Genomic DNA, 144,179 nt, shown 5'->3' on the forward strand with positions numbered 1-144,179 from the left:
CTGCTGGGACCCGGAAGTGCACTCAGGTCACAAGCCCCGCCCACACACCGAGGAGCTGTCCGAGGTCCTGCCAAAGGAGGGCGAGACCTGAGCCTGAGCTCCAGCCTGCTCACTTCCTGCAGGTGCTCAACAGAGATGGTGAGCTGCAAGAGGTGGGTTAGCACTTCTCTGTCAGCAATGAGCATGAGGCCTGGCATGCCGCACATGTGAACCAAACATTCGCTGGGAGGAACTGAGCCTCCCACCTCCAAGTTGGAGAAGGAAGGGGGTAGCAGTGACACTTGGGATGCAGACTGGACACTTTCATAGCCCCCCTGATCCAGTGACCTATCTCCATGGAGCAGGGGCCTTGAAGGAGCCTGCAGTCTTCCTCTGATCAGGAAAAGCAATGATGCAGCACAGCCTGCCAGGGCCACTGGCCAGTCTGACAGAAGGGTGACAGGCATCACGGTGACAATCATGCTGGAAATGACACATGGCTCTCCTCCAGACGTGATGTGGAAAAATTCAGACTTGGAAGGGCCCTTTTTAAGCTTCAGCAAAGAGACTGGGAAGGAGTAAAGACAGTCTATAAAAATGTTTAGGGAACCTGGACTTCACACCTGAGTATTGCTTTTGTGAATTTAGCAAATGAAATAACAGCTCTAAGATTGCCTTATAAAGTTAAGAATAGTTTGAGACTGCACTGAATGGTTCGAGGGGCCCAGAAAGCAGGGAAGAGACGACAGGGCTTCTCTCAGGCTTCACTTTCTCACCTTCTGTATCGGGCACATAGGAGAGAAAGTGCTGAGTACAACTCACAAGTTTGGCCACGCTGTGACCATGGCAGGCCATCAGCTTCCTCACTAGAAAATAGTAATGAGTACAGTGCCCACCCGCAGGCATGCAGTGACCCCCCAGCCATGCCATAACCCACTCCCCCCAACCAGCCATGCCGTGATGCCGACACACTGTTGACTGTTCGGGGCAACTGTGGATGAAAAGGCCTGTTACACATGCAAGCTCAAGACAGGCTTCTCTTAGTATTACCCAGGTTCTGGAGGGCCTCGGAGTCAAAAAAGAGAGCTATTATTCTAGTGAGCTATCTAGGACATCACAACACAAGCAGTTGCCACATGTTTTATGAGGAAGGCAACCTTCACAATGGTGACCAAGGCTCCCAACCATCGCTCTTGAAGGTAGAGAGAGGTGAGAACAGAGGAAGACTCCACAAGTGTCACAACAAAACTGTTTTTACTAAGTACTGAACTAGAGTACCCCACACACTTTTTGTGGACATCAACTTTTTCTCTTTCAAATTTTAAAATGGAATTGTGCACACACATTATTTTAAAAGCTTAGACGCATTTTGGAGAAAATGAACAAATCTAAGAAATCACTGAAATGCTCTGAAAACCAAATTCACACACTATCAGAACCACTACATCAGTTGTGGGTGTTCTCTTTCTTCGGGGAACTGGGAACTGGAGCCTGTGTCACCACCAGGAGTCACAGCCTGCGCTGTGTTAACACATGTAGCAGGTAAGCAGGCTTCCAAACAAGCCCTGTAAATAACATATCCTCCATTCACCTCACAAGTGCTCTATCTTCCCTTAGTATGTTGGGCAGAAGCAAGTTGAACACACAGGCAAGATGCCCAGGTAATAAGGGTCACTCTCGCTGCTTCTGGTCAGGAGACGTGGCCAGAACCCGGGTTTCCATGAGCAGCTCCCTCTTGCTGAGTGGGGTGATTCCTGTGCTGCTGCTCTGGCCTCCCCTGGGAAATGAGCCAGCCTGGATGTAACTCTGTGCCCAGGCCTGGCGGGCTGCCACTGAGGTCTGGCTGAGATGGGAATGGTGCGTGTGGGCTGAGGTCAAGTGAGCTTTTCTTACAACAGCCCAACCCACTCCAGTCCTACCTGTGGGTCCTGGGAAACTGGGCTGCCTGAGAAGCACATGAGGAGACCCATGGAGCTGGTTGAATATACAATCATGAGGATTTATACCTATGGAAGTCATCAAATTAACTTAAAAAAACAGTCATGACACAGAAATGAGTGTCAGAAAATGAAGAGATGCATGAGGCATCATTTAGAAACCAAAGGGCACATGTTAGGGTGTTAGCCCCACAAACAAGGCTTGGCATCCCAAGAACTGCGCACGTGCAAAGGAATCTCTGTTCTGTGTGGGCATTCTTCTTCCTCCTTTATGAAAGGAGTGGAAACCAGGGCTGACAAACACTTGACAACCCCTTGTAGACAAGGAGCAGATCATCAGAGATCTACCTTGTTTTGATCAGGCCTTGGCCCATAAGTGAGAAGTCTGTAGAAAGTCTCAGACCATTCATACCATGACAACAAAATTCTTCTAAAGACAGATCTACATGGTAAAAATACCCTGAGGGTATGCTAATCCAAGTCAATACCCAGTTTTAAAACAAAAAATGTCAGACAGACAGTGTAATTTTCCTGGTTAGAACTGTTTCCCATATGCATAGACACAGACTAGTACTTTATGCTTAATACATTTCATCAAATGTGAGATTTCTATCACCTGAATAATAGACAAAAATAAGGACTATATTCATCCCAAATTTGTACTTTGATAACTTACTAAATTTTGAAAAAAGTTTAAGTGGAGGGACATGGGAATAACCTATCTGGAATTGTATCCACTGAACTTACAGCACTAAGTTACAATGCTGATAGAACTGAGGTTCAGTCTGTTTTAATAACATACACTGAACCGAGACTTGCCGGCCCTCAGCCGCTGCTACTTGATTTCATGTGGCCATGACAAAGCTCCCCCGAATGTCCCTGGTATCACGGGTCCACTCCTCAGGGCACAGGCTGCCTTGGATTGAGGAGAGTCTAGAACTTCACACAACAAGCCTAAGAATGGGAGTCCCAGCAGGGGACAATGCTGGAATGTGCCCCCTTTGGCTTCTTAGAAACACTAGGAGCACAACACACAGAGTGTGCACGCTTGACCATCTAGTGGAAAGGCTCTCCACCCCCTACTTCAGCAATCCTGTTTTATTTTTTCATTTTTGGAGTGGTCTTTCTCTCACTCTCATCTGAAAGGCACACGCAGAAAATACTGGAAAGCTTTACCACTGGGACATCACTGTGGAGAATTCTGTTACATAAGAGACACCACCTGCCTATTTCCTTGTTTGTCAAAACAGAAAACACCTCACTTTAATAGTATGTACAGAGAAGTGGCTGCCGTGTGCCCTCATGCACAGCCAGCTCGGGCTCATGGACAGAGAAGGGCTTCTGTTTAGAACAACCTACACCTACGGACAGCAAACACCAAGAGACATGCACACACGACAGAGGACTGGACACGAATAATTCATATTTTACACCAGCGAGGGGGCACTGTTACAGAATGCTGATGGGACGGTCTGTCACCACACTCTGACACAGGGGGTCTAGGAAGACGTCTGCTTCTCCTTCTCCCGCCTTCAGAATTCCCAGTTGGTTCTGTGTCAGGCACTCAGCAACCTGGTGGCTTCTGGTCCAGTCAAATCTCTTACTAGTCTTTTTGAACCTTTGTATCCCTCTGTGAAGAGCTGAGTTCAAATGCTGGAAACCGTGATGCCTCTGGGGCCAGGATGTCAGAGAGGAAGTGAATAGTGCCAGCCATGCCTGCAACGAAAAATGTCATCCATCGTGAAAAAAACGGTGTGTGGTGGGGTCCCAAGCCAACTGACTTTTAATCACTGCCTTTACTGGGGCTGTAAAATGTGGGGAAAGGTAGTGAGGACTTTAAAAATAACTTCACACACATAAATGGAAAAATTAGCACACAGCAGGTTTTCTTCACTATCTTATTTTTAAATCTTGCATCCTGACACTTTATGGTGATTTCATAGAACTGCTAACAAAAAAGTTAAGGGCGTTGCTATTGTGATATTCCAACATGTAAACTTCCTCTCAGAGTTGTTATGTTTTTATTTCAAATGTAAAGCTGCATTTTATATTTTCCTTAGGTTTTAAAAATACTACGTAGAACAAACTTGCTTGGTTAAAATCCCCACCGCCAATCACTGCAGTAACTCAGCAGCCTACCCGAACGAACCCTTGGTTGGAGGGAACTCCTGCAGAAAGGGTTCCAAGAGCTAGGGGCCCTGCCAGCCTCGTGGCCTCCACACAGCCACTCACCATCTGACTAGAACCAACTTATTGGTGTCTTTTGCCAGGCATTTGTCAGGCACAGGATCCAAAAGAATCTGAGAGCTTCCCAGCCTCTAGGCAGGAACATTCAAAGATTTTCACCCACTGGGGCTTTGAATTTGCCATTTATAAACTTGAATTTATGAACCTGAATGAACTTCATTTACAGTTAAGGTTATATCTATTATTCTGTTATTTCTATACACACACACACACACACAGGTTATTCTGTTATATCTGATACAACTCATTTTTATGACACGATGAAAATTTTTATCCTGAGAAACATTTTTTCATTATAAAATCTGTGAATACTAAAAAAGATCTTTTTTTTTGCAAAAGATAATGACAAATGCTCTAATTTTTGTTCACTTGTCTATTATATGATTAAAATATTATCAATAGCAGAAATAAAACATGGCATATCACTACGGACAATTCAAAACATCAAAAAGATAAAGAAGGGATACTACCAAAATTTTATACACATAAATTTGACCCCACAGGTGAAATGGAGCAATATCTTAAAAATGCAAACTAATAAAACTCACTGAATATGAAATAGATAACTTACAGCCTGGTAAACTATTAAATTAAGTTCATAAATTTAAGACTCATGAAAAAGAAATCTTTAGGCTAGGAAGGTTTTGTGGAAGAATGTTACCAAACATTTAAACCAGAATTCTTCTACCAATTAGTATACAATCTATTACAGAAAACAGAGAAAATATCAATTAGTAGGCCAGTATTGCCCAGATAGCAAAACCAGACAGTGACAGTATAAAAATGGACAGCTACAGGCAAATATTCCTTATGACTACAGATGCAAAAACCATAACAAAATATTAGCAAATACAATTCTGCAATACATAAAAAGCACTGTACACCATGGTCAAGTAAGGTTTATTCCAGAGATGCAAGATTGGCTTAATATTTGAAAGTGAACCAATGTGATTCACAGTGCTAGGAGGTTGAAGAGAAAAATCACATGATCTTATCAGCTTTGTACTTGACAAAACTTAACACCCATCTATTATTTGATTTTTTTATAAGTATTCATTTATTCCTTCTGGAATTTACTTTGGAATTACTATAAAATGTAGCCCTAAAGTAATTAAAAAGTTGCTGTCAATTCATCCCAACCCCATTTAACCTTTGCCCTTAGTTTCTGCAACTTATGTTAGAATATCTCAGTCTCTGCAGGTCTTCTGTTTGGTTTTCCTGAATTATATTCTATGCATTCTGCCTGCAGCAGACTCTCAATGTGTTTGCTGGTTTCTTTCACTGCTCTTGTTTTTCAGAATTTTCTTATTATTTTTCCAAGTACTAATAGTTTTATTACTAATACTTTTAAATTACTAGTATTATTTTTTTTAGTTTATTTTTTATTTTATTTTATTTTTTTTTAATTTTATTTTTAAACTTTACAAATTGTATTAGTTTTGCCAAATATCAAAATGAATCCGCCACAGGTATACATGTGTTCCCCATCCTGCTTCTTTATATGACTTAAATAATTAAATGTATCTAAATAACTAACCAAGTTTGCTGTGAATAGATCAATACTATATGCATAGTATTACAGGTGAAATGCAGAGGAAAAACTTATTATTTCTTCCACCACTAAGCAGCATATAGTCTATGCATATATACTTCACAAAAGATCTAAAAATACATGGCAAAAGTTCACAGGAGCACAAACAGGCAAGGTAAAGAGACTCAGTATAGTTTTCAGCAAGGAATAACTTTGCTCCTGGTATTTGCCAGCTCTGCACCGATCACTAAGTAAGATCAACTGTGATGGTACACAGAGCCAGGAGGACCAAACGCACGCACCCAGAGACTTGAACCTGGAGTTTCCATCACTCTTACCTTCAAAGAGAGAATAGGGTCTGTCAGGAATTCGGCAGCCATGTGCTCCATATTCTAGACACCACTCTGCAAACTAGGAAGAAAGACATTTATTTTTAAGGGTGGGGTTTCACTTGGTGGAAATGGAACTAATAAGACACTGTAGTGAATTCACAAAGAATCAAAGGCCCAGATGCCCAGGCAACAGAGCGGCCAGCAGTGTGGGCCTGGAGGGACTTAGCGCCACCTCTTCTAAGGATGTGAGACCTGGCAAGTCCTGTCACCTGTCTACGCCTGTTTCTCATCCGTCAGGGAGGATTTACCCAGGAAGGTTGTTGGGAAGACTGAAGTAAAAAGCACACAATTCACAACCTTCTATCTCTTCCAGGCATTGCCTTCCGCCCTGGCAGGCACTCTGTGTTGACGAAAACCCCTGCATGCTGAGCACTGTTGCTGAATATGCAGCTTGCCCCCCTCTCCCCTCCTTTCCTCATTGAGCCCCTGGGCTTCCCACTGCCCACCCTATTCCTCTAGAAAACGCATCCCTTAGCTTTCTCAGCAACTCTTCTGAGCTCTCTGACGCTTCCTTCTGAAACTTCTTCAACGGATTTTTGTGACATTATAATAAAACCCATGCTGCTTTCTACCCTCCAGGCCCTCACACACTTCTAGCTCTTTTGATGCACTATCTATCTGGTTTTCTTAGTCAGACATCAGGAAGATATTCATACATTTCTGTCTTCTCCACATTAAAAAAAATCCACCAAATTCTGTGGGCTCAACATCCTAAGTGTTTCTAAATCTCTCTTTAGTATCATAGCCAGTATCCTTGGTTTGTAACTCTACATTTCCGCTTTTTAAAAAATATCGAGTGAGTGAGTTGTTTGGCTGCATTGGGTCTTAGCTACAGCCCTGAGGTACACAAACTCTACAGCTGAGGTGCTCAGGCTCCAGAGCACACTGGTCAGTAGCTGCAGCACGCCAGCTTAGTTGCTCTGAATGTGGGATATGGGATCTTAGTTTCCTGACCAGGGATCAAACCCACATCCTCTGAATTGGAAGGCAGATTCTTAGCCACTGGACCACCAGGGAAGCCCCAACATTTCCTGCATTAATTATTAAACAACAATTTGGAGAAACCATGGTGATCCTTCTGAGAGAGAAGCCTGAACATGAATTACAAACCCTCATGAAGCCCCTCCTGACAGATGAGGACTCATGTGGCTGGTGGGGAGACCCAGAGCTGCTGGGACCACAGGGCTTGGGCTCCTGCACCACTGGATCTAGGCTGGGGTCCAGGCCCTCTTAAGTGTGAGAGCTTTTAAGCACTCACAAGCTCCCAGTGAGTCTACAGTGTAACCAAGGTTGAGATCTACTGACTAGGGGAAGGACTAGCTTTCTTTGGCCTCTGCCCTTCTGACTTCATCCCTCACCCTGCACCCCCTAACACTGAGCACTTGGGGTGTCGGGCTCCCCTGTGCTGCACCTGCCTCCATGGTTCTGCAGGAGCTCTTCTCCTAAGGGAGAGACACCCCCTCTCCACGCCATGCTTTCCTGGCCCACCTGAAAAGCTCTACATCTTTAGAAAACTAGCCGTGCCTCCCTCCTTGTGAAGTCTTCCCCAATCCCCACAACTTCTTGCTCATCTGCCACTGTGACTGCTGTCACCCGAAGCTGCCCCTCATGTCTCTGCTCCGGCCAATGGAACGTCATGGCCCCAGGGTGCTCACCCCTCCAGCTCCCTCTGCGGGCAGCTCTGCTCCCATCCCCCAGCCCTGCAAAGCCTCCAGCTCTCCTCTGGGTCTCAGTTTACATGACACTCCTGGGCCAGCACCTGCCCTCAGTGCCCTCGCAAGACCCTGTGTGCACGGCCTTTGTGAGCATGGGCACCACGGCTCTATTCCACCTGGTTTAAGAAAAGCCTTCAGAATAGTAATAAATATAAAAAATAAGCCACTCTGAATGCCCCCATCCACCCATGGTCTTGTACATTTTGATGTATTTTCCTCCAATCTTTTTTTCCAGTGTCTTCATAACTATTTTGTGAAGTGTGTATAGCAAACGTTTACTGAGTCTTGCTTTGTGCATTCATTTTCAAACACCTGAAAGCGTCTTTGTTAGTCTCCACTTGGGGCCAGGCACTGTCCCGGCTCATGGTCGAGGGCATGGCACAGCAAGAGCAAGCGGAGCACCCCGCAGTGAGCAGCAGCTCCATCACCAGGGTCGAGACCTCAGAGGTCCCCTCCACCAGGAGGATTTCAGGGGAGCCCCAGGCCTGCTGTGCCCCACGAGAGCACGGGGGGCTGGGGGGGGCGGGGGAAGCAGCAGTGTGGAGCACACGGCGAGGCAAGAGGAGGCATGCGAGGGCTGAGGCACACGGGCCCTCCAGCGTGGGGGCGTGGGTTCTGTGCATGGAGCAGTGTGAACCACTGGAGGACTTTAAGCAGGGGCACTGACTGATGATCTGCCCATTATCACAATTGATTTTTCTTGGAACAAATTTAGGAGGTGGATAGTATTTTTCCAGTTGAGGCTTAAAGAAGGGACGTCCTAAAGTCACGAGGCTAATAAATGCACAGGAAGGCACACTTAACAGGTTGTGGGACTGAGGAGGGCATTTCCACTCCCCAGTCCCACTGCACAGAGAGGACCCCTGAGGCAGAGGGCCAGCAGGGACACGGCTGTGTAGAAGAAACTGCAGAGCTGGGCGAAGCATGTCTGAAACCAGAGAGCTGTTTTGGGCTTTGTGTGCTCTGGAGGGCTCAAAAGCTGTCTGGATAGACATGCTCTTACCTTGCAAGCTCGGTAGAGGTACTTTTTATCCTGTGTGATGTGGTAAAGGGAAAGGAAGGAGTAGCCATTCCCAGCAGTCCCGTGGCAGATCCCATAGCCCTTCCGCAGCAGACCTCGCTGCCAAATCACGTCGCTGCACTCCACTGCGTCCTTCAGGTACTTCTCCTCCTTAAAAACCTGAGAGATGGAAAACAAAGCAGTGCTAAACTAGTGTCTTAAGTAACAAACAGCACATCTCCCCTTTCTGCTGAGAAAACATCTTGCCCTTAGGAAACCTGAAGTGACCCGAGGTGAACTGAGCCCAGTAGCAGCAGCATCGCACCAGGCAGCCTGTAGTTCCCCCCGTCTCCCCCTGCCCCAAGTGGCTTAGGAAAGTCCCAAGACACTCCTCTCCCCGCCCTCCTTCCAGTGCGCAATGTTTCAAAAGCAGTTCAAAGGTTAAAAAATTATGAGGAAACTGACAAGATCTCTTTGGTACGATGGTCTGGCATACACAAACTGTTTTGCACTTCCTGGGACTTACAGGCTGCAGCTCTGAAACTCCTACTCGTGTAGAAGGCAGTGGAAGATTCCACACGGCCCTGCCATCCACATCAAGAACATTCCATACCTTAGGTCAGCCATATACCCAATGCACCCGACAAGCTGTCATATAAATTGTCACAAAGAAACCTGCACAGAGCATCTTCAGCCCCTCAGCGGAGGAAGCACCATCTCCACGTGGTGGTTTCCAGGGACAGAGACAAACACACTCGGGAGAGATGACCCCGGCAGGGCAGGAGGAGGCTTTCACCACTCCGACTCCCCTTCACTCTGCTCTTTCTCCTCACACTGCATTTGTTTTCCTTCCCAGTCCTCTCCTCAGAATCTGTTATTTTATTAATAGCAATCTCTGCTGCTGCGCTCATTCCATTCTAGTGTAAACAAGTTTTAGACCATGGGTTTGAGGCAAAAGGTCACTGGAGAAGAGTTTCCTTGGGCAGCCAAAAGGATCCTCCCTGTGACCTCTTGGGTATCCAACTGAGGAGGCTCTGAGGAGCAGGAGAAACAGCACCTGAAAGGGGATCAGCATCTGGGGGTCTGGCTGCTCGCCATTCAAAAGCCAATAAGCAGGCCAGGTTGGTGGGAAGAAAATTTGCTTTATTTCAGATGCTGGCAACGGGGGTGGGGGGAGGTGGCGGACATACGTCCAAAGACTGACTCCCCCCCCAACACCACCACCAAGCAGGAGGTGACAGCTTTTACAGAGTGGGGTGGGGGGAGGTTACATGCAGAAACAGCACAGTCATCTCTAACAGTCATCTTCACTGGTCATCAGTGGTCTGACCGGCATCATCTTGTTTGTTACAGGTACAGTTATCTTCAGTCCTGCGGTACACTTGTTCCCATTTCTTTGAAGTCAATTCTCAGAATTGTGGCAGCTCAAGTCCTGGATACAGTCTGGTCATCATGTAGTTAACTTCTGAAAGGTTGCTAAACCATGAAAGACGCAGGGATTCTTGGCCTCCGGAGGAGAAGAATTCGATCCAGGGCAGAAACGAGGTCTGACTGCTCAGAGCTTTTGTGTAATAAAGTGAAAGTGAAGTCGGTCAGTTGGGTCTGACTCTTTGTGAACCCAAGGACTGTAGCCTACCAGGCTCCTCCGTCCATGGGATTTTCCAGGCAAGAATACTGGAGTGGGTTGCCATTTCCTTCTCCAGGAGATCTTCCCAACCCAGGGATAGAACCTGGGTCTCCTGCTTTACCACCTGAGCCACCAGGGAAGAACTGGTGTAATAAAGTTTTATTGAAGTATAAAAAAGGTAGAGAAAGCTTCTGACAGACATCAGAAGGGGGCAGAAAGAGTGCCCCCTCACTAGTGTTAGCAAGGGAGTAATATACTTTTTAATTAGTTATTACAATGAATCAAAAGAATATCTGGAGATTGTAAAGATCTTACTAGACCCACTCCCATAATTTACACTTTTAAGATAAAAGGATTAGCCAAAAGGTTTTCAGGAAGGAGAAACTGTCCCCAAGCAGGATATACTGTTGTCAATACAGAGTTCAGTTCAGTTCAGTTCAGTCGTTCAGTCATGTCCGACTCTTTGCAACCCCATGAATCACAGCACGCCAGGCCTCCCTGTCCATCACCAACTCCCGGAGTTCACTCAAACTCAGGTCCATCGAGTTGGTGATGCCATCCAGCAATCTCATCTTCTGTCGTCCCCCTCTCCTCCTGCCCCCAATCCCTCCTAGCATCAGGGTCTTTTCCAATGAGTCAACTCTTCGCATGAGGTGGCCAAAGTATTGCAGTTTCAGCTTTAGCATCAGTCCTTCCAATGAACACCCAGGATGATCTCCTTTAGGATGGACTGGTTGGATCTCCTTGCAGTCCAAGGGACTCTCAAGAGTCTTCTCCAACACCACAGTTCAAAAGCATCAATTCTTCGGCACTCAGCCTTCTTCACAGTCCAACTCTCACATCCATACATGACCACAGGAAAAACCATAGTCTTGACTAGATAGACCTTTGTTGGCAAAGTAATGTCTCTGCTTTTGAATATGCTATCTAGGTTGGTCATAGCTTTCCTTCCAAGGAGTAAGCGTCTTTTAATTTCATGTCTGCAATCATCATCTGCAGTGATTTTGGAGCCCCCAAAAATAAAGTCTGACACTGTTTCACCATCTATTTCCCATGAAGTGATGGGACCAGATGCCATGATCTTAGTTTTCTGAATGTTGAGCTTTAAGCCAACTTTTTCACTCTCCTCTTTACCTTTCATCAAGAGGCTTTTTAGTTTTTGCCATAAGGTGGTGTCATCTGCATATCTGAGGTTATTGATATTTCTCCTGGCAATCTTGATTCCAGCTTGTGCTTCTTCCAGCCCAGCGTTTCTCATGATGTACTCTGCATATAAGTTAAATAAGCAGGGTGACAATATACAGCCTTGACGTACTCCTTTTCCTATTTGGAACCAGTCTGTTGTTCCATGTCCAGTTCTAAATGTTGCTTCCTGACCTGCATACACGTTTCTAAAGAGGCACGTCAGGTCGTCTGGTATTTCTATCTCTTTCAGAATTTTCCACAGTTTATTGTGATCCAACAGTCAAAGGCTTTGGCATAGTCAATAACGCAGAAATAGAATTTTTTCTGGAATTCTCTTGCTTTTTCGATGATCCAGAGGATGTTGGCAATTTGATCTCTGGTTCCTGTATTTATATATAGATATATATCTATATATGTAATATATAGATATTTTATATATATATAAAATATTGCTTTGCTATAACTATTGCCATATACTGTTGCTATATATTGCTATATACTGTTGCTTTGTGAAGCTAACAGTGACACTGTAAATCAACTATGTTGATGTTCAGTAGCCAAGTCATGTCTGACTCTCTGCAACCCCATGAACTGCAGCATGCCAGGCTTTCCTGTCCTTTGCTATCTCCCAGAGTTTGCTCAAACTCACATCCATTAAGTCAGTGATGCCATCCAACCATCTTATACTCTGTCGCCCCCTTCTCTGCTTGCCCTCATTCTTTCCCAGCATCAGGGACTTTTCCAGCAGAACTGGCTCTTCACATCAGGTGGCCAAAGTACTGGAGCTTCAGCTTCAGCATCAGTCCTTCCAATGAATATTCCGAGTTGATTTCCTTTAGGATTGACTGGTTGGATCTCTTTGAAGTCTAAGGGAGTCTCCCAAGAGTCTTCTCCAACACCACAGTTCAAAATCATCAATTGTTCAGCACTCAGCCTGCTTTATGGTCCAACTCTCATATCCACACACGACTACTGGAAAAAACATAGCTTTTGACTACACATTATGTCAGTAAGGTGGCTCAAACAGTAAAGCATCTGCCTACAATGTGGGAGACCCGGGTTCAATCCCTGGGTTGGGAAGATCTTCTGGAGAAGGAAATGGTAACCTACTCCAGTACTCTTGCCTGGAAAATCCCATGGACAGAGGAGCATGGTAGGCTCCTACAGTCCATGGGGTCACAAAGAGGACACGACTGAGTGACTTTACTCACTCACTCACTCACTCACTCAATTTGTCAATAAAGTGATGTTTCTGCTTTTAAATATGTTGTGTAGGTTTGTCATAGCTTTTCTTCCATGGAGCAAGTGTCTTGCATGGCTGCAGTCACTGCAGTGATTCTGGAGCCCAAGAAAATAAAGTCTGTCATTATTTCCATTGTTTCCCCATTTATTTGCCAAGAAGTGATGAGACTGGATGCCATGGTCTTGGTTTTTTTTGTTTTTTTTTTGAATGCTGAGTTTTAAGACAGCTTTTTCACTCTCCTCTTTCACTTTCATCAAGAAGTTCTTTAGTTCCTCTTCGCTTTCTGCCATTATAATGGTATCATCTGCATATCTGAGTTTATTGATATTTCTCCTGGCAATCTTGATTCCAGCCTGAGCTTCATCCAGCCTGGCATTACACATGACGTACTCTGCATATAAATTACATAAGCAGGGTGACAAAGGAGCCTTGATGTACTCCTTTCCCAATTTGGAACCAGTCTGTTGTTCCATGTTCGGTTCTAATTGTTGCTTCTTTACCTGCATACAGGTTTCCCAGGAGGCAGATAAGGTAGTCTGGTATTCCCATCTCTATACTAATGCATATATATGGAATTTAGAAAGATGGTAATGACAACCCTGTATGCGAGACAGCAAAAGAGACACAGATGTATAGAATAGTCTTTTGGACTCTGTGGGAAAGGAAGGTGGGGGATGATTTGGGAGAATGGCATTAAAACATGTATAATATTATATAAGAAATGAATAGCCAGTCCAGGTTTGATGCAGGACACAGGAAGCTTGGGGCTGGTGCACTGGGATGATCCAGAGGGATGGTATGGGGAAGGAGGTGGGAGGGGGGGTTCAGGATGGGGAACACGTGTACACCTGTGGCGGATGCATGTTGATGTATGGCAAAACCAATACAATAAAGTAAAAAAGAAAGAAAGAAAGAATTGTCCACAGTTTGTTGTGATCCACACGGTCAAAGGCTTTAGCGTAGTCAACAAAGCAGATCTTTTTTGGAATATCCTTGGTTTTTCTATGATCCAGCAGATGTTGGCAATTAGTTCTGGTTCCTCTGCCTTTTCTAAGTTCAGCTTGTACATCTTAAAAGTCCTCAATTCATGTACTCCTGAAGCCTAGCTTGGAAGAGTTTGAGGATTACCTTATAGCATATGAAATGAGTGCAACTGTACAGTAATTTTAACATTCTTTGGCCTTGCCTTTCATTGGGATTGGAATAAAAACTGACCTTTTCTAGTCCTGTGGCCACTGCTGAGTTTTCCAAATTTGCTGACATATTGAGTGCAGTACTTTCACAGCATCATATTTTAGGATCTGAAATAGCTCAGGTGGAATTCCATCACCTCCACCAGCTTTGTTCGAAGTAATGCTCCTAAGACCCACTTGCCTTCGCACTCCAGGATGTCTGGCTATAGGTGAGTGATCACAGGATCATGGTTATCTGCATCATTAAGATCTTTTTTGTGTAGTTCTTCTGCGTATTCTTGCCACCTCTTCTTAATCTCTTCTGCTTCTGTTAGGTCCGTATTGTTTCCTTATTCCTTTATTGTGCCCACCTTTGCATGAAATGTTCCCTTGGAATCTCTGATTTCTTGAAGAGATCTCTAGACTTTCCCATTCTATTGTTTTCCTCTATTTCATTGCAATGATCACTGAGGAAGGCTTTCTTATCTCTCCTTGCTATTCTTTAGAACTCTGCATTCAGTTGGGTGTATCTTTTCCTTTCTCCTTTGCCTTTTGCTTTTCTTCTTTTCTCAGCTATTTGCAAGGCCTCCTCATACAACCACTTTGTCTTGCTGTTATATTTCTTTTCTTGGGGATAGTTTTGGTCACTACCTCCTGTACAACACTATGAACCTCCATCCATAGTTCTTCAGGCATTCTGTCTACCAGAACTAATCCCTTGAATCTATTCATCACCTACACTGCACACTCATAAGGGATTTGATTTAGGTCATACCTGAATGGCCTCATGGTTTCCCATACTTTCTTGTATTTTGCAATAAGGAGCAGATGGTCTGATGCATAGTTAGCTCCAGGTCTTGTTTTTGCAGACTGTGTAGAGCTTCTCCATCTTTGGGTGCAAAGAATATAATCAATCTGATTTTAGTACTGATGATGTCCACATGTAAAGTCATCCCTTCTACTGTTGGAAGAGCGAGTTTGCTATGACCAGTGTGTTCTCTTGGCATAACTGTGAGCTTTTGCCTTGCTTCATTTTATACTCCAAGGCCACATCTGCCTGTTACTCCAGGCTATCTTTTGACTTCCAACTTTTGCATTCCAGTCCCCTATGATGAAAAGGACATCATTTTTTTTTTTTGGTGTTAGTTCTAGAAGGCCTTGTAGGTCTTCAGAGAATCATTCCAAGTTCAGCTTCTTCAGCATTAGTGGTTGGGGCACAGACTTGGATTACTGTGATGTTGAATGGTTTGCCTTGGAAATGAACCGAGTTCATTCTGTTGTTTTTGAGATTACACCCAAGGACTGCATTTCAGACTCTTCTGTTGAATATGATGGCTACTCCATTTCTTCTAAGGGATTCTCACCCACAGTAGTAGATACAATGGTCATTTGAATCAAATTTGGTCACTCCCGTCCATTTTAGTTCACTGATTCCTAAAATGTCAAGTTCACTCTTGCCATCTCTGGTTTGACCACATCCAACTTATCTTGATTCACGACCTAACATTCCAGGTTCCTATGCAATATTGTTGCTTACACATCTTACTTTACTTTCACCACCAGACACATCCACAACCAGGTGTCATTTCTGCTTTGGCTCACCCTCTTCAATCTTTGTGGAGCTATTTCTCTGCTCTTGCCCTGTAGTATACTGGACACCTACTGACCTAGGAGGATCATCTTTCAGTGTCATATCTTTTTGCCTTTTCATGCTATTCAACTATACTCCAATTAAAAAAAAAAAAAAGAGAGAGAGTGAACAGAAGGTGCCAGTGGTTCCAGAGCCCACTGAGATCACACTCTTTCATGTCTAATCCTCTGAAGAGTGACTCTAACTCTTTGGAGCCACTGGGCTGGAACATACTCTCTCCCTCCCTCAGACCTGGTCACTGAGACCTTGCTCCTCTCTCTCCTCTGTAGAACCCTGCTGTGGACTTCAAGGTATGAAATAAATTTCAGAGTTTTTTAATCTTGTGAACTTTTCCATTGAGCTATAACATTCTGATATTACTCCCTTTTCCAAGGGAAAATGGGTTGCCTTTTTTCTTCTATGGTTTAATACATGACTATAGGGAACAGTTTGTGGGGTGCAAATCATTATGTCTTATTGCCATCAGATCAGATCAGATCAGTCGCTCAGTCATGTCCTATTCTTTGCGATCCCATGAATCACAGCACACCAGGCCTCCCTGTCCATCACCAACTCCCGGAGTTCACCCAGACTCACGTCCATCGAGTCAGTGATGCCACCCTGCCATCTCATCCTCTGTCGTCCCCTTCTCCTTTTGCCCCCAATCCCTCCCAGCATCACAGACTTCCAATGAGTCAACTCTTCACATGAGGTGGCCAAAGTACTGGTGTTTCAGCTTTAGCAGCATTCCTTCCAAAGAAATCCCAGGGCTGATCTCCTTTAGAATGGACTGGTTGGATCTGCTTGCAGTCCAAGGGACTTTCAAGAGTCTCCTCCAACACCACAGTTCAAAAGCATCAATTCTTCAGTGCTCAGCCTTCTTCACAGTCTAACTCTCACATCCATACATGACCACAGGAAAAACCATAGTCTTCACTAGACGAAACTTTGTTGGCAAAGTAATGTCTCTGCTTTTGAATATGCTATCTAGGTTGGTCATAACTTTCCTTCCAAGGAGTAAGCGTCTTTTAATTTCATGGCTGCAGTCACCATCTGTAGTGATTTTGCAGCCCAGAAAAATAAAGTCTGACACTGTTTCCCCATCTATTTCCCACGAAGTGATGGGACCGGATGCCATGATCTTTGTTTTCTGAATGATGAGCTTTAAGCCAACTTTTTCACTCTTTACTTTCACTTTCATCAAGAGGCTTTTTAGATCCTCTTCAATTTCTGCCATAAGGGTGGTGTCATCTGCATATCTGAGGCTATTGATATTTCTCCCAGCAATCTTGATTCCAGCTTGTGTTTCTTCCAGTCCAGTATTTCTCATGATGTACTCGGCATATAAGTTAAATAAACAGGGTGACAATATACAGCCTTGACGTACTCCTTTTCCTATTTGGAACCAGTCTGTTGTTCCATGTCCAGTTCTAACTGTTGCTTCCTGACTTGCATACAAATTTCTCAAGAGGCAGGTCAGGTGGTCTGGTATTCCCATCTCTTTCAGAATTTTCCACAGTTTATTGTGATCCACACAGTCAAAGGCTTTGGCATAGTCAATAAAGCAGAAATAGATGCTTTTCTGGAACTCTCTTGCTTTTTCCATGATCCAGTGGATGTTGGCAGTTTGATCTCTGGTTCCTCTGCCTTTTCTAAAACCAGCTTGAACATCAGGAAGTTCACGGTTCACATATTGCTGAAGCCTGGCTTGGAGAATTTTGAGCATTACTTTACTAGCATGTGAGATGAGTGCAAGTGTTTATCATTCCCTCATAAACACTGAATAACAATATCCGCTCCAAGGAAATGAAGGCTTTTTCCCTTTCTTCTTAAAGCTTTCATCTTTTTATCATATATTTCCTTTATCTTCTTCAAAATTGTTTCAACTATTAAAATTAAAGCCTTTAAGGAAAATATGAGAAAAGGAAAAAATATGAGCTCATATTCAGTGAAGCTGGATTGGTGACAGGGTTTCGACTTGCCAAGAAACACACACGACACAAAGTTAATAAAACTACTTAAGTTTTTTTTTTTAATTCTCACAAGCAGAAGTGAAGTTTCAGGTGATTCCTTTACTAAGACCTCTTCCAGAAATAATACTTACTTTATTAACTTACAGTATTTCACTAGTTAATTTAAAAAATAATTCCTAAGAGGCATTCTCCTTGTAAGTCTTGGAGAGATGGAATCCCATAACAACAACAACAAAAGCAACTTCAGGTTTTTTCTTTTTTTTTTTTTAACATCTTCCACTTAGCAGCCAATTTGATGGGGTGGAAGAATTGAGTTTTCCTAAGTATAGAGCAGTATTCATCTCCATCACTGCTTTTGCTTATTGTTGTGCATGCTCAGTTGTTAATTCATATCTGACTCTTTGCAACCCCATGGACAGTAGCCCACTAGGTTCCTCTGTCCATGGGATTCTTCAGGCAAGAATACTGGAGTGGGTTGCTATTTCCTCCTCCAGGGATCTTCCTGACCCAGGGATAGAACCCACATCTCCTGAATTTGCAGACAGATTCTTTACCACTGAGTCTTATTGTTAGGCATTCTTAAAGTGGTAGGAAATTTCTGGATCAGTTATTACAAAATCCCTGTTCTCTGAAGTTTTTGGAATAATAAAGAAATGTCCGCAGAATTGATTTAAATGTTCATGATAAGGACAGCATTCCTCCCAAATCACGACAAGATGCAGAAGGAAGACTGAAGCACCACCCAGAGCGATGGCTTCAGATTTTGCCCATGAAAATTACCATTGTTGGAACAACCAGAAAATAACCAAAATATTCACCTACATTAGGAAAAGGTCCCTGGTATGTAACGTAGATGAACCAGTACTCCCAAAATGTCAAGCTCACCTTGAAATCTATAAAGCACTTTGGTACAAAATACCCACACACTAGTGCCACAGGAATATGAAACAGTAGGAATTCTACTGTTAAATTTTATTGGTTCATTTGGATGTCAATTTTATTGGTTCATTTGGATGTCATCATCATCACAGAGAACTGCAAGAAATTTCCTTAAATCAGGAAAAAGATACAAAATCTCTGTTACCATAAATACCACAACAATCAACAAACTGAAGGCTGTTTGCCAGACATGCATTCCTTGCACGAATCACCTCTTTGACAATGGACCACCCTCTCCTAAGTAATCTGCTGAATAAGCCAAAGCCAGATCAAAGGAGTTCCAGCTGGTGCATTCAAGTGTGTGGTTCCAGGCAGAACAACCTGGTGCCTGTATGGTGCTAAGTACCTGAGGCAGGGCCTGAGGTATGAGACATTTAGCAACATGTTGGGATCCAAAAGTATACGCTACAACTAAAATATACTGTCCTTTATTTTCCATTAAAAAAAAAATGAAGGTGAAATAAAGACAAATGATAAGTAACAACTGATAATCAATGTGTTGTTACCAAACTGACTATAAGAAATGCTAAAGGAAGCTCTTCAGCCTGAAGGAAAGATCTGGATCTTCAAGAAGGAATGAAGAGCACTCTAAAGAGCAAATACACAAATAAATATGAAAGACCATCTTCTTTGTCTTAATTTCTTTAAAATATTACTTAAAAAGCAAAAATTATAAAACTAAATTATATCACTGGTTTTTAACATTTGTTGATTTATACATCTGACAGATGTAATAAAGATATACAGAACTGCAGTCAAGAGAACTTGGCCCTTACTTCTTTCTTCTTTTTTATGTGAAATGTACAATGTTAATTCTAAGGAGACTGTGAAAAGTTAAGGATGTACATTGCAATTTCTATATTGAAATATTAAAGATGTATATTTAGCAACCACTAAAAAATGAGTGGCGAGTGGCCAAGAAGAGCTACCCCACGTCCAAGGTCAGGACCAGTGGCCGTGAGGAGATACCCCACGTCCAAGGTCAGGACCAGTGGCCGTGAGGAGATACCCCACGTCCAAGGTTAGGACCAGTGGCCGTGAGGAGATATCCCACGTCCAAGGTCAGGACCAGTGGCCGTGAGGAGACACCCCAAGTCCAAGATCAGGAGCAGCGGCTGCACTTTGCTGGACCGGCCGAGAGGAGATATCCCACGTTTGGGGTCAGAGAAACCCCAGTAGGATGGTAGGCACTGGAGCAGCTGTGAGGAGATACCCTACGTCCACGGGCAAAGGAGAAGCACCAGCAAGGTGGTAGGAGAGGCGAATTCGCACTTAGAATCAAACCCCGTTCCCGCCAGAGACGCTCAGAGGGCTCAAACAAACCTTGTGTGCACCAGGACCCAGGGGCCCCACAGAGACTGAGACAGAACAGTGTTTGAGCCTGTCCTGTGGAGGTACAAGTCCGTGGTGGACTGTCACAGGGACAGGGGCTCGGGTGCAGTAGACCTGGGTATGGCTAAGCCCTCTTGGAGGAGGTCGCCATTAACCCCACCACAGAGCTGCCAGAACTTACACAGAACTGGAAAAGAGACTCTTGGAGGGCACAAACAGAACTTTGTGCACCAGGACCCAGGAGAAAGGAGCAGTGACCCCATAAGAGACTGACCCAGACTTGCCTGTGAGTATCCAGGAATTTCCAGTGGAGGCGTGGGTTGGTGCTGGCCTGCTGCAGGGTTGGGATCACTGAGTGTAGCAGTACATGCATAGGATCTTTTGAAGGAGGTCACCATTACCTTCATTACCTCCACCATAGTTTGAAAGTGAAGTCTCTCAGTCATGTCCGACTCTTTGAGACGCCATGGACTGTAGCCTACCAGGCTCCTCCGTCCATGGGATTTTCCAGGCAAGAATACTACAGTGGGTTGCCATTTCCTTCTCCAGGAGATCTTCCCGACCCAGGGATTAAACCTGGGTCTCCTACATCTCCTACACCACAGAAGTCATTCCACCATAGTTTGGCCCTAGATAAATAGCAGGGAGGGAACACAGCTCCAGCCATCAATGAAAAACTGGATTAAAGATTTACCGAGAATGGCCCCACTACTCAAAATAAGACCCAGTTTCCCCCTCAGTCAGTCTCTCCCATCAAGAACCTTCCGTAAGCCTCTTATCCTTCTCCATCAGATGGCAGACAGACTGAAAACCACAATCACAGAAAACCAACCAATCTAATCACATGGACCACAGCCTTGTCTAACTCAATGAAACTATTACCATGCTATGTAGGGTCACCTAAGACAGACAGGTCATGGTGGAGAGTTCTGACAAAATGTGGTTCACTGGAGAAGGGAATGGAAAACCACTTCAGTATTCTTGCCTTGAGAACCCCACAAACAGTATGAAAAGGCCAAAAGATAGTACACTGAAAGATGAACTCCCCAGGTCGGTAGATGCCCAATATGCTACTGGAGATCAGTGGAGAAATAACTCCAGAAAGAATGAAGAGACGGAGCCAAAGCAAAAACAACACCCAGTTGTGAATGTGACTGATGATGGAAGCAAGGTCCGATGCTGTAGAGTAATATTGCATAGGAACCTGGAATGTTAGGTCCATGAATCAAGGCAAATTCAGTTCAGTTCAGTCGCTCAGTTGTGTCCAACTCCTTGCGACCCCACGAATCACAGCATGCCAGGCCTCCCCATCCATCACCATCTCCCAGAGTTCACTCAAACTCACGTCCATCAAGTTGGTGATGCCATCCAGCCATCTCATCCTCTGTTGTCCCCTTTTCCTCCTGCCCCCAATCTCTCCCAGCATCAGAGTCTTTTCCAATGAGTCAACTCTTCGTATGAGGTGGCCAAAGTACTGGAGTTTCAGCTTTAGCCTTATTCCTTCCAAAGAACACCCAGGGCTTATCTCCTTTAGAATGGAGACTGGGAGTGGTCAAACAGGAGATGGCAAGAGTGTGAACATTGACATTTTAGGAATCAATGAATTAAGATGGACTGGAATGGGTGAATTCAACTCAGATGATCATTATATCTACTACTGTAGGCAAGAATCCCTTAGAAGGGATTCTTCATCATAGTCAACAAGAGTTCAAAATGCAGTACTTGGATGCAATCTCAAAAACAACAGAATGATCTCTGTTCATTTCCAAGGCAAACCATTCAATATCATGGTAATCCAAGTTTATGGCCTGACCAGTAATGCTGAAGAAGCTGAAGTTGAATGGTTCTATGAAGACCTACAAGACCTTCTAGAGCTAACATCAAAAAAGATGTCTTTTTCATTATAGGGGACTGGAATGGAAAAGTAGGAAGTCAAGAAACACCTAGAGTAAAAGGCAATTTTTGCCTTGGAGAACAGAATGAAGCAGGGCAAAGGCTAACACAGTTTTGCCAAGAGAACACACTGGTCATAGCAAACAGCCTCTTCCAACAACACAAGACAAGATCTACACATGGACATCACTAGATGGTCAACACCGAAATCAGATTGATTATATTCTTTGCAGCCAAAAATGGAGGAGCTCTATACAGTCACCAAAAATAAGACCAGAAGCTGACCGGCTCAGATCATGAATTCCTTATTGCCAAATTCAGACTGAAATTGAAGAAAGGAGGGAAAACCACTAGACCATTCAGGTATGACCTAAATCAAATCACTAACGATACACAGTGGAAGTAAGAAATTGATTTAAGGGACTAGATCTGATAGAGTGACTGATGAACTATGGATGGAGGTTCATGACATTGTACAGGAGACAGGGATCAAGATCATCCCCAAGAAAAAGAAATGCAAAAAAGCAAAAAGGCTGTCTGAGGAGGACTTAGAAATAGCTGTAAAAAGAAGAGAAGCAAAAAGCAAAGGAGAAAAGGAAAGATACACCCATTTGAAAGCAGAGTTCCAAAGAATAACAAGGAGAGATAAGAAAGCTTTCCTCAGTGATCTGTGCAAAGAAATAGAGGAAAGCAATAGAATGGGAAATACCAGCGAAAATTATACAGAGTGAAGTAAGCCAGAAAGAAAAACACCAATACAGTATACTAACGCATATATATGGAATTTAGAAAGATGGTAACAATAACCCTGTATACGAGACAGCAAAAGAGACACTGATGTACAGAACAGTCTTTTGGACTCTGTGGGAGAGGGAGAGGGTGGGATGATTTGGGAGAATGGCATTGAAACATATATAATATCATACATGAAACGAGTCGCCAGTCCAGGTTCGATGCATGATACTGGATGCTTGGGGCTGGTGCACTGGGACGACCCGGAGGGATGGTACGGGGAGGGAGGAGGGAGGAGGGTTCAGGATGGGGAACACATGTATACCTGTGGCGGATTCACGTTGATATATGGCAAAACCAATGCAATATTGTAAAGTTAAAAAATAAAAAATAAAAATAAAAGGTAGAATCTTAAAAAAAAAAAAAGAAAATTAGAGATACCAGGGAATATTTCATGAAAAGATGGGCTCGATAAAGGACAGAAACAGTATGGATCTAACAAAAGCAGAAGATATTACAAAGAGGTGGCAAGAATACACAGAAGAACTATACAAAAAAGAGCTTCACAACCCAGATAATCACGATGGTGTGATCACTCACCTAGAGCCAGACATCCTGGAATGTGAAGTCAAGTGGGCCTTAGGAAGCATCATTACGAACAAAGCTAGTGGAGGTGACAGGATTCCAGATGAGCTATTTCAAATCCTAAAAGATGATGCTGTGAAAGTGTTGCACTCAACATGCCAGCAAATTTGGAAAACTCAGCAGTGGCCATAGGACTGGAAAAGGTCAGTTTTCATTCCAATCCCAAAGAAAGGCAATGCCAAAGAATGCTCAAACTACCACACAATTGCATTCATCTCACACGCTAGTAAAGTAATGCTCAAAATTCTCCAAGCCAGGCTTCAGCAATTCATGAACCATGAACTTCCAGTTGTTCAAGCTGGTTTTAGAAAAGGCAGAGGAACAGAGATCAAACTGCCAACATCTGCTGGATAATCAAAAAAGCAAGAGAGTTTCAGAAAAACATCTATTTCTGCTTCATTGACTATGAGAAAGCCTTTGACTGTGTGGATCACCACAAGCTGTGGAAAATTCTGAAAGAGATGGGAATACCAGATGACCTGACCTATCCCTTGAGAAACCTGTATGCAAGTCAGGAAGCAAGAGTTAGAACTGGACATGGAACAACAGACTGGTTCCAAATAGGAAAAGGAGTACATCAAGGCTGTATATTGTCACCCTGCTTATTTAACTTATACGCAGAGTACATCATAAGAAACACTGGGCTGGATGAAGCACAAGCTGGAATCAAGATTGCTGGGAAAAATATCAATAGCCTCAGATATGCAGATGACACCACTCTTATGCCAGAAAGTGAAGAAGAACTGAAGAGCCTGTTGATGAAAGGTAAAGAGGAGAATGAAAAAGTTGGCTTAAAGCTCAACATTCAGAAAACGAAGATCATGGCATCTGGTCCCTTCTTCATGGCAAATAGATGAAGAAACAGTCGCAGATTTTATTTTTTGGGCTCCAAAATCACTGTAGATGTTGACTGCAACCATGAAATTAAAAGACGCTTACTCCTTGGAAGGAAAGTTATGACCAACCTAGTCAGCATATTAAAAAGCAGAGACATTACTTTGCCAACAAAGGTCTGTCTAGTCAAGGCTATGGTTTTTCCAGTAGTCATGTATGGATGTGAGAGTTGGACTATAAAGAAAGCTGAGCACCAAAGAATTGATGCTTTTGAACTGTGGTGTTGGAGAAGACTCTTGAGAGTCCCTTGGACTGCAAGGAGATCCAACCAGTACATCCTAAAGGAAATTAGTTCTGAATATTCACTGGAAGGACTGATGCTGAAGCTGAAACTCCAATTCTTTGGCCACCTGATGAAAAGAACTGGCTCATTTGAAAAGACCTGATTGATTGATGCTGGGAAAGACTGAAGAGGGAGGAGAAGGGGACGACAGAAGATGAGATGGTTGGATGGCATCACCGACTCAATGAACATGAGTTTGAGTAAACTTGGGAGTTGGTGATGGACAGGGAGGCCTGGTGTGCTGCATGCAGTCCATGAGTTGCAAAGAGCCAGACATGACTGAGCGACTGAACTGAACTGAAAAAAATGTGCAAACAGATACAATTTAAGAGTCAACAGAGACATTAAAATGGAATTCCTGAAAAAATCCAATTAATCTCTCCTACCTCCCTAAAAGGGATGAAAAAAAAAAAGTAGGGGGAAAAAAGTCGCAATATGTAGCCAATAGAAACCATAAGGAAAAATGGTAGAGCTAAATCCCAGCCATGTAAATATTATTAAACTAAACTTCCAAATTAAAGGCTGAGATTGTTAAAACTGCATTGCTAGACGAGGCCCAACTATGAAGCGACGCACTTTAAATATAAAAACATCAAAAACTATAAAACATTGCTGACCTAATAGAAAGAAAATAAAAACAGCGGAAACCATATTTGTGGATAGGAACACTCAATATTGATATCAAATCACCAAAACTAATCTATAAATTGACTGCAATCTCAGTCATAATCCCAATAGGCCTCTTTTGCAGAAGTTGACAAACTGATTTCTAAATTTTATACTGGAATGCAAAGGATCTAGGATATTTAAAACAGTTTTGCAAAAGAAAAACAAAGCTGAAGTCTTAAATTACCTGAGTTTAAAGCGTAAAGCTAGAGTAACCCAAACAAGATGGTATTATGATGACAGATAAAGAGGCCAAAATAACAGAATAGCAAGCTCAGATATAAACCTGTGCTTACTGGGTAATCGATCTTTGAATTAGTGCCTCTATAGGTTCCAAATCAATTGGGGAAATAAGTCTTTGCAACAAACAATGTGGGAACAATCAAATATTCCTACAGTGAGAAAATGAGCCTCAGTCCTTCACACAGTATATAAAACTTAATTTGAGACAATTCTAAATATAAAATCTAAATCCATGAAGCATGTAGGAGAATACTGTCTGTATAACCTGGGAATGAGTAAAATTTCTTAGACAAAATTCAGAAAGTAACTGCCATTAAAAAAAATAAAACAAAATACTGATACGGTAGACCTCACCAGAATTTAAAACTTGATTCTTTAAAAGATACCACACAGAATATTAAATTAGGCTGACTACAGACTGAGAGAAATTATTTCTAAAACATATCTGCAAAAGGGCTTATAACTAGAACATAGGAAGAATTTTTATAACTTAATAATAAAAAGATAAAAAAATAAAACAATGTGGGAAAAAGATATGAACAGACACTTAACAAAAATATACAGTTAACCCTTGAACAATATGGGGGCTGGGGTACCAGCCCCCACCTAGTTGAAAATCCCTGTGTAACTTTACAGCGGGCCCTACCTGTATGCCATTCTGTATCCTCATTCAACCCATCGTGGACTGTGTTGTACCACAGTACTGTGTTTATTGAAAAAGATTCAAATATAAGTGGCCCCACAAAGCTCAAACCTGTGTTGCTAAAGGTTCAACTGTACGAACAACCCATAAGCACAAGCAAAATTGCTCGATTTAATTAATCATCAGGAAAACATAAATCAAGACCAGAATGAAATACCCACCAGAAATGAAGATAACTTCCAACACCAAGAGTTGGCAGCGATGTGCAGCAGCTAGAATTCTCTTACACTGCTGACTGAACGTAAAAGTGGTACATCCCTTTAAGAAGAGGCCTAGCAGTGTCTTAGAAACTAAACAAGTCACCTTCCGATCGAGCAATTCCACTCCTAGTTATCACCCCCAAAGAAATGCAAACATGTGTCTACAAAAAGGCCTGTACACGTGTTCACTATAGCTTATTCACAGTAGTAAAATAACCAGAAAAAACTGAAAGACAAAGGGATAAATTAATATGTCAATATGATGCTTCGTATCAGGAAGGTACCAGAATCTTGAGGAAGAAGGAAAGAAAGTATAGTTTGAAAATAATCTCTCAAGGTGACTCTGACAAACACCACCTAGAAGAAAGATATTCCATGTTAGAAATAATCAACTAACAAATGAGTTTTAGAGAATAATTTATATGAAAACATTTTCTCATGAAACGTGAAGGTCAAGAGTTGACCATCAAGATGCATTTCTAACAGTTCTACTGTGGAAATTACAGAGCAGGATTGTGGGTACAGGAAGGAAGGGTATGGTTTTTTCACATATTTAGCCCAGAATCAAAGGATAACTTTGATATCACTTTGCTGTGACTTACATGGTTTTCTTGGGAAACATATTTACTTTTTCAAATATAACTTTATTTGACCAATGTTAGTATTTGTTTATTAGTGGCTGAGTCCACACAAACTGCTAGTGCCCTAAGACCTGAATGTGTGGTTAGAAGGTGGAAGACTTGTTACTATAACCTATAACTTACCATAAAGAACTGATGGTAGAAAAGTGAAAGTGTTAGTTGCTCAGTCATGTCTGACTCTTTGCAACTCCATGGACTTATAGTCCACTAGGCTCCTCTGTCCATAAGATTCTTTAGGCAAGAATACTGGAGTGGGTAGCCACTCCTTTCTACAGAGGATCTTCTCAACCCAGTAATCAAAACCAGGTCTCCTGCACTGCAGGCAGATTCTTCACCATCTAAGCTACCACAGAAACTCACTGACTGTAACTATTCATCAAAACAGCTTCCACCCATGAGGTCCACAAATGTCCACAAAGGTAACTGTTAGGAAATCACTTTCAATTAACAAAATACCTAATACATCACAGAAATAGTATTAAAGATCTTGACATTTTTTCCAAGACCATTTAAAATACTACATAATTTCAAATAATACATGTTCATACCAACAAGCATATGCCCTATGTGAAATGTGAGTAGCATCTACAGGAGGGAAAAATCAAACATCAACCATTACAAAGATGCATTAAAAGAAAAAATTTCAATAGCAATCTTAAATGATAATTTCAATTTACATGGTAATTTTAAGTCCAGGAGAGAAATAACAGTATTCTTAACACTGTGCACAGACAGATTGAGAGTCTACTACAGTTCATCAGTAAAGGCATTGCCAAATTTCCAATAATACCCTGTATGTGTGAAAATTTGAACGCCATGTCCATCTTTCATAAATAATTTTATAATAATTTTAAATTCAGATTTAAAATTCCCCAAATCATCATCATCATCCTGCAACAAAGGTTAATTCAAGGAAGGAGATGAAATGATGTGAAGTCAAACAAAAAGCACTGTGGCTATAATGCTACCTCCTACCTTACTGGTTATACTTCTGTCAGCTAGGTTTTCTTTTACACATAAATATAATCCCTGTTAAGACACACATACACACTTACAGCTCTAACTATAGTGGTGATGAACAGTGAAATAAGATTTTCTGCTTACTAGTAGAAATATTAGCCCTAAAAGGTTTTTAGTTTGCAAGCAACTGTGATTATCAAGACCAAACGGAAAACTCGGTGGTGAGCAGTGTGTGTGTGTGCACACCGGATGCTAAGGACACAGCCTGAGCACTGACCTTGTGCGCCTGCATGAGCACGTGGATGACGCCAGGCGCGCCGTGGCACCAGTGCACCAGGCGGTCTGTCTCATTGCTTAGTGACGACGGGTAATTCCCAGATCGGAATCTTTTGTGGCGCATATAGTCAATACTAGGTTTCACCATTTCTGTCAAGGTTTCTTGGTCCACTTTTGCTGCTGGCTTTTAAACAAATAAAAAATTTAATTAATTTTTCCAAAAGTTTTTTTCTTTTTTAACCTATATTGTGGCTAATATAGTTAAGCATCAATTACCTAGAATACTGAGGAACATATAAAACTAGAATTAATTTACCTCTCTGGTTACTTAAGGCCTGGGCAGACTTTTGCATCAATGCTTGCTGAGGCTGCAGATGAAGCTGAAGGCTGTCTGCTGGGGATTCCCTCTTGCTCAGGGGAGGCCTTCAACTGACTGGATGAAGCCCATCCACAGTGCAGAGAACAGACTTCTTTACCAGAAGTCAACCTGTTTAAATGTAAACATCACCTATACACCCTCATGGAAATAATGTCTGACTAAATGTCTGGGCACCACAGCCCAGTCAGGTTAACACATAAATTTAACCATCACAGACAGCTGGGGACTTTCATATACCTATATCTGCAAATCTTTTATCTGAGCTGTTTCTGCAAGAGACTTGAATTCCCTATGTGAGGTGGTGAGGCACTGACAGCTGGGCTGGGGGAAGGTGCTGGGGAGAGGCTGGCTGTGGCCACAGCAAGGTCTCCTTGCTGACCGTGGGAACAGTCATGAAGCCCCGCCTCCAGTTCTGTGCTTCACTTCAGACTCATCTATACCTGGCTTTCTGGAGTTAAAAGAACTGGGTTTACTCTTTCAGTCTACTTCCTGTTATCTCTAGTCACCTCGCTGTGCAGGGTGATGATCCCTGCAGAGGCCCAGGTGGGCTCCACAGAGATTTTCAAAGATGCCCTCCTGTGGCCCAGACTCACTCTCCACCTGCATACATGTCTGGCACTGCATTTGAGAGCACCTTAAATTCCTGAGTGCGGGGCTTAAATTCCTGGCTTGCTTCTTGCTGGCATCCTCTTCCGCAGGCAGCTTGTGCAACCATCCTGTCCTCTCCGGTCGCCTATTCTTTCTTTGTTCCTTCATCTATTCTCAGTCTACATACTTGTCTAGTGGGGCTACAGAAGTCTCCAAGTCTCATCAAAGAAGCTGGGTGTCAGTTTCTTGCTTTCCTTGATGTTTTGACATGATTTTCAAGAAGAACTGTTCTTTATTCTTCATTGTAAAAGTGGAGTTCAGTTCAAGTGATATTTTGAAAGTTTTTGTGTATGCTGTTCTGTGGTTTCAAATGAAATCACACGGGAGCCCCTGCAAGGTCAGGCTGGCACCGCTGGGGAGAGGCATGCACGGCCAGCTTCACGAGACCAGCTCTGGCCCATCACTGCTTAGTGATCAGGAAGAGAACGCTGACATCAATTTCTAAATAGCATCCTTTACAAAAGAGTGTCTCTATGTTTGTCACTTTAAAAGTAGGTGAGTTGAAAATTTTATGATTTGTGATTCTCTCAAGGAACCCCCTCATCTCTAGCAAAATTAAACACCCAAAACTAAATTATTGGTGATTTTCTTATGATTATGTTCCCCCTAAAGGTTTTACCACTTTTAAAAAAGGTTCAAAGGCCACTGTTATAAATGTTTTTCTGAGAAAATAGAGAAAAACAGACAATCTACCAACTGTCTAGAACAAAATTGCCATTTTAAAATGAGACATGGAATTCTGGCTGCTTGGGAACATGTCTGAACTAAGACAAAATTCACAAATTAGAATACATAGGTGTTTTACTTTCTACAATGATAACCAAATATACTTAATCACCAGAGAAAGGAGTTCTAGTCCTGGGCAGATAGGAATTTTCTATTTTCCTTTAGTGAGTACCAGCATGATGCAAAAGATAAAAATAAAAAAGGAATTTGTAAGTAAAAATTTTAAAAAGGAATATACGGTCTTTTAATTAAAAAGATCTAAATTCTAATCCATGTTCCTTGACATACTAGCTTTGTAATTTTGAATAAGTTAATAAAGTACTCTGTTATGGGTATGGTAGAATAAAAAAAGGCTTAATTGGAAAAAAAAAAAAAAAAAAAGTACAGCCAGACCTTGTTTTATTGTGCTGCACTTGTGTTTTTAAAAAACTGAAGGTTATGGCAACTCTGAATCAAACAAGACTACTGGCACCACTTTTTCCAACAGGATTTGTTCATTTTGTTTCTCTGTGAAACATTTTGGTAATTCTCACAATATTTCAAACTTTTTCATTGTTATTACATTTGATATAGTGATATACGATCAGTGACCTGTGATGTAACTACTGCAAAAAGATTACCACTCACTGAAGTTTCAGATGATAGTTTAGCATTTTTTAGCAATAAAGTATTGTAAAATTCAGGTATGTACATGTTTTTTTAAGGATCTAATAATAGTATTGCACATTTTAAATAGACTACACTATAATGTAAACATAACTTTTACACGCACTGGAAAGCCAAAAAATGTATGACTTCCTTCATTGTGACATTTGCTTTCCTGCAGCAGTGTAGAACTGAACCTTCGATGTTGCTGAGGTCTGCCCACAGACGAGGGGCTTGCAGGCCATAAGGCTGGAAGCAGGCTGAAGCAATATTTGGTGCAAAGTCTTTGACTATCTGATGGAAGTGTCAGTATGTGATTCAGCAGACAAGGGTGATTCAGAGACAAGATCATAACCACAATAATAAACTAGTTAAAAATTTTCAACACAACTGATACCAAGTTGGGGTTATTTGAATATGAAAAAGCTTCTGCCCTAGTCTGCATTCTAGAAGCCTTTTCTGCTTCTTGAAGGTTTTCCCCAATTAAAAGAGCAGGGAAAAATGGACAGAAATAAAGTGTGGGCCACAGACACCGTATCCAGCACAAAACTGCACACAGAAGTACTCTCTCTCAGGAGGTCCCTGCTTGAGGATCCATGATTCTTATTTCATTTCAGCCTGCTTGGTTTGTGGTAAAATTTCAGTTCCTATTCTCGATTCAATCTGGTATTTTATAATGTGGTTACTACACTGGTATTACAGACTGTCACTCACCTGCATTAACATGTAGTAGATCCCGGCCATGCCATGGGCTGCTCCAACATACTGCTTCCTGTGCCACTGATACAGCAGGGGACAGCGCTCTACCTTCTTCTCTTCCTTGGACAAAGCTTTGCCCGATTCAATGATAGCATTGACTACCTACACAGATGATGATACAGGTAAGTCTAGAAAACTTACATCTAATCTGTTTTACTTTAATTAACAATAACAGCATGTCTTTATATACATAGATTACTTAATCTGAAAATCTTTATATACATAGATCACTTAATCTGAAAATGTTTAATCTTTAATACATAGATTACTTAATCTGAAAAGATAAGCACCATTATCTTTATTAATCAATAAATACAGTCAGGGAGAAATCAGAAGACAATCTCAGAGTAGAAAAAGATATTAAGAATCAGAACCAAGAGATCAAAAGGTCTTTGTATGGACAGTTTACTAGAACCTAGAAAAACTTCCTATAAAAACTGTCCTGGACTACTTAGACTCAATATTTTCCCCCAAAAGGCAAGTACAGTTGGTCCTCCATATCTGCTGTGGGTTTCACACCCATGGAATCAACCAACCTCTGAAAAAAATATTGGGGAAAATATATTCCAGAAAGCTCCAAGAAGCAAAACTTGAATTGGTGGCATGGAGACAACTGTTTACACAGCATTTTACATACATACATACCATACGGTGTTAGGTATGAAAAATAATCTAGAGATGATTTAAAGTACACAGGAGGATATGCATAGCTTACATGCAAATACTATATCACTTTATTAAGAGACTTCAGCATCCTGGCATTTGGTATCCAGAGGGGGTCCTGGAATCAATCCCCAGCAGGTACTAAGGGATAACTGTACACCCACCAATGCTGGAGGAACTGGCTTTATTTATGAAAGATTACAGCAACGAGTTTGCTGCAGGATTTTAGAATGACTATGTGGCAAAGTAGTATTTAACTGTTTCCTCATATCCTCTCTCCCCTCATACTTTTGGTAACAGGGCTCCAAATTTTAGTGAGATATATCGCCTCAGAGATACAGACAGGGGGACACAGTCATCTGACGGAGTTCTAGAAGTAGGATGTGCGCACAGGTGAGGTGGGCAACTTCTGGTTCCTCCACGTCCTCACCACCCCCTGGGCTGGGGGCTCTCAGTGCCGTGCAGATAAGGGCATGGCCCAAGGATAAGGCAGAACAAGAGAGAAGCTGGTCCCTAGCCATATTCACCTTGATTGCCTATCAGTTCAGATACCTCATGAAAGAGAAATAAACATTCTCTCTTCTTTAAGCTAGTGTTTGGTTCTAGTAAAAACAGCTGAATTAATACAAACTTAAATTAAAAAAAAAAAAAAAATCCCCAGAAGAAAAAATAAAAGAGCTATCTATTAATTTTATGAGAGGCCTTAGGAAATTACTCTTACCTAGAGGCAGAGTCCAGCTACTACTATAGCTCTATGCTAGCAGACAGGCTGCCTGATGGAAAGGAGAGGACTCCCCAGCCCGCGGCCCCACAGTACCTCTTTGATAGCTGACTCACACACAGCGCCTGGACCTATCTCCGTGTTCACGTAGAGTAAGGCGTACAGATAACCTGCCCGTCCATAAAGCAGCTCATCAGGAAGGTCTGAATCTCGACAGACGATGGTTCTCTGGAGTTGCAAAAGTCTACCCAACAAGAAAAAGTCTGTTTTCCCAGAGAATGTCTAAAATACCTCTTCCTGCAACTGCAAGTAACCCTATAACTTTAGGAATTATCCGTTATTATTTTTCATTTAAAAATGATTTTTTAAAATATCAAAAAAGACGGAAAACAACAAAAACTTCCACTACAAAACCAAACAAAAGCTTCTCTCTCAGATACCAAAATTAATAATAACACATCTTGCTGTTCAAAAGTTCTACATTTACTAATATATCTAAACTTTATAGGAATATATACATATAAGAGAAGATACTCAGTTTTGAAACCCAGAATTAAAAGAAAGTGATTAGAAATTTTAATAAAAATCTTACTAAAATGTAGCCAATGGTTGAGAATTAGCTTGAGTCACCCCATGGTTAACTAACATTAACTGACCAGCACATGCCAGACACTTCACTAGACCATGGCAGTGAGCTCTGATTCAAAAGAGAATATAAACCAATACATGCAATAAAAACTTACATTCTCTGTATTTCATAACAACTGAACCAAAGAATAACTCAGTTATTATAGTGAATCTAAGTCTTATAAGTTAATTTTCATGCACTGAGGGCAACCAAAAATTACTTAGGAAAAAACATGTTTACTCTCTTCCCTCAAATTAAGACAAACACATGCTTGGATAGAAAAGGAGCAAACAATCCCAATATTGAAGGCTCAAGATTAATTTTCAAACTTTTTTCTACTTGGAGAGAACTATTTGCAAGAGCAGGCGAATTAAAAGAGACACTGATGTATAGAATAGTCTTTAGGACTCTGTGGGAGAGAGAGAGGGTGGGATGATTTAGGAGAACAGCACTGAAACATGTATAATATCATATATGAAACGAGTCGCCAGTCCAGGTTCGATGCACGATACTGGATGCTTGGGGCTGGTGCACTGGGACAACCCAGAGGGATGGTATGGGGAGGGAGGAGAGAGGAGGGTTCAGGATGGGGAACACGTGTATACCTGTGGCAGATTCATGTTGATATATGGCAAAACCAATACAATATTGTAAAGTTAAAAAATAAAATTAAAAAAAAAAGAGTGTAAATAAACTGCATTGGATAAATTGCAAAAAAAAAAAAAGAGAGAAAGTCATTTTCATTTTTTGAGTTTCTTTCAACATCAATACTGAGAATTTGGAGAAAGCACTTCCAGTAGTAAAAACTCACTTTGTGATGCATTCCTGGGACTCACAATCACTTTTGAGTTTATGATAAACAACAGCTCCAACGGCCAGGGGCCCAGCATCTCCACAGAGGAAAGTGACCCTTCGGCCATTCAGATTCCGAAGTGTTCTCTTTACGTAATCCAGGGATCGGAGCAAATAGGACTGGTCACATGTGACCCGGTACAACTGCAGGTACAAAAGGGCTATGCCTGGAATAGTCCCCCACCCCCACAAAAAAAGACAAGCATTATAGCCTTTCCTTTTTATCATCAGGACATTAATTCACAATTACATGAAACTCCTACACAAAGTCTACACTTCTGAAGGGGTAACATTAAAAAAATCACATATGATATGTTTCTTAAAAATGAGGGGGAAAAAAACCCAGGGTAGAAATAAATTCAGACAAGTTTAAATGGTGCCAATTGCTCTAACACAATGATTCAGTAACTCCTAGATAAGGGGAAATGTAAGACTTCCCATTCATTCCCCTTCAATTTTCATTTGTCTCAAGGTTGTACTTATTTTCCTTTGCGAACTTGGGTCCTCTTCTTCTTAATTCTCATATAATAATGTCCTCCTCCTATATCTTATGCCAAATTACACGATTGCTTTTCTGAATTTTATACCCTCTTCTTTCCAATACCTATTTCTCACAATTTTTCAATTTTCTTTAGTGACCAACCAACCAGTTATCCAGCTCATCATTTATGGAAGAGCCACATGATGAAGTTTAAGGTAGTGAATTCACAAGACATAGCTGTCACCTACCCAACTTTCCTGTGTTAGATTAAAGAACAGATCTGGTTACTCAAGGGAACCAGAGAGGTGTCTTTTTCTGAAAATCGAAGGAGGATGAACTATATGGCTTCTAAGGCGGCACGCATTCCTGGGCTCAAGAAGTCAATGTGATGGCTAAATAATATATCAATCTGTATAAACATATACCTAATAAAATATACTCAGGAAAAAGTATTTAAAAAAACTGATATGCTGGTCAAAAGGCCAAAAATAAATCTATTAATGTTTGAATTGAGGTTCACTAATATTCTGTTCTTTATCTGATATCCTATTTTTATTTTTTACTTTTCTTTTAAATGTCTCAAAATAGGTAGCTTCTCTCTTCTTTAATTTTGCTATTCAAGATATCCTACTTCCCTTTGAGATTAACTCTTAACACCCACATATATTTTTTGAAAAGTCCTTTTATCATTATCCATTGTTTTTATAAGTCATTGTGTCAAACAGATAGAAAAGGAGCACATTAATAAGCCCTAAAAAGATCCTTCCATATGATTCAATTATGATTTCGAGTGTGTGTTTTCTGTATTCAAAAACTGAAATTATAAATATATAGAAAACAAGTTCAATACCAACAAATTTCAAATATAATAATCACTATAAAAGGTTCACCAGTACTTCCTTACTGACTCAGAAACCCCTAAAAATAGGATGACGATCTGGCCAACCTATGAACCCAAAGATCTATGGTTATATATATTCAAATCTTAAGTATTTTAAAGTAAATGACGACAGGCAAAGTATAAAAAAAGAAGTCATCATGACATTCTTCCCCTGAATACTTCAGTATGAAAATCTAAAACATACAAACCTTTTCTTAGAAGCCAAATTAACACTGTAGCTATCAAAAGTAAGACTGAGCTATGTTTATTTTTTTTCTTTTTAGTAAATCTTTACATCAGGTTCGGCACTAGTGTTAACCTTGCTTCATAAAACAATGAAAAGTATTCCTTATTTTCCTGTTCTCTGAAACAGTGTAAGAGTAGCACTGAGATTCCCTGTTCTTTAAAAAACAAAAACACTGACTCTTTTACTGTTTATTGTTCATTTCCTCCAGTTTTATGGAGGTACAATTGACAAAAGATGTCCTTTTCACTATAGGGGACTGGAATGCAAAGGTAGGGAGTCAAGAGATATCTGGAGTAACAAACAAATTTGGCCTTGGAATACAGAATGAAGCAGGGAAAAGGCTAATAGAGTTCTGCCAAGAGAACACACTGACATAGCAAACAGCCTCTGCCAACAACACAAGAGAAGACTCTACACATGGACATCACCAGATGGTCAACACCAAAATCAGACTGATTATATTCTTTGCAGCCAAAGATGGAGAAGCTCTATACACTCAGCAAAAACAAGACCGGGAGCTGACTGTGGCTCAGATCATGAACTCCTTATTGCCAACTTCAGACTGAAATTGAAGAAAGTAGGGAAAACCACTAGACCATTCAGGTATGACCTAAATCAAAACCCTTATGATTATACACTGGAAGTGAGAAATAGATTTAAGGGACTAGATTTGATAGATAGAGTGCCTGATGAACTATGGATGGAGGTTCGTGACATTGTGCAGGAGAGAGGGATCAAGATCATCCCCAAGAAAAAGAAATGCAAAAAAGCAAAATGGCTGTCTGAAGAGGACTTAAAATAGCTGAAAAAGAACAGAACCAAAAAGCAAAGGAGAAAAGGAAAGATATAAGCATCTGAATGCAGAGTTCCAAAGAATAGCAAGGAGAGAAAGAAAGCCTTTCTCAGTGATGAGTGCAAAGAAATAAAGGAAAACAACAGAATAGGAAAGACTGGAGATCTTGTCAAGAAAATTATACCAAGGGAACATTTCATGCAAAGATGGGCTCAATAAAGGACAGAAATGGTGTGGACCTAACAGAAGCAGAAGATATTAAGAAGAGGTGGCAAGAATATATAGCAGACCTGTACAAAAAAGATTTTCACGACCCAGATAATACGACAGTGTGATCTCTCACCTAGAGCCAGAATCCTGGAATGTGAAGTGATGGAATTCCACTTGAGCTACTTCAAACCCTAAAAGATGATGCTGTGTAAGTGCTGCACTCAATATGCCACCAAATTTGGAAAACTCAGCAGTGGCCACAGGACTGGAAAAGGTCAGTTTTCATTCCAATCCCAAAGAAGGGCAATGCCAAAGAATGCTCAAACTACCACACAATTGCACTCATCTCACATGCTAGTAAAGTAATGCTCAAAATTCTCCAAGCCAGGCTTCAGCAATACGTGAACCGTGAACTTTCAGATGTTCAAGCTGGTTTCAGAAAAGGCAGAGGAACCAGAGATCAAATTGCCGACATCCGCTGGATCATCGAAAAAGCAAGAGAGTGCCAGAAAAACATCTATTTCTGCCTTATTGACTATGCCAAAGCCTTTGACTGTGTGGATCACAATAAACTGTGGACAATTCTGAAAGAGATGGGAATACCAGACCACCTGACCTGCCTCTTGAGACACCTGTATGCCGGTCAGGAAACAACAGTTAGAACTGGACATGGACCAACAGACTGCTTCCAAATAGGAAAAGGAGTACACCAAGGCTGTATATTGTCACCCTGCTTATTTAACTTATATGCAGAGTACATCATGAGAAAAACTGGACTGGAAGAAACACAAGCTGGAATCAAGATTGCTGGGAGAAATATCAATAACCTCAGATATGCAGATGACACCACCCTTATGGCAGAAAGTGAAGAGGAACTAAAAATCCTCTTGATGAAAGTGAAGAGGACAGTGGAAAAGTTGGCTTAAAGCTCAACATGCAGAAAACTAAGATTATGACATCTGGTCCCATCACTTCATGGCAAATAGATGGAGAAACAGTGGAAACAGTGGCTGACTTTATTTTTGGGGGCTCCAAAATCACTGTGGATGGTGATTGCAGCCATGAAATTAAGACACTTACTCCTTAGAAGGAAAGTTATGACCAAACTAGACAGCATATTAAAAAGTAGAGACATTACTTTGCCAACAAAGGTCCATCTAGTCAAGGCTATGATTTTTCCAGTGGTCATGTATGGATGTGAGAGTTGGACTGTGAAGAAAGCTGAGCACCGAAGAGTTGATGCTTTTGAACTGTGGTGTTGGAGGAGACTCTTGAGAGTCCCTTGGTCTGCAAGGAGATCCAACCAGTCCATCCTAAAGGAGATCAGTCCTGGGTGTTCAATGGAGGGACTGATGTGAAGCTGAAACTCCAATACTTTGGCCACCTGATGCGGAGAGCTGACTCACTGGAAAAGACCCTGATGCTGGGAAAGATTGGGGGCAGGAGGAGAAGGGGACGAGAGAGGATGAGATGGTTGGATGGCATCACCGACTCAATGGACACAAGTTTTGGTGAACTCCAGGAGTTGGTGATGGACAGGGAGGTCTGGCGTGCTGCGGTTCATGGGGTCACAAAGAGATGGACACGACTGAGTGACTGAACTGAACTTGTATGTAAGTAGTTTTTTGTTTCCTGCTTCAGAAATTCTGTCTTTCATTTTAGACAGTTTTATTATAATGTGTCTCAGTAAAGTCTTCTTTGACTTGAATCTCTTTGGGAAAGTACAGACATCTTGAACTCTTAATTTCCATCTCTCTTCCCAGATTTTGAAAATTATCAGCAATTATTTCTTTAAATAAGCTTTTGCTTTCCCCTGCGCCCTTTTTCCTTCTGTGACTCCTCTAATATATTAGTTGTTTTCTTGATGACATCCCTTAATTCATGTAGGCTTTCTTTACTTTTATTCATTCTTTTTACTTTTTTCTCCTCTGACTGGTTAATTACAAATGACCTGCTTCAAAGTTCATAGGTTATTTATTTCTTGTTGATTCATTCCACTGCTGCTGCTTTCTGCTGCAGTTGTCATGTCCTTTGTTTGTATTCTTCAGCTCTAGGCTTCCTTTTTGGTTCTATTATGTATGACCAACCTAGACAGCATATTCAAAAGCAGAGACATGACTTTGCCAACAAAGGTCCGTCTAGTCAAGGCTATGGTTTTTCCTGTGGTCATGTATGGATGTGAGAGTTGGACTGTGAAGAAGGCTGAGCACCGAAGAATTGATGCTTTTGAACTGTGGTGTTAGAGAAGACTCTTGAGAGTCCCTTGGACTGCAAGGAGATCCAACCAGTCCATTCTGAAGGAGATCAGCCCTGGGATTTCTTTGGAAGGAATGATGCTAAAGCTGAAACTCCAGTACTTTGGCCACCTCATGCGAAGAGTTGACTCATTGGAAAAGACTCTGATGCTGGGAGAAGCAGAAGGGGACGACAGAGGATGAGATGGCTGGATGGCATCACTGACTCGATGGACGTGAGTCTGAGTGAACTCCAGGAGTTGGTGCTGGACAGGGAGGCCTGGCGTGCTGCGATTCATGGGGTCACAAAGAGTCGGACACGACTGAGCGACTGAACTGAACTGAACTGATGTATTGTTTTCCTGTTGTTTATGCATTGTTTTGTATTGTTATATGTATTGTTTCCCTGATTTCATTAAAATGTCTTTCTCCGTTTTCTTGTAGTTCATGAGCTTCTTCAAAAACACTAATTTGAATTCTTTATCAGAGAAACCATAAATCTCCATTTCTTTAGGAGTGGTTACTGGACAGTTATTTTATTATAAAATTCTGAAGTATAAGTGGTATTATGTTTACTTGATCTTTCATATTTCTTGAAGTCGTGAGTTGCTGTCTCAGCATCTGAAGATGCAGTCACCTCCTTCAGTCTTTATTGACAGCCTTCAGGAATGAAATGCCTTCGGTCAGCTTTACAAGGGATTCTCAGGCTTTCTCAGAACGTCTCTATGGATATGCCTGTTCCATACTTTTTGTTCCCTGTTAGGGGAGAATTCTTAAGACTGTATGCCTCTCCTAATTCCATAAAGTCCGGCTGAGTGCTGAGTCTCATGTTTGCTTTTCCTAGGGTAGTTGAGGGCTCCTCAAGTGTGTATGCTTTCTCCCAATCCTGCTGGGTTGAGCCAGCTTTCTGCCCATGCTGAATGTCCACAAAGGTTGCACACACTGCCCTCAGGGGCACACATAAGGTGGGTCAGTGTTTGAGTGTGGAATGCAGCATGTTGGAGGCCCAAGGTTATGGTTATGGGCCAATTTGGGGGATCCACAGCGGGTGTCCCCAGTGACTCACGCACAGGCTTCCTGATGGAGTCTGCAAAGTGGTTAGTGGAACTGTGCCCCTGTTGAATTCTGAGCCCTGGCTGCTGTGCTCTCAGCCTCTCCTTGCCCTTCAGGTATGCAGATCACCTCTGTATTCTGAAAGGGGTGAGAAAGAAGTGGGTGTCCTCAATAGCTTCACACAGAGTTGCGGAAGCTGGGCACTCACTCACATGTTCTCACTTTCCTCTGCAGGAGAAATCACAGGCCAAGCGTGTCTCTCTTGGCACTGAGCTGTTGAGGACGAGGTGACAGGTGATGTGGGAATTTTCCTCTTACCCTTTTCAATGTGTCCAATCTCAGTTCTATATTTTTTTCTTTGCTTCAATGATATCGTGTAACTCCTCCATTGGACTCTTGGGTCCCAGAAAGGTGCTCTCATTTGTGTGCAATTATCAAAATCAGTATTCTTTGGGTGGAAGAGGGAAACAGTACAGAACTCATGTTACAGCATTTTTATGTCATTCTCCTTGGGATTTCCTGTTCTTTAACTAAAGTTTGGCAAAATTTCCCAGTGAAGTTTTTGGCCAGGTAGTTGATGACATTCTCAAATTTTTATTTGGAATTTTATCTATTTACATGTTGTATCTCTTCCAGTGTCAGGTTTGGTAGATTATGTATTCAGAGAATTATCCATTTCAGTTATATTGTGAAATAAATTTATGTACTGAAAAGTAGTCATGTTATTCCTAAAATTTCCTGTTTTAAATTTTCCCAGTTTTATTGATGTTTCTATGCCTATTCTCCTATCTGCAAAATTCTGTTCCTAATCAATGTTACTCTATGCTTATGTCCATGTTTCCTTGAATCGTATCTTAGCTAGTCTTCTAATATAGGAGTCAGCAAATTTTTTTTTTCCCATAAAAACCTAGATAATAAACTCTAGGTTAGGCCTTGAGGACCACATTCAGTCTCTGTTGGGTATTCTTTTATTTCAAAATTCTAGGAATGTAAATAAAAGCCCTTCTTGGTAACAGGCCCGTGAAAAGGCTGTATCCCAGATTTGGCCCATGAGCCATTGTGTGTAAGCTACTACACTAGCAGAGTCCTCTGCAATGCTCTAAATAAAAATATTTTCTAGGTTCTTCTTATATCTTTTGTTATACTTTATATGTTTGGAGGGTGGTAACCTAGCTGGATTTAAAATCTTATCTTCATTTTTAAATCCTTGAAAATCTTGTAGGGTGCTGGTGAACCTCTTAATGTGGCCACTTAGAGGTTTAATACCAAGGTGATTTCCTCCCCGTTGATACTTCTCTCACATACCTCCTCCTCAACTACTGACATCCCACACCACATAGTACATGTGTCACAACTGATGAACTGACACCGATGCATCATTTTCACCAAAAGCCCACTGTTTATACTGCCATACGCTCTTGGTGTTATACATTCTATGGGTTGGGACAAGTGTATAACAAAATGTATCCACCACTGTAGATGATCCAGAGCAGTTTCCCTGTCCTGAATATCCTCTGTGCTCTGCCTGTTCACCTGTGCTCCACCTCTAAATGCATTGAAACCAGTAACCACTTCTACTGTCTTCATAGTTACATATTTTCCAGAATACCATATAATTGAAATCATATAGTAGGTAGCCTTTTCAAAGTGTCTTCTAGAAAAAGTAGAAAGTTTAAGTTTCTTCCATGTCTCTTTCTGGCACACTCCTTTTAATGCTGATGGCACTTCATCGTTTAGATGCACCATTTAGTTATCGCCTTACTCACTGAAAGACATCTTGGCTACTTCAAACTTGGGGCAACTATGAATATGGTTTGCTATAAACACTCATGTGCAGCTTTTTGGTGGGTAATAAAGAGCACAATTACTGGAACGTATAGTAAGAGCCATGTTTAGCTTTGTAAAAAATTGCCAAACCATCTTCTAGTATGGCTGACTATTTTGCATCTCCACTAGCATTAAATCAGAGTTCTGGTTGTTCCACACTGTCACCAGCATTTGGTACTGTCAGTGTTTTGAAATTTGGCAATTCCCCAATGACATGAGATGTTGAACATCTTTTCATATGTTTTCATATGGTTTACTTGCCATCTGTGTATCTTTTTGGGTGAGGTGTCTGCTCATGCATTCTGTCTATTCTATAAGAGGGTTGTTCATTTCCTTATTATTGGGTTTTAAGAGTTTTTTTTGTTTATGCTTGGTAAAAATCCTTAATCAGGTATGTCCTTTGCAATTTTTTAAAAATTTATTTATTTTTTTAATTGAAGGATAATTGCTTTACAGAATTTTGTTGTTTTCTGTCAAACCTCATCATGAATCAGCCATAGGACTTTTTCCTGGTCAGTGGCTTATCTTCTCATTGTTTTTCACACAGTAGCTTTTTAAAAAGCCTTATCATTTACAGGGATCTCTCTCACTGTCTCTCTCTCTCTTTTTTCAAATTAAAGCTTTGTGGCACTCTGAATTGAGTAAGTCTGTTAGAGTTATTTTCCCAATAGGATTTGCTCATGTTGTTTCCCAGTATCACATTTTGGCAATTCTCACAATATTTCAAACTCTCTACCAACAAAAGGATAAAGACTCACTGAATGCTTATGTTAGCATTTTTTTTACCAATATTTTAAAATTAAGGTATGTACATTGCTGGGGGTTTTTTTGGACATGATACTGTTACAAACTTAACAGACTAAACATAACTTTTATATGCACTGAGAAACCAAAAATTTATATGACTCATTTTATTGTGAAACTTGCTTTACTGTGGTAGTCTAGAACTGAACCTACAATATTCCCAGGGTTTTGGCTGTGTTTCTTTCACAGACTACATCTTCAGTGTTGTATGTAAAAAGTCAGTTCCACACCAAAGGCCATCTAGGTTTTCTTCTGTGTTATCTTGAGGAGTCTTGTATTTTATGTTCAAGTCCATAATCTATTTTGCTAATTTTTTTTCTTTTGCTAATTCTTTTTAAAGTATCTAGATTCATTCTGTGGCATGTGGATGCCCAGGTGCTCTAGAACCATTTGTTGAAATGACCATCTTTGCTACACTGCATTGCCTTTGATCCTGTGTTAAATATTGCTAACTATATTTCTGTGGCTGTATGTCTGGGCTCTCGTCTGTTCTTTCACCAGGACTACACTGGTTGATTATTGCAGCTTATGAGTCTTATAGTCTTAAAAGTCTTATAAATCTTAAAGTTAGATAGTGTTAGTTCTCCATCTGTTCTTTTCCTTCAATATTGAGTGGAATATTCTGAGTTTCTTTCCTCTCTATATAAACTTTAGAATCAGTTTGTTGATATTCACAAAATAACTTGTTGGAATTTTGATTGGGACTGCACTGTATCTATAGATCAAACTGGGAAGAAATGACATCTTGACAATATTGAGTCTTCCTATCCAAGAACATGAAATATCTCACTTTAGTTCTCCTTTTGCTATCTTTAATGAAGAGCTTTGTAGTTTACCTCTCACAGATTTTTGTATATATTTTGATAGATTTGTACCTCAGTATTTTGGGGGGATGCTAATGTAAACGGTATTGTGTTCTTTAAATTTCACGTATTCATTGCTGGTATATAAAAAAACAATTCGTAAACTTACTTCATATCCCTCAACTTTTCTCTAATTACTTATTAGTTACAAAAATTTTTTTGTTGTTGATTCTGATTTTCTACTTAGAATGGCTATGACATCTGCAAAGGCAGTTTTATTTCTTCCTTCCAAATTTGCATACCTTTTATTTCCTTTTTTTGTCTTATTATATCAGCTACAATTTCAAGTATGATGCGGAAAGCAGTAGTGAGCAACATTTTTACCATGTTGCTGATCTTAGCAGGTAAGTTTAAATATTTACCATTAAATATGACATAGTTTTTTTGTGATGTTCTTAACCAAGTTGAGGATGTTCCCCTCTATTCCTAGTTCACTGAGATGTTTAAATCACAAATAGGCACTGGATTTTGCCAAATGCTTTCTCTGTATTTTACGATGTTATTTTGTTTTCAATTTAATTCCACTCCACTTTCAAATATCACTATAACACTTCTTGGGTAGAGCAAGTATCTTATAATAACAAATTGTTCCTAAATTCATCTTTCTTTCTGTTGTATCTTACTATTGTTCATTTTACTTATACATAACATATACATGGTAGTACGGTCATGCTCAAAATTCTTAAAGTTAGGCTTCAGAAATACATGAATTGAGAACTTCCAGATGTTCAAGATGGGTTTAGAAAAGGCAGAGGAACCACAGAGCAAATTGCCAGCATTCACTGGCTCATGGAGAAAGCAAGGGAATTCCAGAAAAACATCTACTTCTGCTTCATTAACTAAACTAAAGACTTTGTATGGATCACAAAAAACTGGAAAATTCTTAGAGATGGGACCTCCTTACCTGTCTCCTGTCTCACTTCTTGTAGATTAATAAGCAACAGTTAGAACTGAACATGGAAAACTGGTTCAAAATTGGGAAAGGAGGACAACAAGGCTGTACATTGTCACCTTGCTTACTTAACTTATATGCAGAGTACATCACGTGAAATGCCAGACTGGAAGAATGATAAGCTAGAACCAAGACTGCTGGGAGAAATATCAACAACCTCAGATGTGCAGATGATCCCACTCCACTGGCATAAAGTATAGAGGAACTGAAGAGCTTCTTGATAAGGGTGAGAGAGTGAAAACACTGGCTTGGAACTCAATATTAAAAAAACTAAACTCATGGCATCTGGTCCCAACACTTCATGGCAAATAGAAGGGGGGAAAGTGAAAGCAGTGACAGATTTTATTTTCTTGGGCTCCAAAATCACCAGTGTGAACAGTGACTGCAGGAGGTACTTGCTCCTTTGAAGGAAAGCTATGACAAACCTAGGCAACATATTAAAAAGCAGAGGCATCACTTTGCTGACAAAGGTCCGTATAGTTAAAGCTATGGTTTTTCCAGCAGTCATGTACAGACATGAGAGTTGGACCATAAAGAACGTTGAGCACTGAAGAATCAATAATCAATGCTTTCAAACTGTGGTGCTAGAGAAGACTCACGGGAGTCCCCTGGACTGCAAGGAAATCAAACCTGTCAATCCTAAAGCAAATCAATTCTCAATATTCATAGCAAGGACTGATGCTGAAGCTCCAATACTTTGGCCACCTGACACAAATGACTCATTGGAAATGACTGATTCTGGGAAAGGTTGAAGGCAAAAGGAGGGGGGGCAGCAGAGAACGAGATGGTTAGATAGTACCACTGACTCAATGGACATGAATCTGAGCAAACTCCAGGAGATACTGGAGGACAAAGGAGGCTGGCGTGCTGCAGTCCACTGGGTCACAAAGAGCTGGACACAACAACATATATATAATCATATATATATATAAAATATATATATGTGCATATAAACATATATATGTGCGTATATATAAACATACATATATGCTTATGTAACAAATATATTCATTGCTGTTATTTGAATATATATTAAGTTGGTGCAAAAGTAACTGCAGTTTGTGCAAAAAAGCAGGGTTCAAAAGTGCTTGGTTCAAAAATAATTGCAGTTAATTGATGCAAAAGTCAACCACAATTACTTTTGAACCTCAATTACTTTTGCTCCAACTGCAATTACTTTTGCACCAATCTAATAATTTGATCTGCTAGATCATTTGAGAATAAGAAAAATAAAAATTTTTATTTCACCTTCACTTATTCATACACTAAAGCTCTTCCTTATTTTAGTAACTGCTGGTGACTCAGATGGTAAAGAATCCGCCTGCAAGGAGGGAGACCTGGGTTTGGTCCCTGACTTGGGAAGATCTCCCAAAGGAGGGCACGGCAACCCACTCCAGTATTCGTGCCTGGAGAATCCCTATGGACAAAGAAGTCCACAGGGTCTCAAAGAGTCAGACAAATCTGAGTGACTAAGCACAGCAACAAGTAGCTAACTAATACCATCTTCCTTCTCACAAAGACTTGGTTTATCATTTCTTGAAAATGAAGTCAAATGGCAACAAATTTCCTTGATTTTTGTTTGAGAAAGTTTTTACACCTCCTTCACTTTTAAGGATAATTTGAAAGGGTACAAAATTCTAGGATTTTTTTTTTTTTAACTCTCAACACTTGAAATATTTCACTCCACTCTTACCTTGCTTACATTGTTGCCGAAAAGAAGTCTGGTGTAATTCTGATCCTTGCTTCTCTATAATAGGGCAGTTTTTTCCTTTATGTTCTTCCAAGAGTTTAAAAAATATATATTATTGGAGTATAGTTGATTCACAGTGTTGTGTTTGTTTCAGGTGTAAAGCAAAGTGAATCAGTTATACAAATGCATATATCCAGTCATTTTTCAATTCTTTTCCCATTTAGGTCTTTACAGAGTATTGAATAGGGTTTCCTGGAGAAAGAAACGGCAACCCACTTTAGCATTCATGCCTGGAAAATCCCATGGACTGAGGAGCCTGATGGGCTACAATCCATGGGGTCGCAAAGAGTCGGACACGACTGAGCAACTTGTGTGTGTGTACTATATGTGTGCTCCGTTGCTCAGTTGTGTCCAACTCTTTGTGACCCCATGGACTGTGGCCTGCTAGGCTCCTCTGTCCATGGGATTTCCCAGGCAAGAATGGTGCAGTGGATTGCCATTTTCTTTTTCAGGGGATCTTCCTGACCCAGGGATTGAACCCGCATCTTCTTCGTTGGCAGAGGGATGCTTTACCACTGAGCCAGCAGGGAAGCCCTGTGCTATACAGGAGGTTGTTATTAGTTATCTGTTTTACATATACTAGTGTGTATGTATCAATCCCAAATTATCTTTTGCTCCCTGCTTTCCCCACTAGTAAGTTTGTTTTCTACATCTGTGACTCTATTTCTATTTCATAAATAAGTGCACTTGTACCCTTTTCTAAGATTCCACATGTAAGAGATATACAGTATTTGTCTTTTTCTGTCTGACTTACTTCACTCAGTATGACAATCTCTAGGTCCATATGTTGCTGCAAATGGCATTATTTCGTTCTTTTTCTGAGTAAATTACATTGTATACTGCCTCCAGGCTCGTCTGTCCATAGAATTCTCCAGGCAAGAATACTGGAATGGGCAGTCACTCCCTTCTCCAGGTGATTTTCCTGACCCAGGGATCAAACCTGGGTCTCCCACATCACAGGCAGATTCTTTTACTGTCTGAGCTACCAAGGAAGCCCAGATATGCCCCAAGTCTTCTTTATCCACCCCTCTGTTGTGGACATTTAGGTTGATTCCATGTCCTGGCTATTATAAGTAGCGCTGTGATGAACACTGGGATGCATGTATCTCTTTCAAGATTTTTTTACCTTTGGTTTTGTGAAGTTTGGATATTAAATGCCTAGATGCAGGTTTTTGTTCTTTGTTTTTGGTATTTATCCTGTTTGGTATTCTCTGAGCTTCCTAGACCTGTGGTTTAGTGCATATTAATTTGGAAAAATTCTTAGTCATTATTGCTTCAAATATTGCTTCTGATCCTTTCTCCGTTTCTTTTCTTTCTGGTATTCCCATTTCACAAATGTTAAACCTTTTGTCGTTGTTTCCCATTTCTTGAATATTCTGTTTTCTTTTTTTTCAGTTTTGTAAATTTCTTCTGCTGTATCTTTAAGCTAAGGATTCTCTCCTTAGCTGTGTCTAGTAGAGAATTCTTTATCTGTTACCGTGTATTTGATTTCTAGCATTTATGTTCAATTCTTAGAATTTACACCTCTCTGCTTACATTATCCATGGGTTCCTTCAAGTTGTCTACCTTTCATTAAAATCCTTAGCATATCATCATAGTATTTAAAAATTCCTGGTCCAGTAATTCCAACATTCCTTCCATATCTCGTTCTGGTCCTGACGTTTGTTTAGTCACCTCAAACTGGCTTGTTTTTGCCTTTCAGTATGTCTAGCAATTTTTCTGTTGAAAGGTAGACAAAGTACTAGGTAAAAGAAACTGCAGCAAATAGTCCTGCAGTAATGGAGTGGTCAGGAGTGCAGGAGTGGAGGCATTCTATGGTCCTATGAGCAGGTCTCAGTGTTCCAGTGAACATGCGCCCCTGGACCATGAACTCCATTAGTACGCCTCAGTGTCTTTCTCCCCTTAGGTTGAACAGGATGCCAGAGGGAGCTGGAGTCGGCTATTACACTTTCCCCAGGTAGCTTAGCTTCTGATCCAGTAGGTTAGGCTCTGGTAAAATAATTTCTCCTGAAGGCTGGCCTTGTTAAGAACAGAATGCTCTGAATATTTTAAAATGGTTCCTTTGCCCCTCAACCCCACGAGAAGCATGCAGGGATTTTTTCCAATATTCACAGCGAGGACCTGGGATAACTGCTGAAGTTAACATCACAAAAGTGTGGAAGCCTCCCTATGACTGGGTCCTCCTGGAGTTTTTTTCTTTCCCATATTTGCCTACAGTGAGTTTCCAGCATTAATCAATTACAGTTTAGGTTCCTGTGGTGATTTCCCTTTGTAGGTCTCTGCTCTAGTAAATTGTGATTTTCTGAATCTCCCTGAATATTGCTCCTATTTTAGGTGTAGCTATTTGTCATGTAACCCCAACTTTCTGATGGATCCAGAAAACTGGGATTACATGACAAATAGAAAAGTTGTTGACTTTTCAGTCTGTTCAGTTTTTAACTTTTTAGGACAAAGTGGTGACTTTTATTAGTAACTCCTTACATGTCAGGCAGAAACTGCAAGTTTTCCTTTGATGTAATTTTTTTCTTGTTTTATTTTTCCTTTTATGTATTCCTATATTTTCATTTCTTTCTTCAACTCCTTGCAGTTTGGTCCTCGTTTCTGACATGATTTTGTCGTTTCCTTGAATTTCTTTTTTGAGTTCTGTCAATTCTCATTTTACATCATCTTACTGCCTTACCATCTCTCCTCAGAGTTCCACTATTTCTGCACTGTGAATATATTGCATAATTAAGTTACAAAATTAATGCTGAAAAGTGCTGCACTTTTTCTCCATCTTGTAGTAGAAATGTCTTGCTATGTTTTCTTCTGCTGACAAACTCTGATTTTCTTTTTTATTTTTTCTAATATCATGTAAATAATTGATCTTTTTCTTAAATTTGAAACAGGTGTATTTTTCTGGATCAAATATTAATAGGAAGATTCTCTAGAAGAGGAAGATGGTAAGAGTGGCTTTCATTTGAAAGGCATCTTCTTCTTTTTAGGTGAGGAACAGTTTACATAATAAATGATGACTTTTGGTGGCCAGCTTTCCTTTGACTCTCATCTTTTTTGTTTCAGAAGGCACCTACCATTGATGTTTCCCTCCTTCCTACACATTAGCAGTGTCACCAGGAATGCGGCTTCTGCTTTCTAAGTTAATCCTCTTTTTCAGAATAGTGCTTTGTTAGAAAGTCTATAAAGCCTATGTTCCCCATATAACCAGATACCTTTCTTCTCTGCTTTGTCCAGCATTACCTGCCCACTTTTCACATAGATGTGCCCTCTAAGCTTCCCCTCAGGGTCTGTCTCACTCCTGCTGGGAATAATCACTTGTGGGGAGTCATAGGACAGATTTTGCCACTCCTGGATCCTTTGTCTTTCTTCCCCTGCTCTACCAATGCTCTTTCCATAGTCATTCTGGACGCTATTTGTTTTTAATCCTGTATTATTTGTGTATATTCTCTATCTCATATTTTGCTAAAGAGATAAATTTTGAATGGTTCAAGTATTCTTCTTATATTGTACAGTTTTAGGAGACAAGACAGGGAGGTATGGGTCTAAGTGGATTCCATACTGCTACATGAACCCCAAAGCCCTAAATATTATTTGAAATCATTCAAGCCAAATACTTCCATGATAACTCTCAGTGATCCCCCAAAATGACAACAATTGGGGATTTTTAAAAAACAATGATTCTTAGAATCATACTCTCTGAATTCCTGATACAACTGTCCTGGAATGGAGTCTCTGTTTATTATAAAGCTCTTCAGATAATTCTGATGCGTAGCCAATTTGGGGTCTAACAATAACGGAGTTAAAACAGAAGAAATTCTTTAAGTAAAAGCTTCATGGGGGAAGCCTGTGCTACTAACAACTGATTTTTCCTTTCAAAATAAGTGTATTCTTTGTATTTTACTTCAAGTTAGCCAAAATTATTTAACTTTATATTTAGGATCAATTTCTTTGGCTCTGTAAGAGAACTAGCTCCATGTCTGGGTATAAAAGTTTGAAAAATTCAATTCTATTGTCACTATGTAATATTGTAGTCACAATAGGCAAATAATAAATAAAGCATAACATAAATGAGTACATATATAAACACAAATAAAGAGATCATGGCCATCATATTTGGGTGTCACTTGAAAAACAAGTACCAGTTCCTGGCACCTCCAACATTCCACTTGTGTCCATACTGTTTACTGATTAAACTATAAAAATTTAGCAAGAAAAGACTATAAATTTACATGTGAATTGCTATTAACAATAATCATACTGTGTTTCTAATCCCTCAAAACAAGGTCTGTCCAGCAAAACAGACACAGATGTAAAGAACAGACTTTTGAACTCTGTGGGAAAAGCCAAGGGTGGGATGATTTGAGAAAATAGCATTGAAACATGTATATTATCATATGTGAAACAGATTGCCAGTCCAGGTTCGATGTATGAGACAGGGTGCTCAGGGCCGGTGCACTGGGATGTCCCAGAGGGATGGGATGGGGAGGGAGGTGGGAGAGGGGTTCAGGATGGGGGACACATGTACACCCATGGCTGATTCATGTGAATGTATGGCAAAAACTACTGCAATATTGTAATTAGCCTCCAATTAAATTAAACAACAACAAAAACAAGGTCTGTCTCATTTCTTTTATATTCCCTAGATAGCTATTATAATGTATGACACCATGGTAAAATAATAAAAAGAATATAAAGATTAGTTAAGGCAAACTGATTTTGAAATTAAAATTTTTGATGTGAAGTGTTACTACTGGTTGCTTAATTATAATTATCAAAATCAAAATCTTTATGTGTACAAATGATTTAAATGAGTACAAACAGAAGGTTAAATCATTGATAACTATTAAGGCCAGAAAAGTCACACAAATTTAGCTTGTCGCAAAGAACAAAGACATAGAAGCAAACAAAGAAAAACAGACCTTAGAGCAAGTCTGTTCTCATTACACATTTAAAAAAATCAGACATATATTAGGTCAGGTAATCAATGTTACAAAAATGACATACTAACTTCATATGACATTTAAACTTCAAGCAGAAAGAATTTCTTTAGAAATAAAACTACAGGCCTGGAAGGAACATGTGGCCCAGAATGGAAGCAGTTGGGGCTCAGGACAGGTAGGCAAGTGTTTAAGAATATTAATGTCCAGGAGACCTTCAAATGGCAGACGAGTAAGATGGGGGATCACCTTTCCCCCAACAAACTCATCAAAAATTCATCTGCATGTGGAACAACTTCTACAGAACAACTTCTGAACACTAGCAGAAGACAGACTTCCAAAAAGATAAGTCAATCTTATCTTTGAGTTAAGAGAAGAATGAGATACAGCAAAGGATAAAGATAAAGAAAGAGACAAAGGATTTTGAGATGGGGACCAGCACCCTGTGGAGGGAGTCATAAAGGAGGAAAAGTTCCCACACTCGGAAACCCCTCATGGGATGGGTCAGGGGGACCTTTGGACTCTCAGAGGGGAATCCAGCAACAGGTGCTCAGGAGGCAAAACCGAGATAATTCACCACAGAGATCTTGCCAAACTGCCCTTCCCAGTCAAGAAGTGGCCTGAATGCCTCCACAGTGAGTGGAGGCTGGGTATCAAGGTTCAGGCTTTGGCGGTCGGACTCCAGGGAGAGGACTGAGGTTGACTACCATGAAGATGAGGAGGTTAGTATGATACAGCTAAGGGAATTCAGGGAAAAGACTGGGCCTGCCAGAGAGACAAGAGATCACTGCTGCAGGAAAGCTCTAACTCCCCATGCTCATGGAATGCAGGACCCCATCTTCACAAGTGCCAGAGGGAAAAGGAGACAGCAGTGGTCAGTGACTCCAGAAACAGAAAGTCTGGCAGGAGAGCCAGATGCAGAAATAGACGCAACTGCAGTTTGTGATACCAGAGGGGGAAACACGGGATACTTGACTGCTGCCAGGCCAGTGTGGGGGCCAGAGGCGGTGGACAGGAGGCCACTATGGTCTCAACCCCAGGGGTTCCAACTGCCACCAACCTGTGAGTGGGCACAGGTCACTGCCCACACCTTCCTGGAGGCCTGAGCAACTGGGCTCTGCCTAGAGACCCACAACCTGAGGCCAATTCCCCTGGGGAAGTGCATGACCTTCCTTAGAGTGTGGTGACTTCCTGCAGATCTCAGCCTCAGTGGGCACTCCCCACACACCCCAAATGTGTCTGCCGTACCCCTCCCTTTCCCCAGTCCAACTGAACAGGTGAGCCCTAATAAGCTGCTATTTTTGTCCCCTCATATCTAGGTGGAAAACAGACATTAGAGGGAGGCCTACAAGCAGAGGCAGGGCCTAAACCAGAACAGAGAACCAGGGGCCGTGTGAGCAACAGAGAGAAGGGAAAACAGCTCTTACAGCTGCAGGTGCAGCAGATTAAATCCCCACAATCAGCCCAAAGTTGTGGACTTTAGGGGCAACTGTGGACTCTGGGAACAAGTAAAGCAACTACTGAGTAAGGCAAAATCTGAGCCTGAGCTGACATTACACTGCCCACAACAGGTCCAAAGACCTTTCCAGAAATGCTGGAAGACTTTCTGAGTAGGTAGATGGACTATAGCACACTGTGTGAAGAGGAAAATAAGGAATTAGTACAACATTCTTCCAGCTATCACTCTATATATTTTTTCTTTTTCATATTGTTCTAATGATGTTCTTTCTTTATTAAACCTTTAATTGTTATTTTTTATGAACTACTTTTGCCTTTGTTAAAACATCTTATTTTTAAATGAATTCATTAAAACATCTTATTTTTAAATGAATTCATTCTATTTTTTCCTGTTTTTACAGTACTCTCTAGTTATATTACATTTTTTCCATGTTTTTTACTTTGTATTTGTGCTAGTCTGCTGCTGCTAAGTCACTTCAGTCGTGTCTGACCCTGTACAGCCCCATAGACGGCAGCCCACCAGGCTCCTCTGTCACTGGGATCCTCCAGACAAGAATACTGGAGGGGGTTGCCATTTCCTTCCCCACTGTGCTAGTCTAGTTTTTAGCACTGATTTTCACACTTGGATTTGTTTAATGACTTGATTACTTTCTTCATTTTCGACTCCTGTTTTTCTCTTTTTCTTTTCATTTCTTTTTTCTTGCTCTGTTCTCAATCTAAGTGTGTGAGTTTCTTTGGGTGTTCTTGGCTGTGGTTTAACCATTAGTCTTGGGGTTTTGTGTTCTGTGCTGTGTGGCCTGTGACATTTTGGAGCTGCATTAAGGGGTTGGGCCTTAAGCCCTGAGATGGGAGACCCGAGTTCAGGACTCAGGACCAAGAGACCTTCCAACCATGGAACATTAATCAGCAAGAGCTCTTCCAAAGGTCTCTCAACACTAAGACCAAACCTTACCCAAAAGCAAGCAATCTTCAATACCAGACACCTCAAGCAAAACCTTCAGCAAAATAGGAACACACACTTGCCCATGATCAGACAGGCTGCCTAAAGCCACAACAAGCCCAGAGAAACCCCAAAACACACTACTGGATATGGCACTACCCTTCGGGGAGACAAAACACAGTTCCACCAACAACAAGAACACGGGCACAGGCCCCCAACACTAGGAAACTTCACAAGTCACTGGTCCAACCCTAGCCATGGCAGGGAACCCTGACAAATGAGAGGAACTACTACCTTCAAGCCTACAAAAAGGCGACCTCAAAAGCAATAAATTAGACAAAATGAAAAGAAAGAGAAACATGAAGCAGATAAAGGAAAATGGTAAAAACCCACAAGACCAAACAAATGAAAAATAGGTAGTCTTCCTGAAAAAGAATTCAGTGCAATGATAGTAAAGATATCCAAAATCTTGGTAACAAAATGGATGCACAGATAAATAGAATGGAACACAGATCTAGAATATATGAAAAATGTTTACCAACGACCTAGAAGAAATAAAGAATAGAAAGCCAACAGTGAACAATACAATAACTGAGATTCAAAATACTCTGGAGGGAACCAACAGCAGAATAACTGAGGCAGAAGAACAGACAAGTGAGCTTGAATATAGCATGGTGGAAATAACTGAAGCAGAATAGGACAAAGGAAAAAAATTAAAGAAATAGCAACACTCCAGAGAACTCTGGGACAATATTTAGTGCACCAATATTCAAATTATAGGCACCCCAGAAGAAGAAGAGAAAAAGAAAGGGTATGAGAAAATATTTCAGAATATTATAGTCAAAAACTTCCCAACATGGGAAAGCAAATAGCTACCCAAGTCCAAGGAGACCAGGGAATCTCATAAAGGATAAACCCAAGGAGAAACACACCAGGACACATATTAGTCAAACTAATGAAAATTAAACACAATGAAAAAATAATAAAAGCAGCAAGGAAAAAGCAATAAATAACATACAAGGGGATCCCTGTAAGGCTAACAGCTGATCTTTCAACAGAAACTCTACAAGTCAGAGGGAGTAGCAGGATATACTTAAAAGTGATGAAAGGGGAAAAACCCACAACCAACATTACTCTATCCAGCAAGATTCTCATCAGATCCAAAGGAGATATCAAAAGCTTTACAGAAGCAAAAGTGAAGAGAATTCAGCACCACCAAACCAGCTTTAACAAATGGTAAGAGAACTTCTCTAGATAGGAAGCACAAGACAAAGAAAAGCCCTACAGAAACAAAACCAAAAGAAAAAAGTGAACGGTAACAGGATCATATATATCAATAATTACCATAAATGTAAATGGATTAAATGCTTCAAACAAAACACACAGATTAGCTGAATGGACACAAAAACAAGACCCTTATATATGCTGTTCACAAGAGAATAACCTCAGACCTAGAGACACATACAGACTGAAAGTGAGGGGCTGGAAAAAGATATTCCATGCAAATTGAAAACAAAATAAAGTGGGAATAACAACATTCATATCAGATAAAATGGGCTTTAAAACACACACCATTACATGAGACAAGGAAGGACACCATATCATGATCAAAGGTTCAATCCAAGAACAAGATATAACGATTATAAATATATATCCACCCAACATTGAAGCACTGCAATACATAGGCAAAAGCTAACTATCAAAGGGGAAATTGACAGTAACTCAATAATAGTGGGAGGCTTTAACCACTCACACCAATGGACAGACCATCTAGATAGAAACTTAATAAGGAAACACGAGCTTTAAATGATATATTGGACTAGTTGGACCTAATTGATATCCACAGGGCACTTCATCGAAAAACAGTAGATTTCACTTTTTTCTCACTTTTTTCCTGAACATTCTCCAGGATAGATCACATCTTGGGTCACAAATCAAGCTTTGGTAAATTTTAAAAACTGAAATCATCTCAAGATCTTTTTGACCACAATGCTGTAAAATTAGATGTGAACTACAAAGGGAAAAAAAACTATAAAAATCACAAACAAATGTAGGCTAAACAAAATGCTTCTGAGTAATGAAGAGGTCATTGAAGAAATCCAAAGAGAAGATCAAAAAATACTTATGAGCAAATGACAATGAAAACGTGACAACTCAAAACCTATGGGAGGCAGTAAAAGCTGTGCTAAGAGGGAAGTTTATAGCAATACAATCCTATCTCAAGAAACAAGAGAAAATTCAAATAAACTACTCAACCCTACACCTAAAGCAACTAGAAAAAGAACAAAAAAAACCCCCAAAGTTAGTAGGAGGAAAGAAATCATGAAGATCGGACCAGAAATAAATGAAAAAGAAATGAAGGTGACAAAAACAACGAGCAATAAAACTAAAAGCTGGTTCTTTAAATGATTAAAAAAATTGACAAACCATTAGCCAAACTCATTAAGAAGAAAAGGGAGAAGACTCAAATCAATAGAATTAGAAATGAAAAAGGAGAAGTTACAACAGGCAGTGCAGAAATTAATCATGGAGATTACTACGAGCAAATATATGGTAATAAAATAAACAACCAGGAAGATATGGACATATTCTTAGAAAAGTATAACCTTCCAAGACTGAAACAGAAGAAATAGAAAATACGAACAGACCAATTACAGACATAGAAACTGAAACTGTAACCAAAAATCTTCCAACAAACAAAAGCTCATGGCCAGATGGCTTCACAGGTGAATTCTACCAAAAATTCAGAGAAGAGCTAACACTTAATCTTGCTCAAACTCTTCTAGAACTCGTTCTACAAGGCCACCATCAACCTCATACCAAAACTAGACAAAGCTGCCACAAGAAAAGAAAATTAAAGGCCAATATCATGGACAAATTCGATGTACAAATCCTCAGCAAAATTCTAGAAAACAGAATCCAACAACACATTAAAAGGTTCATATATCATGATCAAGGGGCGTTTATTCCAGGGAGGCAAGGATTCTTCAGTATCACAAATCAATCAATGTGATATACCCTATTAACATATTGTTAGGGAAAAAAAACTGCATGATCATCTCAACAGATTCACAGCAAGCTTTCAACAAAATTCAACACCCATTTATAAAAAAAAAAAAAAAAAAAAATACTCTCCAGAAAATAGGCATAGATGGAACATACCTCAAAATAATAAAGTCCATATGTGACAAACCTACAGCAAACATTATTCTTAATGGTGAAAAACTGAAAGTTTTAGACGTCTTAGCCGTAGCAATCAGAGGAAAAAAACAAATAAAAGGAATCCAGACTGAAAAAGACATAGGAGAAGTCTCATTGTTTGCAGATGACATGATTCTTTACATAGAAAACCGTAAAGATGTCACAAGAAAATTACTAGAGCTAATCAATGAACATACTAAAGTCACAAGACACAAAATTAATACACTGATATCCCTTGCATTTCTATACACTACCAATGAAAAACCAGAAAGAGAAATTAGGGAAACAATCCCATTCACCATTGAACAAAAAGAATAAAATACCTAGGAATAAACCTACTTAAAGAGACAAAAGACCTGTATGTAAAAAATTGTAAGAAGCTGATGAAAGAAATCAAAGATGACACAACAGATGCAGAGATATACCATGTTCTTGGATTGGAGAATTAATACTGTGAAAATGACAATACTACACAGAGCAATTTACAGATCCAATGCAATCCCTATCAAAATATCAATGGTATTTTCACGGAACTAGAACAGAAAATTTCACAATTTGTATGGAAATACAATTCAGTTCAGTTCAGTCGCTCAGTCGTGTCTGACTCTTTGCAACCCCATGAACTGCAGCACACCAGGCCTCCCTGTCTACCACCAACTCCCAGAGTTTACCCAAACCCATGTCCATCGAGTCAGTGATGCCATCCAACCATCTGATCCTCTGTCATCCCCTTCTCCTCCTGTCCTCAATCCTTCCCAGCATTAGGGTCTTTTCCAATGAGTCAACTCTTCGCATGAGGTGGCCAAAGTATTGCAGTTTCAGCTTCAACATCAGTCCTTCCAATGAACACCCAGGACTGATCTCCTTTAGGATGGACTGATTGGATCTTCTTGCAGTCCAAGGGGCTCTCAAGAGTCTTCTCCAATACCACAGTTGAAAAGCATCAATTACTCTGCACTCAGCTTTCTTCACAGCCCAACTCTCACATCCATAAATGACCACTAGAAAAACCATAGCCTTGACTAGACAGACCTTCGTTGGCAAAGTAATGTCTCTGCTTTTGAATATGCTATCCAGGTTGGTCATAACTTTCCTTCCAAGGAGTAAGCGTCTTTTAATTTCATGGCTGCAATCATCATCTGCAGTGATTTTGGAGCCCAGAAAAATAAAGTCTGACACTGTTTCCACTGTTTCCCCATCTATTTCCATGAAGTGATGGGACCAGAAGCCATGATCTTAGTTTTCTGAATGTTGAGCTTTAATCCAACTTTTTCACTCTCCTCCTTCACTTTCTTCAAGAGGCTTTTTAGTTCCTCTTCACTTTCTGCCGTAAGGGTGGTGTTGTCTACATATCTGAGGCTACTGATATTTCTCCCAGCAATCTTGATTCCAGCTTGTGCTTCTTCCAGCTCATTTCTCATGATGTATTCTGCATATTAGTTAAATAAGCAGGGTGACAATATACAGCTTTGATGTACTCCTTTTCCTATTTGGAAGCAGTTTGTTGTTCCATGTCCAGTTCTAACTGTTGCTTCCTGACCTGCATATAGGTTTCTCAAGAGACAGGTGAGATGATCTGGTATTCCCATCTCTTTAAGAATTTTCCACAGTTTACTGTAATCCACATAGTCAAAGGCTTTGGCATAGTCAATAAAGCAGAAATAGATGTTTTTCTGAAACTCTCTTGCTTTTTCGATGATCCATTGGATGCTGGCAATTTGATCTCTGGTTCCTCTGCCTTTTCTAAAACCTGCTTGAACATCTGGAAGTTCACAGTTCATGTATTGCTGAAGCCTGGCTTGGAGAATTTTGAGCATTACTTTACTAGCATGTGCTGCTGCTGCTAAGTCACTTCAGTCGTGTCCAACTCTGTGCGACCCCATAGACGGCAGCCCACGAGGCTCCCGCCCCTGGGATTCTCCAGGCAAGAACACTGGAGTGGGTTGCCATTTCCTTCTCCAATGCATGAAAGTGAAAAGTGAAAGTGAAGTCGCTCAGTCATGCCCGACTCTTAGCAACCCCATGGACTGCAGCTCACCAGGCTCCTCTGCCCATAGGATTTTCCAGGCAAGAGTACTGGAGTGGGTCGCCAGGGCCTTCTCCGACTAGCATGTGAGAGGACTGCAATTGTGCGGTAGTTTGAGTATTCTTTGGCATTGCCTTTCTTTGGGATTGGAATGAAAACTGACCTTTTCCAGTCCTGTGGCCACTGCTGAGTTTTCCAAATTTGCTGGCATATTGACTGCAGCACTTTCACGGCATCATCTTTCAGGATTTGAAATAGCTCAACTGGAATTCCATCACCTCCACTAGCTTTGTTCGCAGTGATGCTTCATAAGGCCCACTTGACTTCACATTTTAGGATGTCTGGCTCTAGCTGAGTGATCACACCATCGTGATTATCTAGGTCATGAAGATCTTTTTTGTACAGTTCTTCTGTGTATTCTTGCCACCTCTTCTTAGTATCTTCTCCTTCTGTTAGGTCCATACCATTTCCATCCTTTATCAAACCAATCTTTGCATGAAATGTTCCCTTGGTATCTCTAATTTTCTTGAAGAGATCTCTAGTCTTTCCCATTCTGTTGTTTTCCTCTATTTCTTGCACTGATCGCTGAGGAAGGCTTTTTTATCTCTCCGTGCTATTCTTTGGAACTCTGCTTTCAGATGGGAATATCCTTCCTTTTCTCCTTTGCTTTTTGCTTCTCTTCTTTTCAGAGTTATTGGTAATAAAAGACTCCCAATAGCCAAAGCAATCTTGAGAAAGAATGGAGGTGGAGGAATTAACTTTCCTTACTGTGGGCTTTACTGCAAAGCTATAGTCATCAAGACAGTGTGGTACTTGCACCAAAATAGAAATATAGACCAATGGAGCAGGACAGAGACCCCAGAGATAAACCCATGCACCTATGGGCACCTTGTCTGTGATGACAGAGGCAAGAACATACACTGGAGAAAAGAAAGTCTCTTAAATAAACAGTGCTGGGAAAACTGGACAGCTACATGCAAAAGAATGAAACTAGAACACCTCCTAACATCACACACAAAAATAAACTCAAAATGGATTAAAAACTTAAATAGTAAGGCCAGAAACTATAAAACTCTTAGAGGAAAACATAGGCAATACACTTTTTGATGAGATCAATGTAATGGAAATTAAAAAAAAAAAAAACCCACAAAAAAACGCATCATTAAATTTACAAGCTTTCTGCACAGCAAAGGAAACAATAAAGAAGATTAAAAGACAATCCTGAGAATGGGAGAAAATAACAGCAAATGAAATAACTGACAAAAGACTAATCTCCAAAATATATAAGCAGCTCACATAGTTCAATATCAGAAAAACAAAGCCCCATCAAAAATTGGGCAGAAGGCCTAAACAGACATTTCTCCAAAGAAGACATCCAGATGGCCAATAAACACATGCTAATCATTGGAGAAATGCAAATCAAAACTACAATGAGGCATCACCTCACACCAGTCAGAACGGCCAACATCCAAGACTGCAGAAACAATAAATGCTGGAGAGGATGTGGAGAGAAGGGAGCCCTCTCGCACTGTTGGTGGGAATGTAAACTGATACAGTTACTATGGAGAACAGAGATTCCTTAATAAACTAGGAAAACATCTACCATATGAACCAGAAACACCATCACTGGCATATATTTAAGAAAACCGTAATTCAAAAAGACACACGTACCCATGTTCACAGCAGTACTATTTACAACAGCTTAGACAAGGAACCAACTTAGATGTTCATTAACAGAAGAATGGATAAAGAAGATACAGTACATATATACAATAGAATATAATTCAGTCATAAATAAGAATGAATTTGTGTCAGTTTCAGTGAGGTGGATGAATCTAGAGCCTGTTATGCTAGATTTTTTTTTTAATAAACTAAAAAAAATTACAAAGCATATCATCAATGAAGATAGTTCAAAACTTCTTTTTATAAAGTATAAAACATATCATTTTAAAAGAAAAATAATTCAGATCCAAGTCTTACACATCATAATCCAAAAATAAAATGTATCAATTGCTTATATCCCATAGACTTACCTGTCCAACCAGTATAAGCAGAGCAATCATGTGGATCAGCTGTCTTCAGCCCTTCTTCCATTTGCTGTAGAAGATCTTTAATTTTGGTCTGGATCCGTCTTGTGAAGTTATTAATAATCTGACAACCAAAAGAAGACATAATATTAAATTACAGAAGACTACGATAATGTTCAGAGGAGGCAATGGCACCCCACTCCAGTACTCTTGCCTGGAAAATCCCACGGACAGAGGAGCCTGAAAGCCTGCAGTCCATGGGGTCGCTGAGGGTCAGACATGACTGAACGACTTCATTTTCACTTTTCACTTTCACACATTGGAGAAGGAAATGGCAACCCACTCCAGTGTTCTTGCCTGGAGAATCCCAGGGATGGGGGAGCCTGGTGGGCTGCCGTCTCTGGGGTCGCACAGAGTCGGACACAACTGAAGCAACTTAGGAGCAGCAGCAGCAGGATAATGTTGCAGTGGTTGGGAAAATTTCCTGGAGAAGGGAAAAGGTACCCACCCCAGTATTCTGGCATGGAGAATTCCATGGACTATTTAGTCCATGGGGTTGCAAAGAGTTGGACATGACTGAGCAACTTTCACTTCACTTCAGTCTAACAGTCTAAGTTGTAAAAACAAACAGAAATTATAATACCTGGCCCATTTCAATGATTCATTGGTTGGAGCGAGTCTATCTTGTTTTTATGAGGTTAAGTTTTAAAATGAGAGCGTGCCCTATATGGATTCTAAGTAACAAGTAGGATTACAAAAAATAACCTGCAGAAATCAAAGAAAAAAACAAAACAAAAAAAGAGTATAGAGATGGATCTGACTACACAAACATTTTAATTTAAGTTAAAGAACATAAGATGGCTTACAAGTCAATGACAAGGGAGGAATATGTACAGTATAAAACATTATAAATAAAAGTAGGCTATGTAACAATATGGAAATACACATAAAATTATCAACATACCTTACAAAAAGAAAAAATCAAATTGCAAGCATATGCAAACATTTTCAATCACTTAGCAATTAATGAATTGAAAATAAATACAAATACTATCAGATTAACAAATAATAAAATATAAAGTTCCAAGGCTGCTAGGCGCTAAGGAAGCAGATATTCTTACTGAGTGCTGGTGATCTTTCTCAAAGGAAATTTATCAGTAATTCTTAAAAAATTTTATTTATTTATCTATTTATTTTACTGGGTCTTTGTCACTGTGCACAGGCTTTCTCTGGTTGTGGCGAGCAGAAGCTACTCTCTGGTCGCTGTGCACAGGCTCCTCAGAATGGGCTCTAGGGCCCGGTAGTTGTGGCACGCAGGATTACCTGCCCCACAACATGTGGGATCTTCCCTGACCAGAGATGGAACCCTTGTCCTCTGCACTAGCAAGCAGGTTCTTAATCAATGGATCACCAGGGAAATCCCCCATCAATATTCTTAAACATGTAGTTTACAGTGTTGTCCAGATTTTTCTGCCTTTGATGATTTTTAAAAACTCTAGTCACTACATCAATCGCTGAGGTGTAATAGTAATTCTCTTTCTGCCGCCCTTTAGTGTACTTACAGGAGAAGGCAATGGCATCCCACTCCAGTACTCTTGCCTGGAAAATCCCATGGACAGAGGAGCCTGGTAGGCTCCAGTCCATGGGGTCGCTAAGAGTCGGGCACAACTGAGTGACTTCACTTTCACTTTTCATTTTCATGCATTGGAGAAGGAAATGGCAACCCACTCCAGTGTTCTCGCCTGGAGAATCTCAGGGACAGAGGAGCCTAGTGGGCTGCTGTCTATGGGGTTGCACAGAGTTGGACACGACTGAAGCGACTTAGCAGCAGCAGCAGCAGCAGCAGTGTACTTACAGTTCTATTATTTGACACAGACAAATTAGGGCTATTATGTCTTCTTGACAGGCTTTATCATCAAGAAACATCCCTCTGTGAGGCTACAGGGAAGTTACTTTCATGTTACTGGACAGTTAGTGCTTTCAGGCCAAATTTTACTGAAATTTGGGATTCTGGACTAAAAGCAACCTTAGAACTACGTTACAACTGTGAAAGCCCCAGAGAGATTTACTTAAACCTGGAGGGATGTGTGTAGATTTCAAAGGGTATGAGAGTCTGGAGCAGGAAGACACTTCCCAGTCATAGAACTGAAGACAAAGGAGCCTGGTCTTATCACAGAGAGATTTATTTACAGTCCAAAGATTTCACTTTGTGACAAAGGTCCATATAGTCAAAGCTATGGTAGCCTTCCAGTAGTCATGTATGGATGTGAGAGCTGAACAGTAAAAAAGGGTGAGCTCCAAAGAGATGTCTTAGAACTGTGGTGCTGAAGAGAAGACTCTTGAGAGTCCCTTGGACAGTGAGGAGATCAAACCAGTCAATCCTAAAGGAAATCAACCCTGAACATTCATTGGAAGGACTGATGCTGAAGCTGAAGCCCCAATACTTTGGTTACCTGCTTCAAAGAGCCAACTCCTTGGAAAAGACACTGATGCTGGGAAAAACTGAAGGCAGGAGGAAAAAGGGGCAACAGAGGATGAGATGGTTAGATGGCATCACTGACTCAATGTACACGAGTTAGAGCAAACTCCAGGAGAAAGTGAAGGACAGGGAAGTCTAGCATGCTCCAGTACATCATGGGACTGCAAAGAGCTGGACACGACTGAGTGACTGAATAACAACAATGACGATTTTGATATTTCCAACAAAACTCTCTCAGAAAAGGAAGGAGAGACAGTTGTCTTCTTCCCTTTTATAAAAAGCACAGAAAACTTAATTTTTCTTCATTCTTTGCCTATAATACAGACTTTGTCTACGAATCTTTGACCTGGGTTTTGATGACTCAGATGTGAGATTCAGGGAACCACTCACTAGTTACTTTCTTTCTCATAAATAATATAACCTCTTGTGTACTTTCAGGAAAAACTTATATAATAAGTATAAATATTAAAAAACTAAAGAACAAAAATTAGGGATCTATCCACAAATGGAAGAACTTTCGTGTGAGTAGTGGAACCCAGCACCTTACTCCAAGGGACTTACAGCAAACCTGGCCCACTAGAGCATTAGGTAATAAGCAGACAGACTTCAGAACCAGCTGTGAAACCTACAGGAGACTGAGCCAGGTCCAGCCCCTGAGCTATAGTCTGGGAGTACAGGCAGAACAATGACTCAGCAGTCACCTTCAGATGAGACAGCCTTTGTGGAAATCCATATTTCCAGAGGAGAAGTATCAACATTCCTTTTGAGGACAAAGAAAAAAAAAAGTTTGGATGAGCTGGAGTGGATAAGAGGAACAGCTTGTCCCTGCCTGTATCACATAATGTACAGATACAGCATGTGGCTAAATAGACAGCCCATGATTTCTCTCACAGGGGAAAGGGAGAGCCACTGAGTCCAGTTTCTGAAGGGTCAGCCACACTCGTTTGGTATCTAAGTCTGTGCAGGACTCTGCTGAAGGGACTTAATTCTCTCATTTCTCATAATGCATCCAGAGTATCCCAAAGGAAGTCCATGCCTGGGGAGAGGGAGCAAGTCACAGAGTAGCATGTAAGATTCCCAGAGGCCATTAAAGGAATGTAGTTTCTGCTGATGCATTTTGGACTCTATGAGGAAACACGAAAAATCAAGGAGACATGATATCACCAAAAGATCACAATAATCTTCCAGTAAACAAATCTAAAGACAAGAAAATCTACTATTTATACAATAAAGAATTCAAAATAGCTGTTCTAAGGAAACTCAGCTATAAGAAAACACAGAAAGAAAATTCAAAGAAATTAAAAAAAAAAAACACGATGTGATGAAAATGAGAAATTTAACTAAGAAATAAAAATCACTGAAAAAAAAATTCTAGAGTTTAAGACCTGAACAAATGAAATGAAAAATGAAATAGAGAGCATCAAAAGCAGGTAGACCACATAGAAAACAGAATCAGTAAAACAGCTAGGGGGACTTCCTGGTGATCCAATGGTTAAGAATCTGCCTTGCAATGCAAGGGACATGGGCTCGACCCTGCTCAGAGAACTAAGATCCCATATGCCACGGAGTAGCTAACCCCTCACGCCACTAACTACTGAGCCCCTGTGCTCCAGAGCCTGCAGACCACAACTAGAGGGTCTGTGTGCCACAACAAAAGGTCCCACAGGACTCAATGAAGACCCTGCATGCTGCAACAAAGACCTGACACAGCCAGATAAATAAATGAATATTTTTTAAATTCTTTAAAAAAAAAAAAAAAAGATAGGAACTTTGAAAGAACTCAGCCTGAAGAGAAAAAAGAATTAAAAAGTGAAGGAAGTCTGAATAATCTATGAAGACATCCTCAAAAACCCAATATCCAAATCATTAGAGTTCCAGAAGGAAAAATGAGGGAAAACAGGGGCAGAAAACTTATTTAAAGAAATAATGGCTGAGAACTTTCCAAATCTGGAAAGAGATCTGGACATCAAGTTCATGAAGCTAATAAACAGATTGTCCCATTAAGTCAACCCAAAATGTCCTTCTCCAAGACATTTTATTTAAAAAACAGAAAGTATAAAAAATCAAACACAAAAAAGAGAAACTTAAAGACAGCAAGAAAGAAAGAAGACTGTAACCTACAAAGGAACCTCCAATGGGACATCAGTGAATTTCTCAGAAGAACTCTTACAGGCCAGGAGACAGTAGGATGATATATTCAAAGTAATGAGAGAAAAAAACAATCAAAAATAATCCACCTGGGAACTTTCCTGATGGTCCAGCAGTTCCGACCTGTGCTTCCACTGCTGGGAAAACAGTTTTAATCCTGGGTTGGGTAATTAAAATTCTGCATGCTGCTTGGCATGGTCAAAATTTTAAAAATTTTTTTAAATTAAAAAAAAAAAAATACTCCACGTGGCAGAATTATCCTTCAGGGATATAAAGACATTTCCAGACAAAAGATGAGGCAATTCATCATCACTAGACCTACCTAATAAGAACTGCTGAAAGAAGTTCTTCAAGCTGAAATGAAAGGAAGCTAATCAGTAACATGAAAGAAAAAATACACAGATAAATATATGGGCAAACTCAGAACCCTGTAATATGATGTTAACACAATGCTACTTTAAAGATTAGAACAAGAGTATCAAAAGTAAATAAAGTTACTATAATTTGCTAATAAGTCCACAACATAAGAAGGCAAATTATGACATTTAAAAAAACATAAAAGGAGGAAGAGTAAAAGTGGAAAGGTTTTGTATGTGATTCAAGAGATGGGAATACCAGACTACCCGACCTGCCTCTTGAGAAACCTATATGCAGGTCAGGAAGCAACAATTAGAACTGGACATGGAACAACAGACTGGTTCCAAATAAGAAAAGGAGTACGTCAAGGCTGTATATTGTCACCCTGCTTATTTAACTTATATGCAGAGTACATCATGAGAAACGCTGGGCTGGAAGAAGCACAAGCTGGAATCAAGATTGCTGGGAGAAATATCAATAACCTCAGAAATGCAGATGACAACACCCTTATGGCAGAAAGTGAAGAGGAACTAAAAAGGCTCTTGATGAAAATGAAAGAGGAGAGTGAAAAAGTTGGCTTAAAGCTCAACATTCAGAAAACAAAGATCATGGCACCTGGTCCCATCACTTCATGGGAAATAGATGGGGAAACAGTGGAAACAGTGTCAGACTCTATTTTTCTGGGCTCCAAAATCACTGCAGATGGTGACTGCAGCCATGAAATTAAAAGACACTTAGTCCTTGGAAGAAAAGTTATGACCAACCTAGATAGCATATTCAAAAGCAGAGACATTACTTTGCCAACAAAGGTCTGTCTAGTCAAGGCTATGGTTTTTCTAGTGGTCATGTATGGATGTGAGCGTTGGACTGTGAAGAAGGCTGAGCACGGAAGAATTGATGCTTTTGAACTGTGGTGTTGGAGAAGACTCTTGAGAGTCCCTTGGACTGCAAGGAGATCCAACCAGTTCATTCTGAAGGAGATCAGCCCTGGGTGTTCTTTGGAAGGAATGATGCTAAAGCTGAAACTCCAGTACTTTGGCCACCTCATGCGAAGAGTTGACTCATTGGAAAAGACTCTGATGCTGGGAGGGATTGGGGGCAGGAGGAGAAGAGGACGACAGAGGATGAGATGGCTGGATGGCATCACCGACTTGATGGACATGAGTTTGGGTGAACTCTGGGAGATGGTGATGGACAGGGAGGCCTGGCGTGCTGCAATTCACGGGGTCGCAAAGAGTCGGACACGACTAAGCAACTGAACTGAACTGAACTGAAGTTAAGCCATTATCAGAGTAAAATATGACTAGGTAGTTAAGCCATTATCAGAGTAAAATATGACTAGGTATAAGATGTTTTATGTATCTCACGATAACCGCAAAGCAAAGAATTTGACTAGATTCCCAAAAGACAAAGATGGAGAATGAGAAGCATACAACAGTGGGAAACCACCATTTCACAAAGGAACCCAGCAAGAATAAAAAAGGAACAAGAAAACTACAAAATAGCCAAAACACAATTAAAAAGATGGCACTAGGAAGCTCTTGTATTTGTACTCAGTCATTCAGTCATGTCTGACTCTTTGTGACTCTTTAGACTTCAGGCTCCTCTGTCCATGGAATTTTTCAGCCAAGAATATGGGAGTGGGTTGCTATTTCCTCCTCCAGGGGATCTTCCCAGGCATCACACCCAGGTCCCCTGCATTACAGGTGAATTCTTTTCTGCTGATCCATTGAGGAAGCGCAGTAAGCTCTGACATATCCATAATCACTCTAAATATAAGTAGATTAAACTTCTAATCAAAAGGCAAAGAATGGCTAGATGAATTTAAAAAACCAAGATCCAACTATATGCTGCCTACAAAAGACTCACTCTGGCTTTAAGAACACACAGGCTCAAAGTGAAAGGATGGAAAAAGACATTCCACAAGTGGAAACCAGAAGAGAGCAGAGGTAGCTGTATTTATACCAGACAAATGATCTTAAGTAAAAAACAGTCACCTGAGACAATGGTCCTTCTATGAAGGGGTCAATTCTTGAAGAAGACATTACCAATTAGCAATAGTAATACAAATGCACTCAACACCAGAGCAACTAAATATATTAAGCAAATACTAACAAAGCTAAAAGGTGAAACCGACAATAATACAACAGTAATAGGTAACTACAACACCACACTGTCAGTAGGGATAGGTCATGCAGTCAAAAAACCAAGAGAACACTGGACTTGAATCATACATGAGACCAAAGGAACCCAACAGACACATATAAGACATTCAATCTGACAACAGAATACACACTCTTCTCAAGTACACACAGAATATTCTTAGTGGTAGATCAAATGACTGGCCACAAAATAGGTCTTACTATATTAGAAGAGTGCAACCATACTATGTAACTACTGTGCTTGTGTTCAGCTGTGCAGTTGTGTCTGACCCTTTGTGACCCCATGGACCCCAAGGAGCCTACCAGGCTCCTCTGCTCATAGATTTTTCCAGACAAGAACCCTGGAGTGGGTTGCCAATTCCTCCTCCAACTTTTCTGACACTGGCATAAAAATGGAAATCAACAACAAGGGGGAAGTGGAAAATCCACATATATGAGGAATTTAAAGAATATACTCCCAGATGACCAATGCCAAAGAAATCAAAAGGGAAATCAAACAATACCTTGAAACAAATGACAACTGAAACACATTACCAAAACTACAGGATGCTGCAAAAGCAGTTCTAAGAGAGAAGTTTATAATGATAGATACCTATAGGAAGGAAAAAGGAAAATCTTAAATAAATAAATAACCTAGCTTTACACCTCAAAGTGAAATTGTTAGTCACTCAGCCTTGTTCAACTCTTTGCGATCCCATGGACTGCAGCCCGCCAGGCTTCTCTGTCCATGAAATCTCCAGGGAAGAATACTGGAGTGGGTTACCACTTGCTTCTCCAATGGATCTTCCCAACCCAGGAATTGAACCCTGGTCTCCCACATTGAGGGCAGATTTTTTACCATCCAAGCCACCAGGGAGGGAATTAGAAAAAGAATAAACAACTCAAAATTAATAGAAGATAGGAAATAACAAAGATCACAGCAGAAATACATGAGATAGAATCTAGAGAAATAACAGAAAAGATTAACAAAACTAAGAGTTGATTAAAAATAATTTAATTGATAAACCTTTAGCTAAATTAAGAAAAAGAGAAGACAATAAATAAAAACAGAAATGAAAAGATATATTACAAGCGACACCACAGAAACACAGTTGACTCTTGGAAAGCATGGCTCTGAAATGCATGGGTCCACTTATATGCAGAAACTTTTCAGTAGTAAATACTACAGTGCTACAGAGGCCATGGTTGGTTGAATTCAGGGGTGTGAAGGAATCAAGAACATGAAAGGCTGACTATATAAATTATATGCAGATTAACCCCCATGTTGTTCAAGGGTCGACTCTACCAAGTATCACAAGAGACTACTATGAACAGTTATATGCCAACAAAATGGATAACCTAGAAAAATGGATGAATTCCTAGAAACATACAACTAACCAAAGCCAAATCAGGAATAAATAGAAAATATGAGTAGACCAACAATGGATTTGGAGATTGAAATCAGTAATTTAAAACCTCCCCAGAAACAGAATCCCAGAAATATGATGGTTTCACTGGTGAATTGTATAAAACATTTAAAGAATAATTAACACCAATCTTTTCTAAACTTTTCCCAAAAACTGAAGAGGAAGGAAAACTTACAAATGCAAGACCAGCATTACTCTGATTCCTAAGCCAGATAAGGACACTAGTCATAACTAATATCTCTGATGAATATGGATGCAAAAATTCTCAACAAGATGTTAGCAAACTGAATTCAAAAATACACTAAAAGGATCAATCAACAACTTCAGATATGCAGATGGTACCACTTTAACAGCAGAAAGTGAAAAGGAACTAAAGAGCCTCTTGATGAGGGTGAAAGAGGAGAATGAAAAATCTGGCTTGAAACTCAACATTCAAAAAACTAAACTTATGCCATCTGGTCCCAACACTTCATGTCAAATAGACGGGAGGAAAGTGGACAGATTTTATTTTCTTGGGCCCCAAAATCACTACGGATGGTGACTGCAGTCATGAAATTAAAGGACAACTGCTCCATAAAAAGAAAGCTATGACATAGACAGCATGTTAAATAGCAGAGACACCACTTTGCCAACAAAGGTCCACATAGTCAAAGCTGTGGTTTTTCCAAGAGTCATGAATGGATGTGAGAGTTCTATCATAAAGAAAGCTGAGTGCCTCAGAATTGATGCTTTTAAACTGTGGTGCTGGAGAAGATGCTTGAGAGTCTCTTGGACTGCAAGGAGATCAAACCAGTCCATCCTAAAGGAAATCAACCCTGATTGTTCACCGGAAGGACAACACTGAAGCTGAAGCTCCACTACTTTGGCCACCTGATGTGAAGAGCCTACTCTTTGGGAAAGACCCTGATGTGGGGAAAGATTGAGGGCAGGAGAGGATGAGATGGTTGGATGGCATCACTGACTCAATGAACAAGAGTGTGAGTAAACTCAGAGACAGTGAAGGATGGGGAAGCCTGATGTGCTCTGCAGTCCATGGGGTCAAAACAGTTGGACACGACTTAGTGAATGAACAAAAACTACGAGAGAAAACCCTAACGACTCAACCAAAAAACTGATAGAAACAACAAACCAGTAAAGCTGCATGATATAAAATTAACAGGTGGATATCAGTTGGGTTTCTATTGCTGCTGTTCAGTCCCTAAGTCGTTTTGTACTCTTTCTGACCCCATGGACTGTAGCCTGTCAGGCTCCTCTCTCCACGGGGTTCTCTTGGCAAGAATACTGGAGTGGGTTGCCATTTCCTTCTCCAGGGCATCTTCCTGCACCAGTGATTGAACCCGCCTCTCCTGCGAAGGCAGGAGGATTCTTTCACTGAGCCACCAGGGAACACTAACAAGAAACGTCTCAAAAAAGAAATAAAGCAAACAATTTCATCACAATAGCATCAAAAACAAGAAAATACTTAGGAATACATTTTATTATCAAGGAGGTAAAAGAGGTGTATGTTGGAACTGAAAGCTTCTGATGAAAGAAATTGAAGACATTAACAAATGGAAAGATACCCTGTTTCCATGAATCAGAAGAATTAACAGGTATTGTTGTTGTGTGTTAAAGAGGAATAGTTGTCTGATTCTCCATCCAACTGCTTAGTAACTTTTTGACTCCAAGTTAGTCCCTTAAGCCTCCTGTATTTAAACCTTTTAAACCACTTAAACCTTGGGTTTCTACCATTAGTCAAAGAAATGCAAAATAAGTCATAAGAAGAAAAAAAAAAACCTAGAGTTTTATATCTTCATAACCTGATACGGCAGAACCCATAAGGTAGTATCCAGCCCACGTTTATTTCCCACACCTTCTTCCTTATCATCAGAATCCTGATTCTATTCACAGCAGCAACACATCTAAGCCTAGAAGAGCTACTTGCTGTCCCAGACTGCTTATGACCAAGGGCAGCCACAGGACACAGTTTCAACCAGTGAAAGGCAAGTGCACGTCTTCTAGGGCCTCTTGGAAGGTTCTCACACTTCTTGATAAAAGAGAAACACAGAGCTGGTATTCCCTTCTTTTTTCTCCCTTTGTCCAGTTGTAACATTAGACAAGAAATCCAGGACTACAGCCATCTTATACTACAACACAAAAAATATTAAAGAAAGACCAACGTAATTGCAGAAATCCTATCTGATATCTTGAAGAAGGCAATGGCACCCCACTCCAGTACTCTTGCCTGGAAAATCCCAGGGACAGAGGAGCCCATGGGACTGGGCTGCAGTCCATGGGGTCGCTAAGAGTCAGACACGACTGAGCGACTTCACTTCCACTTTTCACTTTCATGCATTGGAGAAGGAAATGGCAACTCACTCCAGTGTTCCTGCCTGGAGAATCCCAGGGACAGGGGAGCCTCGTGGGCTGCCGTCTGTGGGGTCGCACAGAGTTGGACACGACTGAAGCGACTTAGCAGCAGCAGTAGAAGTATCTGATATCTTGTTGAAATGAATCAACACCATCAGTTGCCTACTTCTAGACTTCCTGTTATACAGGAAAAATAATCTGATTAAAATACTTCCAAGTTAAGTCTTCTGTTCATTGTAGCTGAATGTAGGCCTAAGATATTTGTGTATAGTTTTAGCTCTGTCATGATAACTTGATTCCAAAGCAAATGCTTTATTTCTCATAAATGATACTAGAGTATAGTTCTAAGGCTTATGATTATTCACTCTAATTCCTCTTAATACTTGTCAAAATTTTATTGTAAAAATAATTTCTCTGCCTTTGTTTTAAGGTGTCTTGTCTAGTTCCTAATTTTTTAATTTTGTCATAAAAGAGATTTCTAAGTTACATTGGAACCAAAGCCTCAGGAACAAAGAAGAAAATCTGTTATGCTATAACTTTACTTGGAGGAATTTTAATTGGCTCATATCATTTAATAATGGTATTACTATAAAAAGAATTTATTTAATAATTAGTGAGCATTTACCATATGCCTGGCACTCAGCACTCTACATGACATTTGAATTAATCTTTCACATCACTGAATGATTCTCCACTTTCTAGGTGAGAAATCTGAGGCTAGCCCTAGGTCACATGTCAGCAAGAGACCTAACTCCTGGAGCTTAACTAGACTATCTAATCCCAAATTTCCTGGGATCCCCATGCTGAGCCCTTACTATGAAAATCTTTGCTTGATTTTCCATGTACAATTTATCTTTAGATTTGCAAAAGGTTTCCAGTTTTCACTCAATCACACCATATGAATATGACACATATCCACCACAAAGCACAGAAACAGCTTGAGAAGCTAAAGAATTCGGGAGGTTGATTTTTACTAACTACACTGCAATTCACGACCCAGATAATCACAATGGTGTGATCACTCACCTAGAGCCAGACATCCTGGAATGTGAAGTCCAGTGGGCCTCAGGAAGCATCACTATGAACAAAGCTAGTGGAGGTGATGGAATTCCAGTTGAGCTGTTTCAAATCCTGAAAGATGATGCTGTAAAAGTGCTGCACTCAATATGCCACCAAATTTGGAAAACTCAGCAGTGGCCACAGGACTGGAAAAGGTCAGTTTTCATTCCAATCCCAAAGAAAGGCAATGCCAAAGAATGCTCAAACTACCGCACAAAGTAATGCTCAAAATTCTCCAAGCCAGGCTCCAGCAATACGTGAACCGTGAATTTCCAGATGTTCAAGCTGGTTTTAGAAAAGGCAGAAGAACCAAAGATCAAATTGCCAACATCCACTGGATCATAAAAAAAGCAAGAGAGCTCCAGAAAAATATCTATTTCTGCTTTGTTGACTATGCCAAAGACTTTGACTGTGTGGGTCACAATAAACTGTGGAAAATTCTGAAAGAGATGGGAATACCAGACCATCTGACCTGCCTCTTGAGAAACCTGTATGCAAGTCAGGAAGCAACAGTTAGAACTGGACATAGAACAACAGACTGGTTCCAAATAGGAAAAGGAGTATGTCAAGGCTGTATATTATCATCCTGCTTATTTAACTTATATGCAGAGTACATCATGAGAAACACTGGGCTGGAGGAAGCACAGCTGGAATCAAGATTGCTGGGAGAAATATCAATAACCTCAGATATGCGGATGACACCATCCTTATGGCAGAAAGTGAAGAGGAACTAAAAATCCTCTTGATGAAAGTGAAAGAGGAGAGTGAAAAAGTTGGCTTAAAGTTCAACATTCAGAAAACTAAGACCATGGCATCAACTCCCAGTACTTCATGGCAAATAGATGGGAAACAGTGGAAACAGTGGCTGGCTTTATTTTGGGGGGCTCCAAAATCACTGCAGATGGTGATTGCAGCCATGAAATTAAAAGACACTTACTCCTTGGAGAAGGAAATGGCAACCCACTCCAGTACTCTTGCCTAGAAAATTCCATGGATGGAGGAGTCTGGTGGGCTACAGTTCATGGGGTCGCAAAGAGTCGGACATGACTGAGCGACTTCACTTTCTTTCTTTACTCCTTGGAAGGAAAGTTATGACCAACCTAGACAGCATATTGAAAAGCAGAGACATTACTTTGTCAACAAAGGTCTGTCTAGTCAAGGCTATGGTTTTTCCAGTAGTTATGTATGGATGTGAGAGTTGGACTATAAAGAAAGCTGAGCACTGAAGAATTGATGCTTTTGAACTGTGGTGCTGGAGAAGACTCTTGAGAGTCTCTTGGACTGCAAGGAGATCCAACCAGTCCATCCTGAAGGAGATCAGTCCTGGGTGTTCATTGGTAGGACTGATGTTGAAGCTGAAACTCCAGTACTTTGGCCACCTGATGCAAAGAGCTGACTTATTTGAAAAGACCCTGATGCTGAGAAAGATTGAGGGCAGGAGGAGAAGGGGATGACAGAGGATGAGATGGTTGGATGGAATCACTGACTCGATGGACATGGGTTTAGGTGGACTCCGGGAGTTGGTGATGGACAGGGAGGCCTGGCATGCTGTGGTTCATGGGGTCGCAAAGAGTCAGACAGGACTGAGTGACTGAACGGAACTGAACTGAACACAGCAATTAGCAAGAAAATATTCTTGTCCCCCACACTAGGCAATTTTCCCAAACAGTGATACCCCAGAATGTTATAAAGCAAAACTACATTGGTTATTTCTAAAATAATTATATTTTCTGTATTTTTTATAAAAATTCTTTGAGGAAATACAATATAAAATATTGTAAAATATAAAAATACAGAAATCTTTAAAAAAAATGAGAATAAGAGTTGAAAGTCTTAAAATAGGTGTTTAATATGCACATATAAATAACTCCTAAAGCAAAACGTAATGTTTTCAACAGGTATTTGTGAACAAAACCTCCGAGTTTGAATAATGCACCAGGAAAGCTTATGAATAAAATAATTTCTTACATTCCTCATATATGTAGGCACTTGTGACACTTATCTAATTCTATCCTGACAGCTTTGTAACAACATTATTATCCCCATGTTATGCACAGAGAAACTAAAGCTAACAATGAGTCGCCTGCATTTTTAAAGACAATAAAATTGGCTTTTTAATCGACATTTTGTTTATTTGATATACAGACATTATACACATCAATATATGGGCAAATGTACAGATACCAGTAAATACAAGTGCATATATGCCGTGCTAGGCTTTGCTTAAGGACTTCCCTGGTGGCTCAGACGGTAAAGCATCTGTCTACAATGCGGGAGACCCGGGTTCAATCCCTGGGTCGGGAAGATCCTCTGGAGAAGGAAATGGCAATCCACTCCAGTACTATTGCCTGGAAAATACCATGGACAGAGGAGCCTGGTAGGCTATTATAGTCCATGGGGTGGCAAAGAGTCGGACACGACTGAGCGACTTCACTTACTTACTTACTTAGGCTTTGCTTAGTCGCTCAGTCATGTCTAACTCCTCACAACCCCATTGACTGCAGCCCATCGGGCTCCTCTGTCCATGGGGATTCTCCAGGCAAGAATATTGGAGTGGGTTGCCATGCCCTCCTCCAAGGGATCTTCCCAACCCAGGGATCGAACCAGGTCTCCTGCACTGCAGGAGGATTCTTTACTGTCTGAGCCACCAGGGAAGCCCACAGGTATAAGAATATATATGCAAATACATAGACATCAGCAAGCAATTCTTTGATAGGAAAGGTTTTAATAAACCTTCTTCCTTCAGTGCACAGGTGGAGGAAAGTGCATTTCGTAATCTCAGATCTCCCAGGGGAAGATGCTCTGTGACAGCTCACACATATGAAGTAGGTGCGCTTGTTTTCTAACATTCTATTTTCAAACAAAAATGAATATCAAAAGTACCCCAATCATTACCTCAAAGTGAATTACTAAAGGAGAAAAGGGGACGTATTTGTTTTGTGTCATAAAAATTAACCTGATAATCTTCTGTGTATATACTTTCTAGGGCAAGGGTTCCCAACCTCTGGGATTTAATGCCTGATAACCTGAGGTAGAGCTGATGCAATAAAAATAGAAATAAAGTGCATAATAAATATAATGCACTTGATTCATCCTCCAAACTATACCCTCCATCGTCTTGGTCCATTGAAAAAATGACTTTCATGAAACTGGTCCCTAGCACCAAAAAGGTTGGGGACCACTTCTCTAGGGGATATACGTCTTATCCACGAAAATGTTTATAATTGCAATGAAGAACCAAGGTCAACTGCTTAGTGATGTATATTAATAAACTGATTATAAGGGCTCAAAGCATATATAATTATAACTAACACAGTGGGACTTTGGGGTCAAATTATATTTATTTTTGGAAAACTCAGTTTGTTGTATTCAAATCTAATCCAGCAAAATTTGCTCAAGATCTACTCTGGCCCTAGCAGACTCCAAAGGTGGTCTTACAGCGTATAGGCCTCACCTGGGACACGGATAAAGTATATTACAGTCTTTTATTATCTTAGAGGATTGTTGAGAGGACCTAAATCATGACTCAAATAATATTCTTGATACACAAGAAACTTTAAAAGTAAAATGATACTATTAAATAATATATAAAATAATTCTAATAAACAATAAAAGTTTTTTATTTCAGTACATTTATTCCTCATTCTATTGAAGAATATTCACTGAGTATCTATTATGTATTAGGTTCAATATCATTTTTTTTATAATAATCATAATTCAAGCACAGATAAGAAAAAATTCCTATCTGAAAGAGTAAAGTCAAGTGGGGAAGAGAAATGAAAATGCATGGTTAAGTCCTCCCTAACCATGGATTAAACATTCTGTTTAGTCCATTATATCTGAGGTTATTGATATTTCTCCCGGCAATCTTGATTCCAGCTTGTGTTTCTTCCAGTCCAGCGTTTCTCATGATGTACTCTGCATATAAGTTAAATAAGCAGGGTGATAATATACAGCCTTGACATACTCCTTTTCCTATTTGGAACCAGTCTGTTGTTCCATGTCCAGTTCTAACTGTTGCTTCCTGACCTGCATACAGATTTCTCAAGAGGCAGGTCAGGTGGTCTGGTATTCCCATCTCTTTCAGAATTTTCCACAGTTTATTGTGATCCACACAGTCAAGGGCTTTGGCATAGTCAATAAAGCAGAAATAGATGTTTTTCTAGAGCTCTCTTGCTTTTTTGATGATCCAGCGGATGTTGGCAATTTGATCTCTGGTTCCTCTGCCTTTTCTGAAACCAGCTTGAACATCAGGAAGTTCACGGTTCACGTATTGCTGAAGCCTGGCTTGGAGAATTTTAAGCATTACTTTACTAGCATGTGAGAGGAGTGCAACTGTATGGTAGTTTGAGCATTCTTTGGCATTGCCTTTCTTTGGGATTGGAATGAAAATTGACCTGTGGCCACTGCTGAGTTTTCCAAATTTGGTGGCATATTGAGTGCAGCACTTTTACAGCATCATCTTTCAGGATTTGAAATAGCTCAAGTGGAATTCCATCACCTCCACTAGCTTTGTTTGTAGTGATGCTTCCTAAGGCCCAAACATTCCAAGATGTCTGAATCTAGGTCAGTGATCACACCATCGTGATTATCTGGGTCATGAAGATCTTTTTTGTACAGTTCTTCTGTGTATTCCTGCCACGTCTCCTTAATATCTTCTGCTTCTGTTAGGTCCATACCATTTCTGTCCTTTATCGAGTCCATCTTTGCATGATATGTTCCCTTGGTATCTCTAATTTTCTTGAAGAGATCTCTAGTCTTTTTCATTCTGTTGTTTTCCTCTATTTCTTTGCATTGATTGCTGAGGAAGGCTTTTTTATCTCTCTGTGCTGTTCTTTGGAACTCTCATTCAGATGCTTGTATCTTTCCTTTTCTCCTTTGCTTTTTGCTTCTCTTCTTTTCACAGCTATTTGTAAGGCCTCCCCAGACAGCCATTTTGCGTTTTTGCATTTCTTTTCCATGGGGATGGTCTTGATCCCTGTCTCCTGCACAATGTCACGAACCTCATTCCATAGTTCATCAGGCACTCTATCAGATCTAGGCCCTTAAGTCTATTTCTCACGTCCACTGTATAATCATAAGGGATTTGATTTAGGTCATACCTGAATGGTCTAGTGCTTTTCCCTACTTTCTTCAATTTAAGTCTGAATTTGGTAATAAGGAGTTCAAGCCTCTTGATGAAAGTGAAAGTGGAGAGTGAAAAAGTTGGCTTAAAGCTCAACATTCAGAAAACGAAGATCAGGGCATCCAGTCCCATCACTTCATGGGAAATAGATGGGGAAACAGTGGAAACAGTGTCAAACTTTATTTTTTTGGGCTCCAAAATCACTGCAGATGGTGACTGCAGCCATGAAATTAAAAGACACTTACTCCTTGGAAGGAAAGTTATGACCAACCTAGATAGCATATTCAAAAGCAGAGACATTACTTTGCCAACAAAGGTGCGTCTAGTCAAGGCTATGGTTCTTCCAGTGGTCATGTATGGATTGTGAGAGTTGGACTGTGAAGAAAGCTGAGCGCTGAAGAATTGATGCTTTTGAACTGTGGTGTTGGAGAAGACTCTTGAGAGTCCCTTGGACTGCAAGGAGATCCAACCAGTCCATTCTGAAGGAGATCAGCCCTGGGATTTCTTTGGAGGGAATGATGCTGAAGCTGAAACTCCAGTACTTTGGCCACCTCATGTGAAGAGTTGACTCATTGGAAAAGACTCTGATGCTGGGAGGGATTGGGGGCAGGAGGAGAAGGGGACGACAGAGGATGAGATGGCTGGATGGCATCACTGACTCGATGGACATGAGTCTGAGTGAACTCCGGGAGTTGGTGATGGACAGGGAGGCCTGGTCTGCTGCGATTCATGGGGTCGCAAAGAGTCAGACACGACTGTGCAACTGAACTGAACTGAACTGACTTAGTCCATTAAGCCTCCCATTGAGGGCTCAAGCTCAAACATACAAATCTGAAGATCCATTTAATGATACACAACAATCTTCGATTTTTCTGTGGCCCGAATAAAAACAGCATGAGTTGACAGAACTGTGGACAGAGTTTAGCTGACTTTTCAACATCTGGTAATCCTTTTTCACCTTCACCACCACGCGCAGGGGTGTTAGTATCCCCATTGTGGAGATGATGTGAGGAAAGTATGTTATAGAATTTGAAAATCTGAGAACTGTTGACAATCTGAGAACACACCTATAAGAATACTGCATGTTTGGCTGTATCTTCCTCAGAAGAAAAATGCAAAAGAGTAAGCGTTTGTCTAAGAAGGAAAAAGTAAAGGATATGCAGAATTTTTTTTATTCCAGTAAAGATAAACTTTTAAGAAATTTTTCATTATCACATTTTATGCTACAGTAACGAAAAACAGGATATATAATAATGGTAGTATCTATTGTTAACTGAACTCAAACTACTTACCTATGTATTAATATTAGTAACTACGTGTAACAAGGTACTGTAAATAATTGTATCAATATCAAGTACCACTTTTGAGTGCTCTAAAGGTATTAACTCTAAGCTAAAGAGGAACAGGTTATATCACAACTATTACATAAACTTTCAACCAATATAATATATTATCACAATATTATACTAAGAACTTCAATTACCTTTTCAACTTAACCTTTTACTACAAGCTGATGACATTATCCTATATTATCCTATTATCCTATATTAATGGGCATCATTCTAAGTGTTTATATGCATTAACTAATTAAATAGTCATAACCTATGAGGAATGTACTATCATTGCCCAAATTACTTGTTCAAGGTCTACGCTAGTAACAGGCTTCCCAGGTGGCCCTGTGGTAAAGAACCCACCTGCCTATGCAGGAGACATAAGAGAGGCAGTTCGATCCCTGAGTCAGGTAGATCCCCTGGAGAAGGAAAAGGCTACCCACTGCAGTATTCTTGCCTGGAGAATCCCATGGACAGAAGAGCCTGGTGGGGCTACAGTTCATAGGTTTGCAAAGAGTCGGACACAACTGAAGAGACTCAGCACACAGCACGCAGCATCGCTAATAAGTGGCAGAAATGTAGGAGTCAAACCTAGGTCAATTCAAGTTCTTATGTCAAGTGCTCTTACTTCACATGTTGTTCCCAACTGATGGGAAATGTTGATTTGCAGTATCTTCTAGTCCCCTGTAAATAATCTTTCAATTCTACTTGTATGTCATTATCTTTCCACATCACAAACTGAAAACTAGCTGGAGGAAAGGCTGATGTTTTGGGTCCAAAAATCTCACTCTGAAGAGAAACGCCCATATTAGCTTATTTGAATGAAGAAAAAATAATTATAATTTCTGGGCAACTGAAAACTGCTATTTTCTTAGGTTTCCGTGATATATTGTGACACTGAACAAATTCTGAAATGAAAAGAGCACACTTTTAAACAAAAATATAGAAAATTAAGTGAAGAAGTAAAAAATGAAGCATCTCCAACAGTTCAAGATAATGCCAAGTTATAGAAGACAAGTAAAAATTCTGTTAATCTTCATTTCTGTATTTTAAAACTTTTAAAATCCTTAGGACCCATCAAGTCCTTCAGAATGGGCTCCAGCCTGCCTTTGCATCCTGGTTACCACGCAGTGTTACTCACGCTCCCTCCTCAGCAGTTAGATTGTATTCCCCTCTCCCTTCACTCAGTACTCCCTCAGCCTGGCAGAGGCCATTTATTTTCAGATTCATTAGACTGAGGCAGCTCTGAAGCCGTAGCAATTTAATTCAGCAAACCAAAACCTAAGCCTGTAGGTGCCTCAAGGTTATGAAATCCAAACACCAAGGACAACCAACCACAGACAGACAACTTGGCTTTAAGTCACAGCCAATCAAGAAGGTCCTTGCTTTGCTTCCACACTTTTCTATACAGTTGACCCTTAAACTAGACAGGTTTGAACTGCTCAGGTCCACCTGCACATTTTTTCAACAGTAAATACTACAGTACCACACAATTGCTGGTTGGCTAAAGCCACAGATAAGGAACCATTGATAGGGAAGAATTTCGATACAGAGGAACCACCTATTTGGAATTAAGTTACGGGGACATTCAACTGTTCATAGGGTCAGTGCCCCTAATCCCACACTGTTCCCCTGGCTCCTGTCAGAAAAGTGCTCCTAACCACTTTCACTTTGGTGTTTCCTGATCCAAATCAATTTGTGCTCCCTTAACTCTCAGCATTTGCAATATGCCTCAGTTTATCTTTTAACAGTTCCACTGTCAGAAGGAGATCCTTGACAACCCCCAGGAGGTCCTCTCACTAAGACAGACCAAGTTTAATGAGATGACTTATTTTGCGAACAAATTAGCCTTACTACGATTATCTTAAATAGAAATGATGCTGATTGCAGAAAAAAAAAAATTTACCACTGCTGTTCAGTCACTAAGTCATATCAGACTCTTTGCAATCCCGTGGACTACATAAAGCACATCAGGCTTCACTGTCCTTCACTATCTCCCAGAGTTTGCTCACATTCATGTCCACTGAGTTGATGATGCTATCTGACCATCTCCTTCTCTTTTGCCTTCAATCTTTCCCAGCATCAGGGTCTTTTCTGAGGAGTCAGTTCTTTGCATCATGTGGCCAAAGTACTGGAGCTTCAGCTTCAGCATCAGTCCTTCCAATGAACATTCAGGGTTGATTTCCTTTAGGATTGACTGGTTTAATCTCCTTGCAGTCCAAGGGACTCTCAAAAGTCTTCTCCAGGACCACAGTTTGAAACTATCAGGCCTTCTGCACTCAGCCTTCTTTATGGTCCAACTCTCACATCCATACATGATGGAAAAACCATAGCTTTGACTATACAGACCTTTGTCGGCAAATTGATATCTCTGCTTTTTAATATGCCGTCTAGGTTTGTCATAGCTTTTCTTCCAAGGAGCAAGCACCTTTTAATTTTATGCCTGCAGTCACCATCTGCAGTGACTTTGGAGCCCAAGAAAATAAAATCTGTACTGCTTCCACTTTTTCCCCTCTATTTGCCATGAAGTAAAGCATATTCAAAAGCAGAGACATGACTTTGCCAACAAAGGTCCGTCTAGTCAAGGCTATGGTTTTTCCTGTGGTCATGTATGGATGTGAGAGTTGGACTGTGAAGAAAGCTGAGCGCTGAAGAATTGATGCTTTTGAACTGTGTTGTTGGAGAAGACTCTTGAGAGTCCCTTGGACTGCAAGGAGATCCAACCAGTCCATTCTGAAGGAGATCAGCCCTGGGATTTCTTTGGAGGGAATGATGCTGAAGCTGAAACTCCAGTACTTTGGCCACCTCATGCGAAGAGTTAACTCATTGGAAAAGACTCTGATGCTGGGAGGATTGGGGGCAGGAGGAGAAGGGGACAACAGAGGATGAGATGGCTGGATGGCATCACTGACTCGATGGACATGAGTCTGAGTGAACTCCGGGAGTTGGTGATGGACAGGGAGGCCTGGCATGCTGCGATTCACGGGGTCACAAAGAGTTGGACACGATAGAGCGACTGAACTGAACTGAGGCAGGCAGGGATGGATTATTTCTCTATGAGCTGAACAAAAGCATTTAGTTTATAGTCAAGCAGAGGGGGAATGTCCTCTGAGGCAAGCTATTAAGTATGATTAAAGCAATGAAAACCAATTCAAAGGAACAGTTCCAACATGGAGTCAGAATTGGCTTCCTCCCTGCAACAGTTATCTGAGCCATACAAAATTAGTAAAACTGGGGACTAACGTGCAAGGGCTAATGAAAATAAAAATAGTGGTTTTACTTTTGTTTAATTTATAAACTCAGAAAGGTCTTTGCTAAATGCCTTATACAAACCTTTGAACGCATAATAAATTAAATTCTAAAGTTGGGAAACTAAGCAACTGTTTTTGTCTCACAAGTGTCTGAAAAAACAGAAATGTAAAGGTAGGCCATAAAGACCTGAATTAGCTCACGCCACTGGCAAGATCTGAAACCAAGGGAAAAAATGTGGCAGTTTTAAATCCAAACTGCTGGATTGTTTCCTCAGCCAAAACTTACAGATAGTAAGCCTTAATTAACTCAGCAAGCAACTTTAATGTATTCCAACTGTTTGTAAACTAGTAACTTTATACGGTAATACCTGATTCTTAGTTAAGCTTTTAAATGAAGCCATGAGACTGTTAGGGGAAGCACACTGAATGAAACCGCCCACCCTGGCCAGGCACTCTAGTAACCATTTGCATGAGTTGTTTTAGACACGAGGTCCTGGTAAGGAACATGGAACTAATAAGCCACCACCAACCCAAAGAGTCTGGGAAAGGTCAAAAAGAGTCACCATGTGTCAGACCACCTCCTAGAATCCTCCTCTCTGGCATCCATCTTGGCTGAGCGAGACAACCTGGAAACTAATCCCATCAACATAAAACCAGAGACTTCCAAGCCGAGTGGCAGAGCAGTTCTCCTGGGTTCCCCCACCCTACTGCTCTCCGCCCAGGTGCCCCTTCCCAGTAAATCTCTTGCTTTGTCAGCAAATGTGTCTCCTCAGGTATTTTCGAGTGTTAGACAAGAGCCCACTTTGGAGCCGCATTCCTGCAACAAGATCTCGAGTTTGCCTGTTTATATCTGTATCCACATTATACATATGAAATATCTCTACTTCTAAAAAAGTATTATTAGAATTTGATTTAAAAAGAGCTCTATTTAATCTTCATAAAAAGCTCTTACTTTTAAAGAAACTGGCCATGATGACTTTCAGGTTCACATGAACTGAGAAATAGTCAATATTAAATTGATGCCTGATATTAAGGTTTAAGTTTGTTAATCTAACTAAAATAAGACATGCTGTTAAGATTATTTTACCTAGGTTTAATAAATAAGACCTTACTAGATCTCTTGCAAGAAAATAACTTGATATAATGAAACTTAAAAGTGAATGTAAATAAGAGCTTTAGAGTTAAAACTCTTATCTTTTAGAAGTGACTACTTAAAATGATCTTTCCAGATATTTGATAACTTAAAAATTCTGGAGTTATGCTAACTGATGTGATGAAAATTTATTAAATAGCTAAAAGATACTAAGACATCAATTACTAAGTAGAAAAACAAAGTATTCGGGAATATTAATGAAAATGTTTGGTATCACCTGAGATGTTCTCTATAAGAAAACAAATGTTTTTAGAAACTATCACTGGTGTTTATACACCAATCTACAGAATGCCAATGTAAGACAGTTCATAACTGCTTACTTCTTAGCTTTACTAAAATTAAGGTTTTAAGAGTTGAGGATCCTAATTTAAACATGGAATTAAAAAGTTATGAGAAATGATACAGTAACTTTCAGTATACAGTAAGAAATGGAATGTATGTTTTCAGAAAGATATGAAAAATGAAATTACATTTTAATGAAGAAAAACAAAGTATGAGCCAGTTGATTTTATTTGGATGGAAAATGAGAAGACAGGCTGAATACAGAAAGTGTTGAGAGATTTTGTAAAGAAAACGGACAAAGTTTTATCCATATTCAGGATTATCTAAATTTAGATTAAAGTTGACTAAATGGATTTTGTTAAGTAAGCTAGTACAGGAGTGGAATTTGATTTCTGGGAGAAGTGCTACTTTTTAATAATAAATTGTGTGATCTGCAACCTTAAGTGATCTCTATTTGTTTTCCTTTAATTGTTTTATGACTTTGGTTGAATAAGTATTCTTTCAGTGACCTATGATACTATGTTTTAAAACATTTTTGATATTTCTAACAAAATTCCCAAATATCAAAATCTAACTAAGCTGTTTTAGCTTCCAGCTGACTCAGAGATAGATGCTTTGAAGAAACACCTCCAAAACATCTCAGAGACAAATGTTAAATTAAGTTTATTTGGCATTGTTAATTCAAAAGCATTGTCAAATGACTGAAGGTGAACTTTAGGTTATAATGTATGGATAAATATCATTAATACAGATATTCTAAAATTTATATGAAATCCTTAACATCTGGTATGTCCTGATATAATGCTACCAGTCATAATTCTAGTTGTTATACTAAAATATCCAAATTTCCTAATTACGCTGTACTCAAATCTTTAACTATGCTATTTTAAGTTTTGTCCTTCAGAGACTATCATAATTTTATACTGATTTTACAAAATGAAGATTTTCAAGAAAACTCATAAAAAGAACTTTGAAACAAATTAACAAATGTGTTTCTGATAGCCTTAATACCACTAAGTTCAGTTCAGTTCAGTCACTCAATCGTGTCCAACTCTTTGCAACCCCATGAATTGCAGCACACCAGGCCTCCCTGTTCATCACCAACTCCCGGAGTCTACTCAAACTCATGTCCATCACGTCGGTGATGCCATCCAGCCATCTCATCCTCTGTCGTCCTCTTCTCCTCCTGCCCCCAATCCCTCCCAGCATCAGGGTCTTTTCCAATGAGTCAACTCTTCGCATGAGTGGCCAAAGTACTGGAGTTTCAGCTTCAGCATCAGTCCTTCCAACGAACACCCAGGACTGATCTCCTTTAGGATGGACTGGTTGGATCTCCTTGCAGTCCAAGGGACTCTCAAGAGTCTTCTCCAACACCACAGTTCAAAAGCATCAATTCTTCGGCGCTCAGCTTTCTTCACAGTCCAACTCTCACATCCACACACGACCACAGGAAAAACCATAGCCTTGATGGACCTTTGTTGGCAAAGTAACGTCTCTGCTTTTGAATATGCTATCTAGGTTGGTCATAACTTTTATTCCAAGGAGTAAGCATCTTTTAATTTCATGGCTGCAGTCACCATCTGCCACTAAACTGGGTAACAAATTACAAACTAATGGAAAACCTGATTACTTCATGCAGATCAATAGGAATCAACTACATGAAACTAAATGAACTAATGAATTATGATTTACATCTTTGACTTTAGAAAACATACTAACTTGAATCTGTTTTCCAGTAGTTCTTTTTCTCTTATGCTGTGTCCTACAACAGGTTGATAAAGTATGCCTTTGTAAAAAAGATAAAACATTTATCTTTTTCTCTCTGCCTGATCCTGCCAAGATCTGGCTTCTCCAGCTGGATCTTCTATGGACTTTAATGGTTATTGCAACTGGATTACAACTCATTAAACTAATAACTGTTTTAATTTGTTGTTTCTAAATTGTTTATGCTTTTGTCCCTCTGCCACACTGACTGTGTCAAGGGTACTAGCCAAATTGCTTATGTCTATTTTATAAGACTGCCCTCTCTTAGATGTGTAGCCAGGCTTCCAACAAATGTAACAGTGACTTAAAGCAACTGATCAAAAAAACAGAGATCTGTATGGCTTCAATAACAGTGTATTCTAGGTATGGGAAGATGCAACAGGGGAAACATCTCCCGAATCCTAACAGGTTAAAAGGTAGAGGATCCAGTGAATCTTCTATTATCTATCAACGGGCCTAATCCAGAAGTTAACACCTGGAGCGACATATCAACAAGAACTTTCGTCTGATCTCAGACATCCTTCCAGAGTGGCGGGACAAAAAAAAAAAACTCATGAAAAGTCTCTCACATATGGCTGAATTTCCAACCGTGGAGAGGGACTGTGGAACATTTCCTCCCACAACAGTAAACACGCAAGTCCAGCCATCAGCGTTTTGGGGCTTCCAAATGTGAATGAGGGCTCCCAAAACAGAAAACAGTGCCTGCAATTCAGCAGATGCCACCACTCACCGACCCTCAGCCTCAGTGCTGAGGGGCTCGGAGGCATGTGAGAAATCAAAAAAACCAGGATGTTGGCCTCAGATAGCTGAGATGCACAGGACAGGAATGACTTCAAAAACCCCACACTCCTGCATCTTCCCATTCACAGTCAATTCCTTAACTTGAGATTATTTATTTTCTTTAATTAACAATAAACTTTGATGTGCAAACTGCCTGGGGCCTTGTTACAAACTTAAATATATCCTAACTTCCTCTCCGGCCTTCTCCGGCAGTTTCTCAGGGCTACATGAAACGCTGTCTCCCTGGCTTGAAGTCCTAAACATTCCCATCAAATAAAACACTCCTTTCAGGTTGTGACTATTTTTTTAGCGGACTGGCAGGAGGAGCCAGGAGGCGCCGACCACGAGGAAAGAGATTAATAGCACAGAGGTTCACAGCCTTCCAGGGCCACGCCGCCCAAGCAGGGCTATGCCGCCCAGGCAGGACCGCGGCGCAGCCCCCTGCCCGGCCCGCTTAGGCCAAGCCTCTCACACCCCTGGCGTCCCCCGGGTCAGGCCGTGACCCAGGCGACGCAGGAGCGTGACGTCCGCCCGGCGCCGGCGGGTGACGTCGGCCCAACAAGGGGGCGGCAGTTGGACTCTACCATCGCTGGCAACCCCTGCCCTTCCCCTCCGGGCCTGGTGTTTCCCGGGTTTAGCAGCCTATCCCCGACTTACCTTCCCGTCGCTGTGGAAAGGGAGGCCGAGCTCCTCGGGGGAGAGGGGCGTGCGAGAACATGGCGGTTCTTCGGCCTGCCTTTCGGCGGCGGCCTCGTAGTCCGGGAAAGGGTTGGGGAACGCCCGATCTTCCATATCTGCGTCCCCGCCCAGCTGCAACTTGAGCCTCCGGGACATGGTCTCGCCCATGTCGGCCGCGCGCCCTGCCCTCCGCGGGGCCGCGCGGTACGGCGAGCGAGCTGGGACAAGCCTCCTCAGAGGCGCTCGGCCCGGCCACGGCGGGCGGCGGTAATCCCTAGGAAAGCGGCGGATGCGCCGAGTTGCGCGTACACGTGGCTGTGGCTGGCGCCCGGTCCCGCCCCGACCTGTCTGGGGATGGGCCCCCGGGAAGGCTGCGGCGCCTTGCAGTCACCAAGGCTCCGCGACACGGGGTCCCCTCCGAGGAGGAGGCTCCAGCCGGCCGGCGGCGCCGCGAGGACAGCGTCTCCGGGGAGGGCGCGGTCCCTCCCTGTCATCCCGCCGTTGGGGGGGGTCTGGAGGAGGAGCCAACGCCTTTTTTTTTTTTTTTCCTTCTTTTAGGTTAGCCCCTTTGTTTTGAATAAACGAGTATCTTAGGTAACAGCAGGTAATGTGAAAGCATACTTAATCACCTAAATATTTCATTGACCCCAAAGTTCCTTCAGTAATAGTTAAATTGCCCGGGAACATAACGTATGTTATAAAGGACACGAGCAAGTAAATCTGCAGTTGTATGATCACAACATAGTTAACAGTCTTTACTGGTTCTCTTTTTTTCTTCTTCTTGTTTCTTTAATTATTTGAAGCTAAATAGATGTTATAGATGACATGATTTCTCCTCAAGGGAAATATATTTTTCTTTTCTTTTTTTTTTTTACTTTGCAAGAATCAGTTTTTTTTTTCTTTTTTATTTATTTATTTATTTATTTTATTTTGTTTTTAAACTTTACATAATTGTATTAGTTTTGCCAAATATCAAAATGAGTCCATCACAGGTATACATGTGCTCCCCATCCTGAACCCTCCTCCCTCTTCCCTCCCCATACCATCCCTCTGGGTCGTCCCAGTGCACTAGCCCCAAGCATCCAGTATCGTGCATTGAGTTTTTTTATTTTTTATTTTTTTTAATTTTATTTTATTTTTAAACTTTACATAATTGTATTAGTTTTGCCAAAATATATTTTTCCATTATTTCGTTTTTTAATTTTTGTTTCCATTTAAACATGATTGAATGCCAAATGGTACTAGGTGATGACAAAGATAGTTTCTGCCCTGAAGATTCCAAGTTAGAAAAGTAAGCGTAGTTTAGCATAATATGAATACTCTTCTGGAACTAAAAAAGGTATACATTAATACATAAAAAATGACATGATAGAGGAAAACAATATCTACCACAATAAAGGCTCTATTCTGCCTCTGTAGCCTGGCTTCCCACTCCTGCCTGTCCAGGTGTCTCCTCTGAACTGTACTACGATAAACATGTAAAATAGCCTCTATCTGTAGGATGACCATGGAAAACTCCAGTGTAGGAGAAAATCACTGTAAAGGTGTTACTCAGCATAAACATATATCCTTAGTGTTCAAGGAAACAGAACTGATATAACGGGATGCCTTGAAGGGCCACTCCACTTTCCTGCTTCATTTCTTTGTCCCAGTGTCCATCTTTCTCTCACCCTCAATGAGGACATTTTCTAACCACTCCTGAATTGTGATACCTTTTTGTTGTTCAGTCACTCAGCCGTGTTTGACTGTTGAGACCCTGTGGACTGCAGCACGCCAGGCTTCCCTGTCCTTTACCATCTCCCAGAGCTTGCTCAAACTCATGTTACCTTTACCATACAGGAAATTCAGTCCCCTAACTGCTGAGACTCATCTGTCTTAGGAGCCATCCCTCTCCCACTTCATGGACTTTGCTGCTGCTGCTGCTGCTAAGTCGCTTCAGTCGTGTCCAACTCTGTGCGACCCCATAGACAGCAGCCCACCAGGCTCCCCCATCCCTGGGATTCTCCAGGCAAGAACACTGGAGTGGGTTGCCATTTCCTTCTCCAGTGCATGAAAGTGAAAAGTGAAAGTGAAGTCGTTCAGTCATGTCTGACTCTTAGCGACCCCATGGACTGCAGGCCAGTCCCATGGGCTCCTCTGTCCATGGGATTTTCCAGGCAAGAGTACTGGAGTGGGGTGCCATTGCCTTCTCCAACAATGGAATGTTGAAAGTGAAAGAAAGTGAAGTCACTCAGTTATGTCTGACTCTTTGTGACCCCGTGGACTGTAGGCCACCAAGCTCCTCTGTCCATGGGATTCTCCAGGCAAGAATACTGGAGTGGGTTGCCATTTCCTTACTAGGCAAAATAACCCACAGCAGATGTTTCCCAAAGCCTGAGTTATTTAGACCCTGACACCATAGGTATGTGCAGCAGAAACATAGACTGCTGGCTTTGGTGTGTTTGGCCTAGTGACCTTTGACCTGTCTCTACCCCTTGTTGACTGAAAAAAAAACAGTGCACAGTCTAAGGGTTGAGAATTACATTTTATTCCATGGTCATACTGAGGACTATAGCCTGTGATGGCAGCCTCTCAGATAGTTCTGAGGAACTGTTCCAAAGAGGAAAAGGAGGAGCCAGGATACATAGGAGTTTGCTGGAAAAAAAAAAAACAAAAAAACCTGTAGTTGAATATCAAAAAGTTACTGCTAATCACACACACACAAAAACTCCTGACTTCACAAATTAATGATTTTAGTGCAGCCCACTCCAGTGTTCTTGCCTGGAGAATCCCAGGGACGGGGGAGCCTGTTGGACACTGTCCAACAGAGCCTGTCCGACACAGAGTCGGACACTACTGAGGCGACGCAGCAGCAGCAGCAGTGCCCTTCTAAGATGCAAGAGTCCAGGCTCATTGACATTATTTCTCTGATCTGCATCTTACCTATCTGGGGTTTCAATACCGTTTTTTCCTTCATCATGAATCCCCTCAGGGTGCACCACTGGGGGCGACCACAGTGGATGATCCCTTGTTTGCTGCAATGGCAAGGCGACATTTTGTTCACAACCTGGTGTGAGGTAAATGTAGCTTTTCTCCTTCTCCTTGAAATCTTGGTGATAACCGTGGATGACTACTGGCAGGTACACAAACTTGTCCTAAAGACAACCAATATTTTTGAAGACCAAAACTCTAAACCTAATGTAAGGGCTTGGCAAATTTTCCTAAACGCTGTCCGACCTGCAGGTTCCTGTCTTCAGTGGAGATTTCATTTACACTGTTTTTCAAGAAATGACAGTCTCCTTTCTTCACCTCCCGTCTTCAAGAGGCTTCTTAATGCAGGAGACATGGGGATCTGTTCTGACCTTTCAAACCTCAGGACCACCCTCCTCTGCTGGACACTCTTTAGTAGTACAAGGACTTGGCCAGTGCCTGGAAATTACAGACGTTTTAATTATTTTAGGCCAAACCAAATTCTTAGGGAGGGCATCCTTCCCAACCCTTCTATGTAATTGAGATGCTCAGTACAAGGATTAACTAAATACCCATGGAAAACAAATCCCAGGAGTGGTAAGGGCAGTTGGCAAGTGATGTTTCCTTTCTTTCAAAGGAATCTAACTGGGAGAGGGGCATCTCTGTGTTCACCTGACTGAAAACTAGGGTACCACTTAAGGTTGGAAACCCTGAAAGGGTCCAGGGAGTGAGACTTCCTCCTGTAGGATCAGGTTTTCCTGAAGGGGTGAGTAGGGATGCATGGCTGAGAAACCTCCAGATGGCATGCATGTTGGCAGTGGTCAGGTGAAAAAACATCTGTTGAGGACACGTGAAGGCCTGGGCTTTGCTTTTGATTTATTATTTCTCTTTTTGTTATATTTATTATTCACATGTTTGTCATCTGACAGGGCTTGCACACCTTCCTCAGCCACCGGTGAGTCCTCTGGTCCCATTTATGCTTGCCAGAGCTGCCCAGGCTTCCATTAAAAGGCCTTTCCTTTAGGTGGTACAAGAGGAAGTCCCACAAGGCAGACCAGCGAACGCCCTTTGTCTTACACTGCAATCTCCTCTGAGGTTTCCTTTGCTTTGTCCATCCATCCTGTCCCAAGTTGTTAGCTGGGGGAAGAAACAAGCTTGCTCAAGGGTATAGGGAAGGGGTTTGCTTTACCTCCTGTCTCTTTTGATACATGAGATGGTTCCTTGCAGCTGCAAGCCATATACAAGCCCTATGTATGCTATACAACCCTGATTTAAGACAAATTTGATTCCTTAAGCCAGCAGTTCTCATAGTGTGATCAGACTTGTTAGGGGGGGTGTGAGGCCAAAACTAGCTTTTGTTTTTTTTAATTTTAAGGATAATTCAATATATTAACTTTAATGTAAACTAGAGCCTGATAGGCTACAGTCCATGGGGTCGCAAAGAGTGGGACATGACTGAGCTACTGACACTTTCACTTTCATATCTTAATGTCATTGTTTTAACTGTAAAGAAACAAATCCTTCCAAGACCAGAATAACCCACAGGCCATGAGGTGGGTTTCTCTGTTTTCCTTTTTTTTTTAATTTAAAAGAATGTTCACCAAGATGGTTCAACAAGTAAGGTAAATGACGTCGCTATGCAGTTTTGCACGTCTAAAACCCAGGGAGGTGCGTTAGACAGAAGGGGTAGTCATTCTAATTAAACAGTTAAGTAACATCATGACAAATGGATTTGCAGCATCAAAATTGTCCATTTAGATATCTTATTTTTTAGTGATCAGAGATTTCACATTGTTTCTAGTTTTTTTGATACAGACAGGGTTCTTGGCCTTCCCAGATCAATAGAAATTGACCAGAGGCCAGTCAAGAAATTCAGGTGAATGTGGGGCCCCTGCTGCTGGGAAAAGGGAATGAGAATAAGTAACAGGTTCCCTTGCTTGCTTGCTGAGGGGGTGGGAGTGAGTTGGTTCCTTAATATGGGGTGAGAGTAGGGATGTGTCAGGGGTTGGGCTAGAGGGAGGGCTTAGGTGTTTTGTCCACTCCTCTGGTGACATTGTATACAGGGGCCACGCACAATATACTGTTTTTGCTCTAGACTCCTCAGAAGAGGCAGTTGGATTTTTTGGTCTTTTTGTATCTTTTGTCCATAATTTGCCCAAACTGCACATGCACATAATTCGTTTTAGTCCCTTGTAGTTGCTTTGTATTCCATTGCTGGAGGAGAGGAGTGTCCAGGTGCAGGCCCTGTAGCAAAAAGTCCCAGGTCCCAGCCTGCCTCATTTTTGTTGTGTTTTGTGTGAAATCCATTACATAATGTAAACTTTTTGGACCTCCATCAACGGCAGTACACACTGGAGTTGTTTTTCTGGTTATGAAAGGTTTCCGTAGATATGCTGCAATGATCTTTAACACAAAATCTTTTGTAAGCTAGATAACCAATTGCAGCTGTCCCAGCAGCAGTGGTAATGGGTGTTCTGGTAGTCATATTCTGCGTACATATGCACAGGACACTGAGCACTAGTGAGCCTGTGCAGACCGTTGGAGACAGGTGTGAGGGAAGTACCCGCACACTGCTCTCTCTCTTTGGTACTGTACGGAAGCAACATTATACACGATGTCACAGCAAGTTAAATAGAGAAGCAGTCAGGTATACAGATTTACCCCTTTTCTCATGCATATTATTTTGGTTTTGAAAATAGTTATCTTTCGTAAAAATATGTTGTTTATGTTAAAGTTTAGCATATAATTTATGTTAATATGTTGACAAATACATTAACATAATATGTGAGAGTTGGACTATAAAGAAAGTTGAGGACCGAAGAATTGATGCTTTTGAACTGTGGTGTTGGAGAAGACTCTTGAGAGTCCCTTGGACTGCAAATCCATCCTAAAGATCAGTCCTGGGTGTTCATTGGTAGGACTGATTTTGAAGCTGAAACTCCAATACTTTGGCCAACTGATGCGAAGAGCTGACTCACTGGAAAAGACCCTGATGCTGGGAAAGATTGAGGGCAGGAGGAGAAGGGGACGACAGAGGATGAGATGGTTGGATGGCATCGCCAACACAATGGACATGGTTTGGGTGAACTCCAGGAACTGGTGATGGACAGGGAGGCCTGGCGTGCTGTGGTTCATGGGGTCGCAAAGAGTCGGACAAGACTGAGCGACAGAACTGAACTGATAACAAATTGTTAATTATAATTGACAAATTGACAAATTAAGGGTGTAAAGGAATTCTGAGACCTAACATTTGAAAACTGTTGCCTTCAGCAACCTGTTGCTACAAGCCTAGGCTTCAGGGACTTAGAGCACTCAAAGAGACACAATGTGTATATGAGCACCGCAAAGAACTCCACCCTCGCTGCTGCTGCTGCTGCTGCTAAGTCGCTTCAGTCGTGTCCGACTCTGTGCGACCCATAGACGGCAGCCCACAGGCTCCCCCATCCGTGGGATTTTCCAGGTAAGAACACTGGAGTGGGTTGCCATTTCCTTCTCCAATGAGTGAAAGTGAAAAGTGAAAGTGAAGTCGCTCAGTCGTGTCCGACTCTTAGCGACCCCATGGGCTGCAGCCCACCAGGCTCCTCCGTCCATGGGATTTTCCAGGCAAGAGTACTAGAGTCGGGTGCCGTTGCCTTCTCCGACTGTCACTGCTGGTGTTTGCTATTTCCTGTGAAAGTGAAGGTCAAAGTTGCAGGAACTGAATAGTCCATGGAATTCTCCAGGCCAGAATACTGGTGGGGGTAGCCTTTCTTTCCCTTCTCCAAGAGAATCTTCCCAACCCAAGAGTCAAACCCAGGTCTCCCGCATTGCAGGCAGATTCTTTACCCATAGTCTTTTTTTTTCTAGTGTATTTTGATGTTATTTGTATAATTTCTTGCTTTCTGGAATTCAATTTATAATTGGAAAATGATGATCAAAGAAAGGCTAGGTGTCAATTCAAATATGAAAAAGGAGAGTTAGGAGATCCTGACCCAAATTGTGTGTGTGTGATCATAGATGAATCAGTAGATTTAAAGCTTGTGCCAAATTTTAAAATTTAAGCTGAATGTTAATGTTTACGTGATAGTTGTAAAAACCAGAAACAATTTAGATTTGGGTTTGGGGTTCTTTGCAGAAATAAGTGGTGGTGGACTGGGGGGCTCCTGTCCCTGTGGCAGCTCTCAGCAGCAGTCCTCTATGACAGAGTCTCTGAGTGCTGAGGACAGGACCACCACTCTCATAGGAGTCCTAGAAGGGACCCTTCAGTGGCTGTCACCAGGAGAGAGCATGGTGATCCCTGAAAGTCTTTGAGTCAAAATGGTCAGTTTCATAACTCTCTTTCTACATCGGATCAAAATCTATCATGACTATCCAAAATATCTAATTTTATTTCTAGATCTCGGCAGGAATCAATGGGATGATTTAGGTTGTTCTAGACTAACAGATAGATAAGAAGGCAAAGATGAACCCAGCAGTTGGTTAGATCACAGGGAAAGCTAAGAAAGAGCAGGAGATATCGATGAAGTGGCAGCAGACTCTCAGCACTAGCTCATCTGGAGAGCTCCAAAATATGAGAAAGTTTAACTCAGACAGGAGATCCCTGTGGGGTTCAGCTATCTCTGAGGTCTGGGGACATGAAGGCAGCCCCAGTGTAGTCTACTTGCAAGGAGTGTGTCTTCCTTTACTCTCTGAGGGCCACATGCAACCACTGGGCCCAGGAACAAAGCCTCACTTGCAGATGTGGTAGGATTCTGAGAACAATGTAATGTGGGGGAATTCTGAGAACAATGGGGGCAGGGGCTCGTCCCCAGCTCAACTCAGATGGGTCCTCAGGAAAGAGAATGTCATCATGGTGAAGAAAGACGGGGCTTCATGGGTAACCGTGCATTGCCCGCTCCTTCCTGCAGACTGGGCACAGCCTGTGAGGGTGGCAGAGGTGGCATGGCACCCTGCACTATATAAACTGTCCAGAACAGGCTAATCTATAAAAACAGAAAACAGAACAGTGGAGAGGTCTAAGGGGAGAGGGATTAGAAAGTGATGATTAGGAGACATAGAGTTTTTTTTTTTAATTAATTTATTTATTTGAATTGGAGGCTAATTACTTTACAATATTGTAGTGGTTTTTCCCATACATTGACATGACTCAGCCATGGGTGTACATGTTTTCCCCTATCCTGAACCCCCTCCCACCTCCCTCCCCATCCCATCCCTCAGGGTCATCCCAGTGCACCAGCCCTGAGCACCCTGCCTCATGCATCGAACCTGGACTGGCGATCTATTTCACATATGGTAATATACATGTTTCATTGCTATTCTCTCAAATCATCCCACCCTCGCCTTCTCCCACAGAGTCCAAAAGTCTGTTCTTTACATCTGACACAGAGTTTATTTTGGTGATGAAAATGTTCTAAGTTGATTGTGATAATAATTGCACAACTCTGTGATATACTAAGGGCTTCCCTGGTGGCTCAGACAGTAAAGAATCTGCCTGCAATGCAGGAGACCTAGGTTCAATCCCTGGGTCAGGAAGATCCCCTGGAGAAGGAAATGGCGACTCACTCCAGTATTCTTGCCTGGAGAATTTTATGGACAAAGGAGCCTGGCAGGCTGGAGTCCATAGGATCTCAAAGAGCCAGACACAATTGAGCAAAAACTATTGAAGTATACACTTTAAATGAGTGAATTGTATGCTGTATGAATATATATCAATAAAGCTGTTACATTTAAAAAAAAAAAAAAACAGTTGAGAAACTGATAGCCAATACCTAGGCAACAAAGTGCCATGATCCAGCTCTCCAACAACACAGGTGGGTGACAGGGTTATGCTAACCTGCTCTATGTGAGGTGGAAAAACTCAAGACTGCTGGGCTGTATGCTGGGACAGATTTATTACTGATTGTTGGCAAAAAAGGCTTTGAGGGTGACATTACATGGCATCAGTCAAATGTGTTCTGTTATGATCCCTGTGAGATTTAGTCCAGTGACCAAAGGATGAAAGAGGATAAAGGAAAAGAAGACAGAGATGGCATAATACACCCATAATACATTCCTTGGGATTTTCCAAGTTCCTCTCCTATGCCTAGGATTCTAGAAGACTGGCTGTGCCTTCTGGGTGGCATGCTCCAGGTCCTGGCAGGACACATGAGGTTCTGTTCCATTTCTTTGTACCCCTGCAGGGTACAAACCAGTTGCCCCAGGAGCTCTGGGACTTATGCCTCTGGAGATTCCCTAGGGTCACCTGGCTGGACCTAGGCTCTAGAAGAGTGGTCTGGAGAATGATTAGGTCTTAGTATGGGGCTGATTCAAAAAGTTCACATAAATAATAGCCCTACAAAACATTATTTGCCTTGGGCCTTATATACCCTACTGTATGTATCTGTTGATGAAAATTCAATTAACAAGCTAAGAAGGAAAAATTGAGAATTTTGAAATTGAGGACTATAACCTGGGAAGCAGATTCTCAGAAACCTCTGAAAACTGTTCCACCTGTTAGAAGTGAAAGACAAAGTCAAATACACTTTCAAGACAAAGAGTCATACATAAAAATGACAGACTGATATTTTACATAAAGTTCACCAGAGACACACAGTCCAGGTTCAGTTCAGTTCAGTTCAGTTGCTCAGTCGTGCCTGACTCTGCGACCCATGAGCTGCAGCACGCCAGGCCTCCCTGTCCAACACCAACTCCTGGAGCCCACCCAAACTCATGTCCATTGAGTCGGTGATGCCATCTAACCGTCTCATCCTCTGTCGTCCCCTTCTCCTCTTGCCTTCCCAGCATCAGGGTCTTTTCAAATGAGTCAGTGCTTTGCATCAGATGGCCAAAGTAGTGGAGCTTCAGCTTCAACATCAGACCTTCCAATGAACACCCAGGATGGACTGATTGGATCTCCTTGCAGTCCAAGGGACTCTCTAGAGTCTTCTCAAACACCACAGTTTAAAAGCATCAGAACTTCAGCGCTCAGCTTTCTTTATAGCCCAACTCTCACATCCATACATGACTACTGGAAAAACCATAGCCTTGACTAGATGGACCTTTGTCGGCAAAGTAATGTCTCTGCTCTTTTATGCTGTCTAGGTTGGTCATAACTTTCCTTCCAAGGAGTAAGCGTCTTTTAATATCATGGCTGCAATCACCATCTGCAGTGATTTTGGAGCCCAGAAAAATAAAGTCTGACACTGTTTCCCCATCTATTTGCCATGAAGTGATGGGACCAGATGCCATGATCTTAGTTTTCTGAATGTTGAGTTTTAAGCCAACTTTTTCACTCTCCTCTTTCATCAAGAGGCTTTTTAGTTCCTCTTCACTTTCTGTCATAAGAGTGGTGTCATCTGCATATCTGAGGCTATTGATATTTCTCCTGGCAATCTTGATTCCAGCTTGTGTTTCTTCCAGTCCAGCGTTTCGCATCATGTACTCTGCATATAAGTTAAATAAGCAGGGTGACAATATACAGCCTTGACGTACTCCTTTTCCTATTTGGAACCAGTCTGTTGTTTCATGTCCAGTTCTAACTGTTGCTTCCTGACCTACATACAGGTTTTTCAAGAGGCAGGTCAGGTGGTCTGGTATCCCCATCTCTTTAAGAATTTTCCACAGTTTACTGTGATCCACACAGTCAAAGGCTTTGGCATAGTCAATAAAGCAGAAATAGATGCTTTTCTGGAACTCTCTTGCTTTTTCGATGATCCAGCGGATGTTGGCAATTTGATCTCTGGTTCCTCTGCCTTTTCTAAAACCAGCTTGAACATCTGGAAGTTCACAGTTCATGTATTGCTGAAGCCTGGCTTGGAGAATTTTAAGCATCACTTTACTAGCGTGTGAGATGAGTACAATTGTGTGGTAGTTTGAGCATTCTTTGGCATTGCTTTTCTTTGGGATTGGAATGAAAACTGAGCTTTTCCAGTCCTGTGGCCACTGCTGAATTTTCCTAATTTTCTGGCATATTGAGTTGCAGCACTTTCACAGCATCATCTTTTAGGATTTGAAATAGCTCAATTGGAATTCCATCACCTCCACTAGCTTTGTTTGTAGTGATGTTTCCTAATGCTCACTTGACTTCACATTCCAGGATGTCTGGCTCTAGGTGAGTGATCACACCATTGTGATTAACTGGGTTGTGAAGATCTTTTTTGTACAGTTCTTCTGTGTATTCTTGCCAGGTAATCATGTTCAAAATAAACAGCGAGTCACCATGACCACCCTACAGACCTGGAAAGAGTACTAACCTTTTCAGACGTTCCATTGCTGGCGTCAGAAGAAAGGAAGGTTCATCTGTGTAGTCGAGCAGGTGCTTCCACCTTTGAGGAGGTCTGCTTAATGTATGGGCTTCCCTGGTGGCTCAGACAGTAAAGAATCTGACTGCAATGCCGGAGACCTGGGTTCAGTCTCTGGGTTGGGAACATCCCCTGGAGGTGGGCATGGCAACCCAGTCCAATATCCTTGCCTGGAGAATGCCCATGGACAGAGGAACTTGGTGGGTTATAGTAGAAAGGAGGCCCAAACAGAATCTTATGTTTAAATTTTGTCTAACTTTAAAATGTAAATTTTATTTCATCATGTTCCCAAACTTCAGAAATAATGTTAGTAGAGAAGAAGGAACATCCAGCATGGCATTTTGCATGATGTACTCTGCATATAAGTTAAATAAGCAGGGTGACAATATGCAGCCTTGACCTACTCCTTTCCCAATTTGGAACTAGTCTATTGTTCCATGTCTGGTTCTGTCTATTGTTCCATGTCTGGTTCTAACTGCATACAGATTTCTCAGGAGACAGGTAAGGTGGTCTGGTATTCCTATTTGTTTAAGAATTTTCCACAGTTTGTTGAGATCCACACAGTCAAAGGCTCTAGCATAGTCAATAAAGCAGAAGTAGATGTTTTTTCTTGAACTCTTTTGCTTTTTTGATGACCCAATGGATGTTGGCAATTTGATCTCTGGTTCCTCTGCCTTTTCTAAATCCAGCTTGAACATCTGGAAGTTCACAGTTCATGTATTGTTGAAGCCTGGCTTGGAGAATTTTGAACATTACTTTACTAGTGTGTGAGATGAGTGTGACATTCTTTGGCATTGCCTTTCTTTGGGGTTGAAACAAAAACAGACCTTTTCCAGTCCTGTGACCACTGCTGAGTTTTCCAAATTTGCTCAGAGGACCATTTAAATTAGAGGATCATTCTAACTACTACTGTGGGCCAGAATTCCTTAGAAGAAATGGAGTAGCCATCATAGTCAACAAGAGAGTCTGAAATTCAGTACTTGGATGCAATCTCAAAAACAACAGAATGATCTCTGTTTCCAAGGCAAACCATTCAATATCACAGTAATGTGAGTCTATGCTTTAACCAGTAACACTGAAGAAGCCAAAGTTGAACAGTTCTATGAAGACCTACAAGACCTTCTAGAACTAACACCCCAAAAAGATGTCCTTTCCATTATAGGGGACTGGAATGCCAAAATAGAAAGTCAAGAGATATCTGGAGTAACAGGCACATTTGGCCTTGGAGTACAAAATGAAGCAGCCAAAGGCTAACAGAGTTTTGCCAAGAGACTGCACTGGTCATAGCAAACACCCTCTTCCAACAATACAAGATAAGACTCTATACATGGACATCAGCAGATGGTCAATACCGAAATCAGATTGATTATATTCTTTGCAGTGAAAGATGGAGAAGCTCTATATAGTCAGCAAAAACAAGACCAGGAGCTGACTGTGGCTAAGATCATGAACACCTTATTGCCAAATTCAGGCTTAAATTGAAGAAAGTAGGGAAAACCACTAGACCATTCAGGTATGAGCTAAATCAAATCCCTTATGATTATACAGTGGAAGTGACAAATCTATTCAAGGGATTAGATCTGATAGAGAGAGAGCCTGAAGAACTATGGATGGAGGTTCATGACAGCCTACAGGGGCAGTGATCAAGACTATCCCTAAGAAAAAGAAATGTAAAAAGGCAAAAATGGTTGTCTGAAGAGGCCTTACAAATAGCTGAGAAAAGAAGTGGAAGGCAAAGGAGAAAAGGAAAGTTATACCCATCTGAATGCAGAGTTCCAAAGAAAAGCAAGGAGAGATAAGAAAGCCTTCCTCAGTGATCAGTGCAAAGAAATAGAGGAAAACAGTAGAATGGGAAAGACTAGAGATCTCTTCAAGAAAATTAGAGATACCAAGGGAATATTTCATGAAAAGATGGGCACAATAAAGGAGAGAAATGGTATGGACCTAACAGAAGAAGAAGATATTAGGAAGAGGGTGCAAGAATACACAGAAGAACTATAGAAAAAGGATCTCCATGACCCAGATAACCATGATGGTGTGATCACTCACCTAGAGCCAAACATCCTGGAATTCAAAGTCAAGGGGGCCTTAGTAAGCGTCACTACAAACAAAGCTAGTAGAGGTGATGGAATTCCAGTTGAGCTATTTGAAATCCTAAAAGTTGATGCATTTAAAGTGCTGCACTCAATATGCCATATTTCTGATAAGGAGTTAATTTGGAAAATGTACAGGGAACAACTACAGCACAATGGTAAAATAAACAAGCAAACAATCAAAAACCAATTTAAAAATGGGTTAATGACTTGAATAAAAAAGGCCAAATACATAGAACTGAAAAATGGAATAGTGGCTGACAGAGATGGGGTTGTGGCAGGGCAGAAGAGGGGGAGGAGGGTGGAGGGAAATAAGCATATAGTGTTAGTGACCAAAGAGGAATAAGCTCTTAAGGTCTGCTGTGCCACATATAGGATACTAAACAGTAATACACTGTGCACTTTAAAATTTGTTAAGAAGGTAGATGTCAAGTTAAGTGTTTTTTCACACTAAAATAAAAACAACAGCAAACAAACAAAAGATAGTTAGTTACATGTCCTTTGATTTGTGTTATTGTAAATATGTATCATCTACATATATCATAAACATCCAAACAGAGTGTTCATCTTTCTTTTAAAGAAATTAATAGAACAAAAAAGGAACTTCAAACTCTTCCTCCCTCACAGTGGACAGCAGTGAATTATCTATCTGTTCCTTTAGTTTTCAGCTGTTACTTTGGGCCCATTAAAGTCTCCTTGTCAAGAGACAGGATCCTATGGAGCCTTCCTGAGACAGACCCCTTCCTCATATCCTCTGCTTTAGCTGCTCTCTGAAGTATTTGCATGTGTGTGTACTAAGGCACTTCAGTCATGTCTGACTCTTGGCGACCCCACAGACTGTAGCCCACCAGGCTCATCTTTCCATGGGATTCTCCAGGCAAGCATACCAGGATGGGTTGCCATGCCCTCTTCCAGGGGGTCTTCCCGACCCAGGGATCAAACCCGTGTATCTTGTCTTCTGCATTGGCAGGAGTTTTCTTTATGAGTAGCACCACCCAGGAGGCCCTGAAGTACCTTGATAACATCTGATGCATATTCCTAAATTGTTTTACAGATGTGAAAAACCCCCACTAAATAGAAGAGGTTAACTACTACATGACCAGGAGCACATAACCCCAGGTCTCCTGAAGTCTGAGAATTGATAATGTGACACCCTGTGACACTGCCCTGTTACCACACCAACAACCAATCAGAGAATTGTGCACAGCTATCATGCACCCCACCACCCATTCCCTCACCTAGCCTTTAAAAATGCTTTATGAAACGAGTCGCCAGTCCAGGTTCGATGCACGGTACTGGATGCTTGGGGCTGGTGCACTGGGAAAACCCAGAGGGATGGTACGGGGAGGGAGGAGGGAGGAGGGTTCAGGATGGGGAACACGTGTATACCTGTGGCGGATTCATGTTGATATATGGCAAAACCAATACAATATTGTAAAGTTAAATAATAAAATAAAATTTTTAAAAAATGCTTTGCTGAAACCCACTGGGGAGCTTGGGGGTTTTGACCACTAGTTGTCCTGGACTATCACGTGTATGGCACCTTACAGTAAAGGCTGCACTTTTCTTCACCGAATCCAGTGTCAGTAGACTGGTTTCACTGCAAGGGTGAGCAGACCCGTGTTTGGTTCAGTAACATCTCCATGCATGTGTAGTTTAAGGGATCAGTCAAGAACCTGGGCAGAGTTTACAGTCAGATTTTGGGGTTTATCCACTCTAAATCTCCCTCCTTTCCAGAATTTCACCCCTAACTTTCCACCTGCTCTGCCAGCCCCACATGTTGTCATCTGACGCTTCAAGCTGCCCTGAACAGTCTGTGGCCTGGGGAGTTCTCCAGGTTGCTTCAGGCCAAAAGCTGCAAAATAACAAATTTCACGCACTAAGGCTCCTTGACTTTCAAGGCCTCACTTCACTCCCATTTCTGCCTGCTTTCCGTCGTGCTCTAGAACATACACACTGTTGTCTTTTTAACTCTTTTCAGTCTGTTAATCCTTATTATACACACAGTTTTAGATTTTGTTTCCTCTCCATCTGTCAGGGAAAGAACTGGCAAGGGTAGGGGTGACTCATCCTGGTAATTTCTTCTGTCCTGTGTTATTTCCCTGGCAATATGAATATCATGGAATTCTATCTGCTTGGGCAGAAAGCCTCTCTATGTTCTTTTATTATTATTTTTAGTAAATTATATCTACCCAGAATTCATATCACTAGTGGAGGCTTCTGTTCTTAAAAAGAACTGAAGCTTAACTAAGATTCATTCCATCTGGACTTGGGCCTATTGAATAATGACATTCCCCTTCCTCCTAGCATCAGGTTAGCAAAAATAGTGAGAAAGCCCAATAGAACCCACTCAGGTTAAAAAGGTAAGCTGCGAAAGAAAAGTTACAGTTTGGCTTTGTAATCATGAATCTTATAATGTAAAGTTTATTGATACCACCACCAATACAATCAGATGTATCCTTATAAGAGGGAAACAGAAGGAGATTTCACACACAAAGAGAAGGTAGTGTGATCCAGGAAGCAGAGATTGGGTGATGTGTCCAGGAATGCTGGTGGACACCAGAAGCTGGGAGGGGCAAAGGATGGATCGCCTTATAGCCTCTGGAAAAAGCACAGCTCTGCTGACCCTTTGGCTAAGGCTCAGATACTATCTTCGGACTTCTGGCTCCAGAAACATGAGAGAATTCATTTCTGTTATTGCAAGCCCTTGCCTAGAAAATCCCATGGATGGAGGAGCCTGGTGGGCTATAGTCCATGGGGTCGCTACGAGTCGGTTGTGACTGAGTGACTTCACTTTCACTTTTCACTTTCATGCAATGGAGAAGGAAATGGCAACCCACTCCAGTGTTCTTGCCTGGAGAATCCCAGGGACGGGGGAGCCTGGTGGGCTGCTGTCTATGGGGTCGCACAGAATCGGACACGACTGAAGCGACTTAGCAGCAGTAGCAGCAGCAGTGTTCATGGTAATTTGTTACTGCAGCACAGGAAAGAATGTACCATATAATGGAGTGCTATATAGCAATAAAATAAATGAACTGCTCCACATGCAACTTGGATGGATCTCAAAAACAACCCTGAACAAAATGAACCAGAGTCAAAAGACAATACATTATGTAGTTTCATTTCATTTCTGTTCAGTTCAGTCGCTCAGTCATGTTCGACTCTTTGCAACCCCATGAACCGCAGCACACCAGGCCTCCCTGTCCATCACCAACTCCCCGAGTCCACCCAAACCCATGTCCATTGAGTTGGTGATGCCATCCAACCATCTCATCTTCTGTCGTCCCCTTCTCCTCCTGCCCTCAATCTTTCCCAGCATCAGGGTCCTTTCCAATGAGTCAACTCTTCGTATCAGGTGGCCAAACTATTGGATTCTCAGCTTCAACATCAGTCCTTCCAAAGAACACCCAGGACTGATCTCCTTTAGGATGGACTGGTTGGATCTCCTTGCAGTCCAAGAGACTCTCAAGAGTCTTTTCCAACACCACAGTTCAAAAACATCAGTTTTCGGCATTCAGCTTTCTTTATACTCCAACTCTCACATCCACACACGACTACTGGAAAAACCATAGTCTTGACTAGACAGATCTTTGTTGACAAAGTAATATCTCTGCTTTTTAATATGCTGTCTAGGTTGGTCATAACTTTCCTTCCAAGGAGTAAGCATCTTTTAATTTCATGGCTGCAGTCACCATCTGCAGTGATTTTGGAGCCCAAAAAATAAAGTCAGCCACTGCTTCCGCTGTTTCCCCATCTATTTGCCATGAAGTGATGGGACCGCATACCATGATCTTAGTTTTCTGAATGTTGAGCTTTATGTAAAGTTTAAAAATAGTCAGAACTCATCCCTATTGTTAGAAGTCAGGACAGTGGTTACTTTGTGGCGTAAATAGTGACAGAGGGTCAAGAGGGGTGACTGTGGCTTTGGTGATGTTCAAGTCTTTACGTTTAGGGTTGTGTTCAACTTTGTTCATTGAGCTGTAATCTGATAATTTACGCATTATATATGTGTGTGTGTGTGTGTGTGTGTGTGTGTGTGTGTGTTTTACTTAAAGTTTTATTTAGAAAAAAAAAAAAACTAAATGAAATCTGGTCTAGCTGCATCTGATGGGAGTCTTCCCCATCATCATCTCTACAGAGACAATGGCTCAAGGGCTGGGCCTGCTCTTTAATCACCTGCCCTTTTTGGACCCACCTTGGTTTAAATGGTTACAGTCTGATGCTGGTGGCTTCTCTGCTATGCTGTTCTCTATGTAGATGGTATGTGTGTTTGATTTGGGAGGGGGCAGAGTTGAGCTTCACCCTGACCTACCCTTTGCCACAGAGTACTCCCTCAGGGGGGTCTCTGTGTGTCCCGTTAGTCATACCAACAGTCCAGTCTACAGTATCTGTTCAGGGTGGGGCTTGCCCGCTCTGTTCCTGTACTAGACCCAAGGGCTCCTGCCTCCTGCAGCCTCTATGCTCCATACTGGAATGCCTTATCTCCCTTCATGTCCCCGAGAGCTTCAGATGTCTGGACTGGATGGGGGAGTAATTCCTCTTGGTTCTCTGGCACACCCAGTGGATCCCTCTCATCTTGCTGGCATGAGGGACATCAGTGGGGGAAGGGAGAGGCGAGTCTTTTTTCAGGCACTTCTAATTCCCATAAATGATTCTTCTAGCACCTCCTTCCCCTCTAGGCTCTGAATGGGGACAGGTAGGGGAGAAACACTTCCCTCTTCTGTGTAGAAGGAGAAGAGAGAAGCCTCTCACTCTGAATGATGGGCAAGATGGCAAGAGAACTCAGGGACCTGTCCACTTCCACCCCTCCTCTGGTGAGGCAGATGGAAGCCACAGTTTAGAGCCAGTCTCCTTTTTAGTTCTGGGGGTGGGAGACTATGTCTGACCCTAACTGTAGTGGGTGTATTTAGCATCTTTCTGTGTGGAGTTGGACTTTAGTCACTAATTCTGGGACAACTGGAAAAATCCCACTTAATTTCTTACCTTAAGGACCACTGTTCCAACATGTGCAGATATAAAAAATGGGTCCAAGTAAAGTATGCACACAATATTTCTTCCCCTGGAACATCTAAGGATATCAAAAAGATGGGGTCCAATCCTTGGTAACTTCTGTATTTTCGTAAGCTTGTATATTTTTGTCTGGTTGGACCCCCAACTATAATTGTAACTGGAGGAACAAATTATCTTCATATTCCTTGATCCGTGGAAGTTTATTTATAACTGAGAATAATAAACACTCATTCTACCAGTCTTCCTCCATGTTGTTATGCTAGGCAGGTAAAACTTGGGTTTTTTTGTCACGCGCAGTTCTTCTTTCATGCCAAGACTACTCTCTTTCTCAAATCAAGCGGGTGAAGCCCTATTACATCCACCAGTTCCATGGTTTACTAGAAGGAATCACTTGGCTCAACACACTGTTTATAACGATTTGGACTAAAGTACAGAAAACCATTGCAGAAGATACTTGGATTAATTCTCTCAACTTCTGTTGCATTCTCCATGTGTAGGAAATAGTTGGAAAGCTAAAATTACATTTTTTCAGACTCTTGCTGGGTAAGTACTGGGTTCTGACACTGTGATACAGCAGCATGAGGTCTGGATAGAGAGAATTTAGGTGGAGGCCACCATTTCTTCAGGTCTTGGCCATTGCTGCTATCAAGCAAGATTGGAAATGTCAGGCTTTTGGGCCACCTCATCCCTGTGTCCTTCCCCCAGCTTTCAAGAAGACAAAAGGCAGTAAGTGAATTGGCAGTTATCTATTTCCTTTTTCTACCCCCCCCCCACCAATTTTCTTTATGACTGTGAAGTATATGTAACAAAATTTACTACTTCAACCATTTTTAAGAGTACATGTTGATATCAAAAAGTCTTAAAAGAAATACTTTGAAAAACGTTGAAAAGAAATACTGGTTGCTTGTGGCTGGTGCACTGGGACGACCCAGAGGGATGGTACAGGGAGGGAGGAGGAAGGGGGGTTCGGGATGGGGAACACGTGTATACCTGTGGCGGATTCATGTTGATATATAGCAAAACCGATAAAATATTGTAAAGTAATTAACCTCCAATTAAAATAAATAGATTTATATTTTTTAAAAAAGAAAAGAAATACAGAGACAGAGTTTTGGAGGAATGAGAAAAATGGTTTACTCTTTGCCTGGAAAAGGGAGAAAGACAGCAGGCTACTGTCTCAAGATCTGAAAGGGAAAATACAGCCTTTTCAACCTTGAGTAGTGCCCTAGGATTCAGTCAGGTGAAAACAGAGCTGCCCCTCTTCAAGTTAGATTCCTTTGAAAGAAAGGAGACATCACTTGCCCTTACCATTCTTTGGATTTCTTTTGGATGGGCATTAGTTAACCCTTGTACTGATGATCTCACTTACATAGAAGGGTTGGGAAGGATGCCCTCCCTAAGAATTTGGTTTGGCCTAAAATAATTAACCAGGAGCTGACTGTGGCTCAGATAATGAACTCCTTATTGCCAAATTCAGACTTAAATTGAAGAAAGTAGGGAAAACCACTAGACCACTTAGATATTGAAAGGTTGTTTAGAACCATGAAAGGTGCTGGGATTCTTGGCTTCTGGAGAAGAATTCAATCCAGGGCCAGAGACGAGGCTTGATTGCTCAGAGTTTTCTGTAATAAAGTTTTATTAAAGTATAAAAGAGATAGACAAAGCTTCTGACATAGACATCAGAAGGGGGGGGGGCAGAAAGACTGCCCCCCTCCTAGTCTTTAGCCAGATGTTATATAGCTACTAGCAGTCTGCTAATTTAAGAAAGGAAATGTCTCAAAACTCAGAGAATGGCACCAGGTGAGTCATTCCAAGCCATAAAACAAGTGGCATGAATCCTGAAGAAAGGCAGATTTCCATACAAATATATAGTTTCATTAACATTAGGAGAACAACATATGAGTATAACATACTGGTTTCTCAAGGTGGTTCGGAGCAGAACCAACTTGAAGACAGAACCAACTTGAAGACAGAGTTTATGGTAAATACATAGTTCATGAACATAGCTTAATACAAACATTTCCATAAGAAAAACACATTGGTTAGCTCAAGGTTTGAGAAAGGTTAAGTGGACAGGTGGATCCAGGAGATAGGAGATAGGAGTGGATAGGAGAAAAGTTAAGATCAGGTGGATCCAGGTGTAATTATGGCAACACAAAATTTTAAGAGAAACCTCTTTTTATATTTGTATAGAAAAGGGGGAAAAAATAACACTAGTTTGTTTCCTCCTGCTGCTTAAGAGAGAGATAAAAAAAGTCTGACACTTGCAGCCTATTTTCTCCATTTGGAGACCCCTGGCCTTCCTGCCTGCTACCCTCTCAATATGACCTAAATCAAATCCCTTATGGTTATACAGTGGAAATAACAAATAGATTCAAGGGATTAGATCTGATAGAGAGAGACCCTGAAGAACTATGCATGGAGGTTTGTGACAGCCTACAGGAGGCAGTGATCAAAAACATACCCAAGAAGAAGAAATGCAAAAAGGCAAAATGGTTATCTGAGGAAGCCTTACAAATAGCTGAGAAAAGAAGTGGAAGGCAAAAGAGAAAAGAAAAGATATACCCATCTGACTGCAGAGTTCCAAAGAATAGCAAGGAGAGATAAGAAAGCCTTCCTCAGTGATCAGTACAAAGAAATAGAGGAAAACAGTAGAATGGGCAAGACTAGAGATCTCTTCAAGAAAATTAGAGATACCAAGGGAACATTTCATGCAAAGATGGGTACAATAAAGGACAGAAACGGTATGGACCTAACAGAAGCAGAAGATATTATGAAGAGGGTGCAAGAATATACAGAAGAACTATATAAAAAGATCTCCATGACCCAGATAGCCATGATGGTGTGATCACTCACCTAGAGCCAAACATCCTGGAATTCAAAGTCAAGGGGGCCTTAGGAAGCATCACTACGAACAAAGCTAGTAGAGGTGATGGAATTCCAGTTGAGCTATTTGAAATCCTAAAAGATGATGCAGTTAAAATGCTGCACTCAATATGCTAGCAAATTTGGAAAACTCACAGTGACCACAGGACTGGAAAAGGTCAGTTTTCATTCCAATACCAAAAAAAGGCAGTACCAAAGAATGTTCGAACTACCACACAATCACACTCATCTGACACACTAGCAAAGTCATGCTCAAAATTCTCCAAGCCAGGTTTCAACAGTATGTGAACTATGAACTGCCAGATGTTCAAGCTGGATTTAGAAAAGGCAGAGGAACCAGAGATCAAATTGCCAACATCCATTGGATCATACAAAAACAAGACAGTTTCAGAAAAACATCTACTTCTGCTTTATTGACTACGCCAAAGCCTTTGACTGTGTGGATCACAACAAACTGTGGAAAATTCTTCAAGAGATGGGAATACCAGACCACCTGACCTGCTTCCTGAGAAATCTGTATGCAGATCAAGAAGTGACAGAACCAGACATGAAAAAACAGACTGGTTCCAAATTGGGAAAGGAGTAGGTCAAGGCTGTATATTGTCACCATGCTTATTTAACTTATATGCAGAGTACAATCATGAGAAATGCAGGATGGAAGAAGCACAAGTTGGAATCAGAATTGCCGGGAGAAATATCAATAACCTCAGATACGCAGATGACACCACCCTTATGGCAGAAAGCAAAGAGGAACAAAAGAGTCTCCTGATGAAGGTAAAAGGGGAAAATGAAAAACTGGCTTAAAACTCAACATTCAAACAACGAAGATCATGGCATCTGGTCCCATCACTTCATGGCAAATAGCTGGGGAAACAGTGGAAACAATGAAAAGCTTTATTTTCTTGAGCTCCAAAATCACAGCAGATGGTGACTGCTGCCATGAATAAAAGACTCTTGCTCTTTGGAAGAAAAGTTATGACCAACCTAGACAGCACATTAAAGAGCAGAGACATTATTTTGCCTACAAAGGTTCGTCTAGTCAAAGTCGCAGTTTTTCCAGCAGTCATGTATGGATGTGAGAGTTGGACTCTAGAGAAAGCTGAGTGCCGAAGAATTGATGCTTTTGAACTGTGGTGTTGGAGAAGACTCTTGAGAGTCCCTTGGACTGCAAGGAGATCCAACCAGTCCATCCTAAAGGAAATCAGTCCCGAATATTCATTGGAAGGATTGATGCTGAAGCTGAAACTCTAGTACTTTGGCCACCTGATGCGAAGAGCTGACTCATTTGAAAAGACCCTGATGCTGGGAAAAATTGAAGGGGGAGGAGAAGGAGACGGCAGAAGATGAGATGGTTGGATGGCATCACCGACTCAATGGATATGAGTTTGAGCAATCTCTGGGAGTTGGTGATGGACGGAGAGGCCTCGTGTGCTGCAGTCCATGGGGTCACAAAGAGTTGGACATGACTGAGCCACTGAACTGAACTGAACTGAAAATAATTAAACATTGTAATTTCAAAGCAGTGGCCATGTCTTTGTACTACTAAAGAGTGTCCAGCAAATGAGGGTGGTCCTGAGGTTTGAAAGGTCAGAACAAATTCCCATACCTCCTACATTAAGACGCCTCTTGGAGACAGGAAGTGAAGAAAGGAGACCCACATCTTCAAAAACAGTGTAAGTGTTTTTCTCCATTGAAGACAGGAACCTGTGGCGAGAACAGCGCTTAGGAAAGTTTGCCAAGTCCTTACTGATGGGAAAACACAGCAGGTTAGTGTCTCAAGAACTGTGCTGGTTGTTTCTGCTGCTGATATTATGATTTGGATGGAAGAGTGATACTTTGCATTTATTTCGTTAATAAACTCTGAGGAAGTATGTACAGTTTTGTCCAGGAATTTCAGGGCTACACTTTTCCTGATTATTTGTCTAACATTTTACTAATTCAGTTTCTGCTTATTCTTTTCTTTAGAAGATTGTTTATTTATTTTTGGCTGCGTTGGATATTCGTTGCTGCGGGCCAGCTTTCTTAGTCACGGTGAGCAGGGGCTAGTCTTCATCGCTGTGTGCAGACTTCTTTCTCATTGTGGTGACTTCTCCTGTTGCAGAACGTGGGCTCTTAGTGTGAGGGCTTAGGTAGCTGTTGTGCACAGACTTAGTTGTCTTGGGGCATGTGGGATTTCCTTGAGAGGGATTGAACCTGTATCCCCTGCATTGGCAGGAGTATTCCTAAGCACTGGACCACCAGGGAAGCTCAGTTTCTGCCTATTCTCATATTCCCTTTTCTGGCAATGATCTAATTATCCGTTTATGTGTAAGTAGATAGATAGAGGCCCTGACTTTTATCAATAAACATTTTATCATGAGCATTTCTTCAGGCTATGCTATAGTCTGCCAAAGTGTGATCTTAGTGGCTGTGTAATATCCCACTTAATGGAAACAGCCTAACTTCTTAGGAGTCCCCTATGTTTGGACTTTGAGTTGTATATAATTTCTCTATGCTATTAATAACTCTTGGAAAATCTTATTTGTAACCCTGTACATCTAATTATTACACTATAACTGTTCCTAGAAGTATAATCAAATGATACAAAATTTTAAAGACATCTTGAATCATTTTTCTAAAAGATTTTTTTTTTGAGAAATGATTTTGGTTCTGCTCAAACACAGTGAAAAGGGGAGAAAAACATGCAGTGTTCTGCATCATAGAGTGTATTGAGACAGGCTGGGCTGGGGCCTGGGATCCTTTGTTGCCCTGCTGCAAAGCTTGCACATGGGAACACCTCTCCTTAAACAACAAAATACAAAGAAATTGTACGGGACGTGAGTCTGAGTGAACTCTGGGAGTTGGTGATGGACAGGGAGGCCTGGCGTGCTGCGATTCATGGGGTCACAAAGAGTCGGACACGACTGAGCGCCTGAACTGAACTGAACTGAATAATAACTGTGTGCATGTGCAGTTGGGACAAATTCTGAACCAAAAGATATAAAGACAAAATGCACCCAACTGGGGTAGGGAGCAAAGGTAAGGTATTGCACATGCCCCCCCTGCACGGGACAGCACAAAGAGGTGGACAAACCACCTAAGCCACCCCTCCAGCCCGATCCCTGGACACAGCCCTACCCTCACCCCATATAACGAGAAAGCTCTCTACCGCACCCCCCCAACCCCCTCACTCCCCATCCTCTTCCTCAGTCAGTGAGCAAGGGAACCACAGCCAGCACAGGAACCCCAGTAAAGCCTCACCTGAATTTCTTTTGTCTGACCTCTAGTCAATTTTTATTGATTGGAGAAGGCCAAGAATCCTGGTTGGTATCATTATTATGTTATTTTTACCCTGGAAAATGTTTAAAGTTGATATAAGAAAATGCTCACTTAATGATAAAAATAAAAGTCAGTGCAAACATTACATCCAACAGCATAATTCTCATTAAATGGCTTTTTAGTTTCGAGTCCCTCTTCACCTTTAAACCCTTTTCTAAGCTCTGTTGTTCCCTGTCCCCAGGTGAAGTCTCCAGCAGGTCGTGACTTTTTTGTTAACTTACCTGTAACTGAGAAGTTCTAAGGCCACCATGCAAAACACAGCCTCTAGCATGTGTACCTTCAATAAAAACAAACTTGATGCCCACACTTACTCATTTGCTTGAAAGCAACTAAAACTCCTGTATAAACTTGTGTCTACAGGCCTTAGAGGCTTCTTTGAGATTACAGGACAGTTAGGTGTTCTCAGGCCAGTTTTGTATGCAGACAGAGCTGAAGGGCAAGCAGCACTGCATGCAGTCTACAGGCAAGGGCCTCTGCCATCACTGCGAAAGGGACATGGGCAGAGCCACACACCAAACAACCGCAGTCATGTGGTGGCAAAGACAAAGAGGAGCCCAGGGCCTGACCAGGTGTCAAGTTCTTTCCTACAAAGCTGAACTTCTAATTTCCATTCAGTGTAAAGTGACCACAAAGTGAACTGACATAGAAGACATAGATAGGTATGGTATGCATGCGTGCTAAGTCGCTTCAGTTGTGTCCAGCTATTTACAACCCTATGAACTGTAGCCCACCAGGCTCCACTGTTCATAGAATTCTCCAGGCAAGAATACTGGACTGGATTGCCACGCCATCCTCCAGGGAATCTTCCCGACCCGGGGGCTGAACCTGTGTCTCTTATGTCTCCTGCATTGGCTCGTGGGTTCTGTACCGCTAGTACCACCTGGGAAGCCCACAGATAGGTAACAAATACATGAAAAGATACTCAAAGATGCATTATTAGAGAAATGAAAATCAAAACTACAATGTAGTATCATCTCACACCAATCAGAATGGCCATCATCAAAAAGTCTATAAACAATGAATGCTGGAGAGGGTGTGGAGAAAAGGAAACCCTCTTGCACTGTTGGTGGTAATATAAATTGATACAGCCATAATGGAGAACAGTATGGAGATTCTTTAATAAACTAGAAATAAAACTACCATATGACCCAGCAATCCCACTATTAGGCATACACCATGAGGAAATCAGAACTGAAAAAGACACAGGTACCCCAATATTCATTGCAGCACTTTTTAAAATAGCTAGGACATGGATGCAATGTAGATGTCCATCAACAGATAAATGGATAAAGAAGTTGTGGTACATTTACACAATGGAGTATCACTCAGCTATAAAAAGGAATGCATTTGAGGCCATTCTAATGAGATGGACAAACCTAGAGCCTATTATACAAGTGAAGTCAGAAAGAGAAGAGCAAATATCATATATTAATGCATATATATGGAATCTAGAAAGATGGTACTGATTATTTGCATGGCAGCAGTGGAGATGTAGTCATAGAGAACAGACTTGTGGACACAGAGTGGGAAGGAAAGGGTGGGACGAATGGAAAGAGTAGAATGGAAACATTTATATTACCATATGTAAAATAGATAGCCAGTGGAAATTTGCTGTATGACTCAGGGTGCTCAGACCAATGCTCTGTGACAATCTGGAGGGGTGGGATGGGCTGAGAGGTGGGAGCGAGTTTCAAGAGGGAGGGAACATATGTATACCTATGAATATGTGTATGGTATATGTATACCAATTCAGTTTAATTGAAGGGTAATTGCTTTACAATATTGTGTTGGTTTCTGCCAAACATCAACTGATTCATGTTGATGTATGGCAGAAACCAACACAACATTGTAAAGCAATTATCCTTCAATTAAAATGAATTTTAAAAAGATGAAAATGAAAAGGAATTAATCTCCAAAATATACAAACAGCTTATACAGCTCAATATAAAAAAAATCCAGTCAAAAAATGAGGGGAAGACCTAAACAGATATTTCTCCAAAAAAACATATAGATGACCAAGAGAAATATGAAAAGATGATCAACATCACTAATTATTAGGGAAATGCAAATCAAAACTTCAATGAAGCATCACCTCATATTGGTTAGAATGGCCACAATTAAAAAAATCTACAAACAGTAAATGCTGGAGAGGGTGTGGAGAAAAGGGACCCCTTCTATACTGTCAGTGGGAATGTAAATTTGTACGGTCACTATGGAGAACAGTATAGAGGTTCCTGAAAAAACTAATGATATAGCTAACACATGATCCAGTAATCCCACTCCTAAGGTATACATCCAGAGAAAACCAAAATTTGAAAGTATACATGCACCCCAGTGTTCATTGCAGCACTCTTTGCAACAGCCAGGACATGGAAGAAAACCCAATGTCCGTTGGAGAAATGGATAAAGAAGATGAGGTACATAGATATAACAGAATATTACTCAGTCATAAAAGAGAATGGAATGGTGTCATTTGAAGCAACATGGATGGACTAAGAGATCATCATACTACTAAATGAAGTAAATGACAGAGAAAGACAACGATCATGCGATATCATTTATATGTGGAATATAAAAAAAGGGGACAAATGAACTTATCTACAAATCAGGAATAGTGTTACAGATGAATAAAGCAAATTTTCAGTTACCAGGAGGTAATGGGGGAGGGATAAACTGGGAGATTGAAACTGACACATACACACTACTAAATATAAAATAGACAGCTAATAAGAGCCTAGTGCATAGCACAGGGAACTCTGCTATACTCTGTAATGGATTACAAGGAAACAGAATTAAAAGAGAGTGGATAAATGTATAATTGACTCACTTTGCTGTACAGCAGAAACTAACACAACATTGTAAACCAACGATATCCCATTAAAAAATTAAGTGATTTTAAAAATGGCCATGATTCTGTAACCCAAGAGCCTCCCTGCCCCTGCTGCTGCTCATTGCTCTTCTTGGTGTGCTAAAAAGGAGACATAAATATTGAGTCTGCATTGTTTTTTCATCTGTCCTCAGCACGCCTTGAACATATGTCTGAAGACAGGCCTCAGACTTGGGGAGTCTGAAGGGAACCTGGGATATCATCTTGTTTTACCAGAAATCAAGGAAGTATTCAAAGATGGCTAAATTGGGTCAAAGGATACAGGATTTGCTTTTATCTCTTTACTGTGTACCTCAAGCACACACACACACACAAATAACAACACTCCATCTGGAAGAGATTCCCATTGCCTCAAAATAGATCTATTTGTCAAAAAGAATAATGACCATAATAAATCATAACTGTATAAAACTGCACAAGTCTGTATAAACTTCAAAAGCAGAAAGAAAGAAAAGGGAGAAGAAAGCAAACTCTTATTTACAAATATCGGCAAGTAAATTTAGAAAGAATGGTAGCATTTTAAAGAGCACCCCTAAGTGATCACTGATGTTGATTGATCAATGATCATTAGATGATAAAACCATGAGATAAGATATTGTAGGAACAGGATGTTATACACAAAAACCCTCATCCCACAGATTACTAACAAATTACATAGGTTCCCTACTAATTAGATCAGGGAAGATGTGATTTCCTTATCCAAGTGATCTAATTTAATAGCACCAACAGTGGAAAAAATTGGCATTTCAGAATTCCTGATGTGATACAATATGAAATAGTCAAAATATTGGAATATTCAATATCTTCTATTTAGTACTCTTACCAAAAGTATTTGTCTTGAATCTTATCACAAAGAAATCATCAGACAAATGCAGAATTTATTAATTTATTAGGCATCTGGCCCACATTCTTAAAAAACAATCATCCTGAAAAGGAAGAAAAGGCAAGGGGTAGGTTTTAGACTAAAAGAAATGAACATTTAACATTCAGTGTGTGAAGCTAATTGGAACAGGGACTGTGGTGGAGCTGTGGGGGACTTTAAATGATATTTTGGAGACAACTGAGAAATCTAAAAATGATTTCTGTTGTAGATGATATTTTTTAACTTTTTATTTTACTTTGGAATGATGTTGCTGCTGTTTTAGTCGCAAGACATATCTGACTCTTTTGTGACCCCATGCACTGTAGCCCTCCAGACTCTTCTGTCCATGGGATTTCCCAGGCAAGAATACTGGAGTGGGCTGCTGTTTCCTGTTCCAGGCAATCTCCATGACCCAGGGATCAAACCGTCCTCTCCCACGTTGGCAGGAGGATTCTTTACCATTGAGCCACCTGGGGAGCCCATACAGCTGATTAACAATGTGATAGTTTCAGGAGCACAGCAGAGAAACTAAGTCGCGCAAATACACATATAAGTTAAAACAGCAGGGTGACAATATACAGCCTTGACTACTCCTTTTCCTATTTAGAACCAATCTGTTGTTCCATGTCCAGTTCTAGCTGTTGCTTCTTGATCTGCATACAGATATCTCAGGAGGCAGGTAAGCTGGTCTGGTCTGGTATTCCCATCTCTTGAAAAATTTTCCACAGTTTGTTGTGATTCACACAGTCAAAGGCTTTGGCATAGTCAATAAAACAGAAGTAGATTTTTTTTTGTTTTTTTGGAACTCCTGCTTTTTCCATGATCCAGCAGATGTTGGCAATTTGATCTCTGGTTCTTCTGCCTTTTCTAAGTCCAGCTTGAACATCTGGAAGTTCACAGTTCATGTGCTGTTGAAGCCTGGCTTGGAGAATTTTGAGCATTACTTTGCTAGTGTGTGAGATGAGTGGAATTGTGTGGTAGTTTGAACATTCTTTGGGATTTCGCTTCTTTGGGATTGGATTGAAAACTGACCTTTTCCAGTCCTGTAGCCACAGCTGAGTTTACCAAATCCATTTTCTCCACATCCTTGGCAATATTTGCTAGTTGTGTTCCTTTTGATGATGGCCACACTTGACATGGGTGAGGTGATATATCATAGTGATTTTGATTTGCATTTCTTTAATAATTAGGGTGTTGTGCAATTTTCATGTGCCTGTTAGCCATCTGTATACCTTCTTTGGAAAAATTTCTGTTTAGGTCTTCTGCTTATCTTTTAATTTTTTTTTTTAATTGATACTGAGTTGTATGAGCTGTTTAAATGTTGGATATTAACTCCTTGTTGGTCATATCATTTGCAAACATTTTCTCTCATTCTGTAGGTTGCTTTTTATTTGTTATAGTTTCCTTTGCTCTGTAAGAGCTTTAATGTTTAATTAGATCCCATTCTGGAGAAGGCCATGGGAACCCACTCCAGTACTCTTGCCTGGAAACTCTCATGGATGGAGGAGCCTGGTAGGATGTTGTTGTGGCATTTGAAGTGCCCCCTCCACCCCCCTTCTTGCTCTGCCCCACCCTCCAATCTGCACTTTGATTTGCCTTCCTAATAGCTCTGTTCCCTCTGCTTTGGTTTTAATAAATATATTGATGGTGAAAAAAAAAAAAAAACAAAAACTGGAAACAGCGACCATGGGGTCGCTGAGAGTCAGACACAACTGAGCGATTTCACTTTCACTTTTCACTTTCATGCATTGGAGAAGGAAATGGCAACCCACTCCAATGTTCTTGCCTGGAGAATCCCAGGGATGGGGGACCCTGGTGGGCTGCCGTCTATGGGGTCACACAGAGTCAGACATGACTGAAGCGACTTAGCAGCAGCGGCAGCAGATCCCATTTATTTATTTTTGCTTTTATTTCTTTTACTTTAGGATAGGAATGTGAAAAATATTACTATAATTTGTTTCAAAGAGTATTCCACATCTGTTCTCTTCTAGGTGTTTTATGGTTTCAGATCTTACATGTAGGTCTTTAATCCATTTTGAGATTATTTTTGTTTATGGTGTGAGAGAAGGTTCTAATTTCATTTTTTAAAATTGTAGCTGTTCAGTTTTGCCAGCATTCTTACTTGAAGAGAGTGCCCTTTGCCCCTTGTATGTTCTTGTTTCCTCTGTCATGGATTAACTGACTAGACGTGTGTGAGCTTATTTCTGGGCTCCCTGTTCTGTTTCATGGATTCATGTCTCTGTTTTTATGCCAGTACCATACTGTTTTGATTAGTTTGTATTAATAGTATAATCAAAACCAGGGAGTGTGATTCCTTCAGCTCTCTTCTTTTTCTCAGGGTTGTTTTGGTTATTCAGGGTCTTTCATGGTTCCAGACAATTTTTTAGAATGATTTATTCTAGTTTTATGAAAACTGCCATTGATATTTTGATAGGGATCACATTGAAACATTAGCTAGCCTTGGGTGTTGTTGTCCAGTGCTAAGTCATGTCCATCTCTTTGCAACCCCATGGACTGCAGCACACCTGGCTTCCCTCTCCTCCACTATCCCCAAGAGTTTGCTCAAGTTCATGTCCATTGAGTTGATTATGTTATCTAACCACCTCATTCTCTGCCATCTTTTCCTTTTACCTTCAATCTTTCCCTGCATCAGGGTCTTTCTGATCCCAAAGAAAGGCAATGCCAAAGAACGCTCAAACTACTGCACAATTGCACTCATCTCACACGCTAGTAAAGTAATGTTCAAAATTCTCCAAGCCAGGCTTCAACAACACATGAACTGTGAACTTCCAGATGTTCAAGCTGGATTTAGAAAAAGCAGATAAATAAGAGATCAAATTGCCAACATCTGTTGGATCATAGAAAAAGCAAAGGAGTTCCAGAAAAACATCTATTTCTGCTTTATTGACTATGCCAAAGCCTTTGATTCTGTGATCAAAATAAACTATGAAAAATTCTGAAAGAGATGGGAATACCAGACCACCTGACCTGCCTCTTGAGAAATCTGTATTGCAGGTCAGGAAACAACAGTTACAACTGAACATGGAACAACAGACTGGTTCCAAACAGGAAAAGGAGTATGTCAAGGCTGTATATTGTCACCGTGCTTATTTAACTTATAAGCATCATGAGAAATGCTGCACTGGGTGAAGCATAAGCTGGAATCAAGATTGCTGGGAGAAATATCAATAACCTCAGATATGCAGACGACACCACCCTGATGGCAGAAAGTGAAGAGGAACTAATGAGTCTCTTGATGAAAGTGAAAGTGGAGAGTGAAAAAGTTGGCTTAAAGCTCAACATTGAGAAAACTAAGATCATAGCATACGGCCCCATCACTTCATAACAAATAGATGGAGAAACATTGGAAACAGTGGCTGACTTTATATTTTGGGGCTCCAAAATCACTGCAGATGGTGACTGCTGCCATGAAATTAAAAGACACTTGCTCCTTGGGAGAAAAGTTATGACCAACCTAGACAGCATATTAAAAAGCAGAGATGTTACTTGGCCAGCAAAGGTCCATCTAGTCAAAGCTATGGTTTTTCCACTAGTCATTATGGATGTGAGAGTTGGACTATAAAGAAAACTGATCACAGAAGAATTGATGCTTTTGACTGTAGTGTTGGAGAAGATTCTTGAGAGTACCTTGGACTGCAAGGAGATCCAACAAGTCCATCCTAAAGGAGATCAGTCCTGAGTGTTCATTGGAATACTGATGTTGAAACTGAAACTCCAATACTTTGACCACCTGATGCGAAGAGCTGACTCATTTAAAAAGACCCTGAGGCTGGGAAAGATTGAAGGCAGGAGGAGAAGGGGACAACAGAGGATGAGATAGTTGGATGGAATCACTGACTCAATGGACATGAGTTTGAGTAAACTCTGGGAGTTGATGATGGACAGGGAGGCATGGTGTGCTGCAGTCCATGGGGTCACAAAGAGTTGGACACTACTGAGTGACTGAACTGAACTGAACTGGTGAAATGAAATGGTGAACATGGAATGAACTGGTGGACAAATGAAAGTGCTAAAACTGCTTACTCACTAAATGGCAATGGTGACCCTTTAGGGCTCTGACTTCAGAAAGTAAATTTAAAACCTCCCTGTCTCATAAGGAATAATTATCATTCTCATCCACACTTCATTTTCCCAGACCATTTACACACAATTTTATTAGACATTTGTATTTTTAAGCATTCTTAGTAGTTGTGAGAGGGCATCAGAAGGCAGACATACTGAAACCATAATCACAGAAAACTAGTCAATCTGATCACATGGACCACAGCATTGTCTAAGTCAATGAAACTAAGCCATGTCCATGGGGCCACCCAAGACGGGTGGGCATGGTGGAGAGGTGTGACAGAATGTGGTCCACTGGAGAAGGGAATGGCAAACCACTTCAGTATTCTTGCCTTGAGAACCCCATGAACACTATGAAAGGGCAAAATGATAGGATACTGAAAGAGGAACTCCCCGGGTGAATAGGTGCCCAATATGCTACTGGAGATCAGTGGAGAAATAACTCCAGAAAGAATGAAGGGATGGAGCCAAAGCAAAAACAATACCCAGCTGTGGATGTGACTGGTGATAGAAACAAGGTCCGATGCTGTAAAGAGTGATATTGCATAGGAACCTGGAATGTTATGTCCATGAATCAGGGCAAATTGGAAGTGGTCAAACAAGAGATGGCAAGAGTGAAAGTTGACATTCTAGGAATCAGCGAACTGAAATGGACTGGAATGGGTGAATTTAACTCAGATGACCATTATATCTACTACTGTGGGCAGGAATCCCTTAGAAGAAATGGAGTAACCATCATGGTCAACAAGAGTCTGAAGTGCAGTACTTGGATGCAATCTCAAAAACAACAGAATGATCTCTGTTCGTTTCTAAGGCAAACCATTCAATATCACAGTAATCCAAGTCTATGCCCCAACCAGTAATGCTGAAGAAGCTGAAGTTGAACGGTTCTATGAAGACCTACAGGACCTTTTAGAACTAACATCCCAAAAAGATGTCCTTTTCATTATAGGGGACTGGAATGCAAAAGTAGGAAGTCAAGAAACACCTGGGGTAACAGGCAAATTTGGCCTTGGAATACTGAATGAAGCAGGGCAAAGGCTAATAGAGTTTTGCCAAGAGAATGCACTGGTCATAGCAAACACCCTCTTCCAACAACACAAGAGAAGTCTCTACACATGGACATCACCAGATAGTCAACACCAAAATCAGACTGATTATATTCTTTGCAGCCAAAGATGAAGAAACTCTATCAGGCAGCAAAAACAAGACCAGGAGCTGACTGTGGCTCAGATCATGAACTCCTTATTGCCAAATTCAGACTTAAATTGAAGAAAGTAGGGAAAACCACTAGACCATTCAGGTCTGACCTAAATCAAATCCCTTATGATTATACAATGGAAGTGAGAAATAGATTTAAGGGACTAGATCTGATAGAGTGCCCGATGAACTATGAACTGAGGTTCATGACATTGTACAGGAAACAGGGATCAAGACCAGCCCCATGGCAAAGTAATGCAAAAAAGCAAAATGGCTGTCTGGGGAGGCCTTACAAATAGCTGTGAAAAGAAGAGAAGCGAAAAGCAAAGGAGAAAAGGAAAGATATAAGCATCTGAATGCAGAGTTCCAAAGAATAGCAAGGAGAGATAAGAAAGCCTTCCTCAGCGATCAGTGCAAAGAAATAGAGGAAAACAACACATTGGGAAAGACTAGAGATCTCTTCAAGAAAATTAGAGATACCAAGGGAACATTTCATGCAAAGATGGGCTCGATAAAGGACAGAAATGGTATGGACTTAACAGAAGCAGAAGATATTAAGAAGACGTGGCAAGAATACACAGAAGAATTGTGCAATGATCTTCATGACCAAGATCATCACGATGGTGTGATCACTGACCTAGAGCCAGACATCCTGGAATGCAGAGTCAAGTGGGCCTTAGAAAGCATTACTATGAACAAAGCTAGTGGAGGTGATGGAATTCCAGTTCAGTTATTTCAAATCCTGAAAGATGATGCTGTGAAAGTGCTGCATTCAATATGCTAGCAAATGTGGAAAACTCAGCAGTGGCCACAAGACTGGAAAAGTTCAGTTTTCATTCCAATCCCTAAAAAAAGGCAATGCCAAAGAATGCTCAAACTACCACACAATTGGACTCATCTCACATGCTAGTAAAGTAATGCTCAAAATTCTCCAAGCCAGGCTTCAGCAATACATGAACTGTGAACTTCCAGATGTTAAGCTGGTTTTAGAAAAGGCAGAGGAACGAGAGATCAAATTGCCAACATCCGCTGGATCATGGAAAAAGGAAGAGAGTTCCAGAAAAACATCTATTTCTGCTTTATTGACTATGCCAAAGCCTTTGACTGTGTGGATCACAATAAACTGTGGGAAATTCTGAAAGAGATGGGAATACCAGACCACCTGACCTGCCTCTTGAGAAATCTGTATGCAGGTCAGGAAGCAACAGCTAGAACTGGACATGGAACAACAGACTGGTTCCAAATAGGAAAAGGAGTACATCAAGGCTGTATATTGTCACCCTGCTTATTTAACTTATATGCAGAGTACATCATGGGAAACGCTGGGCTGGAAGAAGCACAAGGTGGAATCAAGATTGCCGGGAGAAAATCAATAACCTCAGCTGTGCAGATGACAGCAGTCTTATGGCAGAAAGTGAAGAGGAACTAAAGAGCCTCTTGATGAAAGTGAAAGAGGAGAGTGAAAAAGTTGTCTTAAAGCTCAACATTCAGAAAACTAAGATCATAGCATACAGCCCCATCACTTCATAGCAAATAGACAGGGAAACAGTGGAAACAGTGGCTGACTTTATTTTCATGAGCTCCAAAATCACTGCAGATGGTGATTGCAGCCATGAAATTAAAAGACGCTTACTCCCTGGAAGGAAAGTTATGACCAACCTAGATAGCATATTAAAAAGCAGAGACGTTACTTTGCCAGCAAAGGTCCATCTGGTCTAGGCTATGGTTTTTCCAGTAGTTATGTATGGATGTGAGAGTTGGACTATAAAGAAAGCTGAGTGCCAAAGAACTGATGTTTTTGAACTGTGGTGTTGGAGAAGACTCTTGAGAGACCCTTGGACCGCAAGGAGATCCAACCAGTCCGTCCTAAAGGAAATCAGTCCTTTGTGTTCATTGGAAGTACTGATGTTGAAGTTGAAACTCCAATACTTTGGCCACCTGATGCGAAGATCTGACTTATTTGAAAAGACCCTGATGCTGGGAAAGATTGAAGGCAGGAGAAGGGGATGACAGAGGATGAGATGGTTGAATAGCATCACTGACTCAACTGAGATGAGATTGAGTAAACTCTGGGAGTTGGTAATTGACAGGGAGCCCTGGCGTGCTGTGGTCCATAGGGTTGCAAAGATTTGAGCATGACTGAGCGACTGAATTGAACTGAACTGAACTTTCTGGAGAGTTTTTATCATAAATGGTGTTAAATTTGTCAAAAGCTTTCTCCTCATCTGTTGAGATGGTTTTATCTTTAAATTTGTTAATGTGGCATATCATATTGATTTGCATAGTTTTAAAAAATTTATTTTTAATTAGAGGATAATTACTTTAAAATATTGTGATGGTTTCTGCCATACATCAACAGGAATCAACCATAGGTATACATATGTCCCCGCCCTTGTAAACCTTCCTCCCACCTCCCTCCTTATCTCACCCCTCTAGGTAGTCACAGAGCACCAGCTTGTGATTTGAGTTGGTGATGCCATCCAACCATCTCATGCTCTGTCGTCCCCTTCTCCTCCCACCTTTGATCTTTCCCAGCATCAGGGTCTTTTCCAGTGAGTCAGTTCTTCACATCAGGTGGCCAAAGTAGTGGAGTTTCAAATTTAGCATCAGTCCTTTCAATGAATATTCAGATTAATTTCTTTTAGGATTGACTGATTGGATCTGCTTGCAGTCCAAAGGACTCTCCAGGTCTTGATGAAGGTGAAAGTGTAGAGTGTAAAAGCTGGCTTAAAACAGCATTCAAATAAGTAAGATCATGGTACCTGGCCCCATCATTTCATGCAGATAGATACGGAAACAATGGAAATAGTGACAGACTTTATTTTCTTGGGCTCCAAAATCACTGTGGAAGGTGATCGCAGCCATCAAATTAGAAAATACTTGGAAGAAAATCTATGACACACATAGACAGCATATTAAAAGCAGAGACATTACTTTGCTGACAAAGGTCCATCTAGTCAAAGCTAGGGTTTTTCCAGTAGTCATGTATGGATGTGAGAGTTGGACCATAAAAAAGCTGAGCACCAAAGAACTGATGCTTTTGAACTGTGGTGTTGAAGAAGACTCTTGAGAGTCCCTTGGACTTGAAGGAGATCAAACTGGTCAATCCTAAAGTAAATCAATCCTGAATATTCATTGGAGGGACTGATGCTAAGGCTGAAGACCCAATATTTTGGCCCTTGATGTGAAGAGCTCACTCATTGGAAAAGACCCTGATGCTGGGAAAGACTGAAGGCAGGAATAGAAGGGAGTGACAGAGGACGAGGTGGTTGGATTGCATCACAGACTCAAACATGAATTTGAGCAAGCTGCAGGAGATGATGAGGGACAGGGAAGCCTGGTGTGCTCTAGTCCATGGGGTCGCAAAAAGTCAGACACAACTGAATGACTGAACAACAACAAGAGCAGGGGGGATGGAGAGGGATGGATCGGGGGTTTGGAGTTGGTAAATACAAACCATTACATTTAGAATGGATAAACAAGGTCACAGCATACAGGGAACTATAGTCAATATCCTGTGGTAAACCATAATGGGAAAAAATATAAAGAAAGAATACATATATGTGTATAACTGAGTCACATTGCTGTACAGCAGAGATTGGCACAATACTGTAAATCAACTATAGACTTCAGTAAAAAAAATAAAATAAAATGTGGTGATGCTGTATAACTTTCAAGGCAGGCTTAGAAATGGTCCCATGGCTTCTGATGGTTTCTTTTGCAATGCTTACTTTTGGGACCAGCCACCATGCTGTAAGGAGGTCCAGGCCACGTGGGATGTCTGCAGGTAGGTGTTTAACCAACATCCTCATACTAGATTCAGCTGCCAGCCAGCCGAAGCAGGCTTGGAGAGGACTCTCGCCCAGCCACTGTCCAACTGTAACCACATGAGGGTACAAGTAAGCACCATCCGGCTGAGTCCAATCAACCCCAGACCAAGAGTGTCAGTTACAGTAAACGGTTATTGTGGTTTATACCACACAGCTATAGATAACCAGAGCAGCAATATGCACTGGTTATTCAATTATTGCCCTTCATGGGAATTCCCTAGCACTACAGTGTTTTGGACTCTGCCCTTTCACTGCGGAGAGCCAGGGTTCAATTCTTGGTTGAGGAACTAATATCCTGTGAGCCACACAGTGCTGGAAGACAAAAAAACAAAAGCAAAATACACACAAATAACAAAACAAACGAAAACACATATACCCAACCAAACCCCAAACATATTAAAATATATATATATATTGCCCTTCAGAAGACTCTGACTTTAGTTTGCATAGTCGCAGCACCCCTGTATACTAGGCTGTGTTAGAACAAAGGGCCAGGTTTCTGCCCACCCTCACTGCACATATATTTAGCCCAGCTCTAGCAAGATACTGAAGCACTTTATCTATAACAGTCAAATGCAACCAGAGCTGAATATCAGAGTCACCTAGAAAGATTCTTCTATTCCCCATGCCCAGGCTACAGCTCAGATCAGTTAAATCAGAATATTTGGGAATGTGGCCCAGGAATCAGTATATTTAAAAACTCCTCAAGCATTTTTAACATGCAAAGCAGCTTGAGACCCATGAGCAGAGTCAGTGAGGTTCCAGGCCAGCTTATCACAAAGATCATGATGCCAGCTCACCCCTGGCCTTGGCCCAGATCCTGGAGGAGCACTGTTACTCTCACCAGGGAAGCAGAATAATTTGGGCCCAGGGATAAGTTTATTCTTCTCTGTTTGACTTTTGGTGAAATATATCATTTCTGATCTAGATTACTCTTTAACCTAATGCCCCTGCCTTCTCTCTCTCTCTCTTTTTTTGTAACCAGACCTCAGAGTCCAATTTCTTTCACGAAATATCCTGATCATTTCAGGCATATTAATTTTCTCTTTCTGCTTAACAAGTCACTCTAAGGCTCAGCAGGTTAAAACAGCAATAAACATTTATCATTTCATACCTTTTTGTGGGTCAGGAATTCAGGAGAGGCTCAGCTGGGTGGATCTGACTTGGAGATTTTCAGGAAGAGTCAATGTGTCAGGAAGGCCTGACTGGGGCTGGGGACACATTTCCAAAATGATGTGCCCACGTGGCTGCTGAGTTGGCACTCACTGTTGGCAGGAGACCTGGGCTCCTCTCCACAGCGACTCCTTTGTAGAGTTACTTGAGTGTCCGTATGATGGATTGTGTCAGAGCAATAATCTTCAGAGAGTGAGGAGAAAAAGTGTAATGTCTTTTATTACCAACCTCAAACCACATATTATTTGCACTATCTTTGGCTACTCATCTCACATGCTGGCAAAGTAATGCTCAAAACTCCAAGCGAGGAGAGGCGGTCCTAAGATGGCAGAGGAATAGGACTGGGAGACCACTTTCTCCCGCACAAATTCATCAAAAGAACATTTAAACGCTGAGTAAATTCCACAAAACAACTTCTGAATGCCGGCAGAGGACATCAGGCACCAGAAAAGCAGTCCATTGTCTTCGAAAGGAGGTAGGAAAAAATAAAAAAAGAGACAAAAGACGTAGGGATGGAGCTCCATCCCAGGAAGGGAGTCTTAAAAAGAGAGAAGTTTCCAAACACCAGGAAACACTCTCACTGCTGAGTGTGTGGCGAGCCTTGGAAGCACAGAAGGCCACATAACAGGGAGGAAAAATAAATAAATAATTAAAACCCACAGATTACGAGCCTAATGGTAACTCCCCCAGCAGAGTAGTGGTGCAGTCGCCTGTACCTGCCACTAGCAAGTGGGGGCTGGGCATGGAGGCGAGGGCTGCATTGCTTAGAGCAAGGACCGGGCCTGAATGCCCCGAGGCCAATCTGAGCGAACTAACTTGGGCTAGCAAACCAGACTGTGGGATAGCTACCACGTGAAAAGTCCTAACCTAAGAAACTGCCAGGCCCACGCACAGAACAAAGGACTGAACAGAACCAGCCGGCTGCAGACCATCCCTCTCCTGTGACAGGCAGCCAGAGCTGAAAGGGGGCAGTCACAGCCCCAGAGAGACATTATCTACCAAACTGCAAGCAGGCTTCTTTGCTAAGACTTCTTGGGGTTCTGGACGGTCAACATCTGCCTGAGAAAGTGTGCTGGTTGTACACCCAGAAAACCGAGGGGCAAGGACGGGGGAGGCGATAAGTCATAGTGACTGCACTTGCCAAACACCTCATCACCTGAGCTGCTCGGACCTGGGAAGGGCACAAAACACAGGCCCAACTGAGTCTGCACCTCGGAGGATTACCCGAGTGCCTGAACCTGAGTGGCTTAGACCTGGGAAGTGCATGCAGCCCAGGGCTGGCCTTGGATGGTTCCTGGCGGAGCAACCTACAGCCTGAGCAGTGTGGGCAGGAAGGGCACATCTGCCGTGAGTGGGGGCAGGCCAAGCGTGGCTGAGGCACTGCGAGCACACACCAGTGTTATTTGTTTGCAGCATCCCTCCCTCCCCACAGCACGACTGAACAAGTGAGCCTAAAAAAAGTGTCCACCACCGCCCCCCTTGTGTTAAGGCGGAAATCAGACACTGAAGAGACCAGCAAACAGAAGAAGCTAAAACAGAGGGAACCGCCTTGGAAATGATGGGTGCAATAGATTAAAACCCTGTAGTTAGTACCAACTACATAGGAAGGGGCCTATAGATCTTGAGAAATATAAGCCGGACCAAGGAACTATCCGAAAATGAACTGACCCCACACTGCCCACAACAACACCAGAGAAAGTCCTAGATATATTTTTACTATTTTTACAATCATTCTTTTTTTAATTTTTAAAAAAATTTTAAATCCTCTATTACTCCTTTAATTTTCATTTTTATAACCTACTATTACTTTGCAAAAAAAAGACCCTATTTTTTTAAAGCAAACTTCATATATATATATATATATTTATTTATTTATTTTTTATAATTTTTGTGACTTTGTCTTTTTTCTTCTTCTTCTTCCTTTCTTTAATATTGTATTTTTGAAAATCCAACCTCTACTCTAGATTTTTAATCTTTGCTTTTTTGTATTTGTTATCAATTTTGTACCTTTAAGAACCCAATCTTTAGTACCCATTTTTACTTTGGAGTGAGATTACTGGCTTCACTGCTCTCTTCTGCTTTCGACACTCCTTTTTCTCCACCAGGTTACCTCTGTCTCCTCCCTCCCCCTTCTCTTCTCTACCCAACTCTGCGAATCACCAGTGTGTCCTGGACGGTGGAGAACACTTAGGAAACTGATTACTGGCTGGATCTGTCTCTCTCCTTTTGATTCCCCCCTTTTTATCCTCCTGGCCACCTCTGTCTCCTTCCTCCTTATTCTCTTCTCTGTATAACTCCGTGAACATCTCTGAATGGTCCAGACTGTGGACCGCACATAAGGAAGTGATTACTGGCTAGCTTGCTCTCTCTTCTTTTGATTCCACCTCATCTCATTAGGGTCACCTCTAACTCCCTCCCCCCTCTTCTCTTCTCCATGTAACTCTGTGATCCTCTCTGGGTCCCTCACTGTGGAGAAACTTTTCATCTTTAACCTAGATGTTTTATCAACGGTGCTGTATAGAAGGAGAAGTCTTGAGACTAATGTAAAAATAAGACTGAAAACCAGAAGCAGGAGGCTTAAGTCAAAATCCTGAGAACACCAGAGATCTCCTGACTCCAAGGAACATTAATCGACAGGAGCTCATCAAACGCCTCCATACCTACACTGAAACCAAGCACCACCCAAGGGCCAACAAGTTCCAGAGCAAGACATACCACGCAAATTCTCCAGCAACACAGGAACACAGCCCTGACCTTCAATATACAGGCTGCCCAAAGTTACTCCAAAACCATTGACATCATTACTGGATGTCAATGATTATGAGTAATCATAACTCATTACTGGACACTTCATTGCACTCCAAAGAGAAGAAATCCAGCTCCACCCACCAGAACACTGACACAAGATTCCCTAACCAAGAAACCTTGACAAGCCACCCATACAACCCCACCCACAGTGAGGAAACTCCACAATAAGAGAATTCCACAAATTGCCAGAATACAGAAAGGCCACCCCAAACTCAGCAATATAAACAAGATGAAGAGACAGAGGAATACCCAGCAGGTAAAGGAACAGGATAAATGCCCACCAAACCAAATAAAAGAGGAAGAGATAGGGAATTTACCTGATAAAGAATTCTGAATTATGATAGTGAAAATGATCCAAAATCTTGAAATCAAAATGGAATTATAGATAAATAACCTGGAGACAAGGATTGAGAAGATGCAAGAAAGTTTTAACAAGGACCTAGAAGAAATAAAAAAGAGTCAATATATAATGAATAATGCAATAAATGAGATCAGAAACACTCTGGAGGCAATAAATAGTAGAATAATGGAGGCAGAAGATAGGATTAGTGAAGTAGAAGATAGAATGGTAGAAATAAATGAATAAATAAATAAATAAATCAGAGAGGAAAAAAGAAAAATGAATTAAAAGAAATGAGGACAATCTCAGAGGCCTCCAGGACAGTGTTAAACACTCCAACATTCGAATCATAGGAGTCCCAGAGAAAAAGACAAAAAGAAAGACCATGAGAAAATTATTGAGAAGATAATAGTTGAAAACTTCCCTAAAATGGGGAAGGAAATAATCACCCAAGTCCAAGAAACCCAGAGGGTCCCAAACAGGATAAACCCAAGGTGAAACACCCCAAGACACATATTAATCAAATTAACAAAGATCAAACACAAAGAACAAATATTAAAAGCAGCAAGGGAAAAACAACAAATAACACACAAGGGTATTCCCATAAGGATAACAGCTGATCTTTCAATAGAAACTCTTCAGGCCAGGAGGGAATGGCAAGACATACTTAAAGTGATGAAAGAAAATGACCTACAGCCCAGATTACTGTACCCAGCAAGGATCTCATTCAAATATGAAGGAGAAATCAAAAGCTTTATAGACAAGCAACAGCTGAGAGAATTCAGCACCACCAAACCAGCTCTCCAACAAATGTTAAAGGATATTCTCTAGACAGGAAACACAAAAAGGGTGTATAAACTCGAACTCAAAACAAAGTAAAGTAAATGGCAATGGGATCATACATATCAATAATTACCTTAAACATAAATGGGTTGAATGCCCCAACCAAAAGATAAAGACTGGCTGAATAGATACAAAAACAAGACCCGTATATATGTTGTCTACAAGAGACCCACCTCAAAACAGGGGACACATACAGCCTGAAAGTGAAGGGCTGGAAGAAGATATTCCATGCAAATAGAGACCAAAAGAAAGCAGGAGTAGCAATACTCATATCAGATAAAATATATTTTAAAACAAAGGCTGTGAAAAGAGACAAAGAAGGACACTACATAATGATCAAAGGGTCAATCCAAGAAGAAGATATAACAATTAAAAATATATATGCACCCAACTTAGGAGCACCACAATATGTAAGACAAATGCTAACAAGTATGAAAGGGGAAATTAACAATAACACAACAATAGTGGGAGACTTTAATACCCCACTCACACCAATAGATAGATTGACTAAACAGAAAATTAACAAGGAAACACAAACTTTAAAAGATACAATAGACTAGTTAGACCTAATTGATATCTATAGGTCATTTCACCCCAAAACAATGAATTTTACCTTTTTCTCAAGTGCATACAGAACCTTATCCAGGATAGATCACATCCTGGGCCATAAATCTAGCCTTGGTAAATTCAAAAAAATGGAGATCATTCCAAGCATCTTTTCTGACCACAATGCAGTAAGATTAGATCTCAATTACAGGAGAAAAACTATTAAAAATTCCAACATATGGAGGCTGAACAACATGCTGCTGAATAACCAACAAATCGCAGAAGAAATCAAAAAAGAAATCAAAATATGCATAGAAATGAATGAAAACGAAAACACAACAACCCAAAACCTGTGGGACACTATAAAAGCAGTGCTAAGGGGAAAGTTCATACCAATACAGGCATACCTCAAGAAACAAAAAAAAAATCAAATAAATAACCTAACTCTACACCTAAAACAACTAGAAAAGGAAGAAATGAAGAACCCCAGGGTTAGTAGAAGGAAAGAAATCTTAAAAATTAAGGCAGAAATAAATGCAAAAGAAACAAAAGAGATCATAGCAAAATCAACAAAGCCCAAAGCTGGTTCTTTGAAAGGATAAATAAAATTGACAAACTCATCAAGAAACAAAGAGAGAAAAATCAAATCAATAAAATAAGAAATGAAAATGGAGAGATCACAACAGACAACACAGAAATATAAAGGATCATAAGAGACTACTATCAACAATTATATGCCAATAAAATGGACAATGTGAAGAAATGGACAAATTCTTAGAAAAGTACAACTTTCGAAAACTGGACCAGGAAGAAATAGAAAATCTTAACAGACCCATCACAAGCATGGAAATTGAAACTGTAATCAGAAATCTTCCAGCAAACAAAAGCCCAGGTCCAGACGGCTTCACAGCTGAATTCTACCAAAAATTTAGAGAACAGCTAACACCTGTCCTACTCAAACTCTTCCAGAAAATTGCAGAGGAAGGTAAACTTCCAAACTCATTCTATGAGGCCACCCTCACCCTAATACCAAAACCTGACAAAGATGCCACAAAAAAAGAAAACTACAGGCCAATATCACTGATGAACATAGATGCAAAAATCCTTAACAAAATTCTAGCAATCAGAATCCAACAACACATTAAAAAGATCATACACCATGACCAAGTGGGCTTTATCCCAGGGATACAAGGATTCTTCAATATCCACAAATCAATCGATGTAATACACCACATTAACAAATTGAAAAATAAAAGCCATATGATTATCTCAATAGATGCAGAGAAATCTTTTGACAAAATTAAACATCCATTTATGACAAAAACTCTCCAGAAGGCAGGAATAGAAGGAACATACCTCAATATAATAAAAGCTATATATGACAAACCCACAGCAAACATTATCCTCAATGGTAAAAAATTGAAAGCATTTCCCCTAAAGTCAGGAACAAGACAAGGGTGCCCACTTTCACCACTACTATTAACATAGTTTTGGAAGTTTTGGTCACAGCAATCAGAGCAGAAAAAGAAATAAAAAGAATCCAAATTGGAAAAGAAGAAGTAAAATTCTCACTGTTTGCAGATGACATGATCCTCTACATAGAAAACCCTAAAGACTCCACCAGAAAATTACTAGAGCTAATCAATGAATATAGTAAAGTTGCAGGATATAAAATCAACACACAGAAATCCCTTGCATTCCTATACACTAATAATGAGAAAATAGAAAGAGAAATTAAGGAAACAATTCCATTCACCATTGCAACAAAAAGAATAAAATACTTAGGAGTATATCTACCTAAAGAAACTAAAGACCTATATATATATATAACTATAAAACACTGGTGAAAGAAATCAAAGAGGACACTAATAGATGGAGAAATATACCATGTTCATGGATCGGAAGAATCAATATAGTGAAAATGAGTATACTACCCAAAGCAATATGCAATCCCTATCAAGCTACCAACTGTATTTTTCACAGAGCTAGAACAAATAATTTCACAATTTGTATGGAAATACAAAAAAACCTCGAATAGCCAAAGCAATCTTGAGAAAGAAGAATGGAACTGGAGGAATCAACCTGCCTAACTTCAGGCTCTACTACAAAGCCACAGTCATTAACACAGTATGGTATTGGCACAAAGACAGAAATGTAGATCAATGGAACAAAATAGAAAGCCAGAGATAAATCCAAGCACCTATGGATACCTTATCTTTGACAAAGGAGGCAAGAATATACAATGGAGAAAAGACAATCTCTTTAACAAGTGGTGCTGGGAAAACTGGTCAACCACTTGTAAAAGAATGAAACTAGAACACTTTCTAACACCATTCACAAAAACAAACTCAAAATGGATTAAAGATCCAAATGTGAGACCAGAAACTATAAAACTCCTAGAGGAGAACATAGGCAAAACACTCTCCGACATACATCACAGCAGGATCCTCTATGACCCACCTCCCAGAATACTGGAAATAAAAGCAAAAATAAACAAATGGGACCTAATTAAAATTAAAAGTTTCTGCACAACAAAGGAAACTATAAGCAAGGTGAAAAGACAGCCTTCAGAATGGGAGAAAATAATAGCAAATGAAGCAACTGAAAAACAACTCATCTCAGAAATATACATGCAACTCCTGCAGCTCAATTCCAGAAAAATAAATGACCCAATCAAAAAATGGGCCAAAGAACTAAATAGACATTTCTCCAAAGAAGACATGCAGATGGCTAACAAACACATGAAAAGATGCTCCACATCACTCATTATCAGAGAAATGCAAATCAAAACCACAATGAGGTACCATTTCACACCAGTCAGAATGGCTGTGATCCAAAAGTCTACAAGCAATAAATGCTGGAGAGGGTGTGGAGAAAAGGGAACCCTCTTACACTGTTGGTGGGAATGCAAACTAGTACAGCCACTATGGAGAACAGTGTGGAGATTCCTTAAAAAAACTGGAAATAGAACTGCCTTATGACCCAGCAATCTCACTGCTGTGCATATACACTGAATAAACCAGAATTGAAAGAGACATGTGTACCCCAATGTTCACCACAGCACTGTTTATAATAGCCAGGACATGGAAGCAACCTAGATGTCCATCAGCAGATGAATGGATAAGGAAACTGTGATACATATACACAATGGAGTATTACTCAGCCATTAGAAAGAATACATTTGAATCAGTTCTAACGAGGTGGATGAAACTGGAGCCTATTATACAGAGTGAAGTAAGCCAGAAAGAAAAACACCAATACAGTATACTAATGCATATATATGGAATTTAGAAAGATGGTAACGATAACCCTGTATGCGAGACAGCAGAAGAGTCACAGATGTATAGAACAGTCTTTTGGACTCTGTGGGAAAGGGAGAGAGTGGGATGATTTGGGAGAATGGCATTGAAATATGTATAATATCATATAAGAAACGAATCGCTAGTCCAGGTTCGATGCAAGATACAGGATGCTTGGGGCTGGTACACTGGAATGACCCAGAGGGACGGTATGGGGAGGGAGGTGGGAGGTGGGTTCAGAATGGGGAACACGTGTACACCCGTGGCAGATTCATGTTGATGTATGGCAAAACCAATACAATATTGTAAAGTAATTAGCCTCCAATTAAAATAAATAAATTTAAATTAAAAAAAAAAAAAAAACTCTCCAAGTGAGGCTTCAACAGTACATGAACTGAGAACTTCCAGATGTTCAAACTGGTTTTAGAAAAGGCAGAGGAACCAGAGATCAAATTTCCAACATCCATTGAATCATACAAAAAGCAAGAGAGCTCCAGAAAAACATCTACTTCTCCTTTATTGACTATGCCAAAGCCTTTGACTATGTAGATCACAATAAACTGTGGAAAATTCTTAGAGATGGGGATACCAGACCACCTTTCCTGTCTCCTGAGAAAAGTGTATGCAGATCAAGAAGCAACAGTTAGAACTGGACATGGAACAGTGGACTGGTTCCAAATTGGGAAAGGAGTCAGTCAAAGCTGTATATTGTCACCTTGCTTATTTAACTTACATGCAGAGTACATCATGTGAAATGCTTGGCTGTATTAAGCACAGGCTGGAATCAAGATTGGGGAGAGAAATTTCAATAACCTCAGATATGCAGATGACACCACCCTTAATGGCAGAAAGTCAAGAGGAACTAAAGAGCCTCTTGATGAAAGTGAAAGAGGAGAATGAAAAAGCCGACTTAAAACTCAGTATTCAAAAAATGAAGATCATGGTATCCAGCCCCATCAATTCATGGGAAATAGATGGGGAAACAATGGAAACAGTGACAGACTTTATTTTGGGGGGCTCCAAAATCACTGCAGATGGTGACTGCAGCCATGAAATTAAAAGACACTTGCTCCTTGGAGGAAAAGCTCTGACCAACCTAGACAGTGTATTAAAAAGCAGAGATATTACTTTGCTGAGAAAGGTCAATCTAGCCAATGATATGGTTTTTCCAGTAGTCATGTATGGGTGTGAGAGTTGGACCATAAAGAAGGCTGAGTGCCAAATAATTGATGCTTTTTGAACTGTGGTGTTGGAGAAGACTCTTAAGGGTCCCTTGGACTGCAAGGAGATCAAACCAGTTAATCTTAAAGGAAATCAATCCTGAATATTAATTGGAAGGACTGATGCTGAAGCTTCGATACTTTGGCCACCTGATGCGAAGAACTGACTCATTTGAAAAGATCCTGATGCTGGGAAAGATGGAAGGCAGGAGGAGAAGGGGATGACAGAGGATGAGATGGTTGGATGACATCACCAACTCGATGGACATGAGTTTGAGTAAGCTCTGGGAGGTGGTGATGGACTGGGAAGCCTGGCATGCTGCAGTCCATGGGGTCACAAAGAGTGGGACATGACGGAGCTACTGAATTGAACTGAGCTGTTGGCTACCCAGCTTAGGCCTGATCACAGCAGGAGGCGCCCCAGGGTGGGAACATTAGACCACGGGAGTTACTGTCAGTCAGCCTGGAAACTGACCAGGCCCCAAACCCTCTTCCTTCTTCCTCTCTGCCCCAGTGGTTCTCAAACCTGGATGAGATAATCTGAGAAGCTTCTAAAAGTAAAGATTCTCTGATGCCACCTGAGATACTTTGCTTCATTCAGGTCTAGGAGTCTGTATTTTCAGTCTTCCAAAGTGATTCTGATGATCATAGTGGGAACTTATGGTCTGTTCAGTATCGGCACTAATTTCTGATCCATCTGGGCCTCCCATGAGCCAGGACCCAAGGAGAACCCTGCAGTCCAGGAAAGGAGCCCCAAGTTAGTTCAGGAACTGCCTCTTTGTACATCGTTCCTTCCCTAGACGCTGCCATTTTCCTCAACCCTACTGTACCAGCTGCCCAACTGGACACTTTCCTGGGCACAGATCTTTAACTCAAACTCTCATCCCTGGAGGAGAGCATTTTTAAAGACTGAAAAAATGGTTTCATGATGGTCTACAACCATGTATGGCATAAAACCGTGGGAATGTGTGAGTGGGGAGTGAGGGGCTGGATATGTCTCACTCCCTCCATAATGAAAATGAAAGTTTACAGGTCAGCTGGGCAATTCTTTAGGTGAGCTGGACATTCTTCATGTCCAGTCCTCATCTGTATTTTACAGCCCAGAATTTGGAACCAGATTTTCTAGGTTCAAAGCCTGCCTCTTCTACTTACTGTCTTGTGATTTAAGACAAATAATGACCATTACCATGGCCCTGGTCCTGAGTGTGGAAGCTGGGGGGCATGTCCCTGGTCTCTGCTTATCCTTCACCCATTGTCCTGCCCCTGGGGCTTCGACACCAGTGGGCTGGCAGCTAGCCCTGCAAGAGCTTAGAGAGGAGCCCCGAGCTGGGCCTTGGGGGCTGGCAGGCCCTGGTAGGCAGAGATTGGATTCCAAATTCATGAAGCAGTGCGTATGACCCACTGATGAATCCCAGAGTATGTGGGAAAGAGGACTTAGTGAGGATTCCTGGGGTTTTGATTTGAAAGTGGTAGCAATATCCATCCCATTTGCTGGCATCAGGCTCTGCAAGTTTGAGGGGAGTTGGAAAGAGTTTTGTTTTGATGGTATTAATTTTCAGATACGTACTAGACATCTGAGTAAGCACTAAGATATTTGAGTTTGGATCTCAGGGAACACATTGGGGCTGGAAACAGACATTTAATAAGCATGAGCATTTTGGAGTCATTACAGACATGGGACAGACGAGATGGCCTGGAGCAGCTACAGATGAAGAAAGAGGCCCAGTGTGGAGGGTGAGGAGCCAGGACTGTAGGAAGAAGCAGTTCAAGGGGAACATGGGTTCTAGAGAGGACTTTTTAAAAGGTGGAAGATCCTAGAACATGCTGTACATTCATGATGATAACCCAGGAGATAAGGGTTAATTGCTGATGCTAGAGAGGAGAAAATCATATGAGAAAAATCCTTGAGCTGACATGAGGGGATAAGGTCACAAGCACAAATGGAGGGTAGGGGTGTTTTAGAAGGAGCAAGGACAGCTCACCAACTGCCATGGGGAGAACAGGGAGCAGGTGGTTCTTGGTGCAAGGAGTTTAGCAGATAGGCTGGGAAATCATTGCCTCTGTGTCCTCAGGGAAGCAGAAGGAGATGCTGTGGATGGAGTAAGGAGTGGGAGGAAGGGCATGGGGTATTCAAGCCAGGAGAAATTGTGAAATAACATCCTAGGGAAGTGAGAAAGCAAAAAGACTCCAGAAATATTCTGGGGTCACTGGGCATGGCAGCCTCTCCTCCCCGCAACCTTGGTGCTGATGGTTATTGAAAGGGAGCGACACTATGATTCTTCCCCACCATGTCCTCCATCTTCCTTTTGTCTGTAGAAAAAGTTCACCCAAAGAATAAGTCGAATCAGAGAAATGAGAATGTGCAGAAACAAATGAAAAAACAGCCAACTGAGACCAAATAATTGTTTAGTCATTCAGCAAAATCAAGGATTTTTAGTTCTTCCCCCAGGGCTGTAGATAATATTCTGAGTCATGTCTTATGAGCTGTTTTATATATACGGAAACACCCACCAGGTGAAAGAAGTTCACCAGACTTTAGCCATGACATAAGCTGCTACAATCTGGCCTCAAGGAAATGGGGAAAAACTAACTCTGGAGCTGAAGATTAGCTGTACTTGAAAGAGTCAAGATGACGCTGATCAGACACCACGGATCAATTTCAAGATGACTATCAGAGCTGATGTGCTGTTTCCACATATGACCCTCTCCCTCTATCTATAAAAGCTCTTGCCCACTGATTGTTGGTGGAGGAGGTGGCTTTTGGACACTAGCCTGCTCTCCTCAACAGTTGTTGGCCTATGGAATAAAGCAAACTTACCACTAACTTTGCTTCTTGAGCATTGGCTTTTGAATGGCAAGCAGCTGAACCCCACTTTCAGTAATATTATGATGGGGAAGGGCCAGCAGATTTCTGGCTGCACAATGGATTTCACCTGCTGCTTATCCTTTCTCCCTAATGGATGGTTGTGCTGTGAAATGAGGGTAGAGCTGAAGCAGGGAGTTTCTTCCACTCTAAGGGCCTGGGAAGAGAGCCACAGGATGGGAAAACTGAGCTGTGTATCCAGGGTAGATTACCCTGTGGTGCTCAGAAGTACCTGGATGGGGGGGCGCTCTATGGTCTCCCCCTTGGGAAACAGCTGCCTCTCTGGGCACCTCTGTCCATGCTCAGCACAGGCTGAAGGTGGGCAGAGCCAACATGACCCTACCTTCCTGGGACTTGAAGTCCAAGGAAGCTGTCTTCCACATATTTGTCCATGGTGGCTGCTCTGCTGACTGGTTATCAGAAGGAGGTCCCTGCTACCAGCCTCAGATGCAGCCAAAGCTTCTGGAATCTGAAGGGTTACTTAATTCTGTGCCCCCTTGATGCCCAAATTGTGGGGCCAGTTGACCAGGGATGCCTGAGCTAGGACTTTGCCTGACTCCTAATTTTCTTCAAGGTTATACAGCAGCTCTGACCTCCTCAGTGAGGAAATGGAGCTCCTGGCTGAAGTCTAGCCTTTGGGTGTGTAGCCCTATGGCCCAGCCATGCTGGTCATCAGGGCAGCAGAGTTCCGAGCAGATGCAGCCTCCAGAGCCAGATAGCAGGCCTGTCCTTCAGCGTGGGAAGCTCAGCATTGCTGAAGTTTTGTCTAGAAAGTCACAGGATCAGGTGGGTGTCGTATGTACCCAGAGATCTTCCCAGTCCTCGTCTTAGTCATCTCAGGACTGAAGCAAAATGCTGTAGACCGGGGCTTAACAACAGAAAATTCTCTCTCCCAGTTCTAAGGCGAGGGAGTCCCAATCAGCGCTGCCAGGATGTGGTTTCTGGTGAGGACTCTTCTGCTGGCTCACAGACGGCTTCCTTCCCACAGTGTGCTCAAGAGGCAAAGAAATCTCTGGTGTCTATGCCTGTTTTATGAGAACATTGGTTCTGTGTGCCCACGGCCCAGTTCTTATGACCTCATTTTTAGCTTTAACCCCCTCCTTAAAGGTTATATTTGCAACACAGCCATATGAGTTTTGAGAGGCACAGTTCAGTCCAGAGCAATCCAAGGGCCCCACCTGGACCTGGTGCAATGTCCCCTCCAGAGTCCCACATTGGTTGCGGCCAGGAACACCCATTAACTCTGCTGGATTTTCCAGTCCCAGTTCTGAAAACATAAAGAGCCAGTGAAAGTGGTTCCTGGTGGTTTATGTCCTGAGGGAGGAACTTCTGGCTGTCCTCTGGACCAGCTCTGCCCTAGCGTCAGGGACTTTGCACCAGAGTGAGCATGTTCTGTTGCTCAGAGTTACATGCCTGGGACACAGGGCCCAGGTCCCTGGTCCCAAGGCTGCAGTCCCTTTGGAAAACAGCTTTTATTTTTTCTCTTGCAGTCCTGACACAGCCTCACTTTGGGCTCAGCTCTGGCAGGAGCTGTGCTTCTTGGAGGCTCTCTCTGCCTGATGCCCCATGGGGGTCACGGTTCAGTGGACTCTGGAGAGAGGCAGGGAGTCTGCTGCTCAGGGCTTGTCTTCAGCCAGTTTCCCTCGGTTCTAGCAGGGAAGAGATAGAAACTCAAGGACAGTCCACTTAGAAAAACAACCGACCTCACTGTCCCTTGCACTGACGCAGAGTCAGGAGTTGAGCATTTCTTCTCAATTGCAGGACGCTGGCTGTCGGGCCCTGTTGTCAACGGTCTCTCTTATCTGCAGGTCTGCATTGCACCTGTGAGTTGGCAAGGACGCTGCCTTTCAGGGGCTCCAGGTTACAGGGTTCCTGCAACTCATGATTTGTTAAAGAAGAGATCTCGTGTCCTAATCTCCGCTTCCACCTCCCTGAATATACTGATAGGTTTTGTTGATCTCCCCCTTAAGCCAGCACAGTGTCTGGAGGGTCGGGGCAATGACAGGCCAGTCTGGTCACAAGCTACAACCTTCCGTCTTTGGCTCCAACAGCACTGGTTATGTCGAGTGCGGAAGTTCTCATAAGCATGTGTGGCAGACAGCAGCGTCAATACACCTGCGCTGCACACCCTGAGGTGGAGGCTTGGCAGGGTGCACTGACCCACAGGAGAGCACCAGGGTCATACCCGCTGCTCTCAAATGGGGTAGGGGCACCCAGCCTCCCACTGCCTGGCTCACACAGAAAGCATCTCCATTCAGAAAACAGCTCAACTTTGATTTTTCATCCTTTGTACATTGTACTTCTGGCATCTCTGCCACCTTTGGGTTTGATCAGCTCTGTTCTAAACAACAGGCCACACAGGAGGAGCTCAGGGAGACCTGGTCTACCACGTGCCAGCAGCTGTGCTTGCTGGCCATGATCTCGGAATGTTCACCACAGCTGGCCTTCTGCCAATGTATGTTTGATTTTCTGACAAGTCTTCCTTGATTTGCCCTTTTCTTTTCCCTGTGCCTGTTTCCCTTCCCTCCTCAGATTCTAGCCCACTGGGCACAGGGAGCCCAGGTGGATGGCAGCTGGCTGGCTTGGTTTGTTTGAGATCTTAACCATCCTCCTCCAAAAGAAGGATGGTGTCATGCATGAACAGAGTTTGTGAAAATAATTTTAAGATTATCTGTTCGAAGTTCAACAGGGCAATTAAGGGAATGTAATTATTATTCCCATTATTTTTTAATATACATTTATTTATTTTAATTGGAGATTAATTACTTTACAATATTGTATTGGTCTTGTCATACATAAACATGAATCCACCACGGGTATACACGTGTTCCCCATCCTGAACCCCCCTCCCCCCACCTCCCTGTACCATCCCTCTGGGTCGTCCCAGTGTACCAGCCTCAAGCATCCAGTATTGTGCATTGAACCTGGACTGGTGACTCGTTTCATATATGATATTATACACGTTTCAATGCCATTCTCCCAAATCATCCCACCCTCTCCCTCTCCCACAGAGTCCCAAAGACTGTTCTATACATCTGTGTCTCTTTTGCTGTCTCGCATACAGGGTTATCATTACCATCTTTCTAAATTCCATATATATGCATTAGTATACTGTATTGGTGTTTTTCTTTCTGGCTTATTTCACTCTGTATAATAGGCTCCAGTTTCATCCACCTCGTTAGAACTGATTCAAATGTATTCTTTCTAATGGCTGAGTAATACTCCATTGTGTATATGTACCACAGCTTTCTTATCCATTAGTCTGCTGATGGACATCTAGGTTGCTTCCATGTCCTGGCTATTATAAACAGTGCTGCGATGAACATTGGGGTACACATGTCTCTTTCAATTCTGGTTTATTCAGTGTGTATGCCCAGCAGTGGGATTGCTGGGTCATAAGGCAGTTCTATTTCCAGTTTTTTAAGGAATCTCCACACTGTTCTCCATAGTGGCTGTACTAGTTTGCATTCCCACCAACAGTGTAAGAGGGTTCCCTTTTCTCCACACCCTCTCCAGCATTTATTGCTTGTAGACTTTTGGATCACAGCTATTCTGACTGGCGTGAAATGGTACCTCACTGTGGTTTTGATTTGCATTTCTCTGATAATGAGTGATGTGGAGCATCTTTTCATGTGTTTGTTAGCCATCTGCATGTCTTCTTTGGAGAAATGTCTATTTAGTTCTTTGGCCCATTTTTTGATTGGGTCATTTATTTTTCTGGAATTGAGCTGCAGGAATTGCATGTATATTTTTGAGATGAGTTGTTTTTCAGTTGCTTCATTTGCTATTATTTTCTCCCATTCTGAAGGCTGTCTTTTCACCTTGCTTATAGTTTCCTTTGTTGTGCAGAAGCTTTTGATTTTAATTAGGTCCCATTTGTTTATTTTTGCTTTTATTTCCAGTATTCTGGGAGGTGGGTCATAGAGGATCCTGCTGCGATTAATGTTGGAGAGTATATTCCCATTATTGGGTGATTGTCTTTAGGAATCTTGGGGGAAGGAGTCGACGTTTTGTCAGTCATCTAGAGTGACAGTGATCCTGGGACAAAACACGGGGATTGAGGAGGTCTGCTGAGCAGGAGTGAGGGGCCATGCTGGTTGCCCCTGGCGCACATATGATCCAGGCTCTGATGTTTGGGAGGCAGGCCGGGCCCCTCGGGGCGGTGGTCTGGGCTCTGGTGCAACAGTGCAGGATTCTGAAGGCAGACCCTGGCAATAGCCTTCATCCTCAGGTTTTAGGTGAGACCCAGGGTGGCACAATGGAGTCTACGGGGCTCAGGAGCACAGTGGTGGCCTGGATCGCACTGGACAGCTTGAGACAGACCCTGGAGGAAACTCCAGGAATACTTGGGAATATTTTTAAGCATGTGAATTTCTAAAAAGAAATGTCCTTGTGATGTGGGCCAGACACCTTGGACCATCATGTTGGTCATGCTTTGATTTTCCCTATTTCATCCTTCTGTTCAGGCATTTGACTGTTTCTCTTTCTGACTTCCAAATTATGGCTTTGCTTCTGAAACTAGTTCAGTCTTTCCCAAATGTGGTTAGTAGTAGGCTTTGGGGGGAAAAAGCCAAGCTTCTCTGGGCTCCAAGTGTCAGACGAAGAACACACAGCCTCAGGTGCCAATCAGAAAGTGACTTCCAGCTTCTGCTACACAGCATCGTGGAGGTTATCACCACATAGGGCGGCTGTGAGTATTGCCTTAATGTGTACGTGAAGACTGCCTACGTGAGGATAGGCAGAAGCTATTCACACAGAGCTGGCTGTATGTAGCAAGGGAGGCAGCCTCTGTCACTTGTTTTGTCAGAGATTCAAAGGCAGGCAGAGAAGTAGGAAAGGTTCATGGTAGCAAAAAGGAAGGTTTCGGGTGTGTCCTGGCTGGAAGCTGCTGCTGTGGGAAGGCTGGAGGCAGTAACTAGAAGGGGACGTCCTATCAGTTTGTTAGAGGGACCTATTTGGCTTCCTCTGGTTGGTCCCAAGTTGGAAGCAGGGACAAAATGAAGCTGTTGTTCATCAGGTCCTGGGCATTTTGGACTGAATGCTGCAGGGTTACTATTTGACTCTGACTGTCACTGGGGACAGCAGGCTGGTTCCTGGGCTGGTTACTGTGGATGAGAGGTTGGCTCCTTGGGCAGCTGCAGCAGGTGAGGGGCCAGAGCTCTGTTTTTATATGTAGTCTGGCCTTTGTCTGTTTGTATATTCAGTCTCTCAAGTGCTTGGACACAGTACCAAGCTTATAAAAGTAGCCGTTATTAATATTGTCACCTCTACGGGTGACAATGCCGTAGATTGTCACCCAGATTTCTCACCTGGATGACCATAGCACCTGGCACTGTCGTGTCTGTGGCTTCCCTGAAGTGTGCACCCTGGATTGTTTCCACACCTGGCTGATGCTCTTTGTGGACCGACCTTTCTAAGGCAGCTTGGCTAGGGCATTGGTGGTGTGGTCAAAGCTGTGGGTACAAACAGTTGCTGAATACACAGTTGCCTTCTGTTCCTAGAGGCTTGGGGTTCCACGACTGATTCTATGTTCTTTGTGTTTTAAATCTTTTTTTTTTCAAATGTATTTATTTGGCTGCACTGGGTCTTTGTTGCTGTGTGTGGACTTTCTCTTGTGGATGCTCTAGGGTGCTTGGGACTTGGGGCCTCCAGAGCACAGGCTCAGTAATTGTGCACAGGCTCTGTTGATCCTTGGCCTGCGGAATCTTCCTGGACCAGGGATTGAACTCATGTCCCCTGCATTGGCAGGCGGATTCTTTACCACTGGACCACTAGGGACGTCCTAAATTCTTTAATGTTATAAACTTTCCTGGGCCGGCCCATGTCCTCTGCTGGGCCACCACCGTTGGCATCCTTTTCCATCTCTCCCATTGAATTCCTTGATTTCTCGTTCCCCCATTTCTCTCCCTTCTTCAGTTCCTTTGGTATTTTCTCTGGATCTCCAGTTTTTCACTATTTTCTGATGACCGTTCTGACTGCTTCCTCATTTTCACAGCTTCCAAAATATTTTCAGGCTGGCAAGTTACTTTCTATTGCTGCTGTAACAAATTCCTATAAACGTGGTGGCTCAAAACAACCCAGATTTATTATCTCACAGTTTTGGAGGTCAGAAATCTTCCTGAGTTAAGATCACATCAGCAGGGCTGTGTCCCTTTGGAGGCTCTCGGGGAGAACAGAGGTGCCTCCAAAAACCAGAAAAGGTATTCTCTGTAGCCCCTTCCTCCATCTTCAGAGTCTGCAGAGTCTCTCCCTGTGAGTCTGCCTCTGTTTCTCTCTGACTCTGGTCCTCCAGCCTCCCTCTAAGGACCTTGTGAGTACAATGAGGCCACCTGGATAATCCAGAGTAACCTCCCACCTCAAGATCCTTAAATTAACCTAATCACCCCTGCAAAGTCCTTTTGCCTTGTAAGGTAACATTCATTGGTCTGGGATTAGGATATGGGTGTCTGTTAGAGGTTGGACTGGGTTCTCAAATTCTGTATGTTGAAGTTCTAACCACAGGACCTCAGATTGTGACTGTATTTGGAGACAGGGCATTTAAGAGGTGATTAAGCTACCATAAAGTTGTCAGGGTGGGCCTGATTCCATTGACTGAACTGATGCCCTTGTCAGAAGAGATTAGGACACAGACGCAGAGGGAAGGTGATG

The 144,179-nt window shown here is 41.4% G+C and overlaps 1 protein-coding gene across 2 annotated transcripts; it reads right to left on the minus strand.

The window, feature by feature from the left end:
- Window positions 1-1,216: 1,216 nt before the first annotated feature.
- Window positions 1,217-87,500, minus strand: LANCL2 (LanC like glutathione S-transferase 2). 2 transcript variants are annotated; one of them, XM_019984738.2, is made up of 9 exons: window positions 87,043-87,494; window positions 60,746-60,863; window positions 34,019-34,226; window positions 32,676-32,823; window positions 31,151-31,297; window positions 28,040-28,222; window positions 8,805-8,981; window positions 6,033-6,105; window positions 1,217-3,632 (listed from the first exon to the last, which is right to left on the minus strand). In XM_019984738.2, exons 1-9 carry the CDS (start codon window positions 87,229-87,231, stop codon window positions 3,520-3,522), a joined length of 1,356 nt encoding a protein of 451 aa, XP_019840297.1. In that variant the 5' UTR covers window positions 87,232-87,494; the 3' UTR covers window positions 1,217-3,519. The 2 variants fall into 2 exon arrangements, with proteins under 2 accessions (XP_019840297.1, XP_019840298.1); XM_019984739.2 differs by lacking the exon at window positions 28,040-28,222 and having other exon boundaries at window positions 87,043-87,500.
- Between the last annotated feature and the right edge of the window lie 56,679 nt (window positions 87,501-144,179).

This window comes from Bos indicus, chromosome 22 (genome assembly GCF_029378745.1).
Source record: "Bos indicus isolate NIAB-ARS_2022 breed Sahiwal x Tharparkar chromosome 22, NIAB-ARS_B.indTharparkar_mat_pri_1.0, whole genome shotgun sequence".
In the NCBI taxonomy this organism is placed as follows: domain Eukaryota; kingdom Metazoa; phylum Chordata; class Mammalia; order Artiodactyla; family Bovidae; genus Bos; species Bos indicus.

Excerpts from the sequence above, each read along its gene's own strand:
- LANCL2 (XM_019984738.2), bottom strand. The coding sequence starts at position 87,231 with ATGGGCGAGACCATGTCCCGGAGGCTCAAGTTGCAGCTGGGCGGGGAC. Across the intron at positions 32,824-34,018 it reads TCCCAGGAATGCATCACAAA|ACTTTTGCAACTCCAGAGAA; the intron begins GTGAGTTTTTAC and ends CTTGTTGGGTAG. Across the intron at positions 28,223-31,150 it reads TCTACTACATGTTAATGCAG|CCAGCAGCAAAAGTGGACCA; the intron begins GTGAGTGACAGT and ends TTTGTTTAAAAG.